The sequence below is a fragment of the Meriones unguiculatus genome, chromosome X, assembly GCF_030254825.1.
Source record: "Meriones unguiculatus strain TT.TT164.6M chromosome X, Bangor_MerUng_6.1, whole genome shotgun sequence".
NCBI lineage: Eukaryota > Metazoa > Chordata > Mammalia > Rodentia > Muridae > Meriones > Meriones unguiculatus.
The window spans coordinates 93803174-93947352 of record NC_083369.1 but is presented as its reverse complement, the minus strand read 5'-3'; the positions used below and the strand labels follow the sequence as shown (position 1 = coordinate 93947352).

General features: G+C 45.0%; 1 long non-coding RNA gene across 1 annotated transcript in view; it reads left to right on the top strand.

The window, feature by feature from the left end:
- Window positions 1-5123, top strand: part of LOC132650055 (uncharacterized) — a 5416-nt gene extending 293 nt beyond the window's left edge. Inside the window, exons 2-3 of the long non-coding RNA XR_009588412.1 lie at window positions 50-109; window positions 4891-5123. This is a non-coding gene — a long non-coding RNA (uncharacterized LOC132650055). The remainder of the gene's footprint in view (window positions 1-49; window positions 110-4890) is intronic.
- Window positions 5124-144179: the final 139056 nt, after the last annotated feature.

Here is a 144179-nt window from a genome sequence, read left to right as displayed (position 1 = left end):
TCTGACCAGCTAGCTGCATCATCTATCTGTTCTGTCTTTGCCTTTCCAGGGTCACAGCCCAATATGACCAGGTTTCATAGGCCTGGAGCTGCTGGATCCCCTGAAGCCGGTGAGAATGGTACTGGATATTGCTCTCAGCTCAGGAGCCATTCGTTCATTCATTGTAGGTTTGCAACCCCCTCCCTCAGACACTGGTGAAACTAGGGTCTTGTGAATGCTAAGTGAGCCTTCTACCCCTGCTCCACATTCCAGCCTTGGGCATGGTGAACAAGTTAGCATGGTTATCAGCAGAAGGGCCCACCCACAAGCAAGAAGAGCAAAGGAGCTTTCAGAAGATCCCTTGGAAGGGAGCTGATGCAGACCTTGACTTAAACCGTGCTCTTTCTGATGGTGCAGGTGCCGAGCCTCAATTGCAGGCTGGTATGTCACTAGATGATTTGGTTAGGGGGAAAAAAGGACCCTTTGGATGGGCTGGAGAGCTGGCTCAGAGGCTAAGAGCACTGTCTACTCTTCCAGAGGTCCAGAGTTCAATTCCCAGCAACCACATGGTGGCTCACAACTATCTATAATGAGATCTGGTGTCCTTTTCTGGCCTGCAGGCAGAGCACTGTATATGTAATAAATAAATTAAAATTAGAAAAAGGACCCTTTGAATTTCCAACCAAACTTCCTAGTGCCTTGTTATACGGTAGCCCCAGCTGGCCTGGAACTTCCTATGTAGCCCAGGATATCTTGGCTTGGCCTCCAGGGTGCTGGGGGTTATAAGTATGTGCCACCATGCCATATCAGTTTTCACTGTTTTTTGGAACTCAAGTATTTTAAGTTCCTCTAATATCAGGGATTAAAACAACAACAACAATTTGATTTTGATTTAGGCCTCACTTGGGAGATCAAGCCCCAGCTGAATTACCCCCAACATTTACGTGGAAAACTTGACCTTTATTTTAAGTGTATTTTCTAGAAGTGGGCTTCCCTTGTGTTGGCTATCATTAAGTGACAAGGGTCTCTACTGTTTCTGGGAGCTGATGGGCCCAGGGACTTGGATTTTCTGTAGCAGAGGGCAAGGGCAATGGACTGCAGAGTATGGAAGTGTGGGGCCAAGTGAGTTTCTTCAAATGTCACTGCCATCTTCCTTCCCATACCTCTTCATTTATCCGCGACCCCTCTCCCCGATTCTGTAGATAAGCACTCCCCACCCAAAAGCCCATCCCTTGGGATCCCTGAATCGTCCTCTCTCTCATAGGTGACTTGTAGTGGTTTAGTAGACCCTTTTGGCCTACGTGGCTAAAACGTTTCTAGACCGTTTTCCTGGGTGGCTGTCACCAAGTTGATGACTCCTCTTTGCCTTCTGCTTTACCTCTACCCCCTTAACCTAAGTTTCAGTGAGGATAACACCATGTCCCTGTCAAAGTCAGGTCATTCCTTATCTCAAAATCTAGGCTGCGCTGGAGGGATGGCTCGGTGGGTAGGAGAACTTGCTGCTCTTGCAGAGAACCTGAGTTTGCTTCCCCAAACCCATGTCTGGTGACTCACAGTCACCTGTGACTCCAGCTCCAGGGGATCCAGCACCCTCCTCTGACCTCTACAGCCACTACACTCACATGCGCAGCCACCAGCATACATGCACATAATTAAAAATAGTAAACTGTAACCAAGTCAACTCTCCTAAACTTTCCCAGTTCAGTCAGAGCAGAACTCGTGCCCACGGCAGTGCCACTGCTCCTTGGAAGTATCCTGGAGCTCTGGAAGGTCATGAACTTTCCCTATCCTGCCCTCCCTACTTCCTTAGACCTCTAAGCACTAATTACCATCGGGCACAATATAGTATTTGATTTATCTGATTTCTGACCTTTCTCAACAGCAAGCACGGTTTCCTCCCCAGGGGCACAGATCTGTTTAGATTTCATTTCAACCATATATACATTGTGTCGTGTGTGTGTGTGTGTGTGTGTGTGTGTGTGTGTGTGTGTGTGTTAGTGCTTGCGCACTTGTGTGCATGTGTCCCCTCATGCATGTGGAGGCTGGAGGACAAGCTTCAGAAGTCTATTCTTGTCTTCTATCTTGTTGAGGCTGCTTCCTCTTTTTTCTGCTGCTGTGCTGTATACTACAGGGTAGCTGTCCAAGACCATCTATGAGACTCTCCTGTCTCTGTCTCCTGTCTCTATTAGGAATTCTGGGATCACACCTGTTTTTGTTTGTTTGTTTGTTTTTCTTTTCCCAGACAAGGTTTCTCTGTGTAGCCCTGGCTGTCCTGGAACTCATTCGGTAGACCAGGCTAGCCTCAAACTCCCAAGTGCTGGGATCAAAGGAATGTCCTTCTCCCATCCCTATCCTCTGTGTATACCTGGCTTTTTAATGCTTGTTCTGGGATAACATTGAGTCACCAAGTTTGTGCAGTTAGCATGTTTTCCTGCCAAATCATCTCCCTAGCCTTCTTATTTAATCAATCAATCAATCAATCAATCAATCCATCCATCCATCCATCCATCCATCCATCTATCTATCTATCTATCTATCTATCTATTTATCTCCTCCTCCTTTTTTCAGTATTTGGAATTGAACCTAGGGCCCTGAGCATACTACATAGGCACAATACCTCTAAGACGTATCTCTAACCCTTGGGATTTGTTTTAAATTGATTTTGCTGCACTTCTGCTTCCACTTCAGTGTTATAGAACACAGCAGAGCCTCAACAGGATCATACTGTGTACCCTGGGATAGCTTTGAACTCATTATATAGCCAAAGCTGGCCTTGAACTTTTCATCCTCCTGTCTCAGCTTCTGAGTGCTAGGATTATGTCATGCTCAGCCCAGCCCAGCTCTGCGAATGTGTGCGGCTGGCAACAAAGGCTGTAATGGTGCCTTGGTGATAAAGTTGGCCTAGAACAAAATGAGGAACCATTCTTGTTGCAAGACCCCTACTTTTGAGACTCTGCTCTGTGTCTGCCCAAGGCCTTGCCGTGTAAGTACCCTGAAAGTCCCATAAGCAAAGGTCTCAAAAGCCCCATTCTAGGTCTGAGGCTAGACATTTGGTGCCTGCTCTCATAGGACTTCCAGGAAATGAGGTGGTACATATCCTCCCAGAATTCGGCTATAGGTTCTAAGATGGTTCTGCTTAGGTATGTGAGCAAGCTAGGCTAGGGCAGGGTCCTGAAGAATCTTTAGGTCCATCACAAGCCCTGAGGCCAGTGTTCTGGCCTGCATGGACATTTCATGTTTCTGTTGCGTAGAAAACAGAGGACAAGATCTCAAGGCAGCTGTCTACACCACCAACCTTTTGTAAAGGTGAGCCAGGCAGTCTTCCTTCACAGAATGGCCACAATTCACTCATCTCCCAAGGTACCTCCTCCCCTTCACCCAGTACCCACCTCCACCTCCTTAGGCTTCTGCTTTTCAGTGTTGTCTTGTTCACAATGTGGCCTTCCCAAAGATTGCAGGACCAGAGAGGCTGCTATAGCTTTCAGAGGCACCACTCTGTTCTTACCTCCTGGTGCTCTGCTCTGCAGTCCTGGCTCAGATTTAGAATTCCATGAGAGCTTTTTACACAGCCCTCCTTGCCTTCATCACACCTCCCTCAAATTATTAGCACAGGACCCAGGCATCCCAGCCTTAAAAAGGCCCCAGACAATTCTGCTAAGTGACCAAGCCTGAGGTAGTGTGCTACTTCACCTATAGGACTTTGCCATTGAGTACTTACTCTTTGACAAGCTCATGTCTGGCCAACCTTCAAAATCCATCTCTGGCCTTTTCAGTGTGCAGAAAGGCTTGTGGACACAGGCCAGCACTTGTTTCTTCCCAGATCTTCCACTTAAAAAAATTAGAGGGACTAGAGAAATGGCAGAGAGGTTAAGAGCGCCTGTTGCTGATTCAGAGAACCTGGGTTCAGTTCCCCCCAACACTCATATTTCAGCTCACAACTATACCTAACTCTAGTTCCAGGGGATCCTACAGTCTCTCGACCTTGCAGGCACCAGATATGAATGTGGTGTGCATATATACATTCAGGCAACACACACACACACACATACACACACAAACACACACACTAAATAAATGTACTAAAGTTTTGTACTGTCATGTCTTATTTTTGTGTGAATCCCACTGGTTTTCCTGCCTGAGCATAGGGGACCTATCTGTGATTATACCATCAAAGAATAGGACTTCCCTCCCCCAACAACTGTAATTGCCAATACTCCCTCAGGGATAGGTGGAGACCTCATGGACCCTTCCCCATCCATAATGAAAGGCTGAGGGGCCCACTATGGTACACATAAACTATACCAGTCCTTGCTCTCATGCACGCAGACGTTCTCTCTCTCTCTCTCTTTCTCTCTCTCTCTCCTGGGCTTGTTTTGGGGACTAGCTGGTTGATAATTAGTCACTTCTTCCTGGGTTTGTATTTGACCCTTGCATTAACCCTCTTCCCCAGGGTTTCTAGCTTTGACTTGGACCTGTATTAGACACTCTCTGGTCTCTCTTAACTTGGTTCCCCGGGGTGCAAAATCAGCACACAGGAGTTTTGAAATGCAAAGGCCCAGGCTTAGAAAGGAAGGGCCTATGTCTGGTCCTCCCAGGTCTCCTGGAGGAATCAGAGACTAGCCAGGAAGGCCGTGATCAGAGAGGCACACTATATTCCTCTGGGGGTGCTGTCTGGGAAGGAAGTTGTTCATTTCAGGATTTCTATGGCCTCTGGGTTGGAAGGGGAGGTCCCATTGCACTTGGGGATGCCTGAGGGTTCCACTCAGGAGTTTCCTGGCTTCTAGCACAAGGTAAGCCACACCACACATTTTTTGCTTGGCTAAAGACAGCTCTTGTAACTAATGAGGGACTTCTAGGGACAAGGACCCAGCCAAGGACCATGAAGAGTACCTAATATGGATCTTCTTCCAGAGGAGGGGACCAGAGACGGAGAGAGGAAGTGAACTCTGGAACGCCACCCAGTGAGCTCGGGCTAGAGCCAGACCCGAGGCACAGGCCAGCTGCCCTCTTTCCTTCTGTGGCCTTTGGCCATTTCCTGGAAAGTAGGATTATTAAATTGATGGACATGAGGAAGACAATGAACTTGAGTGGGAAAAAAATGACATGTTCCTTGCTGCCAAGCCTGATGACCTGAGTTCAATTCCTGTGACCCACAAGATGGAAAGAGAAAATCGACTTCTACAACTTGCCTGTGGCTTCCACACGGACATATGAAAAATCCACTAAATAAATAAACAAAACTTAAAAGTGGTTAGAAAAAGAATTCATCCCCTTTTTAAGAATCAGTCTCCATAAATGTATAAGATGTCTTTTGCTACAGACTCTGTCTCATGGATCATTAACGCTTCAGCCTGGGTGACAACAGTGCTGAGTTCCCTTCTTAGCTGTCACTCAGTTTCTCACAACCTCAGGCTGCTTGTCCATGAAGAAGAGGTGACAGCAGCTCTACATTTCAGGGTTGTCATGGGATTAAGAAGATGCATACAGTGCTTGGCTCTGACCATGGTTAAAGGTAGAAAGTTCAGTTCAGCTAATTGTGGCTGTCACACACCAGTATGTGTGTGTGTGTGTGTGTGTGTGTGTGCGTGTGTGTGTTTGATGACGAGAATCATTTCTTCATTTTGGCTAATTTAAAAAGAAAAAAAAAAAAAAAAAGAAACTTACCTCATTTGTCAAACTCTTCCAAACCTCAATTCAATATCATTGAAGACCAGATGCCTTAAGATGATGTTTTCAGTTACATTAAAACATCTTTTAATTAAATGGTACTTTATATATCATAAATCTTACTATCCTCCAAGTGTACAATTCAATAAATTTTTACATATGCCTAGATTCATGGAATCACATCCCAGAACAAGATATAGGACTTTCCCAATATTACAGAGGTTCTCTTTTCTTCTTCCTCATCCTTGCGACACTCCCTTCCTTACACATTTAGTTGGCTTTCTGTTGCTGTGATAAACACCATTACCAAAAGCAACTTGGAAAGAAAAGAGTTTATTCCATCTTATATTTAATAGCCCTACATGAAGGGAAGTTAGGGCAGGGGTTCAGAGCAGGAGCCTGGAGGCAGGAACTAAAGCAGAGATCATGGAGGAACACAGATGACTGACTGCCTTGCTTATACAACCTAGGGCCACTTGCCTGGGGGCAGCACTATCCACAGTCTGTGGGGCCCTCCCACATCAGTCATCAACCATCCACCAAGAAAATGCTCAAAAGACTTGCCTGCATGCCAATCTGATGGAAGCAGTTCCTCAGTTGAGATGCCCTCTTCCAAGATATGTCTATGTTTGTGTTATGGTGACAAAAAACAACCAGTACAACAAGCACTGTCCTAAGTTCTGTCATCATTGATTAATCTAGCCTGTTCTGCATCTTTCTGTAGATGGAATCAGAAGACAGGGACTCCTTTGTGCCCCTGTTCTTTCACTCACTATAATACATGAGCTGTGTCTACCAGTGTTTTGGCCCATATCCATAACTTCTTCTTTTTCACTGTTAGACAGTAACCACAACATACATATCCATTATCCCTCAGATAAAAATTTTGGCCTTCTTCTTCTTCTTCTTCTTCTTCTTCTTCTTCTTCTTCTTCTTCTTCTTCTTTTTCTTCTTCTTCTTCTTGGCTCTAGTGAATCAAGGTGCTATGAATGCTTATGACCTTGCCCTTGTGCAGATGAATAAATTCATTTCTTTTGGCTATGCCTAGGAATAAGAGTCCTAGCTCTGAAAGTTCTTATGTGTTCGGTGTCAGTCCCAGTTCAAGTTTGTCCTCGTGAGACAAAGTCTCACATAGCTCAAGATGGCTTCACACTTGCTGCATAGCTCAGGATGACCTTGGACTTCTGGCCTCTACCTTGAAAGTGCTAGGATTACAAGCACGCAGCCCCATAGCTGCTTTATGTGGTGTTTGGACATGCTAGGTAAGCATGCTCACAACTGAACTACAACTCTACCTATCCCACTGAGGTGCTAGAAGATTTATTCTCCAGGGAATGTGGCTTTATAGTAAGAGTGATGCCTGTCCTGTAAACCAGGGTTCCCCAAATTTCCCATCCAAGGAAGCAGAAACTCCAATATCATTTTTTTTTTCTACAAAATTGATGTTCTTGTTCTTTTGTGATGGAACCTAGGGCCTTGTACAAACCAGTAGTGCTCTGCTACTGAATTGACGCCCCCGGACTGATATTATAGTGAATAACTAGATTCTGCCTGCCAATCTCAATCTGGGTTGGAGAAAAGGACCATGATGTGGCTGAGGGTGAATTAGAAGAGGGATGAGCAGAGGAAAAGAACTACCGAAGGTCAGGTTGCTCTTGCAATCCCAGCACGCAGAAAAAAAAGAGATAGGAAGATTAGCAGTTCCAGATTAGCCCAGGCTATGTAGGAAGTTGGAAGCAAGCCTGGGCTCCACAGGGAGACCCTATCTCAAAAAACAAAATCCAAAAAAAAGACCCCTACCAGGGAAATTGAGAAGGAAGGCATGGGATGCTAGATATCCTTAGGGTAGGGTGGCTAAGCTGAATTGGCCAGCAGTCTCTGGAGAAGAGTGTGATCACTTCCTCTGCTTGCTGCTCAGATAGCCCAGACAGGCAGAATATCCTTCATTGTGGCTGCCTAGGTCTGATAAACCTGGTCCGTTTCCTGTGTTCATTTTTATTTATTAAAAAATTAAATTAAAATTTTTATTTTTAGTGTGTGTGTGTGTGTGTTTTGCCTACACATGTGGATGTGCACCATAGGATAGCCTGGTGCCCAAACAGAATGTTGGATATCCTGGAACTGGAGTGACACATGGTTGTGAACCACCCACGTGGGTGCTAGGAACTGAACCCAGGTCTTCTGCAAGAGCAGTAAGTGGTCTTAACCATTGAACCATTCCTACAGCCTCCTCCTGTATGCATGTTTTTAAAAGATTTATCTTCACTATTTTTAAGTATGTGTGCATGTGAGTGTGCCCATGGTATCCATAATAGGGCATTAGACCATGAGGAGCTGGGGTTACAGGCAGTTATGAACCACCTGACATGGGTGCAGACAACCCAACTCTGGTCTTCTGCAAGAACAGGAGGTGCTCATAAGCACAGAACCATCTCTCTATCCTGTGTACATCATGAATTGAACAGGTGGCTCATGTCACAACTCTGGCAGGCATCTTCCTGCCTTTTACACGATAATGTCTTCACAAGGAGGGAGATTTTCTGTGAATTCCAATTGCCTTGGCCCACAAAGATATGTCCTGGAAACCTGACCGGGGACCACAGGAGATTTAAACAAACAAACAAACAAACAAACAAAACAGATACAAGTAACATAAAGCTGGGATTAGGTGGGCCATGTGCTTGTATGGAGATGCAGCAGTTGTGTGGAAACTCAGAACTTTCGTTATATACATCACAAAGGAGAAGGCAGTTAGCAAATCCCAGAGAGTCTCTGTAGGGAAGCAGTATTGGGAGAGGTGACCATGTAGTCATTTGGGACAAGGAAGCTTCAGTTGATTATTTTTGGACATATTGTTTTTAGCTAAAGGCCAACTGTTTCTCAACATCTGTCCTCAGACCAGAGGAAGGCCTTGGCATTCCCATGAGTCTGTGGCATTGTGTCCTGGACATGGCAATGTTGGAGCCATGATTATTCCCTTACACAGGAGTACACTGTCTCCCCACACCTGAGTCTGAGGCCATTTACTAAAATAAGTGAAAGCCTTTTATTCAGCACCTTCTCAATTACTATGGTAAGAGTTTTTATTTTAAAACTGTGATTCTCAGAGTGTGCTTCCTAGACTAGTCACACCAGTATCACATAGGGTTATGTTTAAAACGTCCATTTTTAGGCTAGGGGTGTGGATCAGTTGGTCGAGCACTTCCCTAGCATGCTTGGAGTCATGGGTGTGAGACCTATCACTGTACTGAGAATTCTGGAATTTTAATTTCTTTAAAAAACACAGAAATATCATAAGAATATACTTTCATTTTCATCACAGGTATAGGGATGTGCACCTGCTTCAGACTATCCAAAGCAGCTGACTATGATTTGCCTCATGCTCTAGCAGGAGCATGGTTTTGCCAGCTGCTGATAGTTTTTGTGATTGTGCAATGTTGTGAATTTTGGGAACTTTTTAGAGGGTACATAAACGCAAGGGCCCGTGAGAGGCAGGGTTGACAGTTATTGGTTGTCAGGGAGATTGGTTGCAGTTTGTTAGTAGTTGTGCTCAAAGAGGAAACAAAAGGAAAGAAATTAGATTCAGAGATTTCTCTCTCTCCTCTCTATACTTCTTTCTTTCCTATCTAGTGATAGGTAAGGGGTGATACCAGGGAGGGGGAAGGATGAAAGTGTGAGAAAAAGAAGAACCTATAAAGTGGCAAAGTTCACCTACACAGCACTGACTAAACTTGGGTGTGGTGGAACACTCCTTTAATCCCAACTCTTGAGAGGTGGAAACAAAAGTATCAGAAATTCAAGATCATCCTCAACTACTTGGTAGTTTACGGCTAGTCTGGGTTACATGAGACCCTGTGGTGGCCCATCCAGGCAATTCTGTCAATGGGCACTAAAGCATGACACCCTGGCCTCCAACCTTTCTCTCCTTTTAGTAAAAACAATGTTACTGCCTGGTCCATTTCCCTGGAGATGATGTAATTATTGAAAGATGTGGTCTTTGCCATATATATAGCATACATAACTTAACTTTATCAAGTTAAGGCATATTCTTTCTCATCCTAGTTTCTTCAGGGCTCTGAATACTTTTCAAGGCCTTTCCTGTGATCCTGAGGTGGTCCTGTCATACCAGTCTTTAAGTCTACTTATGGACTGAATTACACTCATTGATCTGCATAAGTTGAGCCAACCTTGCATCCCAGGAAGGAGGCCAGTTTGGTCATGGTGTATACTTTTCTTAACGAGATCTTGCATTCCATTTGCAAGAATTTTATTGAGAATATTTGCATCTATACCTATCAGAGAAATCGGTCTATAGACTTTTGTTTTGTGTCCTTATTTGTTTTTCATATCAGGATAAAGCTAGCTTCATAGAACTGGTCTTCTTGGTGGTGGTCCTTCCTCTTCTTTTTCACGGTGCGGTATGGGGTGCATCGGGGTTAGGTCTTCCTTAACGGTCAGCTAAATCTGATTGCTGATTCTAGGCCCTTGTGGGCTTTTTCCTTCTTTCTTTTTTCAACACACACTGCCTCTCTTTTCCAATACATCTACTCTTTTATTTTTTTCCTTCTTCAAAATTTCAATTTGCTGATTTTCCCAGCCATTTTGTTGACTTCTTCCTATATGCTGCTTGCTTTCTTCTCCAGGTTCTGAATTCAACTCTCCTGCTTCTTCGTATCCTTTTTGAGGTCACAGCTCCTGTTTACAAGAAAAAGGTTGAACTCTTCACCTGGCCTCTTACTTATTTCAGTGCCTTTCAGTTCAGTAGTTGAGGAGTTAGGTTCTTTTGGAAGAGTCACATCGCCTTGCCTTTTCATGCTTCTTGTGCTTCTGCGTTGCATTTGCACATCTATTTGTTTGCATTTTTTTTTTTTTTGATGGAATGGGGACGATCTTATTAATCAGCCTGAAATCTCGAAAGTTCCATCCTCACTGCCACTCAGCAAGTAGAAAGCAAACTTTTGAAAGTGGTGTCTGCCACACAGCTGAGGCTGCGGTCTCTTTCAGTATTAGCATTAGCAGGGGGGACTGATGCCAAGAGTGCTTCCCACACCTCACCCCTGCTTCAGTGCCAATCTTGGATGCTTAAGCTCCTTGTCTAAAGTAACACAGTATTTTCATAGAACCTACTTGTGCCCTCTTGTACATTTCATTTTTTATTTTTAGCTTTGTTTTTGGTTGTGTGGAGACTGTCTTGCTATGCAGCCCAGGCTGGCTTTGAACTTGTCATCTTCCCACTTTAGCCCCCCTGAGTGCAGGGATCACAGGCACACAGCACCAGGTCTGCATACTTTAAGCCATCTGTAGGTTGCTTATAATATCAATGCGTTGTAAATGCTGTATGAATGGTTGTTAAACATATTGTTTGGGGAATAATGACAAGAAAAAAAAAGGCTGTATGTGTTCAGTACAGATGCTCTGTTTTCTCACTGTTTTCCATGGGTGGTTAGTTGAACCCACAGAGACATAGCTCAGGTACACTCAGGGCTGACTATATTTGCCACAGAGCATTCAGCTCCCCAGCACAGGGGCCTTCTGAGTATGGGGCTGAATATGACTGAGTATGGGTACCAGTGGAGCTGCCTTGCATGCTTACACAGCTGATGCTCCAAAGGCCGAATTTTGCCAGCTTCACTGGTTGCTCACTACAGCACTTGCTTATTTCTCTTTGGTATGTGTCCTTTAGCTCAGTACAGTCACCCGGCTGCCTGGACCCCTGTCCTGGGTAGCAGGGGTTCTTGGGAATAGATTCAGCTCATGCCAGCACAAAAGTAGGACACCATGTAGACACTATTGATTTTCCTATAAAGGGTGAACTTTCTATTAAAACAATCACATAAATTATTTAACTACACCCCACATAGAAGTCCATGGTAGTATATAATCAGGAGGGCCAGGATCTGGCCAGCCCTTGAAAAAGGACCAGAGAACCTGTACCTTATGGCATAGGACCTGAGGGTATGGAAGTCACCACTGGACTTAATAAATCTGTTTTTTTTTTTTCCCTCTCTAGAGCTTTAGGACCATGCCTGCTCCTTCCTTTTCTGTCTCTGCAACTGCTTTCACGGCAGCTTGGACATCAGAAAGCTGCTGTATTCAGAAAGGAGGACATTTTTAGTCTGAGCCTTATTATCCACTCACACTGTCACCCAGACTTGACAGTGAGCCACAGCTACCTCTGTTGAGCAGGACATTCTCAGTTGCAGGCTGTCTCCACCCTGTATCCCTGACCCCCTTTCCCAGCTCCTTTGGTTAGAAGAGGGCGAGGAACAGAGAAGAAAACCCTATCCATTTCCGGGATGTTGTTTGCCCACAAGTGCTGTGTCCCCCTCAAGCCAAGGATTTCCTTGGAAATGGTGTGACTGTCCTGAATTGTTTTGGTGGCTTGAATAAAAAAGTGATCTTTAGCAGGATGTAGTGGCTCCCTCCAGTAGTCCCAGCACTTTGAAGGCAGAGGCATGCAGATCTCTGTGAGTTCCAGGCCAGTCAGGGCTCCATAGGGAGACTGTCTCTGGATGGGGTGGTGAGGGGTGAAGGGAGTGATGTTTGCATCAAATAGCTGATTTTGTTGTTGTTGTTGTTGTTACCTAGCTAATACTATTAATAGTTTAAAACTTGCTTCAGGTCTTTTTGGGGTTTTTGGAGGATGTCATTACCTCACTCCTCATTTTCAATCACCTTGCCCTATTTGTTAAGTACCTGGCTTTTTCATCCCCTGGATACTCTCAACCTTACCCCCAGGAAGGTAGATTTGTGGCTTGGATCTGTTCTTGGATTTTCTGTAAACATTTAAACTTACAGAACGTTTGGACAAAACAGGATCTTATATACCCAGAAGTTAGACGCTAACTAGTTCTATGGCATGTAGGCTTTCTTTCTTTGGAGACCTTGGTGTGAAAAGTGATGCCATTTACTTACACTGGGAGGGGGTTTGGCCTGCCTCCACTGACCCCAAGGAGGCCATTTCTGGCTCTGCCTTTTGTCTCTCGTGGTCCTGGGTAGAGGGCTACCTCATGGGGTTAATTGCCCAGTTGTAACTCTTAAAATTCAAGAGGCATGCTCCATGAGACACTTGAGGCAGCCGTGCTCTCCTGTAACTTTGTGTATCTGACTCCTCCTCCTCTGGTTCCCACACTGCTGGTAGCCTCAGCCAGTTAGAGCCAGTGAAGAGGCCGGACCCTAACTCACAGCCCTGCTTCTGCTCAGAGACACCAGTAGTACTCCTTCCGGTCTGGGAGAACCTCTGCTTCCATCCATAATACATTTGCAGTTCTTAGTTTAAAAAAGAAAAGTAAAACTGTCTCCTCCTATCCCGACTTTCACAAGGCCAATTTAATTAAGATATCTATCTATCTATCTATCTATCTATCTATCTATCTATCTATCTATTTGTTTGTTTGAAGTAGGGTCTTTTTATGTAGCCCAGGTTTGTCTAGAACTCCTGATCTCCTACTCTAGCCAAGTGCTTGGATTGCAGACATGCTTTACTATTCTCTGATATATATATATACATATATATATATATATATATATATATATATATATATATCTCCATACCTGTAACCCCAGTATTTGGATGTAGGGGCAAGAGCATCAAAAGCTCATAGTCATCCTTGGCTCATGAATTTGAGGCTAGCCTGAACTCCAAGAGATCCTCTCCAAAATAATGACGTACATGTCTGGTATCTTTCATACTCCTTTCTAAAAGGGGCTTCTTTTCAACTTTGTTTTCTTTGATCCAAGTGGCCGACTTTAGGACTTTTTTCCTCTAACTAAATATAAAACAAAAAAAAAAAAAACCTCCCCTCCACACCAAAAAAAAAAAAAAAAAAAAAAAAAAGCTCAGATTAAGGGTTTTGAAGCAGGTCAGCAAACTGTCTCCTTATTTGCTCTGTCCCTTAGAAGCCTCTGCTTCCCTCCTGTTGCCATCTTGTGAGCATTTGGGAGAAATGGGAGAAGAGAGGAATTTAATCTGCATGGGCCCTGGTAGTGTCTCGCTGATGTGGGTCTCCCATCTGTGGACAAGCTCTAATTTAACTGACTGTATTCCTTCCATCCCCTAGGCCACAGTCATAAAGATCAGTCTTAGTAGTGAGGATAAAAAGGCAGCAAGGGCCCACAGGTAAAGGAATGAGAAAGCCATCAAGCCACGATAACTGAGTAAGAGCGGGAAATGGAGGGAAAACCCTAGTGGAGCATCTAGCTTGGCTTGTTTCTGGTGGCTCACTCTCAGTACTAATTTTAGAAGTTGATTAGCTAGATAGCAAAAAAGGCCCCCAGTCAGCCTTGCTGTAGACCACACCTCCGCTGCACAGTCACTGTGGGAACGATTACATTGGTTCTCAGCAATTTCGAAGTAGCCTTGATTAGCTTAGACAGGTTGAAGCCACTGACCTCCCAGGCCTGCAGTGGTATTCCATGTCCTCTAAAGAGCCATTGGTGTGATTGTACATGCACAGAACTCCTATTACCTCACTTCTTATTTAATTACCTTGACCCTTGCCTTAACCACCTTGGTTTATCCCCCGGACACTCCCAAACACTGACTCTGCAACACAGTCATCTCATGAATAAAACCTTTGTAGTCAAATGGAACATTTTCGTGATTGGTGCACTCAGTGGCGGGCAAAATGGACTTTGTTTAGAAGTGGGGAGGCTTGCTCTTCCTAAGTTAGAACAAGAGTACTTCTCTTACTTCTGCTGTCCTTCTCCTCACTGCCTCTGAAATAAGGTGGGTAAGATCTGTTAGCACTGACTTTCTGGAAACCAGTTTGTTCTAACTTGTAAGAGTCAGTTGTACACATCTTTTCCAACTCTATGTTCCCTGATAACACATTGGTAGCTTGACATCAATCACTGTGAGAGTATTTACACAATGGGAATTGGCAACTGCTGCAAGTTAGGGCTTTTCCCCTGAGGGGCGGTGGTGATTTTTCACCTCTCTACCACTATATTGGCTCTTACCACCATCAGTGTGCTTTCCCACAGAACATAAACAAGAAAATTGAAAAATTACCCTTCCCAGACTCCCTTGTAGCTAAGGTTCAGGGTGGCAAAAATACTTTCCATTAGTAGATGTTTACTCTGAGAAGTGCTCGAGATTTGCAGGATAGACATGAGGTAGGTCATATTTCTGTGTCTTTGGCTCACCTTGTATATGTAAGCAAGGTTGTACAGATGGAATTTTCTCTGGAAGTATTATGACATCTACTGCCCAGCTTTGTGGGTGGTGAGAATTATCACAGAAGCCAGGTTCCACGCTACCAAACTGGATGTCAGTGGCTTTGACTCTTACACCACAGTTATGGCTATGCTTCTCAGCCCATCAGTCCCAGTGGTACCTCGTCATCACTTTTCTGTTTGTGACTGAGAGTGTAGCTCTCCTGGAGGGTCAGTCCTGGGCTCATTTCTGGAAGATCAACACACGTCTTCATAGCCTCCAAAACGATGCTGATCACATCGAATTCCATGCATGAAATCTCTTTCTTTTAACAGTTAATATCGATTGTCAACTTGACAGGATCTAGATGGAATCGTCTAGAGACAAACCTCTGGGCATGTCTGTGAGGGAGGTTTAGATTGGGCTAATGGAGATGGGATGATCCGTCCTAAGTATGGGCAGCACCTTGCTCTGGCTGGGGCCCTGAGCCAAATGAAAAGGAGGAGGAAGAGAGCTGAACTCAGTGGTCATCTCTCTACTCTCTTACTGCAGACACAGGGCACAAACTGACTCAAGCCCCTGCTGCCATACTTTCCCTGCCATGATGAACTATGCCCTCAGCCTATGAGCCCAAACCCAATCCTTCTTTCCTGAAGTTCTTTGGCCTGGTTATTTTGTCACAGCAACAACAAGACTAGCAACCAAGACAACATCCTGTGGGAAACTTGGCCACTCCTCCACCCCTTGGATTGTTTCTTGCCACCTCTGTTGCAAGAATAGGCCTTCTGGGGGAACGCACAAAAATCTGTCTTCTCTGATAGATAACAATCTTATTGAGAGCAAAGACCAGCGATACTGGGGTGATGTTTTTGTGGAAATTAGGGCCTTGCATACACTGAAGCTTGCATTCTTCCTGCCTCAGTCTCCTGAGTTGCTGGAATTTAGGGTTTGTGCCACTGGGCTTGGCTCTGTGGTGCTATTGATCTCTGGATTTCTATCCCTATCTAACTCTGTTCTGATTGCTTCTGCCCTTTTTTAGCATTACCTAGCAGAAGAATGGTTGGTCCTGGGCTTAAACAATAACCATGCACTCGTTTTGTGGTATAGAATTTCGTGTGTAAGCAGTTTTCTCACCTGTAAAATGGGGCTAATGTTAACTGATTTCAGGGTTATTAAAAAGATTATGCTGGGCAGTGGTGGTGCACACCTTTAGTCCCACCACTGGGGAGGCAGAGACAAGAGGATCTCTGTGAGTTTGAGGTCAGACTGGTCCACAAAGCAAGTTCCAGGACAGTCAAAGATGCAGAAACCTTGTCTTGAAAACAACAATAACGACAAAACAAAAAATAAATAAGAAAGAAAAATTAAAACCAGATAAAGCAGACCTCTTGCCCTGGCCACTTCTCATTTACCCAGCTGGGGCTGGTCTCTAGGCCATACCAGTCAGAGTAAGGAGGCCTCTGACTCTTACCTTGGGGCCTCACTTGCTGTTAAAAGAATTCCACAAGAAGAAGCAACTCTTAGAATGGAGAAAATGCTCATGCATGCCGGCTATTTTTATTATCAGCCATGACATCCAGGATTGACTTCCACAAGCAGCTTCCACCTCATTATTGGCAGCGAGAAGTACAGTTGAATTGTGCTGGTTCCAAAACCATTGTTTGTGGTAAGTATTCCCTGGACTACCTGCAGCTTGGCTTACAGTCCCAGCGACTAATCACCTGGGTCACCTTGCAGCGCATTTGACACTAGCTAAGCCTGGAGGATTCATTAGGAGGTCTGGCTATCAAAGACTAATGACTTTTAAAAGATGATTTCGGGAGGTGTTTAGTCATCATTGCCTTAAATTAGAAAAACATTCTTCTACTGGAAATGATCGTAGCCCTGCTTGATGGCCCTGAACCAGGATAGTACCTCCATCTCTCTGTCCTCAAGTTTCTAGCTCCTGGGCATTTCCCTGGCAGCTGTCTGAGTAGGGGCAGGGGCTTGGTCTCAGGGGAGGGTTTAAGCTCCACCTTCAGCAGCATCCAATGGTGAATCTATGTCCCCTGCCTTCCCTAAGACCCTGTGATGGCTTGGAGCTTGAGTCCTGAATCATGGGCTGTTTTCTTCATATGGGTGGTTCTTCCCATTTTGTGGATTTATACTTCTCGTGACTGCAACCTTTGGTTTTATATTACTCACTGGAAATCACAGTGTGGCTGGCCTTCCTTTAACACCTAAGGTACTGGGGAACTCAAATTCAAATTTATGTCCTGCCTCTAGTTAGCAGAGATGGTTTTGTGGTAGGCATCTTGGGTAACCACCACCCAGCTCCTCCAGCTCTATCTTACTGTCTTATTTTTTTTCCTTTGCCTCATCTGTTCTTACTAATTCGTAGTTTATTTTATGCTGTGCTTCTGTGTGCATCCTTGTAAACCCTAAATATATCTAGGTAGATATAAATCAATAGAAGTGCACAGTGGCTAATGGAAGCCCTGGATAGCTTGCTTTCTTGCGAAAACAATTGTCCCTGAATACATAGTCCCATGTCCTGAGGCTGTGGAGGGCAATAGAGAGGTACAGGGAGTTGCATTTGAACCCCCCCCATTTTCCAAACCAAAACAATCTCAACCTTCACCCCACCATGGGAGAAAATATGGATTTTAATAAATCAGTTCACTTAAAAAGCACCTTATGTGGAGAATTATGACTATTAAACAAAGATTAAATGTTATGAATATTAAACAACGATTAAATATTATGAATATTAAACAAAGATTAAGCACTGTAATTAATCCGAACATGGTATTGCACACTTGTAATCACAGCACTCAGGGAACAGGCAAGAAGGTTACCATGAGTTCAGGGCTAGCTTTGGCTACACAGGGAGTGCCAAGCCAGTCTGACCTGCTTTAAGCAAACAAACGCTCAGCACTGTAATTAGCCCCCACCTGGGCCCAATAACTATCAACTCAAGTCTTGTAATACCAGTGTGGTCCTCTTATGCAATTATGATAGGTGCATGGGGTGGGGTGCGTGTGTGCACACAGAAGTCAGGTTAACATCTAGTGCCCTCCTTAGTTAACCCTCCACTTTTTAAATGATGATGATAATAATAATATGATAATTATTATTAGAGACAGGGTTTCTCACTCAGGAGCTCATCCATTCAAGTAAAGTGGCTGGTCAATGGACTCCAGGGATACTGCTGTTTGCACCCTCCGAGTACTGGAGTTATAGATTTCTGCTGCTCAGCCCGGCTTTTACACGCATGCTGGAGACCCTCATGCTTATGAGGCGATTGCTTTACTGACTGTGCCAACTCCCCAGTCTGAGTTATGATTTTTAATTTTTTAGTAATAAGTATTTCATTCCTTTTCCCCACAGGGTAATGGCTACGCTGGCTTTTAATGCCGTAAAAAGCTCTGCCCGAGCCTGGGGGGGGGTGGATTTGGGGGTGACACATGCATTTAATCCCAGAGCTCGGGAGGCAAAGCCAGGTAAATCTCTGAGTTTGAGGCCATCCAGGGCTACATAGATAAACCCTGTATCAAAACAAACAAACAAACAAACAAACAAAAACTGTCCTTTATGTGGTAATATGGCATGGACTCTTGAGGTGTGATGTCTTACAGGCAGTCATGTTGGCGCCATCAATCCAGGCTTTGTGTGGGTCGGTAGTTCGTTCCTTTTCATTGCTGAGTGCTGTTCCATTGTTTGGCTGTGCATAGCTTATTCACTCTCTCTTCAGAGACTGGGATTTGGGTAGTGTTGCTCCGGAGCCTTTCTAGGTGGTGCCTTTGGGTGAATATGCTCATTTCCCTTTGTTATTCAGCAGCACGTCCGGCGTTGTATCATTTCACTCACAGTTGTTTGAGTATGTATCTCTGTGAGAGGCTTTGATCATGATTGTAGGTAGGTGATAATGCTAAAATTAATTCTAATCTTAATTAGGTGATAATTCTAAAAATTAATAATAGAACTTAATGCTAGTTTCATGTTCCCAGTGATGGTAAAAGAGGTGGGGCTCAGTGAAAGAATGCATTCCCAGCACTCGGGAGGCTCCAGGTTTCTTTTCTAATACCAAAACCAAATGTCCCTTTATTTATTTATTTATTTATTTATTTATTTATTTATCTATCTATTTATTTATTTAACCTCTTTACAGCATGATCCCAAACTCCTCCCTCCTCTCCTCCCATTTTCAACCTCATACCCCCTCCCCTACCCCCTTTCCTTCTCAGAGAAAGGGAGGCTCCCAAGCGGCACCATTCTCAAGTCCCAGCAGGACTAAATGTATTCTCTCCCACTGAGGCCTGACAAAGCAGTCCAGCTAGAGCAAAGGCATCCAAAGGCAGACTCTGTTACCAAAACGATTAAAAAACAAAACAAAACCCTCCTGGGCTGGAGAGACGGCACATCAGGTAAGAGTGCTGGCTGTTGCCAGGCATTGTGGTATATACATTTAATCCCAGCACTTGGGAGGCAAAGGCAAGAGCAGCTCATGGCCAACACGATCTACACAGAGTTCCAGACCTGCCAGAGCTACCAAGTGAAACCCTGTCGCAAACAAACAAACAGACAGACAAACAAACAAAAAACGGTTTGCCATTCTTGAACAGGACACACCATAATTCTCGATGATTGCCTCACAAAAGAGGAAGAATGCATTTCTTCTCCCCCAACCCTTCCAATTGAGAATCACTGGGCTAGAAATATCTCGGTAAAAAAACAGAAACAAACAACAACAACAAACCAACTTCATTCAGTAACATTCATTCTTCAGACATCAATTTTTGCTTTTAAAAATCTCTTAAGGTATTTTTCTAGACTAGTCAGAAATAGAAAGGTCAGGGGAACAATCGCTCATATATCCATTTACTTAGCTACGATCATCTTCCCAGATAAGACTGTGTCTCAAGATTGTTGAGTTATCACTTGCCTTCCCACTTCAAACACCGCCAAACTGACAAAATTAATGACATTAAGCAAGGAAGTATGTGTGCAGGGGTGTGTGGGTGAGTGTGTATATCATAGATGAACCAATTATATTTGTGAAGATAAGTTGATGGGACCCAGGAAGAGGGGAAGGATTCATTATCAAATATTTATTTTGATTTTTAATTGTAACAGCATACATATAATGTAAAGTTACCATCTTAAGTGTGTGTGTGTGTGTGTGTGTGTGTGTGTGTGTGTGTGTGTGTGTTGTGTTGGGGGGTAGTGATGAGGAGGGAACCCAGGTCCTCACACACACCTCTACAAAGGCTCGTGAATGGGTTTCGGTGTGGGTGTGGGGATTCTCTCTCTCAAAGATAAGAGCGAAAGAGAGAAAGTCTTGGAAGAATCCCCAAAGCAGAGGCGCCAAAGGCTGGAGGAAGGAGGAAGGGTGGGGGAGGTGTCAGTAAATTGGAGTTAAGAACTGCTACCCGGCGCTTGCTTCCAGTCCAAAGCCATGAGAACAGTCCTCCAAAGTGTGGCCGTTGACCCAGGATGCTTGCGCAGGTTGTAGCTAGGGGAAGGGTGGTGGCTTACAAGAGAAGGGAGTTCTCACACTTGAAAGACAAGCTACTTACTATGGACTGAAACCCCCAAATTCTTTTGCCAAAACATTGTGGCTTGAATCTGAAATATGCCCCCCCCCACAAATTTATATTTTGAACCCCAGCTCTCAGCTTGAGGCACTGTCTGGAAGGCTGGGGAGCCTTGAGGAGGTGGGACCTGGTTGACAATGTTAAGTCACTAAGGGTAGGCTTTGAAGGTTACATCTACCCCAACTCCTATCTGGTCTCTCTTCTTCCTGCTCTGCTACCACGTGAGTGGGCTGCACGTGGTAACAGAGCTGCTCCAACCAACACAGGTGGAATGACTCTGCCATACCTTCCTTGCTGTGACAGGCTGAGATTCCTCCACAACAGCAAACCAAAGCAAAGCCTTTCTCCCTTAAATTGTTTCTGTCAGGTTCCTACTTGCTCACTGAGATAAAAGCATAACCCACTCTCTCATGGAATGTTGTTAGGAGGTCCCACCTTTGGGAGATAACTACAATGGAATGAGGTCAGGAGGGAAGGGCCCACATTCAATACCTTTATAAGTGCTGTGACTAAAATCTTCTAGAACAGAAGATTTATTTTGGCTTGAGGTTTCAGGACATAGAATCAACCATGGTGGAGAGGGCATAGTAGCTGGGTTGGTTTCATCCTGAGCACAGTGGAAGCATGGGGAAGTAACTCCTCACATTTTAAGGGTTCAGGGAGCAGGGGAGCCTGAGTAGGAACTAGAAGTGGGTATCAATCCCAAAGAACACTTTTGTTAGCTAGGTCACAATGTCAGAGGGTTGACACTCCCTGTCCCTCCAACAGGCTATTAATTTGGAACCAAGCGTTCAAACTTATGAATCTGTGGGAGACATTAATATTCACGAGTGAGGTTCCTGGTAATATGCCCAAGAGCTTGCTGTTTTCTTTCTGCCAGGTGACCCAGAACCCACCCAACCCCACAGCTACCCCATCTGTCACTTCCAGGCAACAATACTGAGAAACAAGTTTCTGTTGTTTAGTAAGCCAGCCACTGTGTGCTATTTTATCCTAGCAGCCCCAAGGAACTGAGATACTACTCAAACATCCTGAAGGAGATGTGGCTGGAGCCAGACCTCCTCACCGATCCAGCCAGAAGAGTGTGGCTTCCCATTACCAAAACTTGCTTTCACTCTCAGGAGAACAAGCATTTTCCACTGGTGCTTAGAAAATACCTGCCAGACTCCACTGGAGATAAGCCTGGACCTCCGTAGATCACAGGAACAGAGCAAAGACTTATGAAACACATTTGAAGAAAAGAGAAACGCCAAATTAAACAAACAGAAGAGCTAATCCCTGCAGAACTCTGCTGGGATATAGAAAGATATTTACATGAAATAAAAGTAGTGTCTATAAATAGACAGCTGACTGCTATCAAAAGAAAACGTCTGAGTGTTTAGAATCTAAAGTGCAATTGTTCATTGAAGGGACCCAGTGGCCATGTGACCGTGGCTGAACACTGAATTGATGACAGCGTTGAAAGATTCTCTTAGAAAGTCCAAAATGGACAAGGACTTTAAAAAGAAAACATGTAACAGAAAAATTAAGAGGCATGGAATGGACCTGAAATTCAACTCTCTAATAGGAGTTTTCAGAAGCCAAGAATAGACAGTCTGCAGGAGAGGAAATAATCAAAGCAAGACTAGAATAAACAATTTCTCCGAGCAGGAGAGAGACTGCAATCTTTAGATTTAAAGATCAGACCAAATGCCAAACAAGAAGAATTAGAAAAGACCCGTTCCCTAAAGGTATCAAAATTTCTGGACTCCAAGGGTGATGGTTTAAAAAAAAAAAAAAAGTTCAGATCCTCCTGGGAGATAAAAAGTCAGAACTTGGTTGAAAGACTTGAGCTAGAGAGCTAGAATGGGGTTTCTTAAACTTTTTCGTATAGTCCCATCACTACAGACACTTTCCAGGGTATATAAGCATATAAAACAGGTATACAACAAATGAAATGCACACTGAGACTAAATTGTAAATTTATTTTAAAACAGTTTTTTGGTATATTCCTAATGTTGACATTTTCTAATAGTCAACACAAATGTGAATGCTAATAAGATAGATGTGAGTTGATTTTTATAAAGTTTTTTGATGGTGATGATATATGTGTGTTTGTATGTATGTGCATGCATGTGTACATGTGTGTGCATATGTGTGGGCATGCACGCTGCAGCACACATCAGGGGTTCAGAGAACAACTCTGTCTCCTTTTATGTAGGTCACTGGGGTTGAATTCAGGTCTCCAAACTTGATGATCTTTGAGACAGACTGTCGAGTAGTCCAGGCTGCCCTTGAACTGAGATGACCTTGAACTTCTGATCCTCTTGCCTATACCTCCCAAATGCTGGGATTACAGGTATGTGACATCATACTTAGGTTTTATGCCAGACTAGGGGTCAAATCCAGGAAGGGCCTTTGGCGTGCTAGCTGAGCACTCGATCAATTGAGTCACAGCCCTTCCTCCTGGCTGAAGATTTGACACTGCAGTAAGGCATCTCCAACAGTCTTCAGAGATAAATGATATTTTCAGGCTGTAATAGTCAATGCTGACGACACTGATTTGGATAAAATACATAGGCTAAGACGGAAGAAGTATTTTTAGGGCCATTTAAAAAATTGTTACAGATACTGTCCTAATCCTAAGCCAACGTATGTTAAATATTTATTTGTTTGTTTGTTTTGCAGTAGACTGAATCAGGGCTTTGCATATTAACACTGAGCTATAGACCTAGTCCCCCAACAAATTATTTTTTATGAAACGTATGATTTCTTTATGAGACTCAAGTCAGCAACTCTGTTTGAGCACTTTTTTTTTTTTTTTTGGCGGGGGGGACAGGGTCTCACTGTGGAGTCCTGGCTGGCTTGGGACTCTCTATGCAGATCAGACCAGCCTGGAGCTCAGCAATATTCACTTCCCTCTACTTCCCAAGTATTGGAATCAAAGGTATGAACCACTATGTGAAATATACAAACGATAATTCTTATTTTTCTATTTTAAATGTCTTATATTTATTTATTGTAATTTATATGCGTGAACGTTTTTGCCCTCGTGTGTATGTATGCATACCATATGAATGCCTGGTGTCAGCCGAGGTCAGAAAATGGGGTTGGATACCCTAGAGCTGAAGTTATGGATGGTTGTGGTCTGCCATGTAGGTGCTGGGAACCAAACCTGGGTCCTTTGCAAGAGCAACAAATGCTTTTAAGCCTTGGCGCAACTCTTTAGGCCCAAAGAGCAATTTTTAAAATGAAACCCTACAACACAATATAACCCTAAAACAAAATTTGATATTTTCGTGCCTATGGGAAAGTATTAACCCCTCCCCCCAATAATTAAACAATTACGTTTCCTTCAGAGCAGAAACATTGTATGTACAATGAAAATGTTACAGCTCCCAGCCTACTCAAAGGAATTCTCAAAGGTGAGTGGAGGTGTTTCAGGCAACACTTGGCACATTGCATGGTACAAGGGCATCCACAGTGTAGAGCAGCCCTTGGTGTTGCATGATGTGATGCCATTTCATGGTTTGAGGGCATCCGTGGTGCCAAGTGTGCATGCTGCATGTTCAGAGCCAAGACTCCAGTGAAGTCGCTTGCTACAAGACAGGCAAGCACAGCCAGCAACTCCTCTGATTCCTTATGTGTCTGGCTTTGACTTAATTTTTTGGGTGTGCATTCAGAGACTTTTTATTGTTGCCAGGGTTCCTTTTCAGCCTTCAAGTTGTGTCATGTGGCCCCATATGTGGTTGTGATCCACAGTCTGAGAAGCTGTAACCTAGAAGACAATGATATAATGTCTTAATGATATAATTTCTGAGAAGGAACATTTTTAAGTTGAATTCTATTATCTCAATCTTCTCTTAGTCAGGGTCCAATCGGAGGAAGAGAAACTAGCAACTATACCCTGTTGAAGCCACAAGCTAGAATCTTCTCTCTTCTAACCTACCTATCTTTTCCCGGTGCCTCCAGTATCAGAACAATCCAGGAAGGCTTCTGGGAGATGGGGAGATGTAGGCTTCTAGCATCAGCATCATGAAATTTAAAATGGCGAGCTTCATACTGAGGAAAAGCACGTAAGCACGGGCACACTAGCCAATAAGCATTCAGTTGTGGCATGACTCCGTGGAGTATTTGCTTATCTGGCATAGTCTGGAACCTGGGTTCCATCCCAAGTACCACCTGCTACTAGTTCTACTAGTTCTCCTACTACAATGTATTATGCTGGGAGGATAAATTCAACATGTTTTTGGACACTTATGAACTTGGGGAGTCTAACGTTTTCCTAAGAATTTTCTATGTGTGTCTTGTATGTACATGTTTGGGGCGGGGCAAGGGTTGACACTGAGAGTCTTCCTTAATTGCTCTCCACGTTATTATTATTAGAGAAAGTCCCCCACTGAACCTGGAGCCTCATTGATTTGGTTAGGCTGGCTGGCCAGTGAGTTTCAGGGATCTGCTTAGCGTCCCCTCTCCCAAGTGTGGGAGTGACACATGTGGACTGCCTTGCCTAGCTTTAAAAAAAAAAAAATCTTCCTTTTTATTACTTTAAACGACGTGTTTCTCTCTATCTGTGTATATGCGTGACTGCAAGTATTCAGATTTCCCCAGAGCTGGAGCAACAGGAGGTCATGACACAACCAACCCGGGTGCTGGGAACTGAACTCAGATTCTCTGTGGGACCACTAACTGCTAAGACATCTATCCAGTCCTGTCCTGCCTGGCTTTCACGTGGATAATGGCGATCTGAACTTGGGTGCACTGCAGGCACATGATTGACAGAATTGTCTTCCCTGCTTCCTTCCTCCAAGAATTCTTTAAGGTAATATTCATCGAAGCAAAGAGTAAACAAACTGAGGAAAAGAGACAGGTGCTTGGGGTCTGTAGCAGCTCATGTGAGGGATACTGTCCCAAAACCCACAGAGGACAGAACAGCCCAGTCCAGCTATCCAGTGATGTCCTGTGGAGAAGTTTCCAGGGCATGTGTCTTTGTTTTCTATTGGTACAGCTGAGTACTACAGACTAGGTAAGGTAATTTGTAAAGAAGAGAAATAGATCCCTCATCATTCCGGTCACTAGGGCAACAGCTGGTGAGAGCCTGTTTGCTAGTGGGAACTCTCTGTAGTGTCCCAAGGTGGTGCAGAGCACCACAGGGCAAGATAAAGTGGGCTAACTCAGACCTCCTTCCTTCTTTTCATAGGTCATCAATTGCATACTTCATTCCCATAATCACCATAGTATCTAATCCCAGTGATTAGACTGGAGAGGTGGCTCAGTGGGCAATGGCTTCTGCCACCCAGCCCGATGACCTGAGTTCAATCCCTGGAACCCAGATGGTGAAAGGGGACAGGCAACTCCTTCAAGTTGTCCTCTAACCTCCACATGCATGCTTGAGACCTGGGCACATGCACACATACTGAATAAAGAACTTAATGTTTACCCCCAAATGCTTTTTCTGAGGTCTCTGTCTCCAAATACTGTTTGCCATGTGACTCTTGAGATCACCGGAAATGAGGGAAACAACTTCAAACTATAACGCCAGAAGAGGGAATACAGGATGATACATTCCTAGGAGAGTCCTATGTAAATGCAGTTTTATCAAGGATGGGATGACACAGGGTACAATGATGTTTTTGAGAAAATGTTTACTCTTGACCCCAGCATTCTTCAACACAATCTTTTTGCAAAGCAGGATGTGTTGGCAGTGTCTGCCGGAGCTCCTCTCTGCTGTAGAGGCCTGCTGTGGGTCTTCTGTGCCTTGTGAACTCTGGTTCTGTGGTGCTCCCTTTCCACACATCCTTCCAGTCCTGGTCTATGCTTTCTCCATGTCAGAAGCTGCTCCAGATTCACCCGATCTGCAGCATTTGCTAGTTAATTTCCCTTTCACAGGGAGAGTAGATTAACCAAAGGAATGAAGCACCAACTTTAGACTTTCAGACTATTTATGGCCAGTGGCAGAGAGGGAGGGCTATTTAAGCACTTCTCAAGTCATTCCAGAGAGGCCACAAGGTTTATACAAGCATTTCTAAGGAGGAGAATCATGCAAAGACATGAAGAGATGACATGCTAGGAGCTGGCAAGGAAGGGTGGGGATGGTGATGGCCTCTGGGTACCATATGATAAACAGTACCTTAAAAGGGTTCTTCAAAACTTTTGTAACAGTATTTGACAGATAGCCCTTTTTCTTTTCCTCTTGAGACAGGGTCATGATGTTGCCCTATGAATTGGCCTGGAACCACATAGACTAGGCTGGCGCTGAATTCACAAGGATCTGCTTGCCTCTGCTTCTTGGGGGATAGAACTAAATATGTGGGCCACCATGACCAGTGACAGATAGCTTTAAAAGCCCAGGTGACACACAGAGACAGAATATTGCCAAATGTATCACCTACTGATCATAGTGATCCATGCCCTCTGTTCTCTTACTCTTTACTAATGGCATTGGACAGCCCTGACAAGATACTAGTCAGTGTGCCTAAAATAATGCATGTATTACCCCAAGTTCTTGGAGGATAGGAGTCTGAGATCAAGATGTCAGGGTTGGCTTGTTCTGAGGACCCTCTCCTTGCCTTGCACACAGCCATCATCTCCCCAGATTCTCCCATATCCTGTGTGGCTGGATGCTAACCTTATCTTCTAAGAATACTTGCCATGTTGGGTTAGGGCCCAACCTAAGGACCTAACATCTCCTTAAGTGCTCTGTTTACCAACCCAGTCACATTCTGAGGCTATGAGGGTTTAGACTTTCACACTGAAGTTTTGGGAGGACACAGTTCAGCTCATCTCAGTAACAGAATTGCAATGTTATACACTATGGCGGGATGCCCAGCATAAAGCTTAGAATTCATAGCCTCCCTTGCAGCTAGGGTTAGTCATGTGACACACCCTGGACAACAAGGTGTGGCAGAGGCTTTGGAGTGGAGCTTCTTGGAATGCCGTTTCTGTGAGAGACACTGCTGCCCTCGGTTTGCAATCTGTGTGAGATTCTGACAGGGTGGCTGAGTTCTAATGGCCTCTGTAAGAGAAGAGCCTGGGGGGTCACAGTCTAAGAGTGAAGAGAAATTAGCTTGTTTCTTGGATGGCCTCATGGGGTGGCATCACTAGAAAGCTTGCCGCTGACCTGATATTGTCAGAGAGAACACTACCTCTTCTCTCCCACCCCACCCCCCAAACTTATTTAAGTTGCCAGGTTTTCAGGCTTGTTACTGTGGTTGAACATAATATGTAATTGTTAGGGCAATAAGTCCTTTGATTTTTCAGTCCTGGAAACATGTTCCCTGCAGCCTGACAGGAGGCAGTGTGCTGGATAGGGCCTGGTTGGAGCAGGAGCCAGCTGGGGAGTGGCTGGCCCTAATGGAAAGGAGGCAGAGGGACGCTGTGCACTGATGACTTTAGCTGAGAAACTGGCAGGGGGTGTTAGCCTCTCTGGCGATCTTGAAACAGATGGCGTTTGAAGTGGGGTGGGGATGCCATCCTGCGTCTTTTAAGAAGCACCTGAGGATACAGCTCTGGAAGCCGAGGTGTCTGTAAAAGTGACATGCCAAGAATCACTAAATGGCTGTGAAGGCTCCTCAGGTCCTTTATGCTCTCTCTGCGTGGGGCAGAAGGCCCCTCCGCTTAGGCAGACGGTGCCCTAGCCTCAAGGGGTCAGTGTGAGTGGCGTTTGCCCGGTGGGGTGTCACCAGTTGGGAGGGAGGCTGTCGCAGCTCGGAACATGTGGACCAGCCTTTCAGCAGCAGCATCTCCCTGGGCACGCACTCAACATACCAAATGAATCTGAAGCTGGGATTCATACATGACAGCAGAGAGATAAGCAGGGAAGAAAAGGCGCGCAAGGGCGATGATGAATATTCTATTTGTGACATTTTTCCTGTATTCAGTCAAATAGAAGAAAGTGTTCAAATAACGAGCAGTCACTTTGGTGGCTAGTGTGGCAGTTCCTTGGTAACGCAGCACTTAACTCATTCCCTTCTCAGAGGGGTAGCCTCTCGTGGTGGGGATCACATCACGGAAAATCGAGTACTGGTTCTGGGAGAACATCCTAAGTCCAAGTCTGCCTCAGACTACTACTGTCTCAACACTTCTGGCATGGTGTTGTTCCTATGCCACTGGTTCTGCCCTTTATCCCTGCCACCCATGGAAAGAAGAGAAAAGAGGAATGGGAGAGCAGGAGAGTTGGGAATCTTAGAGATTGATACAAGGTGTCTCAGTCTTCAGAGACATGTCGTGGAAGCCATTTTCGGTCCAGGGTGCTGCAAAGCACTCTGAGAAGAAGTACCTGATGCTGCTGTGACTTGTGTTCAGGGTTTGCCTTAGATTGGCTTCTCCTAAGGGTAAAACCTAGACAAGAATTCCTGTACAGAGAGTTTATTTGTTCTGGGAGTGGGGAAAGAGTGGAGTACATCAGAATATGGTAGTGAGCAGACAGCATTGTGGGCAGCTGGGGCTCACGCCAGGAAAGGCTCAGGCCTTCCTGTGGCTATGAGAGTGAGGCTTTGACAGTGAATGCTAAAGCTCTGGGCCCTTGCCTGGGTGGGCTGACAGGTCTGGGACCTGTAAATGTCATATTCACGTCACCCTACTCCCCAGTCCTCCTTGCCCAGGCCTGTCATTCCCCTCTTCTCACCCCCAGCCCAGGCCTGTCATTTTCAAGCCTGTTCCTATGGTATCTTGGGAAACTTCATTTTCCTGGGTTCTTATTCTTTGGCTTCCAATATATGATGTGGTCAGTGGGAGGTATGGATAGAAGTTACAGGGCAGGAAGAGGAAAAAAGCCAGTGTCTCCCCTCACCCTTTTTCATGTTAGGTGGCATCCTTACAATAGTTTTGTCTCTTCTGTTGTCCCACCCTGTGCCTGGTGGCCTGGCTTCTGGCATATACTTATGCTATGGTCTCTCTTCTCAGGCTTGGACTGTGGTGGCCCTGCCATACTTCTGACATTGCCATAAGAAACACATACTACCGAAGCACTGGAACTGGGTGCAAATTGAGGACTACCTGTGTCTTTTGGGAATGAGGACAGAAATTGGAATCAGATGGGTAATGTTCCACTGGTAGGCTGGCTGTTTTTATGTCAACTTGACACAAGCTGGAGTCATCTGAGAGGAGAGAGTCTAAATCAAGGAAATGCCTCCATAAGACTGGACCTCAGGCAAGCACATAGGGCATTTGCTTAATTAGTGATTGATGGTGAAGGGCCCAGCTCATTGTGGGTGCTGCCACCCCTGGGCTTGTGGTCGTGGTTCTATAAGAAAGCAGGCTGAGTAAGCCATAGGACCAAGCCAGTAGTAGTACCTCTCCATGGCCTCTGCATCAGCTCCTGACTTCAGGTTCCTGTCCTGTGAGAGTTCCTGCTCTTGCTGCTTGTAATAATGAACTGTAATATGGAACTGTGAGTGAAATAAACCCTTTCAGTCTGGGCTGTGGTGAAGCACTTTTAATCATAGTGTTCTGGAGGCAGAGGCAGACAGATCTCTGAGTTCAAGGCCAGCCTGTTCTGTGAGTTCCAGGATAGCCAGGGCTACACAGAGAAACCCTGTCAACAACAGTGAAAGAAAGAAAAAGAAAGAAAGAAAGAAAAGAAAGAAAGAAAGAAAGAAAGAAAGAAAGAAAGAAAGAAAGAAAGACCCTTTTGCCCCCAAGTTGCTTTGGTCATGGTGTTTCATCAAAGCAATAGTAACCCTAACTAAGGGAAACAATGTCTTAGTCCATTTGTGATACTATAATTAGCTATGATGGATACAGCAGCTTCTACATAAAAGAAACACGTTGCTCAAAGTTCAGGGGTCTGGGAAGGCCAAGATCAAGGAGATCCTGTATTATGAGAACCCACTTCCTGTTTCACAGATGGCTGTCTTTCTCACCATGTTCCCAAATGGTAGAAGGGGCAAGAGAGATCACTGGGCTGTGTGTGTGTGTGTGTGTGTGTGTGTGTGTGTGTGTGTGTGTGACTTTGAGACAGGGTTTCAATGTAGCCCAGGCTGGCCTAGACTTCCTTATGTAACTCATAATCTGGCCTTAACCTAGAATTCTTCCTGCCTTTGCCTCTTGAGTGCTGGAATAACAAGACTGAGTCACCATGTTTTTCATTGGATTACCTTTTAAAATTATTTATCCATTATTACGTGTGATGTGCGTATGTATGTGTGTGTGCATGTGGGGGGTGCATGCTACCACATGACTGTAGAGCTCAGAGGACAACTTTGTGGAGTCAGTTCTGTCCTTGTACTACCATATGGGTCCTGGAAATTTAACTTGAGTTACCCGGCTTGTATAGCAATCACCATCATCTGCTGAGCCATCTCATTAAACTTGTGTCACTGTTTTTGAAAGCTAGATTGTTATTTCTGTTATGTGTATGAGTGCCTAGCTTGCATGTTTGAATGTGTAGCATGTACATGCCCGGTGCCTGGGGAAGTCAGAAAAAGGCAACGGATCCCCCGAAACTAGAGTTATGGATGGTTGTGCTGGGAACTGAACCCAGGTCCTCTGCAAAAGCAAAATGTGCCCTTAATACCTGAACGGCTGGGTCATCCTTTATGTGATTACATTACGCCTATACACCAAAGCCTTGCCCTTATGTCCTGATTACACGATCGCCAAAGTCCCTGCTTCCCTATATCATCACCAGATATGAATTGAGGGGAGGGGCAGACAAATATGTCTATAGCAGTATAGCTCATTCTCTGGGATCCTGAGTCAAATCTGACCCCAGCCTGCAACGAGGATCCAGGCCCAGGCACGCTGACATCCAGAAGATGGCTGTTCAGTCAACTCCAACTGAGATGTGCCAGTCTAGAGATTAAAAAGAGTGTTGAGTGAGCCTTCAAGCTATTAGGTGTATGGTGGCTTGGTATGGAGCAGGAGAAGACTGATATGTCATCTACCCTCAGTTTCCTTCATAACTAATACCTGTAGTCTACAGGGAAAGCTGAAGCCTGGGAGAATTCCCCATACCACTAAGCGATTAGGAGAACTGAATGGAAAGGAACATTTTGTCTAGAAGTTACTGTGTACCAGGTGATGTGAAGCTGTGTCTGCTACCCTTTTGAGTCCCAATGGGAACCTTGCAAGGGATGTGCTTGTCTCACTGTGCTAGAGATGAGGAAGAGACAGCTGAACAGAACTTGTTCTCATCATGTGGGTGGTCTCAAGCGGCCCTCAGCGCATGCCACTTGGATGCCTGTTTGCACTTTGCTTTAAGAGTCTGTGCTTAAACCCATTCTCTGTGGCCATGTCCCCAGAACCCAGAGTTCAGTCCTTATCTTTGACACTCACTGAGCCTGACTCCTTTAAATCTCTTCCAACGAGCAGCCAGATCTCAGTTGTTTCTCTAGGATCCAGAAACATCTGGGAGGCTTTGAGAAAATTAATTTCACCAAGATGCGTACTACGTCTCTCTCTTTGAAGACATTTCCCACAAGGATCTGATGAAGTCCACTGGTGTCGGTGTGACATTGAAACTGGAGCTTTGGTGCCCAGAATTTATTGATAACTAAAAGTGATCATAATTACTGATCAATCATCATGAGGCTGTCGCCAAATTAGGAGCCAGGAATGAAAGGCATCCAAATCATAATCTAATGGTTTTCTTTTCAAGACACTGTCTCACTTGTAATCCAGGTTAGCCTAAAATTTGCAGTGCTCTTGTCTCAAGCCTCTAGAGTTCTGGGATTACAAGTGTGAGCCACCACACTTGGCTAAGGGGATTTTTAATTGCAGTAATATTAATTTTCTTTTGGTGTGGCTAATTAAATTATTCTTCTGTGTTTTAGCTCCCTCTAACTTAAAGTGGTGTTGGAGGATGGGGTGCCCATGTCTCTTTTTGGAACAATGACAGAAAGGAAGAGTCTGATAGTGACAGATGGGTGGCTCTTCTCTCTCTGTTCTCATGAGTCTATGAGTCATCTACTTTGGCTGTATCAATAAGAACTGGAAGCATTTCCAAAAAGTTCTGCTAACTGTGTAAGAGCAATAGACCATCCTTTGATTTCTTTCTTATCTTTTAGCTAGATGGCTCAGAAAGTTCTATGAGGGCTGGGCTTAATATTATTCCAGTTAAACCTCCCAGGCTACCATCAAGCTGGGGCTGCTGTGGGAATCCGATCAATATCCCGTGGCTACACTTTGAAGCAGTGACACCAACGTAACCCACCCAATGATTGTCTCAGTTGTATGTGGGGCTCTGCACTTGAGCACATCCCTTGGCTGGGTAGGTACATATGCATGCACACGCATGCTAATCATATCTGTTTCACTTCAGCTTAGTCTCAGGCACATTAGACTTGGAGATTTACTCTTAAAAAAAAAGTGGCCTGTGTGGTGTTTTGAGTAGTAATAGTCACCATAAGCTCACATATTTGAATGTGTGGTCTCCAGTTGGTGAAACTATTTGGGAAGAATCAGGGGTTTGGCCTTCCTGGAGAAGGTATGCCACTGGGGATGTGCTTTGAGGTTTTGAAAGACTTATGAGATCCCCAGTAATCTCTTTCTGACTGTTGGTTGTGGATTAAGATGTGAGCTCTCAGCTTTTCCTTTACTCTGCCATAATGGACCCTCTGAAACCGTAAGTGTGGAGAGCTGCTTGTTTGTCAAGCTGCTTTTTTTATTGAGTATTCAGTGAAAAACATGTTTTCAGCCTGGCCTTTAGCTATGATGGATACAGCAGCTTCTAATAAAAGAAACACGTTGCTCAAAGTTCAGGGGTCTGGGAAGGCCAAGATCAAGGAGATCCTGTATTATGAGAACCCACTTCCTGCTTCACAGATGGCTGTCTTTTTCACCATGTTCCCAAATGGTAGAAGGGGCAAGAGAGATCACTGGGCTGTGTGTGTGTGTGTGTGTGAGATAGAGATAAGCAGGATGTCTCACCAAGTTACTTTAACTTGTTTGTGTGACTTTGGACCATATCTGCTACAGGGAAGTAGTTTAAGAAAAGTTTGGCTGTTCCATGAACCCCTTCCCAGTATTGATGTGACTTGTTTTGCTTTGCCTATAAAAAGGAATTTTGGAATAAACCCATGGCTGCAGTTTTTCTTACAGTCCTCTCAAGGTCATCCCTTGTGTCTTGCTTTATTTTTTTCAGTCCTCACTCCCCCCTCAGGTGCTGTTCAACTTTGCCTGCCGGCTCTGGAACATAATTCACTTTGAATCCTTTCCTTTATAAATTGCCTTGGTCATGTTGGTTTTTATCATCATGACAATAGAAAAGTAGCAAAGACAGTCTATGTATGTGTGTGTGTGCTTGTGTGTTTATGTGTGCTCACATGTTTGAAGGCTTACATATATGGAGGCTATGAGCACACATACACGGAGCTTAGAAACTGATGTCAGGTGTTTTCCTTGATTGCTCAAAAAGGCAAGGTTTCTGACTGAATCTGGAGCTCACCATTTCAGCTAATGTAGCTAGCCAGGTTGGCTTGGGATCCCCTTTCTCTGCCTTCTGAGCACAAGAACTTTATCTGTTGAGCCATCTTCTCGGTTGCATGTGCTCTTCCAATAATATTTAATAGTATTTGCTACTGAATGTTCTGATTTCTGCAAGAAACACTTCTAGAATGTTCTCATTGAAACAACAACAAAAAAAAAGCAAAGTCATAAAATGGGTACACTGTTCTGGTTGTCTGTTGTGTCCAAACAAACCTTCCCAAAGCTGAGGAGCACTAGGCCACAGTGTGTTTTTCCTCTTTCTTCAGTGGGGCCAGCAGAGTTCCAGCAGCTGGTTTCTGCTTGGGATCTGCCTCTCTTATAATTGTAGCCAGAAGGCACTGCTGTCATCTGAGGGCTAGATTTCAAAGATGCCTTCATCCTTGGCACAGCTGGTGTCCTTGTGCTACCCCAGCAGAGTAGAGTAGCCTGAGCTTTGTTCATGGTGGCTCAGAGCTTCAAGGGGCAGAAGCAGAAACCATTAGTCCTCTCAGAAATCTAAAGGTACAACCAATGAAGCTATCTTTTATGGAATTGTACTGGTTGAAATAGTCACAGGACAGTGTAGATTCAAGAGGTAGAGAAATAGACTCCATCCTTCACTGGGGAGAGTAGCAAGAACAGAGCTGGCTTTGCAATTTGGAAGACCCAGTGAAGATGTAGGAGCCAAAGTTAGAAAAACTCATGGAAAAAATAGCATTAAAGGCTTTGACTTTGTTTTGTGCTACTATCATGAAGTTACCTGAGGTGTTCATGTATAACCAAAAGAAATTTGTTTCTTACAATTTTGGAGGCTGAGAGTCCAAGATCACTTTAATAACAGTTTTGGGGTCTGGTGAGAGTCTTATCTCAGCTCCAAGATGGTGCCTTGTTGCTATGTCTCCTGGAGGGGAGGAACACCATGCCCTCATATTACAGCACGTATGGTAATTGAAGGGGACAAACACTCTTTCAAATGCGTTTATAAGGCCATATAATCCTATTTATGAACCCTGAGCCCTTGTGACTCAGTCACCTGTCTTAGTTACATCTGTCTCAGTTACTTTTCCAGTTGCTATGATCAAATACTCTGACAGAAGCAACTTGAGATAGGAGGGGTTTCTTTTGGCTCACAGTTTAAGGGTACAGTCCTCCAACATGGTGAAGCAAATGGTGGCTGGAGCTTGAAGCAGCTGGTCCCCTTACATTGTAGTCACTTAGAGAGAAATGAATGCTGATGCACAGCTCACTTTCTCCATTTGATACAGTCCATGATCTCAGCCCAGGGAATGATACCACCCAGAGCAGGCAGGTCCCCTCACCTCAATTAACCTACTTAAGATAACCTCCAAGGCAGTCACAGAGGACTGTATCCCAGGTGAATCTAGATCTCATCAAGCTGACAGTTGGGATTAGCCTATGCACCTCCCAAGGGCCCAGCCTCCTACTGCTGTTGCCTTGGAGAATAACATGAATTTGGGAGAGAGCACAGACATTTGAACTGCAGCAGACCCTAAAATATAAACCTTTTCCCCTTTTCTTCCATGCTCTCTCTTTTGACTTCCGGTGTTTATTTGCTAGTTAACGAGTTTCTAAATAAAGAAAAATTAGAAAATTTAAGTTATTAACATGAATGTACCACTCATCCATTTCCTGTGTGCTGTCAGTTTTAAATGCGAATAGAAAAGCTTTTAACTTGTTTGCAGAATCACCGGAATCACACAATTTGTGCTTCATTGCTCATACATGCGCATGCATTTTGTTCTCACCAGAATGGTAGAAAGGCAGCAGCAAACTGACTCAACTGATCTTTCTGACTTCCTCACCTGCCTATTTTCTACCCATTCTGCTAGCAGCTTACTTGTGAGTAAGAAAGGATTCCTTCTCTGTCACCATTTGTAGCAGAAGTGACTGATAAATACACAAGAGTAATGCAAGGGAGAAAAATACTCTCTGAGGCTATGGCTCAGTGGTAGAGTACTTCTGTAGCATGCGTAAAGCTGCCCAGCAGCACCCCCACCAAAAAGAGCTTTGTATGCATGTATGTGTGTGTGGATGTATGTATATATGTATGAATGTTTGTATGTATTTTTGAGGCAGTATTTCATTGTGTAGCTCTGGGCTGGCCAGAAATTGCTGTATAGACCAGGCTGGCCGGAAACTCACAGAGATTTTCTTCTCTCTATCTCCCGAGAGCTGAGATTAAAGCCATGTACCACCAAGCCAGGCAGCTTTATGTTTTAAAGAAAATTGGGTTACACTTCATTTTATTTTGTGTGCTTTGGGTGGGGGCTGCCCTTGGATGCTACTTCCAGTATGTGGTGGTCAGAGGACAAGTTTGTTCTCTCCATCCTCCATGTGGGTCATGGGGATTGAACCCAGGTCATCAGACTTGGCAGCAGGCATTGTTACTTCACTGAGCCATCTTGCTGGCCAAACACTACCTTTTTTTTCTCCTCCCCTGCTAGGTTCATGGTCCTTTGTTTTTTTGACCCCACACCTTGCCTTCTTTCTGTATCTGAAATGGAAAGCATGGCCTCCGCAGGCTGTCAACAGCCATTTCCTCAGTTGTGGATACAGCATGCTTACCTCATACCTATTTCCAGCACCCCTGAGTTCCCATGCCTTATGTGCTCATGTGAACTCCATATTCAGGGCCACCATGAACACTTCATGCTAATTAATGGAGCCACCAGAAACATAAGCATAGGTATGGTCCATAGCTCCCTTACATGTGCATATGCTCTGCTGGCCTGACAGGCCTCACTTATAAGACCCAGGGTGAAACATAAACTTACTAAGAATTACAATCTATAGGCAGCCCACCATTGTGATCACGGGCCCTGTTGACTGCTCAATTTTTATGCTCATGAAGGTAGCTCTGGGCATCTGTATGTGCAATGCAGAGGGATGTTTGTAAAGACATAACACCTGAGTGTCTGGAGCCGGGTGCAAAATAAAGTAAATCCAAAACCCTGATGGGCAAACATTTTTTTCCACTACGGCTGATCCAAGCACCAACGACCTGCCGTTGCTAAATGCAGCAGACATAGAAAGAGATACACAGAATTTGTCCTTGTGAGTTGATATGAATTAGCCTGAGACCATGATGGAGATGGGGTGTAGGGCTCTAGCACAAAGGGGAAAGAATTGATGGAGATAAACTGGCATGCACACCTTGACTTTAAAAGGAGAGAGCAAGTGAGCTCTTCACACATGTGCATACAGAATGAAAAAGGACGGATGGGATATACACCCAAATGTTACCAGTGATTATTTCTTGGTCATAGGATTAAAGGTGATAATAATGAAATAATTAGTTTTGCTTATCTGTAGTATCCACATTTTCTAAAATAGATACGCATTACTCTTGTAATAAAAAAAAATGATAAAAAGCATCCACAAACGTCTAGAAAAAGTTAGGGCGATCTTTAAAGCATAAGGTTTGGATGTGCAAGTTGCTACATGCCATGAATAATTTACAAATTAAATTGATTTTAAAGCACAGCTAAAATAAATTTGATAAGATGGGCCACAGTTACGTTCTTTCTCATCATTCACATTTGTACATTTTTCTAGTCAATGAAGAGTGACAGTCACTATTTAGAATTCTAGTGAAGAACAGTCATAACTATTTGTTACCGGCTTGGCATCTAAACAATGGCCTGCCTGCTCACCTGCCCAGCCTGGGTAATAGTGGGGAGACCTGGAATCCACACTAAATAACAGCTTCTAACCCAAGAGGCAGAAAGGAGGACAGATAGTCTCTTTGGAGAACTGATGAGAACAGTAAGGATGGGTTGTCATTTGCCAGCCAGGCCCAAGTGAAGGGAACGGTGAAGGAAGGGTGTCAGCATGGATGGAAAGCCAGTCACGAAGAGTTTCACAAAGATGACACAGGGAGCCTTTCAGACTGAGGCCATGGAAGGAGAAACAAAACCTGGAGTGGAAGGAAAGGCCTCTAAGGGCAGGTCCCAGAAAGAACCTTGGGAGTGGAAAGTTTTTTTAAGTTGCTGGATGATCATGAACCTAAGAGCCTCTTAAGGATCCTGGGACCAGGTTGTAAAGAGCCACATTCTAACAGTATGGATTGTGGTCAACTTGAGACACCTAACTGAGGTCCAGTTTCTTTATCCTAAACAAAGTTCTAAGCACCATCTTCCCTGTGGGGGCAGGGAGGTGGTTAGGCTCAACTTCTCCTTTGTCTGAAGTGAGACTGAAGAGCCCACATTCAATGACATCCTTCCTAGGTGTTCCAACTCTGAGGGGCTTAGGGCTCATCTTTACCGTGGAGTGGGTTTTGAAGGACTGGGGTGGGGCTGGGACATCTGCATTTCTCACAGGCTCCCAGGTGTCACTGAGCTAATTTGTTGGTGGGCTATAGTTAGCACCAGGTTGACAAAAGGGAAAAATGGCTCATTAGGACTGTTGTGTCCTCCCCCATCTCCCCTCCCAGCTCCAGGTTGGGTTCTGATCAACTGCAGGCCCCTGCGGGCTGCAGCTGGCCCTGCTGCTGGCTTCTGCAATGTACCTAGCTGTTGCTCTGGAGGAAGCAGCTAGGGCAGAGTTCCCCACATCCCTTCTTCCTGTTTTGGTATTCGGTTTCTCTCCTGGCCCATCTTTGCTTTGCCTCCCTCCTCTTTTCCTTCCCTGCAAGCCTTGCTCTTTGCAACAGCCTCGTCATTACTGCAGGAGATTTATTTTTAGAGTCAAGGCCACAGAGTTGCAGATTCGGCAAGGGCCTAAAACAAATCGACAAACGGAAAGTGTTTGTCTTTGAAGCCGGTGTGAATGAGGGCCCTGCTAGCTGGGCCTGTCAATATGCTCTTATCTGGGCTTGTTTTCTGAGTCACCCACGTGGGTTGGCTTTCTTCCTCCTCCCAGATCAGAAAAGAGGTTGAAACAGAAGAAGCAACTGAAATCTCCTCCTCTTGTCTCCCCACCCCCACCCCATGAGATCTTGGCAGATACCACTCTTAGCTGACCACCTCCACAGAAGTAGGGAGTGCCCACAACAGAAGCAAATAGAAATAAAAGAAAGCTGGCCTAATCTATTTTCCTTGAGTCTTGTAAGTGAAGCCTTGATGTTGGCCATTTAGGAAAGGTCCTACTGGGAGACAGCAATGGGGTGGGGTGGGGCCAGGTGGGGCTCGGGTGTGTCAGAGACTTTCTGAGCCCTGTTCTCAAGGATCTACAGAACCACTGTGCTGGCTAAGCTCTTCATGCCACTGTCCTGATCCTCTGTCCTTACAAATGTCTGACTGGTAAAGTTCGTGCTAAATTCTTCCTAGGGCTTCTGCCAAGTAGGTCTTCCTGGCTACTTTCTGTGCTCATCTTAGGTGGTACCTCACCAAAACCTCACCAAACCTAGAAGCATGGCAAGCCCTTCTCATTGCTCAGGCCTCTTGTGTGTCAGGTGCTCTCTGGAACATTACCATGCCCAAACTCTAAACAAAGAGTTTCTGTGTGCATTTATTATTACTATTTTATTTTTATTTCAGAGGCTGGCGGATTTCTGTGCAGTTCTGGCCAGTCCCATCTATACAGTGAGTTCCAGCATAGCCAGGGCTAGCTACAAAGTAAGACACTGTCTCAAAAACAAAAACAAAAACAAAAAAACAAAACTGCATTTAGTGTGTGTGCAATACAGGACTATTGGGGTGTCTTTGAGAACAATGGGGCCTTTCTCAGGGAGCTAGGGTTCTAGAGGTTCTTGTCTTGAGAACTTGAAGAATGAAATTGACAGACCACAGAGGATGAGTTTTAGAGAACAGTCTGTTTATTATAGAGTCATAGGTGGCAATAGGGGCAGACACACAAGATCCCAGAGCTCCTGTGTAACAGGAAGGGGTTCACAGGAAACAGGGTACCATCAAGCTGCTAGTTTGGAGGCTATTAAGAGGGCTTATGACAAGCTGGGTGTGGGGGCTCATGCCTGTAATCCTAGTACTCAGGGAAGCAGAGGCAGGTGGATCTCTGTGAGTTCAAGGCCAGCCTGGTCTACAAATTGAGACCAGGATAGCCAAGGCTGCACAGAGAAACCTTGTCTTGAAAAATAAAAATAAATAAATAATAATAAACATAAATATACAAAGGACTTATGGCAGAAACTGGGGTGAATTTTGGGGAGGAGCATGAGCTGCTCAGTCTAGCTGCCCTATCCAGGTGTTCAGGTGCCTCCTCTCAATTTCAGTCATGTGCCTATGAGGCTGCTGGATGTGGCCATACCCATTTATTTTTACCAGTATTCCTTTCTTTCCAGACAGGGTTTTTCTCTGTAGCACTGGCTGCCCTGGAACTCACTGTAGACCAGGCTGGCCTCAGATTCACAGAGATCTGTCTGCTTCTGCCTCCCACGTGCTCGCATTAAAGGTGTGTGTTACCACCACCCAGTTTCCGGTGTTTCTTGAGTTTGTGCTATGTTCTGGACTCAGTTTTAGGCATAAGGGTTGAGTGGTGAAGAAGGTAGGCCCTGTTCTCAGTATACTTCCACTTTAACGAGGAGGCCAGAGAGCAAACAGGAATGAATGGATGTCTCAGTGCAATTGAACAATGGGAAAGCTATGTGGGGCTCTTTAAGACACACTGGTTAGGGAAGGGCTTGTATGTGTGTGTCAGCTAAGGATCATGGCTTTACACATGCTAGGTAGGTAGTTGCCATACTGTTGAATTACATCTCCAGTTTAATGAATTATTTTTAGAGATAGGATCTTGTTAAATTTCATACAAATCTCATGTGTGTGAGAGTTTTGCCTGCATGTATGTATTTGTGCCACCTTGCATGTAGTACCAGAGGAAGCCAGAATAAGGCATTGGATCCCTCTGAAGTGAAGCTACTAATGGTTGTGAGCCATCATGTGGATGCTAGGGACCGAATCCTGGTCCTTTGTAAGAGCAACAACTGCTTTTAACTGCTGAACCATCTCTCACCCAATTCTGCTTTGTTTTAAAGCTAGGGTCTCACACTAGCCTCAAGCTCAGCCTCTTCCTCCCTCAGCCTTTCCGGTGGCTAGTATTACCAGTGTACCATTTCGGTGCCTGCCTAGGAAGGGGTTTTGAGTAGAGACTAAGCGAGGTGAAATCGATGGGGGCAGGGAAGAGTGGTCAGGTGAAGGGACAGGCCAGTGTAAAACTCTTGGGACTGGACTGCATTGGGAGGATTCAATGAAAGAGCTGACTTGGCAGGATCAGAGGGTGCCATTTGTAGAGAAGGTATATATGGGATCTGCTTAGCAGGCAGGGTCAAGCTGGGGGAGCCTTGTAAGCCATAGTGAAAAGGTTGGAATTTTTCCTTGAGTATCATTAATGTGTCATTGTCCTTTTGAGACCAAGTCTCATTATACATAGCTCAGGCTGGCCTCGAATGTGCTTTCTGACCACCTCTGCCTCCCAAGTGGTGGCACTGCAGGCATGTCCCACCACGGCTGGAATCACCACCTTTGGTAGTCACTGGTTACCAAGAGGACATGTAACAAGTGCCCACTGCAGCCTCTCTTCAGATGTGCTCAGTGTGATGAGTCACGATAAGTGATTCCTGCTAGCAGGGAGAGCTCTGTTTCTGGTCTAGCTCTCTGTTTTCTGTCTAGCAGTCCCACAGTGATGTAAGAAGCCTTACACACACACAATACTTCCAGTACCATAACTTGGTCATGCTTTCCTGTCATCATGGACTGTACTTCTGAAAGTGTGGGCCAGGAGAAGCCTTTCTCTCTCCAATAGTTTCTGTCAGGGATTTGGTTATAGCAAGACAAACACAACACAGAAACAGGGCTCAGTAATTTGTTGAATGGATGAATCAAGCCAAGGAGATTAGTCAAAATCTATGGTGCCACACAGGGTGAGAAGCCACTTATAGTTTCTGCTCTCTCATCCTGCTTCCTTCAAACCTGCTTAGGTAACTCTCTTTTAGATTTTTGAAGCTACCTTTTGATATCTTTCTAACATTTTTCCATATCACATGAGACGTGAACTAGTTTGTCAAATGAAACCAAACTTGTTTTTTTTTTTTTTTTTTTTTTTTTTTAGGTAGGACTTATGTAGCCCTGGCTATCCTGGAACTCTCTCTAGCTATATAGACCAGGCTGGCCTGAAAAATCACAGAGCTCTGCCTTGCCTCTGCCTCCTCAGTGTTGGGATTAAAGGCATGCGCCATCACACCCAGCTTAACCCAAAGAATTTTTTACTAGGTTAATAGTGTGGCACTGAAATCTGTAACAGGGACATTCTGCTCTCATCCCAAGCATCTGCTTGTCCTTTTGAGTTTCTAGCTAGACTACATTTTCCAGGATGTCTTGAAGTTAGATTGGGGCCATATGGCATAGCTCTAGCCTATGGAAAGTGGAGAGAAGTGATGTCGAAGCATAAACTTCTCCCATTTCAGGTTCCTCCATTTCCTCTTTCTGTTCTCTTTTGACCTTTAAAATCACCTATTGAAGTTGGCAGTGCCATTTCTAAGGGATGGAAGAAACCCGAAGCTTGGGTTCATGAATTACCTTGTAAAAGGCTGTTTTTAGAATGGCTGCCAGAAATGGGAAGTGAGCAAGAAATAAACCTCTGTGTACTCCATGAGGACTAACTGAAGGACCTTGTTTCCCAGGAAGGCTTGTTGACTTCAAAGGCAGTAGGGAAGATTCCTCAGGCAGGGCAGAAGGCTACATCTGTGAGGCACCCTTTGGCACCGTTGGTGACACTTCTAGGAAATCAAGGAGGTCCACTCTTTACCCCAACACCCTCCTGGAATTTCTCAGAGTCTTTAAGTAAATTCTGCTATAGACTTTCTGGCTCTGCTGGTCACAGAGCATCAATGTGCCGTGTACAGAAGCTGCTGGAAATGGGCAGTTGCAGTGGGATCTCTCCATTTCATAAGATGGTGACTTTGAACCGGGAGAACTTGTGTTTTTATGTTTCACCAGTCCTTACCAAGACAGAGGGCTGGAGTTACCAACTCTTACATTATTTATGAGGCCTCACAGTATTGGAGGGAAGGGCTGGCCTGATGGCTTGAAGCCCTGGATTCTAGACCCAGGACTGTGCCACATGAGGTCATGGTCAGCCAGTGTCTTGCTTTGCAAAGTGAACATGGGGATGAAGGATGGGAGAGGAAGTGATTTTTGGAGATGGTGTCTAGGCTTAATAGCCTGCATCTATCTGAATGGTAACAGAATCCTTGCATTTTTGGAAATGAAATCAAAACATCCACAAGTTATCTTTCTCCCCAGCCCTGCAGCTGGAGCCAACACTAGGCTGGAGCAGTAAGCTTGCAGGGCTGGGGACAAAGACAACTTGTGAATGTGCAGCCTTTCATTGTCTTGGTGGGGGCAGTGGCCTAAGGTTGGGTTGCCATAGGAGAAAGAAGGCCCAGGCCAAACATTGCACTGTTGCCCCATTTGTTACCCAGACTGATCACTGCTGTGGAAGGCCGAACCAGGGAGGCCTGGCATGGGGCCAGAGCTGTCACCGTCTGGGCATCTGAGCCCAGGGAGCCCCGGAGGTCAGCTGTCTCTCCAGAGTGGAGAGCAGCCAATTCTCACAGTCTCAGCCACCAGCTGCCACCAAATCACAGCAAAGAACCTGAAGTACCAAAGGCCACCCTTGCTGCCCTCGTGTACTTTTCTACATGATGCCTGTGCTGGTCAGGGCCCCACCACACCTGGGTGTGGAGCTGTTGTGGTTCTAACCATTGGTCAGCTGTGCAACCCTGTAGAATCAGAGGAGGACTGTGGGTCCCTTCTCAGACTGGTGTATTTCCATTCACAAAATAGGATTATAGAGGAAACCAATTAGATTGAAATGCAGTTATCCAAATATTAAAGAACAACTTTGTTGGGCAGTAATAGATGTTCTTTTTCATTAACACATTAAAGAACAAGATTTAGTGGCAGATCTAATAACTACTATCATTTCACACTGGTGGGGGGTGGAGGCAATCTTTAGAGATAGCAACTCCCAAGTGCTCTGAGGATAGCTGTGGTTTCTGCTGGTGACCATCACAGAAGGGACCAATGCTTTAGGCGTGAAATGGAAGGAAGTGATTGGTTTCATTTAGGGGTTAGTTACACTGAAGGTACATTCTTTGCCAGCTCCCTCCATCAAGTTCATAAACCCTTGGATACTGTTTATGGATTCCCTCCCCCCCAGCCTAGTAGAAGAGGGCTGTTAGGAGATGGGAATGCCCTGAGGTGTTGCTGGGGACACAGGGCATTGAAACTGCTCTTGCCTCCTCTTCAGTAGGGCAGGTGGAACTACATCAGGGTTGGCTAATTAGAGCAGAGTGCTGTCTCCCTGCCATCCTGCCTGTGGTAAGCACAGCTAATTGATGGTGGTGGGAGCCCAGAGACACAGAACCCTTCTCAGTCCAGTGCTCCAAAGCAGCCATCACTAACCGATTGGAGCTGGCACCAAAATGAAACCAATTTGCCATTCCAAGCCTGGAAGCTCTCTAAGGCCCGTTCCAGCCTGACATCATATGATTACCCATGATTAAAATACGCTCCCTGCCCACAAGGAACTTCTGAACCTCCAAGTGTCATAGAGGCCCTCTTGTAACAAGCAGAGGACCCACCTCCTCACAGCTCCTCACCAGTCATTTCACAGTCAGGGCATCGATTTTATTTTTCGACTTGTAATTTCCACCTCCTGGATTCCATTATCACTCGCTCAATATACGATGGCTCGCCATTTCTCTGGCCACAGCCCCAAGACTCATGCATTGCTGAGCAGAAGCCGAAGATGTTGCCTAAAACACATTACTACCTGGAAGTAATGATTGTGTTTTTAACACAGTCAAGACCTTGATGGTTCTGTGGATAAGCAATCACTCTACCTACCTCCTTCCCCCGACACCTGACTTCCCCAAAGCAATTTTGAATTAACCCCACACGCTCAAACCTCAAACCGGGGCTAGCTCTGTCTTGCCCAAGACCTTCACATCCATGTGAATGACCCTGCAGTTGCAGGCTGTCAACCCTCTCCTTTCAGATACACTGTCATTGACTGATTCCTTTGGGGAGGGGAAAAGATCCAAATCTGTTCACCCACGGCTGCTGGAGGCATTTCTTTATGAATGTAGTCAGGGGTGGGTGATAAGGGGCAGAAGTTTTTGTGCCTCTCAGTACGAAGCCTGTGGCCACCAACTCCACAGTCTCATTAATGAAAACTAGGTGTTGGCTCCAGTGAGCCAGAACCCGAGTGACCTGTGATGGCAAGTGCTCCAGCAGGGGCATCCTGATGTGTTAACAGGTTGGAAGAGCTGCTGAAGGCTGAAAATGGGGGTCCTATATGAACAGCCACTTTTGGGGTTTCAGCTGTTTTGTCTGTAAAAAAAAAGGGCAATGCTGCCTGCCCTCCTAGTTTCACAAGATGACTGGCAGCTAGACCTAGCATGGCTGGGGCCATGCTGAACTCCATCTCTCTAGAGCCAAGGCATCCCAGATATAAGTACCTGGCAGGTGGTGGGCATGGTTAGCAAAGAAGATGGTCTACTTTAAGATAAAGCTTTGGAATTTTGCTTTGTTCTGAGACAAGTGAGCACGGCTGCTTTTTCTTTTCCCTGGACATGAGGACTCAGCTTGAGGATGCCACCTCCCTCCCCCTCTCTTTGGCCCCTGATAACCAGCTTTCTGGGGACTTGACTGCACTATCTAACAGTTTTGAGTATTTAAATATAGTCTCCACTCTTCTCCTATGACTCAGGATATGTTACAGGATAGCATTCAGTGGCAGTGGCAACGGACTGACAAATCCAGTGGGGTTGTTTTCATCCCTAGTTTGGGAAAACAAAGATGACAATGCCTGCTCTTGGCAGATGATCAAAGGCTGAACTTACATCCCAGTTTGGAGGACCAGGTCCTGCATGCTGAAACAGGGTCATTTTTTAGCCCAGTGGCTCTCAACCTTCCTAAGGCTGTGACCCTTTAATACAGTTCCTCGTGTTGTGGTGGCCCCCAACCATACAACTATTTTTGTTGCTACTTCATAACTGTACTGTTTGCTACTGTTGTGAATTGTAATGTAAATATCTGCTGTGCAACCCCAAAGAGGTTGCAACCCACAGGGTGAGAACCCCTGTAAAATTTAGCCTTTCTCAGGCAAGCCCAAAAGGCACCTATCTCATCCTTTCATCTGACTGCCATAGCTTTACCTAAATATGGTAAACTAGGATATGCCTGGGATGTATTTTGATAGTTTTGACAATCCTACCTGGAACGAGGGCCATCCCTGTTATAGGTGCAGATCAGAGTCTAGAGGACGCTTGTGTGCATTTCCAGGTTCTTCTGTCTAGGAACAAAGAAGTGGACCAGGAGCCAGGGAGATGGCACAGCCAGGAAAAAGTGCCTGCTGCTAAGCCTGAGGGTCTGAGTTGGATCCCAGGACCCACATGGTGGGAGGAGATAACCAACTCCAGCACTTTGTCCTCTGGCCTCTACATGTATGTTAGAGTATGTGCTTTCTTGCATGTGCACACATACATACAAATACACAAACACACATGTATGGATACATGCACAGAAAAAAAAAGAATAATAAATAGAAAAGAGTTGGACCAGGGAAACAAAGATAGTGACAGAAATAGTTGATTAAGAAAAAGAAAAGCACTTCCAAGAGTAAAGTTGACTAAAACCTGGAGAATGTACGAAGCTCAAAAGCTCTCAGGCCCTGAACATCACAGTACTTTTTATACAGCTCATTTATGTAGCACCTGCCTTTTCCCACACTTGGAGAGCTTAGGCTTTTCTCACACATGCCCTGTTTTCTTATTTCTTTGATGGGGTTCTACTCTTCTGCTACCACTGGCTTTTTTATGTTAATCTTGGTGACTCTTCAAGCTTTATTCTCCAGCTATACCTTATTGTTCAAAAGAGGAAACTGAGGCTCAGTGAATAAAGTAATTTGCCCACATAGTGTCAGTGCTGGGGTTTAAAGTCCAGTTTTATTCCAGAACTCATATTCTTTATGGAACCACTAAATGAACCCCCTCTTCCCTTTCCCAGGAAGACCTCCTGGAAGAAAACAATGTAAAGAGATCCACTGGAGAAATTGTGTGATTTCTTAGGAGGACTATTTTCTTCTGAAGAATAACATCTTAAATCCATGTTCTGCCTTTCCCCCTTTCAGAAGGATATTTTGAGTTTTGATGTCACAGGAGAAATCAGGAAATAGAAAATATCCAGGCAGTGGTGGTACATTGGCTTTTAATCCTAGCACTTGGGAGGCAGAGGCAGGCAGATCTTGGTGAATGTGGGGCCAGCCTACTCTACAGAGTGAATTCCAGGACAGCCAGGGCTACATAGGGAACCCCATTTCTTGGAAAACAAAAATAAAAACAACAGCAACAAAAGACAGAAAATTCAGGTAAATTGTACAGACAATGAAAAATACCTAACACAAAAGAAGAAGAGGAAGAGGAAGAGGAAGAGGAAGAAGAAGAAGAAGAAGAAGAAGAAGAAGAAGAAGAAGAAGAAGAGGGGCAGCAGCAGCAACAGCACCAAAACCTCCTCAAAAAACCAAACCACAATTCCCAAATTAAAAAAGACACAAGCCTATATACAAAAAATATGGCTGTTAGAGTTATTTTATGAAAGAGCTCATCTGAATTGATAAGAAAATATTGGTAAAAGGTAAACATACAAAAGATAATCCACAAAAAGAGCATAGCATCTTAATGTGTTATCGTCTATATTAAGCAAATAGAAAATCACAAAATACAATTTTATGTAAAGTTACTAAAACTATAAAGATATCCAGCATTTGAGACAGCACAGTAAAAACAAATGTATGTAGAATTTACGATGATTTAAAAAGTGCCGTAACAGCTGTCCATGGTGGCACATACCTGCAATTCCAACACTCGGGAAGGTAGAGGCAGGAGTTCAAGGCCATCTTTCACTACATATTACAATTGAAGCCAGCTTGGGCTACATGATAAAAACAAACTCTGAACAAAACCAAGAAAAAGAGATGTTTGATATCATTAAGAAAACACACGAGTCAGGTGTGGAGGCAGGGAGAAGCAGGCAAACTTTGTGAGTTTGAGGCCAGCCTAGTCTACATAGCATGTTTCAGGGCAGGTAGGGCTACATAGTGAGACTCTGTCTCACAAAAAAAAACCAAAACCAAAAACAAAACAAAACAAAAACCCACAACAACAAAGCCCACACAAAACCAAAAAGTCACAAACAAAAAATGAAAACCAAAATGAGATCTGGCTTCATGCCCATAGGGTCTGAGAAAGAAAGAAGAAAGGGGAGGGAGAGGGGAAGAGGAGAAGAAAGAAAGGAAGCAAGAAGAAAGAGGAAAGAAGGGATGGAGGAAGAAAGGAGCAAAAGGGAGAGAGGAAAGAAAGTAAGAAAGAGAGGAGGGAGGAAGAGAGGGGAACTGAACGAGGATGTGGAGAAATTCCAACCATCCTATATCTTGGTAAAAGTCTAATAAGGTATGGATATTATTGAATATAGGGCTTTGGTTCTTAAAAAAGATAAATACAGACTCACCATACAGTTCAGGTATATAGTCAAGTCCACACAAAAACTTTACCCATGGCTGGGGGATGGCTCAGCAGTTAAGAACACTGGTTGCTTTTCCAGAGGACCCAAGTTTAATTCCCAGCACCCACATGGCAGCTCACAACTGTCTTGTAACTCCAGTTCCTGGAGATTCTAGGCCTTCCAGAACCCTAAATTACACCCCATACAAATAATTAAAAATAATAAAAGTAAATCTTTTTAAAAAAGAAGTTTATATAAATGTTTATAGCTTTACTGTTCTTAAGAGCTCAAACACAGAGACAACCTAAATATCCATCAGTGCTTAAACACCGTGCTATGTCCACACAATGGAATATTGTTCAACCACAAAAAGGAATGACTAATTTGTTATATAATGTGGATAGACCTTATAAACCTTATGTTAGGGACTGGGGAGATGTCTAAGCTAGTATAACATCTATTGTGTAAACATGAGGACCTAAGTCAAGATTCTCCAATCCTCATTTAAAAGCTGGACCTGGTGGCTAGCTAGCATCTGTAACCCCAGTACTGGAGGAAGTAGAAACAGTAGGATCCTGGAGGTTCACTGGCCAGCAAGCTTAGCCAAAACAACCAACTGCAGATTCAGTGAGAGACTCTGTCTTAAAACTAACATGGAGAGGAATAGAGAAAGACACAGAGTGTCAGCTTCTGGCCTCCATACCTGCATATATGGACACACACACACACACACACACACACACACACACACACACACACCATGCTTCATGAAAGAAATCAGTCAAGAGTCCACATGCTGTGTGAGTCTATGTGAAATGTTCATAAAAGGCAAATCTAGTAGAGACAGGTAAGTAGATTATATCAGTCATGAGGAGCTTGGAGAGCAAGTGTATGATAAATGTAGAGTTAGATGGTGGCAGTGCTGCAAAACTTTGTATACTAATTCTTTCTTTCTTTTTAAATTTAAAGAGAGTCTTACTGTGTAGCGCAGGCTGGCCTAGAATTCATAATCCTCCTGTTCCTGCCTCCTACACGCTCAGATTACAGGCACGTATCAGTATCCACTGTAGCTCGATTCCTTTGGCCCTCACTGATCCAGAACTTTCTTTGGGTCCCTGAGAACCCCAACCCAAGAACTTGCAGGCAATGCACATGATGCATCTTCCAAGTAATGATGGATGGAAGCTACCTCAGCTTCTCCATACCTCAGCTGTGTTACTGAGACACCCAGTGTCTCGCTCTGGTGACTGGCCTGATAATGCCCATTTGCCTGTTGCTTTCTTTCCCTGCTCACTGCCTGTCTTATTTTCTTTTGCTGTTGCTGTGATAAATTATTCCGACAAAAGCAACTTAAGGGGGAAAGGGTATATTTTGGTTCACAGTCCATGGATACAGCCCATCACATCGTGGAAATCAAAGCAGCAGTAGTTTGGAGCAGCTGTTCACCTTGTAGCCTTAATCAGGAAACAGAATGTGATGGATGCTTGCTGGTACCCAGCTTACTTTCCCCATTTTTATTCTGGTCAATCCAGAGAATGATGCCACCCACAGTGGGTATATCTTCCTGCCTCAATTAAGCTGACCAAGATACCCCACTCCCAGAATGTACAGAGGCTTAACTGACCTACATAATTCCTTTCAGATATGACTAAATGATGGGTTTAGATCCTGTGAAGTTGACAACACAAATCATCATCCTGCCTCACTCTTGAATAAATCACAGTCCCCAAATCCTTGATGGATCTGTGATACGTGTCTCTCCTGGGAAGGTCCAGCCCCAAACATCTTCTCCTGGTCACTTTCACTGTATGAACTTGGGCAAGCCTAGAGCCATTTAGAAGCTCAGTATGTAAGCACAATATGTGAAGAGGTGCCTGACAGTGTGTGAGTGTGTGTGTGTGTGTGTGGGTGGGGGGTGGGGTGTGGGGTGTGGGTGGGAGTGTGACTCAGTCACATCCAGATTATTAATGATTAGAAACAACTGGAGAGAGGATTTTTTAAAATTAATATTAATGGTGTTGTGCCATACTTGTATGGCACACTTGAGAGGCTCAACTCAAGCCAGACCACAATCGCAGTTTCCAAACACAATCAGGCCAGTTAAGGATGGGGGCCTGATAAAACCCAGAAAGTTGTTCCAAAAGTTAGGGCTCCCTTACACCATAGTCCCAGCCCACACTTGGTCACTCCAGACAATTGGCAGCAGGGTGAATAGGAGCAGAGGTGGGGTGTCTGGTGTTCCTGGAGAGACTGGGTATGTAGCAAATGTTTGCTCAACATGCAGGAAGGCCAGAGTTTGAGCCCCAGTACCAAATAAAATTGTGTGTAGCACCATGTGCAGGGAGAGGCAGGAGGACCAGAAGTTAACACTCATCCTCCACACTCTTAAGTTTGATGTCAGCCTGAGATAAGTGAGAAAGATGGCGCCTAGAAAGATGGGAGCCTTCTTTTGGAATCTCATGTGGCCTCAAGCCCACAAATGAGGGTAACTTGGTCCATCCCTGCCTGGGATGACCATAGTGCTCTAGGACAAGGTTGACAGGCCTCTCGGGTGCTGTGGCTGGACCTCCTGTTTGTCTGATGGCCTTCATAGTACCTGGGCCCAGCTCCACTTCTTTTGGCACCAAGAAAAGCTGTTCCAAGCCTTGAAGCTGGGCCAAAGGTAGGGTCCACTGGGGTTATTTGTGCTCCTGCGTTCTACCCCCACTTCACGGCTGTCCTGGCTATAGACTAGTTTCTAGTTTTCAGTACTGTGAGTTCTGTCCTCACATATATAGCTCACTGAATTCTTTTCCAGAGGATACCCCCCTTCTTGTGTGTGTGTGTGTGTGTGTGTGTGTGTGTGTGTGTGTGTGCATGTGTGTGTGTGTGCATGTGTGTTTGTGTGGGTCGGTGGGTGCTCTGCCCTTGTGCCCGGCATCTGTTCTCAGGATGCTAACCAAATTCCTGGTATGTAAAGGAGAGTCCCTGATAAGCATGGGTGAAGGTGAGGCGGGTGTTTCTGAGCTGGTGACCTGGACATCCGGGAGTCTTGGGTTACTCCCCAGAGTGTGGCTGGAGGAGTATGAGGAAGTCTGAAGCCGCCAAGGCTGCCTGGGCTGCTCCAGGCGCCTCCTGCCTTTCTGCCACATTCTTTTTCTCAGATAAACAGATTCCTTTGCTCACTGGAACAGCCTGGTGGGAGAAACAGCTGTGAAAACAAACATGAGGCAGCTGAATGGAAGGCTGGGGGCTGTTTGCTGGGGTCTGCCTGGGACCACAGTCTCTCCCAGCCACAGTGGGTGCTCTGGCCAGAACCCAAGATGGGGAAGGTGAGCATTGCTTGTTGCTGCCTGCCAGAGGTCTGTCCAGCTGCCTGGGTTTCCTCACAGAGGCTATCCTCAGGTGCTTCTTGGCAGGCATGTTTCACTCTGCTCTCAAAGCCCCAGCTGGCTGTTGACTGTCTCCAGCCAACTTAAGAGAGAAAATATTCAGAGAAAGGGCCTCTCTTCCTTCAGGAGCCCAAGTCAGCTCTAAGGGCTTCCCTCACAAAGTGCCTTCCTCTTGAGCCATCCTGGGGTGCCTTGGAGAAGACATAAAGGACAGAAGGCAAGGTCGTCAGTGGAGGCGTTTGGGTGTACCCTGAGTTTGTAGGCCACATAGACAACTTGTTAAGTTTGATTATATTTCATAGTAGATGAAGGACCATTTGTGTACTGGAACTTGGGAAGACCCCCTAAAGTCATGGACCAACATCCAGACAGAGCTAGTGACCCATAGCCAGCCCGAATATTTTGTCTTCTGCCCTCTTGCTGTGGAATATCCTGGCCAGGGTTTACTTAGCCTGGAGCTGTCATTCAGCCAAGGTCGCTGCCAACAGCTCTAAGCTCTTTAATTCGGTGCGAGTCTCCCAGCACCAGGCTATGTGGTAACTGGGAGCTCAGACCTGGTAAAGGCTAGAACAGAGTGGTTTACCAAGGTGTGAGTTTCCTGGGCAACACTCAAGAGACCGTTGCTCAGTGGGGGTTGAGGGGGGAGGGGCTGCTGCTGAAGGCACAGCCCTGCCAGGAGCCTCTTCAGTAGCTGAGAGCTCAAGGCTAGGTTGTGCTTTCCCTTGAAGACCTGGGTGAAACAAGAGCTGTTACAGAGTAGTGCCAATGTCACCACTTGAAACTTGAGTGCACTTTGAATGAAGACCCTGACTGCCCACCCCTGCTGTCCTTTTTGTTCCTTCCTGGTACTGACACCCACTAGGTGTTCACTAATTATCTGCAGAGGAACAGTCATGGGAAACCTCGGCCCTTGGACTCCCTAGGAGGTATGCTCTGTTTCTAAGTGGCTAAGGGGACAGCCCTTTTCAATAGATTCTAGAGCAGTGGTTCTTAACCTTCCTAACGCTGCGACTCTTTAATACAGCTCCTCACGTTGCGGTGACCCCCAACCATAACATTGTTTTCCTTGCTATTTCATAACTGTAATTCTGCTACTGTTATGAATCATAATGTAAATAAAAATTCGAGATGCAGGATATCTGATTTTCAACCCCCAAAGAGGTCGTGACCCATAGTTGACAAACATTGCTCTAAAGGCTAGAGGGACTCATCATGCCACATGCAAGAGGGCTCATTTAGGCATTATTTTATTTGAAACATATTTATTTCTATTTATCATTATCATCGTGTGTGTATGTGTTTGTGATGTGTGTCACTGTGCATACATGGCAATCAGAGGACAACTTTGGGGGATTCAGTTTTATCATTTTACCCCGAGTTCCATCATATCATCAGGCTTGCTATGCAAGTTTTATTTTATTTCATTTTTTACAGTACAGCCATTTCACTGGCCCCTGGACATTATTTTCCTGTGGATTTCCAATGGAGTTCAGAGTACCAGGGAGGAGATGCTGCTCAGTGCTCACCAAGGAAATCATTGCTCCATTCTGTCCAATTAGCCTGCATTGAATCTACTGGGAGGAAAGAGAATTACAAACCATTCATTCTCTGCAGCTTTGTCCATTTTTAAAGTTCCTACACAGCGGGTCCAGAGGAACAGGGAAAAGAAGAGGAAGAGGGCCTGTTTTACTGCCTTGCATGAACTGTAGGATACAGAAGCTGATGGGGGGAAGGGAGTTCTATTCTCCTACTCTGGGATCTGGGAGGAAAGTGAGTGCCAATTTGGACAAGGTATCTCTAAATCATCTGATGGGCTTCGACATGAAGAGAAAACTCAGCAAGTGCTGTGGTGTAGTCAATGGAACTGCCCTTAGTTGCTGAGGTTAGCAATGGTCCTGGGGAAGTTCTCTGGATGCCCCTGAATCAGAGACTGAAAGATAGCCATGGTGACAGCTGGTGAATGTAGATCAGGGTCCAGTTAGGGACCATCATGACTCTCCAAAGGTTCCAAGGCATGTCATTCCACTCTAGTCAGAGAATACCATCTGCATCTTACCAATCACTATCCTAGGGGCAACCAAGACACTTTGCTACGGAGGGTTGGAAACTTCCCAGTGTCCTGTTGGTGATGGGGGATGGGGTCAGTGTTCAAAGACTTAATTCCCTTCCTGTATGAAGCCCTTAAGTCCTTGCTGTTCAGAGTGTGATCAGTTAAGCAGCAACCTCGGCATGGCCTGGTGGCTCCATTCAATGTTACCCTGCCCCATCAATGCACCTGCAGCATCTGCACCTGCAGCTTCTGCACCTGCAGCTTCTACACCTGCAGCTTCTGCACCTGCAGCTTCTACACCTGCAGCATCTGCACCTGCAGCTTCTGCACCTGCAGCTTCTACACCTGCAGCATCTGCACCTGCAGCTTCTGCACCTGTAGCTTCTGCACCTGCAGCTTCTGCACCTGTAGCTTCTGCACCTGCAGCTTCTGCACCTGCAGCATCTGCCCTGTTTCTTTTTGCTCTGAGACAGTCTCACTATGTATCCAAGACTGGTCTCACACTCCCTACCTAGCTAAGGCTGATCCTGAACTCCCTATCTCTCCGCCTCAGTTCCTTCCAAGTGCTGGGATTCCAGTCTTGTGCTAGCACTCAAAGAAGCACTATCACAGGTTCACCTGGGATTTGTGTGCGCTTTAAAGTTGAAGAAATGCTGGCACGTGTTCTGCTAGCCACCCTGACAATCTCAAATACTGTCTTACAGAAGAGAGGGCCAGCAGGGCAGACAGTTGAGGAAGCGTTGGACATTTGCCTAAAGGACAGTTTAAAGTAGTAGTTCTCAATCCGTGGGTCGAGACCCCTGCAGGGGTCACATATGAGATGGCCTGCATATCAGATCTTTACATTATAATTCCTAACGGTAGCAACATTACGGTTAGGAAGTAGCAACAAAAATTATTTTATGGCCGGGGGTCACTACAATATGAGGATCTCTATTAATGGGTCGAATCATTAGGAAGGTTGAGAAGCACCATTGTTTTGCTTTTACTCTGTCGTGTACGTATAACTCATGTGATGGCACCCCACCCCCTCCTCTGCTTAGAAAGAGTAGATCAGCTAGCAACTCGGTAAAGGACTTATACCTTTCTTTGACTTCATACACCTGACGGTGGCAGAGTGTGGGTCTGTCTCTGTGCACATGAAGGCAGCTTGGCCCAGATAGGGAAGCCACATAACCAGGCAACTACAGAGATGGCATCAGATTCCCCTTCCTTTCCTCTTCCCTCCCGTCCTCTTCCTTCCTTCCTTCCTTCTTTCTTTTTTCTTTCTTCCTTCCTTTTTCTTCCTTTCTTCTCTTGCTTTCTCTTTCTTTTAAACAGGGTTTCACTGAACTGCACAAACTGACTTGGAACTCCCCACATCCATCAGGCTGGCCTCAAACTCAGAGATCTGCCTGCTTCTTCCTAGCAAATGCTGGGATTAAAGGTGTGTGCCCAGCAGAACCCTATTTTCTTTTATCTGTGCTGGCATGGAACTCAGAGCCAGAGCATGCTAGGCAGTTGCTCTCCCATAGAGCTACATCCCAAACTTCAGAAGCTACATGCTTTGACCCTGTCTTTCGCCATTGCTACTCCAAGTACTCTGGGCATTAGCACAGGGTCCACAGTCTGCCTGGCACCTGTCTTTAGTGAGCCAAGTCCAGAAATTAGGAGCAAGTGTTTGGAAACTTTCATAGCATGTTGACAGAGGATTCAGATGTCTGCTAAATTTAATAATAAAGGTCTGGGCTTGCATTTCATATGTTGTGTTTCTTTTTCATTTCCTTTTCCTAGCAAATCATTTTTATTGTATCTGCCTGTGATAGATTGAAATTAATTAAATTCCACACACATACACACAGAACATACACAGACACAGGCACTCACACATACACAGTACAAGCAGTTGCATGTGACTGGACCTGTATCTGAACCTGGTTTAAGGAATATTGCTTAAGGGCCAGGGACAAGGCTCAACTGGCAAAAGCACCTGCTACCAAGCCTGGTGACCTGAGTTCAGTCCCTAGGTGGAAGAAGAGAACTGATTGCAGAGAACTGTCTTCCACATGTATGGCACACATAGAAACAAAGTCAACGAAATCGAAAATACTGCTCGAGTGTGGGTCATTTCAAGTCTGAAAGAAATTCAAAAGTCAGGAGACAGCTTAGGCTTGCCTTAGGTAAGCTGGGTAAAATGAGTAAGCACCCAAGTTGAGGGGCCGGCCAGGTTGACTTAGCCAAGTGTCCAGTAGAGAAGGTGGGGATGGGGGCACGGTTCAGGCCAAGACATTCCATTTCTCAGGACACAGTTTCTTCACTTACAATTGGGTCACCTGCAAGTGGGGCCCCACAGAGCTCTGGCAGCCTCCCCACCTGCAAGGAAAACTCCATCTGAGGCAGAAATGTCTGGGCCCTAGCAGCGCCTTTCTTCCCTCCCCACCCAACCTGGCGTGCTCTCATCTGGCAAAAGAACAAGCCATTTCTTTTTATGAGCCTGCAAACCTCCTGCCTCCTCAGCCTCCCAGCCTCCCAGCTGGCCAGGCTCCAGCCTGGGCCTGACATACAGGCCGATATCCATAACCAGACCCTGGGCCCTCGCTGTTCTGAATCCTGGCGTTTCTTACTCACTGCGCCTCAGAGGCCAGGAAAGAGTTGGAAGGAAGGCCTAGGTCCTCCTAGGGGCTTGCTGGTAGCCATCTATCAGCATTTTTGCATTCTGGCCTCCTTTTTCTGCTGCATCTAAAGCAGCAAAGCAGGCTGCGGGTGTCCAATGGGGGAACCACTGAGCTGAGCCAGGGAAGAATTTTCAGGGCCCCCTTCCCCAGTGTGGTGTGTAAATGAGATGTGTAAATGTCCTCCTGTCCTTTCCCACAGTACTGTGGATTTCTGTGTGAGGAGGACTGAAGAGGGAGGCCACACATTGTTCAGGGACCCTCGGACCACCCGGCCTCTCTGAGACATGCGCCCTGTCCACCTGCAGTCCCCTACCCCCCCACCGGGTGTCTGGAGGAGGCCTGTCAGATTAGCCCTGTGGCTGGCCTCCTGTTTAATGAGTGTGGCGCCTGGTGTGCGGCTCAGCCTCGGCTTGTTTAGACAGCCTTGCAGGCTGCGCCGCCACGCGTCCCCCCCCCCCCCCCGCACCCGGCTGAGAAGGGGCGTCCCCTGGAGAAAGCCAGCTCCTTTATTCTTTCCCAACTGAGCCTGGCTGCTCCTGCTCGGGTCAAAAGGGTCTTGGCAAAGGTCTGCTGGAGCCTGGGGTGCCTTATTTCCCTCAGAGACAGAGGTTGGCCTAGGGGATGGTGGGTGGTGGGGGACATTGGAAAAGGCAAACTGGGAGGCAAGTAAGGCTATTGCCTGGCACACTGCTGAGTTAGCCTCCCTGGGATCCATCCTTTGATTGTCTTTTGACAGGCTGTAAAGAAGCCATTTGCTCAGCATTGGGTGGGTCTCTTGTTCTCAGTCTCAGGGACCCAGTGGATTCCTTAAGATGGAAAGATCCCCACCACACATCCCGTGCCCCAAACAGGATCGTACGTATTCCAGGCTAGCCTCAATTCTCCGTGTGGCTAACGTTGCACTTCTGACCCTCCTGCCTCCGCCATCCTTAGTGCTGGGATTCCTGCTGTATAGCACCGCTAGGTTTTATGCACTGCTGGGAAGGAACCTAGGGCTTTATGTAGTCTACCAACTGAGCTCCACCTCCAGCCCTGAGATATGAAGAGTTTTGAGTCCTAATTTCTCTGCCATCTGGAAGCCACGGCCTTTGTCAACCCCTCCCAGGCATTTCTTTGTCTGTTTCTCACATTGCCCCTTCACCCAATATTTCTGTCTCACCCAAGGGCCAGAGAGGACTTACATTTTTTTTAATTTATTTTATTAAGTTTAAAACTATTTTATTATATTTTACAAAGTTTTGATTTTGAAATAGTTTCAGACTAGGAAAGCTGCAAAGATAGTGCCAAGAGTTCTTGTACTTTTATCCAGATTCCTCTGATGTCAGGCATTTTTAGCAATTTGCATGCACTCTGTCTCTCTCTCCCCTCCTCCCTCCTTCCATGTCAATTTCCCTGAGACTTTTGAGATTAAATCAACTGATAAGATACACCTTTGCTTCTAAATGTTTCAGGGTGTACTACTTAAAAACAACAGAATTTTTCTTTTTGTTTTTTGCTTTCAAGACAGGGTTTCTCTCTATAGCTCTCAGTGTCCTGGAACTCCGTCTATAGATCAGGCTGGCCTCAAAGTCACAGAAATATGCCTGCCTCTTCCTCCCAAGTGCTGGGATTAAAAGCGTGTGCCACCACATCTGGCTCAGAACTTTTCTTTTTAAAGAAAGCAGTTGGGCTGATGAACTGGTACAGGTGAGCTGAGATAGTTCAGGTGAGATGAGATAGTGCAGGTGAGAAGGGATGGTACGGGTGAGATGGTACAGGTGAGATGAGCTAGTGCAGGTGAGTGGTACAGGTGAGAAGGGATGGTACAGGTGAGATGAGCTAGTGCAGGTGAGTGGTACAGGTGAGAAGGGATGGTACAGGTGAAATGGTACAGGTGAGGAGCTAGTGCAGGTGAGAAGGGATGGTACAGGTGAGATGGTATAGGTGAGATGAGATAGTGCAGGTGAGTGGTACAGGTGAGAAGGGATGGTACAGGTGAAGGGCCCTTGACTGAGTCCCATTCCTGGAACCCACATAAAGGTGGAAAGAAAGAAACTGACTCCATGAAGTTGTCCCCTGACCTCCACACTTGTGCCCTGGTGGAAGTCTCCCCCTCTTGCATCACACACACATTAATAATAATAATAATTTAATAAGATAAAAAATTGGGGTTGAGGATGTGGCTTAGTTGGGAGAGTGCACAACAACACTGCATAACATCAGGTATGGGGGGGGGAACATCTGTAATTCAAGCACTGGGGAAGTTGGAGGTAACTAACAGTCTAGCCCTTAAATCTGAGACCTTGTCTCAGGGGAAAAAGGCAGTATAGGGGCTGGAGCTATAGCTCAGTAGTGGAGACCAGGCCCTGGCTTCCATTCTTAACAGTACACAAATAACTGAAAACCATAGTACAGTTAATCAAAATCAGGAAATTAACACCAATCGAACACTATTACCTGATTCACAGATCTTGTTCAAATCTCTTCAGGTGCCCCAGGAGGATCCTTTAGAAGAAGAAGAAAAAAAGAAAGAATGCTTTTCTGGTCTAGGATCCAATCCAGAATCACATGTTTTATGAATATGGTTGTGTCTCTCCCATCTCTAAGCTGATACCATTCTTTGATGTATCTGTCTTCTTTGCATCACATGGGGACTTCAGGAGCACAAGCTACCTGTCTTGCAGATTGCCCCACTGTTTGGCTGTTTTCTGGCATTTCTGCTTAACTGATTTAGTTTCTGTATGTTGGGCAAAACCACTACTTGCAGGAGGCACGTCCTCCATGCATAGCAGCAGGGGTACACAAATGTCCACTTGTTCTGTCGCTGGTGATGTAACTGTGGCCACTTGGCTAAGCTGGGTCTTCCTGTCTGTGTTTCCCTCTGTACTAATGCATATTCAAGGGGGGGAACATTTTTTTTAAAGAGAGATCTGACTAGGTTACCTTTTCTTGGGCCCAGTTGAAACCCCACCTCCTTAGCCTGTCTCAGGGCCTTAGTATCAGCTGTCCCTTCTACCTGGAATGTTCTTCCGTCTAATAATCATAAACCACACTTCTTAATGTCCTACAGATCTCAGCCTACATATCACCTAAGCAAGCTTCCTTGTGAGGCCAACCACAGTACCCTGTTTTGGTTCTTAGCATGGCTCTCGATACCAGCTGCTATTTGGCAATTTGTTAACTTGTTTATTTTCATCCAGAAGAAGAAAGCCTAGACCCCACACACCTTGCTCAGTGTGGTGTCTTTGCACTCAGCATAGCCTACAGCTGTGAAATGAATGTTGCTGGGGAGTTTGCCGAATGAATGCTAGATGAAGGCTTGCTCAGTAACTCGTTGCAGGCTGAGGTCCTTAACTCAGAAGTCTTGGAGTCTTGCCAGATTGTCTGCTGGCTACAGCTAGCTCTGCTGGGCTTGTGCTCAAATAGGGCAGATGGCTGTAAAGTAGCTAAAGCTTTCTGTATGGCACTCTTAAGTGTGTGTGTGTGTGTGTAAAGAAAATGACCAGAAGGCATGATGAGATATGGTAGAGGGAGGTGACAATGTTTTTGAGCCCTGAAATATAAATCCTCTTAACTTTTTCCTTTTTCCTCCATTCCTCCGTCCATACTTTCTTTCTTTCCAATGTTATTACTTTTGAGTAATTTTTTTTTTTTTTTTCAGATCTTGGCAGCTGCATAGCAGCAGGTAGCTACCGGGACAGCAAGACTGTGAAAATGGAAGTGGCTGGGTGTTCTGCGACAGAAGAGAATCTCAGGATACAAAGGAAGTTTGTCTGCCCAATGTCTTTAACTGTCATATCCCCTCTGCCCAGCTCTTTAAAGGATTGCTTAGCTCCTGTTTGCCTGTGTACTCGAAGTGCTCGAGGAGGAACATGTGCCTGACCCCTGGGCTGCCAGGCAGGTCAAGGTTGTTTCACACCTAAAGAAGAGGTGTGAGGATAGGGCTTTCTCTGTAAGTGTGTTGCCAGCATGCCCTGGATGACAGCTGTTCCCAGTGTTACCGCTAATGAGGTGGTCATGGCCTGAGCTCTCTCTCTCTCTCTGTCTCTCTCACCCCACTTCATCTTTGTGTTTAAATTTCTTATTTATTTATTTATTTATTTATTTATTTATTTATTTATTGTGTGTGTGTGTGTGTGTGTGTGTGTGTGTGTCTGCAGGTGCATGTGCCTGTGTGTACTTGTGTGGAGACTACAGGAGGGTATCAGATATTCTATTCTATGATTTTCTGCCTTATTCCTTTGGGGACAGGATCTCTCACTGAACCTGAAGCTAGGATGGTGGCCACAAATCCACCCAGCCTTCTCCAGTCTCCACTCCCCATAGTGCTGGGGCTATGGGCACACTTTCAGTTCTACCCATTTTTGTAAAGGTGGGTGTTGACATTTAAACTCAGGGCCTCATGCTTTTCAGCAAGCATTCATATTCACAGAGCCTTTGTCCCAGCCCCTGTGTGTGTGAGAGAGACAGAAAGAGAGAGAGTGTGTCCATGGCTCACCATGTAATCCTGTCTGGCCTGAAACTCACTATATAGACCAGGCTGGCCAGAAACTTACAGAGATCCACCTGCCTCTGCCTTCCAAGTGCTGGAATTTAAAGGCATGCACTACCACGCCTCATACCAGGGCTCAGGCTTACTTTTGAGAAGCCTCCTGGAAATACAATGGCTCACCTTGGTCCCACCACCAGCTTTTGTGACATGAAGTAAGCCCCCCCCCCCCCGCGCCAGGTAGACCTTAATACGTGACTCTTCACCTGTAATACAGTGAGCAGGCACTGTCCTCGTGGCCTCCCTGGTCTGGAATCATCAGAGTCTGAGGGCCATTTTCACACAAGTGAACTTACGTGCTCAAGCTATTTAGTAACAATGTCTGGGTAAGGTGGGTGTGACAGCTGGTTCCCTCTACCTTGACCTCTCCTCCTTTGGGCATTTTTCTCTTAAAAACGCGTGTGGGTGCCTACATGCACAGGAGTATGGAGATCCTCTTGAGCTGGAGTTACAGGCAGTTATGAACCACCTACTGCGGGTGCTGAGAATTGAACTCGGGTCCTCTGGAAGAGCAGCATGTGTTCTTAAGCTCTGAGTTATCTTTCTAGTCCCCTTCGGGCTCTTGACACCCACTACTCGATATTCTCTTTAGGTTCCCAGTTCAGTTGTCTCAGGACAGCTACCTTCCTCTTAAGAACCCACAAAATGAGGTCGGAACTTTCCAGAGACATCTGTGGCAGCTAAAGGCCTGTCTCTGCCGTCCTGTAGGATGGGACAGAGCAAGCAGCTTGCTGGGACCACCTGCTGCTCCATAGTAAACTACGCCAAACCTTATTGACCTGAAAGGAAGGCAACACTAACATTGCTCATTGGATATGCTCTTTGGGCAAGCTATAGAGGGAATGCCTCTCTCCTGTAGTAGTCTTTGTCAGCTGGGGTTGGAGGTGGGGGGCACTGGATTATTTGAAAGTATGCTCACTGACATGTCTGCCGGCTGCTGTGGGCCGCTGTGTAGTACATTACCAAAACCTGTTGATCAGAATGCCAGTTGCCTTCCCCACATTATGGCTGCTGGACTTCAAAAGATAGACACCTCTCCTAACCTAGCTTTGGAAGTTTCGTCATTCTCACCATATTCTCTTTGTCTGAAACCACTTACTGAAAAGTGCCACATCCGTCTCTTAAGAGAATAAATGTCAAAAACTTTGTAGCCACCTTTCAAACCCAGCAACAGTGCCTCTCAGCTTCCCTTTTCTTTCCTGCAGGACTTGGGGACTTATTCTTCAGAATGTCTGGTCCCCTGTTCACATGGTTACTGTCATACCACATGTCATTCAGTGGTGCTTTTGTGGAGACCAGTACAGAAGAGATGCAGACTTGCTTGGATCAAGGTCAAGCCAAGACTCAGCAGCACTTTTTAGAGGGACAAGAATTTGGTGGGTCTTTGTACGGGGAATACCCAGATTCTTATTGTAACAGCAGTTGGCACAAGTTACACATAGACCAAAACCAACCATCTGTGGTGGGTGGTCTGTGGCTGGCATAAATATTCTGTTTTGTTAACTCTGTAGGGTGCAGGCTCCTTGCAGCCCATGACTCTTGACATCTTTGACCACCGGGTGCCCTGGAGACCAGCATACCCATGATGAATGTGAAGAACACGGAACTATTTTGAAAGGAAGGCTCTCAGAACTGTTATGTGTTACTTCAGATTCTATCTCATTGGCCAGAGCTTCTCCACACCAGCACTCCTAGCTATGGAATTCTGGGAGATGTAGTCTTTATGCTTGGTGACCTAATGCCAAGTGAAAATTGCAGATGCTCTTAGCATGGGGGAAGGGGCAGAAAGGAGACTGTGGTTCAGAAAACACATTCTGTCAAACATTAATTAAAAACTCTTATTCACAGGACACATTTACTCGATGATTTACTGCCCTGGCTAGAAAAAAAACAAAAACAAAAACTAATGGTCTAAAATGTCAAAATATCTTAACCTTTTCGTAGTTCCTTTTATCAGTTTTCTTAGACACTTTCTCAAGTCAGACAATGTGTGTGTTGGGGGGACATGTTGAAGGAGTTACAAATTAAATAATGAAACAAATACTCATTTGTGTCAGGCAGTGATATCATGCTTTATTTGGTTTTTAGAATGGGAGCTGATGGTAGCTATATGTGTGTACTACAAAAATACCCAAAAAGAGGGTCTGTGCCTGGCAAGATTGTTTGTTAAATTGCCATAAAAGGCTGCTGTTTACTTTGGTAGAAGCTTGTGGAAACTTGCGTCAACTGGCCTGGGTGTTTCTATTTATTCCAGTGATATTTTGGATCCTCTAATAGCCTGGTGCTCTGGGCAGCTTCCCAGCTGGCCTGCCCAGCCCATTCTGTGTTTGAAGACATTTAGAGGGACTTCACAACTTAGAAAAGACATGCTATCTCCCCAAACATATGATTTTGTCCTCTGTAGGTGAAGTAGGTTCCCAAGTACTACTACTACCTTGTTAAATATGTAAGCAACAAAATTTGTTTGCTGGGAAGACTGTAACCAATTGCCATGCGTGGTGCAGCTTCAAGAATACAGACGTATTTTTCTCACATTACTAGAGGTTGAACTCGTAAAGTCAAGGTGCTGTAAGAGGGGCCTTGTCTGTTTTGAAAGTCATGGAGGGAGATTGGCTCCAGGATTCTTTCCTAGTTTCTGGTAGTTCCTTCACTTACAGCCAAGTGATTCCAATCCCTATGTACATTTCTGCTTCTAAATCCCCCTTTTTATAAGGATCCCAGTGACATCGGATTAGAGATCCATTCTATACTATAATCCTAATTAATTGAAACTTCAATGACTCTAGTTCCAATTAAAGTCACAGTGTGAGGTACTAGGAGTGAAGAGTTTACCATACAAATTTGGGAGCGCACAGCTCAACCCGTATCAGAGACATCCATGTACAGAGTGATGAAGTGTGATTACATGTATGCATTTCACCCAGGTGTGAGTGTGTGTGAGCGAGGCTTTTTTCTTCTGTATGCATTCATGCACGTGGGGGTGTATATGTGTCTGAGACCGCGAATGTGTACTTGAGTGTGTGGGAGTGTGTGTGAATATATGAATGAGTGTGTACATGAATGAGTGTGTACACGGGAATGTACGAGCATGTAGATGGATCGATTTGTGAGTGCATGTGTGATCAAGTTGAGTAAAGAAATGTGTGTGTGTGTGTGTGTGTGTGTGTGTGTGTGTGTGTGTGTTGGCAGGATGCTTGATGGGAAGGGGGCTCACACACAGGCAATTGGCCATCCCCATGCTCCAGGTGGAGCATAACTGCTACTGGAATAGACATCTTGAGTCAGTGTGGGGTTTCAGCTGGCTGTGGCGAAGGTAGGGTGCTTGCAGAGGTATTTGATGGCTGATTTTTTACAACCAAAATCTCACTGCAGGCGGTGTAGAGCACAGGATTATTTTCTCCTCCAGCCAACAATTCCAGGGCCAGGACTTCAGTATTCACTGCTGCTCTGGACTCCCCAAGTCCTTCCTTTCTGCTCTGCCGTCCTCAGCCTATTCACATTGGCCCCCTGTCTTGTCTCCTGTTCCCAACAGGGCCTCATGAGCTCCTGGAGTCATGTTCCAAAACAAGTGCAAAGGCTTGCTGACAGGATGCTCAGTCCCCCGGTCCTTCGCAAAGAGCCCTGACTGACTTCTTCCCACGCCTCATTGGTCATAGTCATGTCACTAGGACAGGAAGCGGGGGCTGTCATGGCTGGCTTTGACTCATACAGTATCACTCTGTGGAGCTGGGAAGTGCCAGTCCCCTTGATACATCTCTCTGAACAGAAGCCAGTTAAGGTTGAGTGTGAAGGGGTGGTGGAAGCCAATGAGGAAGGCAATTCACTAGCTCTGCCACACAGGTTTTGACCAGAGGGACAGGAGTCAGGGTATGGGTGGAGTGGGGGTGGGGTAGGGTGGGGGTGGTGAAAATGGGGAGGGGAAAGGAGATGTTCTGTAGAGCCGTCAGTCGATTCCTTCTTAGAATAACAGCTCTCATCAGGCACTGGGTCTGACTTTAAGCTGACAAATGATTTTCCTTCACAATAAAAGTACAAACAGAATCCTAATTAATGAATTTGCCAATAGCTGTTGCCTAGTTTATGGGCCTCAGCCCAGCTTCAGTCAGTGGACAGGATGAGTGAGTGTGTGTGTGTGGAGGTGGTCATAAATCACCCGGGGGCCCAGGACAAAGGCAGGCTGCTGGGGATCTTTCTAGGCAGCCCTTTTGACGGGTGCTCTGGCTTGCCATGACAGCCATGAAAGCCACAGTAGCTTTGACAATCGTGGTCCCCATGGGATACTCAGTGACTGGGAAAATCCTGTTATAGTGTAGACTGAGCTCAGCTCATTGTGGCTGCTTCTTGTGGCTGAAAGGAGTAAGATTTTTCCCTGTGAGTTCATTGCTTGTTTTCTTACTGTCTCCAAGTAGATATTTTGCCTTTTTTTCTTTTAGTATTGCCACCTAAGGAGCAAGCCACAGCCTCTTCTCAATGAGCTACCTGGCTTTGAGGAAATGCTTGAAAACACTTTTCTTGTTTGGGAGTGTTCGACAATCATTCAACAGCAGGGTCTGAATATGTGCTGGGTGCTAGCAGTAGAGGGGGAGATGAGTATGGTGGTGGCAAGGACAAATGAAGCCACCCATATGGGTATTGGGGAAAACAGGGGGCAGGAACTAAAAACTCTATGGAAGCTCTTTGTTTAGGAAGCCAGTAGAAGGAGGAGGCTTGAGGTGACTATGACTGTTGGACCATGAAATAGCAACAATAGCAGGGTTTTTGTGTTTTGTTTCTTTCTTTAAAAATTTTTATCTATCTATCTATCTATCTATCTATCTATCGATTTTGAGATGGGGTTTCATGTAGTCTAGGATAACTTTCAACTCATAAGTAGCAGAAGATGACCCTGACCTCTGGATTCTGCTGTCCACCTCTCCCAAGTGCCGAGATTACAGGCATATGCTACCATGCCCTGCTCTGAAATGGCAGTTTTGACAAGACTGTAGGATAACAGGTGCCATCTATCAATGTGGACAAGAGACATAGACAGACATGCTGAAGCTAGTGGAAGTGAGTGTGGATGTGTTGTTCAGTTATTTTAAAGATCTATTTATTTATTTATTTATTTATTTATTTATTTATTTATTTATGTGTGTGTGTTTGAGTGAATGTATGTCATGTGTGTGAGGGTGCTTGCAGAGTCCAGAAGAACAAGTGCATTCTCTACAGCTGGGGTTACAGGTGGCTGTGAGCCCACATAAATGTTGGGAGCTAAACTCAAGTCCTCTGGAAAAGCTGGAAACAATCTTAACAGCTGAGCCTTTTTTTTTCCTCTTCCCGGCCTTAGAATGATTAATTTTCATTGTCAACTTGACACCATGCAGAATCATCTCAGAAAGGAGCCTCAGTGAGGAACTGCCTGGATCAGGTTGGCCGGTGGGCATGTCTGTGGGAATTTGTCATGGTTGAATTAATTGCTATTGGAAGAACTAGTCCACCATGGGCAGCATTATTCCCAGGGCTCGGGGTCCCGGACTGTATAAGAGCAGAGAAAGAAGGCTGAGCACAAGCATAATTAGTCTGTTCTCGACTGTAGGTGTATTGTGACTAGCTGTTTGAAATTCCTGCTGCCTTGTCTTCCCTGCTATGACCCATTGCATAACCTGGAATTGTGAGCTAAAATAAACCCCTTCTCCACTAAGTTGCCTTTTGTCAGGGTATCTTATCACAACAATAAAAATAAAACAAACACAGTGGGTCACGTCACACACATTACGAAAAAAATCTCTCTGGGCAATTCTGGACAAGGGGCCAGTACAGCTTGAATCTGAAATGTTCCCTATGGGCTTACAGTTGGGATGTGTCCAGATGGTTGTACTATTTTGGGAAGTTCTGGAAATTCTGGGAGGTGGGACCCAGTTGGAGGAAGTAGGTCACGGGGAATATATTATCTCTGACTACTTCTGATCTCACTCCACTTCCTGGCTCTGACCACATCATAAACAGCTGTCCTCTGCCACACAGTCCCGCTGCCATGATGTTCTGCTCAAGCACGGTGGCCAAGTGACTGTGGATGGAACCCTCTGAAGCTTAGCTAAACCGCAACTTTCCTTCCTTAAGTTATTTCTGTCAGGTGTTTTTGTCACTGCAGGGCCTCAGTCAAAATTGCCAAATTATAAGAAAAGAACCAATAACTCACACAAATCCAAGGACAATCTTTCTTTTCTTTCTTTTTTCTTTTTTTGTAAATTCATTTATTTTTTGTTTTATGTGCATTGGTGTTTTGCCTGCATGTATGTCTGTGTGAGGCTGTCAGAACTTGGAGTTACAGACAGTTGTGAGCTGCTGTGTGGGTGCTGGGAATTGAACCCTGGTCTTCTAGAAGAAGAGTCAGTGCTCCTAATCACTGAGCTATCTCTCCAGCTCTCGCATCTCCCCTTTCTATAGCCTCTCAACCCCATTTCCTTTCATTGACCTGCACAAACCTGTTTCCCAACACTTGTTAATGATCAATAATTGGTTTAGCTTTAACAGAGAGCTTTCCAATTTTTTTGGTCCATATTTTCCCAGCCATTTGCTACAATTCTTCCAAACCAACTCTGTCTTCACATGGCATCAATAAATTAATTTCTTTAGTGCTTACCCTTGATATGGCCAAGAAACCCCAATGTTCTGTTTGTAGTATGTGACCCTTAGATATTGCTCTTGTCATCTCAGGTATGAGATCAACTGCTCAGGCTGACACTCAGCAGGCCAACCCCTAGGTGAACCCTCTAGTGTTACCTCTCTGGGGTGACATTCTTTTCACCCTCAGGAACAGGTGCTGTTAAATTGATTTCTCAACTCAGTCGGCATCAGTGCTGTTTAAAGACTTTATCTCTTTCAAAATTTCCAAGTTCCAATGCTCCTGACACTTAGAATAGTAGAGTTTCTGCCTCCTTTTCTAACTTTGTCTTTTACGACAAGATATTCAGATGGTCACTATCACTGTCAATGTTGTTTTGTGTGACAGTGGGCTCTCAGAACTGGAAGCTTTTTCTTCACGAGACAGGATATCTTGGTTATTTTCCTACTGCTGTGATAAGACACTGTGACCAAGGCAACATACAGAAGAAAAAAAAAAGAAGAAGAAGAAAGAGATTAGTTTCCGAGGGTTAGCATCTACGACTGTCGTGGTGGAGAGCATGACAGCAGGCAGGCATGGCACTGGAGCAGTAGCTGAGAGCTTATATTTTGAACCACAAGCAAAAGGCAGAGAAAGCAAACTGGTAAAGGTATGGGCTTTTGAAACCTCAAAGCCAGCCACCAGTGACATACCTCCTCCAACTAAAGCCATACCTCCTAATCCTTCCTAAACATTTCCACCAACTGGGGATCAAACATTCAAATATATGGGCCTATGGGGGCCATTCCAATTCAAACCACCACACAGTTTCATTAGGAAGACCTAGGTGCCTGAAATTGGCTATGTAGATCAGTCTATTCTCAAAATACACTTGTCTTTGCTTTGAGAGTATTAGGGTTTAAAATTATATGCCATTATGGCCAGCCTAGCTTCTGGAAGCTTCGTAGTCCCACAAATGCCTTGTACACACCATGGTCTTAGGTCATAATTGGCTGGTCCTTTGGGTCAAACAGGGATCAGTGACCTGTCATATTTCTTTCTGAGACTCAGTACCTTTGGCTTCATTTTAGTTTTAGTTTTTGTGGTACTGCGGATGGAGCCCAGAGCATGCTAAGCTCATGTCTTACCAGCTGGATTTCATCCCTAGACGGTATCTTCAACTTTAAAATGATTCTTGTGGAGATAGACCATGCTAGATATATAACTGTGGGCCTACACCTTCTTGGCTACCAATACAACCTGCATCTTCTTGCTTCAAGGTCTAGTCACCAGAGCCCTCCCTTCTACATGTACATGGCAATGTAAAAGTGGCAAGAGGCTCTAGGAAGAGCCCAGAAACCAGGACTAGTGGGATTCAGTGGGTTAGTACAGCAGCCCAGTGTTGAGCTGGGTAAGCAGTGCCAGGCTTGTTTCTCTCGGGTTCTCAAATCCTCCCAGAGCCACAATTTCCACTTGCCTCATTGGGACTTGTCCACAAATGTTGCCTCTATTGGCTCTTTTCTCTTCCTTGTCTCATCTCCCTGCTCCCCTTGCAGTGTTTCTGGAATGACCTCCCCACGAAACACTTGCATATAAATCCTTTCCTGAATAAGGATTATCTTATCCCGAAGAAAGCCAAGCCAGGGCACCTCTCTAGCTGTTTCTCCAAACCCTGACACTTTCTCCAAATTGCCTTCTGGATGACCCATGCTCACATCCAACTTAACAAATGTAAAATTATGCTTCTGCCTTCCCCTTCAAACCAGCCATTCATCTGTCTGCTCCACAATTTAGCAGTTACACTGTTCTCTTAGCCACTGAAGGCAGAAAGGCAGCAGTTGGTCCCCCTTGTCCCTCACAGCTGCCAGCACTTATTTACCTGGTTCTATTAGCAGGAGGGCTACTCTATGCTCTCCCCACCCATGGTGACTTTCTTCACCCTACACCTACACTACCACCCCCTGCCTTTGACAACTTTATTAGTTTATTCCGGCCTGCTGAAACCTACCCATGGCTCCCAAGCTGTTGAATATAGAGCTAGACAGTAGGACACCTCCCTGGCTCCTGTATGACACCCTGGTGGAGGTCAGCCACTTCATCTTTCTCTGCTCCCCAGAGTCCAGTGGAACTGCCCCTGGCTGTGATCCCGTTTGTGTTAAATTCCACTCACACCTTAGGGGACGGATAAAATGCTGGTATTCATTGCAGCCCTGTCCCCAGGGGAAGAAGCCCTCCTCTGTATGACCGGAAACAGCACTCTTCGTCCAGTCACTAGGGCACTGTGTACCATTACCACAGGGTGTAGATGGATAAACAAGATAGGCCTGCTCCCTGCCCTTGAGCTCAGAGTACCTATACCCATGAATCTTGACATATGATGGGGTTAATTCCTGACAGACAAAGTCACTGTGTCTTAAAAGTATACTAAGTAATAAAAGGGCTGGGAATATAATTTAGTTGGGAGTGATTGCCTAGCATGGCACGAAACCCTGACTCCAATGTCTAGCCAGCACTGCCTATACCAGGCAGAGTGTCACACACCTGTAATCCCAGTATCCAAGAGGTGGAGGCAGGAGGATCTTAAGTTCAAGCCCCTTGCCCCCAGATAGTTTATCTGATCTGATACACTGCAGAGTGTCTGTGCTTCTCCTGACTGCGTGACTGACCGTGAGCTGTGTGTGGCTCCTGCTGAGTGTCCTGAGAGAGTGTCATATTGCGATTGTTAGCCTGGGAAAAGATCCAAATTCAAATGTTGGAGTGTGGTTCCTACAGTATCACTGTGAAGCCAAAAAGTCCTGAGATGAGTAATAGAAATTGAGGATGCCTGTATCAGGAGAGAGGACGCAGAACCGCAGCATCACAGAGCTGTAAAAATAGTAACATTAAGGACTGTTGTGGTGGCTGAGCTTAGCTGTCAACTCTACCTCCCCTGGAAAGAAGGAACATATGTTGAGGAATTGCCCCTATTGGATTGGCCTGTGGGCATGTCTCTCAGTCATTTTCTTGATTGCTAATTGATGTAGGACAGCCCAACCCACTGTATGTAGTGCCATCCTTAGGAAGGTGGGCCTGAGTTATATAAGGAAGATAGTCAGTAAGCAACATTCCTCTATGGCCTCTGCTTTAGTTTCTGCTTCCAGGTTCCTGCCTTGACTTCCCTTGATGATGGACTGTAACTTAGAAGCTGAAATAAACCCTTTCCTTCCCAAGTTATTTTGGTCATGGTGTTTATCACAGCAACAGAAAGCTAACTAGAACAAATATTAAGGCTACGAGGGCCAGACAGGATTTTATCAGAAAGCCAAACATAAGGGAAGCTTAGAAAGGGAGGTGGTAGATGTTCAATTGATATCCTCCTGGGATGTGAATCATGAGTAGAAATAGACCAGAGCAACAAGTACACTGTCTGTAATGGGAAAACTATAAACCTTTAGACATTGCAAAACGTCAATGGTGCCATAATCTGATGAACCACAGGGCAGTGAAATGCATGGCCATCAGGGGCTAGATGTCTCAGAGACTGCACTAGTTATTTTGTTTGATGCTGCTTAAAGCCCCCTCCCCACCACCTCAGATCTGCATAGTACACAATGGTAAGTATTTATTTATTGCTTTGCTGTTGTTGTTTTTGTTTCAAGACAGGGTTTCCCTGTGTAGCCCTGGCTGTCCCGGAGCTTGCTCTGTAGACCAGGCTGGCCTCGAACTCACAGAGATCCATCTGCCTGCCTTCTGCCTCTGGAGAGTGCTTATCTAGCACTTTCAGGTCTTTCTATTGTCTGCAGCTGTAGCTGTGGAGGTCAATACCTAGCTGTGGGTGGGGCCCAAAGCAGTGCCGTGTTTCCTTCAGTGGGACGGAAGGAAATGAAGGAAACACAGCTGCTTCGAACAGGCTCTTCTTGTGATTCATGGTCAAGTCCAAAAAAAAAGGAGAAGGCTTGGAACCATCACACCGTTGCTGTTGCCCAGTGGTCAAAGGGGGTCATAATGCCAAGTCCTAAGTCAGTGGGTCAGGATGAGTCCTCTAGAAGGTGTGCAGTTGGATGGCAAGGGGTGTGAGGGTGTGATGCTGCTGCAGGGAGAGACAAAAGTGGGTCACAAGCCATTTTAACACATGGTCTGTGGAAGACTTTGGTTTTTTCATTCTGATACCAGCTGGAAACTGTTGTGTCATTTCTATCCCTTCCCCCTTGCACTTATTTTTGTCTTCTATTGGATTACCCAACCAGCACAATTATCCACTATAAATTCTTCTAAGGATGTGAATGAGTCTCTCTGTTTAGTCCCTTTGGCACTCAATATAACCCCCCCACTCCACCCCTCCGAAACAACCACTGTTGGTTTCTTGCATTTTTCTTCTTTAAGATCAAAACAATACACTTCAATGCTCTCTCGTGGGATTTTTGAAGGTTTTAATATAATGTAGATTATATTGTTTCATAGCTGAGTGGATTTTATTTTCTTTCTTTGCTTTTTCCCTCCCTCCTTCTCTTCTTCTTTCCCTCCTTCTGTTCCCTCTCGGCCCCTTTCTCCCTTCCTTCTTTATTTTTATTGCTTTTTCAGAGAATTTTATTCTTTATTTTTAAACGTAGGATCTCACTATCTAGTCCAGACTGCTCCAGAGCCTGCTATGTAGCCCTGGTTATCCTCTAACCTGAGATTCTCTTGCTTAGCCTCTTGGGTGATAGGAATACATACATGAGCCGCCATGTCCAACAATGGATTTGATCCCTTAGCAAATACCTTCTTTAAGTTGTTATTATTGCATTTTAACCTTTTTTCGGTGTGTACATGTAGATTTAAGGGCGTGTATGTGTCGTGACATTCGTTCAGAGGTAAGAGGAAAACTTGGAAGTTGGATCTCTCCTTTCACTACTCATGTGAGTTCCCTGGAATTGAAGTCGGGTTGTTAAGCTTAGCCACGGACACCTTTACCTACTAAGCCATCTTGTATGCCCACAAAGAACTTCTGAAGCTCCAAGTCAATACCTGAAAGCTGTGTTATAATATTTTCAAAGCTCAGGTTTCCAAAGCTCCTATGGTGGCCTGGGTATAATGTGTAAGTGTGGTTCACAAAATAAGCTATGTGACTACAGTCATAATTCCAGTCCTGCACGCTCTTACAGAACTTTGAGACTCCTCTCTGGGCAGAAAACTATGTTATGTCTCTTCCATTGGAAATAGAGTGGCAAAGAGACAATATGTGACTCCTAAGCCTGGATCCTAAAAGGCAAATCAGCCTGGCCAAAGCTCACACCTGGAATGCCTCGCTGCCATGATGTATGGCAGTATAGATTTCATGAAGAGGTCCACAGGCCAAGGAACCTCAGAATTGGCTGAACTGCCAGCTGCTTGTCAGTTGTGTGTGACCCCTTTGGAAGGTGGCTCTTCAGTTCCCTGTTGTACCTCTGTAGATGACTCCATGTGAGACAGAGGTAGATGCCTCCTGCCTACACTACCCTGACTGTAGATTACTGGGCAAAATATAGGACAATCAGTAGTAAGAAGTCTCACGTCTGGGCGTGGTGTGTGACACAAGAGATGCCTGGCCCACTTGTCCTGAAGGACCACAGTTCCTGGTGGAAGAGAAAGCTCTGGCAAGGCTGGGCAGTGGTGCTGTGGCTCCAGTACCTCCTGGGCTTTGCCTAGGAAGAGCAAACGTTCCCCCCCCCTCGCCCCCACCAGCCGCAGTCTGGACTGAGCTACTGAATACCGGGGATGGGGGTCAGCATAAGAAGCCCTGCTTTCTGAACTCTCCGACATGAAGGAATCTGTGGTCTTGTGGAAGCAGTAAGACTTCCCAATTGTTCAAGCAGTGCTCTTGGGCAACATGTATCCTAGGTCAGATACCTGACTGCATAAAGAGCCAAATGACTTCACTGAGGGGAACAATTCCACTGGATCATGTGGTATTGTTAACCACTAAAAGTTGGGGGAGCATGCTTGTTTGGGGAAAGTGATAGCTTTGTCTGGAAATATGTGGTGTGTGGAGTCTTGGAGTTGAGGGGTCCCCGGGCATAGACCTTGACTCTGACAAACTATCAGCATCACTACTCACATCATAGCTGTCTCTTGGGAGGTATAGAGGATTGGGTTAAGGATCTATGTGAGTGCCAACCTCCCTGGTTGGGCATGTTCTTTATATAAAACAGCCTATAACCTAAATACCTCTCCCCATATTCTTTAAATCATTTCTGATTATGTTTAATACCTCACACAATGTCCATTTTAAGTAGCAGTTAGGATGTACTGTTTGGGGAATGACAAAAAGAAAAGAGCTTTGTAACTATTCCATATAGAGCAGATTATTTTTAGAATAGTTTTGTTTTTGTGATTTGTTTTAATTTGAGAGAGAGAGCTTTACTTGGTAAACTGGGGGTTGACTTTGAACTTGGGGTCCTCCTACCTCAGCTTTTTAAGTGTTAGGATTGCAAATATGAGCCACCACACCCAGCTTTTCGAGTCTGTTCAACCTACAGACTCGAAGGAGCCCCTGAGGAAAGGAATGGTCAGGGACTAATTGGCTTTGACCTTTGTAGTCCCTAGTGGCAGAAGATAGGGAAAAGGTCTTGGTGCAAACCTAGACGACTCAATTATACATGACCTCATAACCAAACGAAGGATTTTTAATGTGGGTCCCACCTAGTGCATGAATGGGGTTTTGATGACTCTAAGCTTCTGGGCAGTGCAGACTGAGGTGTGGAGGTGATCAGGTCATATCTATCTATCTATCTATCTATCTATATCTATATCTATATATATATATATATCTATATCTATATATATATATATATATATATATATATATAGATAAAGTGCTTCATAAGGCTGGGTGTGCAGTGCATGCAAAGTTAAAAATGAGATATTATTTCTCTTTCCTGTGCCAGGGTGCCATGGCCCATAGGAAACTGTTTATTAAGCAACAACATCTTTATGCCTTTGTGGGTAAGGCTGGCGGGGAGGGGTATGTAAAGATAAAGAAGCCACTGGCCCTGCTCCCCAGGCATGGGAGCTAGCGGTTCCCACTACCCACTGCGTTCAACTCCCACAGTTAATAACATTGCAAAATGAGGGCCAGGCGGGTTCTTCCTTCCTCTGCATCTTTACAGGCAGGTTTTTAATTTTAAGCAGGAGAAAAGCCATCAGGTATTTGAGGCTCCTGGGGGGCAGCTAATGCTTCCTGTCAAATGCTCACCCTGGGGTGCTTTGTTACCCTGACACCTCCCCAACCTAGAGTCAGCAGGCAAATTGCAGGACAAAATTCTTAGGCTGCAAGTTTATTTGCATATTCATAGAATTTAGGCCATTAGGCAACATTAGCTGTTTTTTTTTTTTTTCTTCCTTCTACTTTTTATTGAAGTCTAACCTACATTCAAAGAGGAACACAGATTCTTGGGTATACAACTTGATACCCAAGCCCTTGTTTATGACAGCACACAAGGGTGGGGTCTCAGATTATCAGCAGTCCCCAAGGAAATTTTCCTCATGCTCTCTCCCTATCACTGCTTCCTGTAACGCTAATGTGTCCCCATTTTACATACAGAAAGGGACTTTCAACCTGACCTGAATGAATACTATAGTCTACCTTCTGGGGTCTGTCTTCTTTTTTGTTGTTCCTGTTTTTTTTTTAACTTCCTCCCTCCCTCTCTCCCTCCCCTTGTCTTCCTGTCTCACTGCCTTTATTTTGACAAGTAGCCCAGGTTGGACTTGACTATTCACCACACAGTTGAGGGTGACCTTGAACTTTGTATCCTCCTGCCTCCTCTCAAGTTATAGGTATATATCACCATGCTGAGGTGTTATGAATCAAATCCAGGTCCTTGTGGATGCTAGGCAAGTAATCTAGCAACCGAGTTCTATCTTTAGCCTTTTTGTTATCTTGCTCTCTCTCTCTCTCTCTCTTTTAAATGATGGTGAAATGGATCCACTGTGTTGCATATAGATGTGGTTTGTTCATTCTTACTGTTGTATAGTATTCCACATATCTCGAATCTACCACTTAATGTATCTATCTGTTGATAATCCATGGGTTTGTGGCCAGATGAGCTTTGCTCTGGACATTCCACTCTTTTCTGTGGGTGTGTATGGCAGAGCCAAGCTAATTGGCAGTTGGGCAGTTGACTTTGTTTGAGATGGCTGAGCACTTTTCTATTACATCAGCTTCTAATGCCTAAGCCTCAATATCAGTGGAAGGGAAAAGCCAGATAAAAAGAACCCACCTAAACACCTATAATACTTTTTCCAGTCTAAGAAAATAGTGTAGTAAAAGTACATGGAGAAGGGCAATTTAAACTTTAAACTGTGCATTGAAAAGGCTTGTAAGTATTCTTCTCTTTTCGTTCTTTCTTTCTTTTCAATTAATTTAGAGATAGGGTCTTGCTTGTAGCCTAAGATGGAACTGAACTTTCAGAGTTCCTCCTGGTTCAGCTTCCTGGTTGCTGGGATTACAGATGTGCACCACCATGCTTCGTTCTGAGTGCTTTTTGTTAAAGTGGTTTGCTCTGTCTGCTTTGTAAGCTTCTTCCATCAGAAACTTCTGGTTGATCCCAGAATAGGTGCCTAAAATACATACGTACCATTGTCTTACTCCATTTTCCATTGCTAGAATAGAAGACCTAGAAATGAGTGATTTACGAAAAGGAGAAAGTTCTTTGGGCTCCCAGTTCTGGAAGTGCAAGCATATGGCACTGTGCCTGTCAGCTCTGCTGCTGGCAAGGATATACTCCATGCTCATGGCACAAAGTGGGAAGACAAGTAGATTAGTGAGCATGAAAAAGCAAGCGGTCAAGCCTCAATGCTAGCTAACCTAGTAGGACAGAAGAAGGCTTCAATCCGTTTCTGAGGACTCTATTCCTATGACGTAAACACCTTCTAGCAGGCACCATTTCCCAACCCCGCAGCATCCAGGACTGAGCCTTAGTAACATTTTAGTAGGGAGAAAAAAATCATAGCGAAATCAAGCATAAAACACTAACAAGACTGTCAAATAGGTTGTGGACTATGGCCATTATTTCTGGGCCTTTCTGTCTTTCAAGGAGCCCCCCATGCCTAACTTGAACTTTGCCTAGTCTACTGATGCTCTTCATCACTGTTGATGTAGTGTGCCATTAGGTACTTGACATATCCTTGCTTCTGCTTGGGGACCAAAAGGTTGAATTTGAATTTGGACCTTCAGAGTGAGTGGTGCATGTGGACATTCACTCTACTTCCTGAAGGTCAAGGGCCTACCCCACCCTACCTTTATCTCCCACTCTCTTGAGAAAGAAGACATGGTTACATTATGACTCCGGCCTCCAGTTATGGGCCTTAAAATGTGACTTCCTTGAACACTGGCAAGGCATCATTTTGGGGTGCCCCAGCCTAGGCAGAACAGCATGCCTTTTGCCTACTGGTCACTTCTTCTGCCATGGAGTGTGTTGGCATTTGGCAGGAAGCCCAACAGACTGTTGGGTTTGGCTCCTGAAGGTGGCCTGAGGCCAAGGCATTGTGTCTAGCCAGCCCTCACTGGAAAAGCCACTTGGGAAGAACTGGGGAACTGGAGAGGCCTCTGGACCCAGGCCAATTCCTCTGTCACCCCTAAGATAGGTGACATTTGGTGGGTGAGGAACAGTGAGAGACCTCAGTGCAGGGCCTTGAAACCTTCTAGAGTTTGAAATAGGGAGGCGTGTTTTTCTGAACAAAGTCATAAGTGTCTATGGAACCCTAGTCCTCAAGTAAGCTAAGGGTGGGTGGGCAGACTATGGGAGAGTCTGGCCCAGACACATACTCATCCCTGTTTGTTACCATTGCTGTAATATTTCTACTGCCAGGACAAATCTTTAGAGGGGGAGTGAACCTGACATGATGCAGTGATGACAGGCCTGCTGGACACAGAGATCCCCTCACTTTTGGAGGATCTGACTAAAAGCAGGGTTCTCCCTGCTTACCCTTGGGTTCCCCAGCACAGCTTTGAAAACCTTGGCTTAAGCTAGACTCTTCTTCCTTAGATGAAGAGGTGGATTCCCAGAAGGATGTTGGGGGAGGGGGGCTGTGAACAGCAAAGCTCCTCAGGCTGTGCTCTGAGGAAAAGAGAAGTAAGGTTTGAGAAGGCCCTGCTCTCCAAAGGAAGAAGCATCCAAGCCAGAGACAGGCAAAACACTGCCCAAAAGGAAGGACCTAGCTGGGAGGGTGTCTGGGTCTCGATCCTTCTGGAGGATGCCCCTCCTCTCTCCCAGCTTCTCTCTGTTGGACACAGAGATTTCCTCAACTTTGGAGGGTCTGACTGAGAGCTCCTTTCTCCTTCCTCTAGTAATGCCAGTGTGGCCTTCTTTTGGCAGCCATCCCCTCCCCCTCCATTTTTCCCAGCCATTAGAAATGTAGCAGCTATATTAATGCCCCTTCTTCACTCTGAGCAGGCCAGTGGCATTGCTGCCAGGTTGGCTCCCCCTCTAATGATTTGTCCTGGCAGTAGAAATATTACAGTGATGATTTCATGTAGAATTTCATTTGCTGTATTAAAAAAAAAAAAAAAAACCTTGAAGAAGCTGCTGAGCCATTAACGGGTCTCTGAGAGATCAAAGCTGTATGTGGCACAGAGCGAATAATAATCGTAGCCAACATTGACTGGGGGCTCTGTATGTGTCAGGCACTGTTTCCTCACCATGACAACCCTTTGAGGTAGGCACAATGTTTATCACTTGCATGATGACATACATGGCCCAAGCCACCAAAGTGCTTGGAAGCCATGGTAGCATGGCTTTTGTGCTCTCCAACAGGTCCCAGATCTACCCCATGATGGCAGGAAGAGCACTGGCTCAGGAATTCAGGTTCTGTCTACTCTGTGCTCCCTGAGCTGCAGGCAGTCAGAAGTCAGGCTAAATGTTGATTTTCTGGGAACCTGGGTCTGGAGCTTCCTCAGGGATACTGTGTGGGACCTAGGTCTAGGTACTAGGTCATGGATCACACTTAGACCCCCACCACTCATTTTCTAACTGAGTAGGGCATTTTTGCCTCAGTTTCCCCATCTCCTTTCATGAAATAATAATAGAGTGATACTATATGTTGAATACCTACTGTGTGCTAGGAGCTCTTCACAGAGTGTGCTCATGACAATGTGGAAAGGTATCATGACCTGTCCCTTTGATTGGTCAGGTGACTGGAGGTTGGAACTCCTTGCTTTTGCACAAGGCCATGCTTAATGATTAAGCAGCTTCTGATCCAGACACGCCCACGTGTCAAAACCTGGACTGCTTTCAACCTGAGCTGCTTTCAACCTTCTTTGGAAGGAGGCTAGTTATTGGGGCTGAATAGATGGCTCAGCCAGTAAGAGAGTATATTGCTCTTGCAGAAGCCCTGAGCTTGATTCCCAGGAACTGTGTCTGGTGGCTCTCAACAGCCTTAAACTCTCACTCAAAGGGATCCAGGACCTTTTCTTTGGCCTCCAAGGCCACCTGCATTGCATCCATAGACTCACAATTAAAAATAATTTAAAAATTAATTAAAAAAGAGACAGAGTAGTTACCATGTCAGGCACTTAGATGGAAGGTTCTTCCTTCCTCAAAATACCCACTCCCTCTGGGAGATAATGATTAGCACCTGCCATGACAGGTGATGAGCCAGGTGCAGAGATGTTTTGCCAGTTGTCCAGGGTCACACAACTCAGTGATGTTAACTCTGGCTCTTGAACCTGGGTTGGTCCGTCTCTAAGGTCTTCCTTTTTCCATAATATCCCATGTGTGGAATGGTATGTATGGAATGGTAACTAAAATGACAGCTTCCTAGAGAAAATTTGTTGTTTGGATATTTATTGTAACTCAAGGAGTTGAAAAAAAAAAGGAAATACTTTTAAGGTCTCAGTTGAGGAAAAAGTAGACAGGAAACCCTCTTGATATAGGAATTGTTAGGCCTCCAGAGTGAGAAGCCAAAAGAGGGCAGGGACTCAGTCCATTTGTCCATCCATCCATTCACTCACCTACTTCATCCATTCTTGTTTTTCATCCATCATTAATTCCCATACCCATTCACTTGTTTGCCTTCCTATCCATCTATCTATCTATCTATCTATCTATCTATCTATCTACCTATCTATCTATCTATCTATCTAAAATCATGCATATATTTCTTTATTCATTCATGCATCTAGTCAATCCATTCATATATCTCTTTGAGGAGAGACCAAGAAGCCTGTGATATTCTGCTGTTCTATCTGCTTGGTAAGTCTGTGTCCCCTGTCCTAGATGTGATGCAAGAAGGGAAATGCTTCCAAATACAAAAGTCAGATGTTGGGGGCAGGGGTCAGGCCCCTTTCTGAAGAAGGTTGTCTTGACTACAGACAGAGGCAGATATGAGCATTCTGAGGTGGGATTGCATGATCTCTTGTAACTTAGATGCTTGCTGTGGCTGAAGACCCTGGAGTAGGGAGAGGGCTTCGTCATTTGCTTGGTGACCCTGAGATTCTCCAAACTTCTGAACCCAGGATTGATATGGGAGGGAATCCTGCCACTTCCTTCTCCCACACCCACATCTCTATAACAGGTGGGGAGTTTGGGAGGGGCAGCCGAAGACAGTTGGCTCAGACATCTCATGTGGCAAAGAGTGGCTGCTTACTCTGATTTATGGACCAGAGTTTTCCCAGGCCTGGAAAAGCCACAGGAAAAGATGGCTATGGGCATTTTAGAAATATCTCCTTCAGAATCTGCTTCAGCACCTCTATTCCCTTTTGAGAGGTGCCCCCAACCTCCTCAGCACTCTAGGCCCTCCACATGAGCTTTTCCAGATGGTTTCTTTTCCCCAGTTTAACCTCTTTGTATCTTACTGGCCCCTCATTCCCTGTGGGGAGCCTTCCTTTGCCCTTCCAGCTTTATCTGTTTATCAGTTGGGACCCCTGTGGTAGTGCAACTGTAATCCAGTTCAACAAATATTTACAGGGCCTAACCTGTGCTGGCCACTGCACAAGGCTTGGGAGGCAAAAGCAGCTTCAGGTTATTGGCTTGGAGCTGAAACACAGCAGTACTGTGCCTGCCAAGCCTGCCTGCCTTTGGGAACTTCTCATTTCCCCTACCTGTGAGGGGGTTGTCCTACCTGGCTCAGCCCTCACAAGACTTCAATTAGGTCCTAGTGCCCACTTTTTAGGTGAGTACACCAAGGCTTTGAGAAGTTCTCAATGAGCCAGTTTCATCCAGCTATCGTAGAAGGGTTGGGTTTGCATAACCATGTGTTTGATTCTATAGACTATAGTTTATATTTTTTCTTCTGCCTTGTCCTCCTTTTGTTTTGTGGCACTGGGATTGAGGCCAGAGTTTCATGCATGCCAATCAACCACTCTACCGCTGAGCTACATTCCTAGCCATATTTTTTTTTCTTTTGTGGAAGGAGGGGGTCTCACTAAGTTTCGCACTCTGATCTTGAACACCTTCTGTAGCCTAGGTTAACCTTCAACTTGTTTTCTTTCATAATGTGGGAAACCTCATGCTGTGGGGTCTGGGTCCAGGCTCAGAACAGGATGAAGGTGCTGGACAGTTTCCTAAGGATGACTTTCCAGATGGATGTCTGTAGCCTTCTTTCCTGAGGCTTGCCCAGGCCTTAGGAAAACCTGGGAAAATCTGGTCCATGAAGCCACGGGTGCCAAATGAGCTCGGGTCCTTCCAGGCCCTGGTGCCATTCCTTTGACTCATGCCAGAGCCTCAGTTTCCTTACATGTTGAAATAGGGAAAACTTTATTAGCAACCTTTTTTTTCTTTTTCTTTTCTTTTTTTTCTTTCTTTTTTTTTTTTTTTTTTTTTTTTTTTTTGTATCTCATGGAAGCTTTTGACAACAGTGCCTGAGTGTGGCTCTCTAGTAGTCACAAAGTGGGGTCTGGAAAAAATGCTGTATTTTGTGGAAAGCTGACAAATCACCTGCCTCCCTTGCAACCTCAGAAAAGCCCTTGCTAAGGAGGCACCCCCATCTGCTTGCAGCATTTGCTACCCCATAATGAAACACTACTTTTGCACTTTGACACCTTACCGTTCCACAGGGACATCGCTGGCTGGAGGTGGGGTGTGGCAAGTCAGTTACATCATAGAACTTTGCATAGCCCCTTCAAAGTGACTTTGTTCAAACCCCGCCCTCCCCCACACAAGCAGAAACCAAGGCCCAGAGGGGGCCGGTAATATACCTGAGGTCAAACAGCTGTGTTAGCATCAAGGACGGGGTCATTGCAGCTGTGGGGATTCCTCTCATGGGGCTTGGGATGTGTGGATCCATTTGCTTCTCTGCCTTTCTAGCATGAAAAAAACAAAAACAAAAACAAAACAAAACAAAAAAACAACCAAAAAACAAAAATGACAACAAAACCCAGGGAGAGGCACAGAGGCTACCTGCAGGACAGAGATAGGAAGGAAAATCCATGAAGCTCTGGGAGGCCCAGGCACTGTCTTCTGATATAGAACTGATATAATGGGGTCGGTGAATGCCCCCAAACTGGCCAGGCACCCCAAGACACCTATCTCTGATACACATGGGATTTATTTTGTACCTGAGTTTCCTGGATTCCTTCATGACTGTGGGTAGTATCCAGCCTCTCTGTGTAACAAGGGCGGCATGGGTTTGTTCCCTCACTCCAAGAGATGCAGGTTCCACTTTCCCCTGCAATGAGTTCAGTGCCAGTCCTACCCCTGGCCCTTGCATCCTTTTTTCCACTTGACCAAGGTCCATTTTCCCCACAGCCACCATGGACCACATGACAAACACACAGGACTCAGGCCTGGAAGATCTATTAGAGCCACCCCTGTCACCGCCTGCAGAGCTAGAGGAGAGGCAGCCAAATGCTGTGCTAATTATTCTAGCTTCCAGCAGGGTCTCAGAGGTCCCAGCCATGGTTAAGTCTTAACTTTCATGCTATGGTGCACCGGCATGCAATTTACTTCAAAGAGAGCATCAATCCCCACCGTGGCGTGTATCAGAGGAGTGGTACATAAAAGTGGCCCCTGTGCTCTCCCACCCCTCCCTTCACAACTCTTTCTCCCTCCTTCTCTCCTTGTAAGTTTGAAGAAGCCAGCCTGCGGTTGGCTACACATTTCACACGAGAAAACATTTACACACACGTCTGCCCCTAGCCTTTTAAATCAAGGCTTGGCGACTTGGCAGTGGGAATGCAGGCAAGCTCTGCTTTTTACCAGTTCAGTCCAGCCCCCAGAGCCCCTCCTTTGCTACAGTGACAGCTACCGGTGCCAGTCTTGGCCAAAGGCAGCCTGGCAAATTCAGACCCATTTCTCAGACTTGGGAAGATGGGGCCTGACCATCATAAGGAGGTCATTGTAAGCAAGGCCAGTGCTGCTCCTTACTCTGCTGAATGACCATGGGGATTCAGGAGGTTATTTTCATCCCCCCAAAGCAAGGCTTTTTCTTCTTCTTGAATGCACCCCCTGGGGGGTTATCTGAAGAAGTGTTTTCAGCAATCACTTAACCTTGAAAGACATCTGCTATCTTTGCTGGCACACATGAGACCGGTGGCCCAAGAGGGCCTTGTGGATCCTGGCACTGTCACTCCATCCTGGGAAGTGAAGGAAGGGGATGGAATGAGACAGAGGCACATCTGTCTCCTTCCCCAAGCCCTGGATCTAGCCTCTGCCTCCTCCCCACCACCTCTCCGGAGGCGGCTGTGCCAGGTCTAATGCTCCTAATGTCATCTTTGCAGAGCCATTTGTGATTCCTTGATGCTGTAATTACCATGGCTCCGTTCCTCTTGCAGCCTCCGCCATTAGCTGGGCAGACCGCCGGCTGCACTGGCAGCTTGGGGGGCCTCTGTTGGTTACTGGGAGTGGGCAGGACCCTCCTGGAAGGTTGAGAGCTGCCCAGAGACCTGGACCGCTGACTGAACTGGCCAAATACTGGTGATTAGTGGCTTTCCCCTGAGTGTAACCCCTGGCTGTCAGCCAGCTATGGAAAATACCCTAGGGCTGATGGCAGGGTGATGTATAGCTTAGACTCCACCCCTGACACTTTGGTGACCCTGGACAAGTCACAGCCCCTCTGATATTTGGTCCTCTCAGCTATAAAAAGGACTCTAAAGGGAGGGAGGTGGAGTGCCAGGAAGTGAATCCCCTATGTGAGAAGTGTCTCTCCATCCCTCATGAGGAAATATGTCCTCCCTTCACCATCTCAGCACGGCTTAGGCAAAGGCTAGGTGCTTTTTTTTTTTTTTTTTTTTGGTCTCAATTTATGAGAGGCTCAGGCTCTGCCCTTCCAAGTAACCCTTCTCTAGGCTAGTCTAACATCCCCTTCTAAGGATAAGTCACCCAGGAAAGAGTCAAAGGCTCCTGATAGCCCACACTCCACCTTTGGGGGAAGTAAAAGAAGGGCTGTAGACTACAGGCCCTCAGAAACGACAGTTGGACACCTACAAAAGCCAGGGTGGAGTGTTTTTCCCAGCCCTTCAAACTCTCATTCTCATTCCCATCCTTAGCTTTGATGGCATTGTGACTGACAAAAATCCTATCGCCACCTCAGTGCTCAAGGCTGGCTGACAGCAAAAGTCGGTCGGGGTATGGCACTCAGCAGCTCCAGGTGGCATTGAACCACTCCCACAAGTTCCCATGATTCTTTCCATCACAAGCTGCTTCTTTGAACCGCATCCCATGAACCTGGGTGGGCTTGCGACTCCTACAGCCAAAGTATACTTGTAGGATACGTGCTCTATGATTTTCAAGATGCGGTCACTGAGGGCCAAGTTACTTTTGCCAAGTTCACGGGGATACTTGCAATTGGGTGCCAAGCTACTGTGGAAGGTATCTGACTTGAGGTTACCATGCTGTGAGGAAGCTCAGTGTACTCCACGAGGTTGGCTGCAGTGCTCTTGTCAACAGTTTGGGCTCAGCACAACCTCTGAGTCACTGTGTCTCATGTATTAGGCATGTGAGCCAAAGAACTTCCAGATGGCCCCAGCCGCCCGCCATCAGCCATCGAGTCACTTCCCAGACATTGAGGAGCAGAGATAAGCCATCCCTGTGGGGCTCTGTTTGAAATCCTGACCCACTGATTGGGGTGCTCTTGTAAGCAGCAATAGATAACAAGAGCAGCCCCTTAGCTCAGGTCCTGTCTAGCATTTGGCCTAATGCATGAAGACATGGACACCTGTTTTCCATAAAGGAAGCAGGAAGTATTTTAGAAGGCTAAAGATGGCGATGGGCCAAGGGATCTGTGGTGTGAGGCTATATGTGGATCCTTGGCTGCAGAAGTCAGCAGGCTCCCAGAGGAAGGTGGAACTCTGGCCAGGCCACTCCTTCATACCTCTGGTATTGGTCTTAGTGTCTGTGTGAGCCCTGGGAACTGGAGGTTTTCTCAGAGCTATTCAAGTTTCACTGTGTTTTCACCTTTTTATTCTCTCCTAATCTGTTACTTAGGCCAGAGTGGTTAAAGATGGAAGAGAAAGGGGAGGCAGACACATGCTCATGGGTAAGGCCATCTTTTTGTGGTTTATCTGTCAAAGGACAGAGGACAGATTCCCACTGAGCCCTGGCAATGTCACCTATGAAGGCTTTGGCCATGGCTTTACAGTTATATGAAGGAGTATGGGTAGGGAGCACACTTGATTGCCTGTGACCAGAATCATTTTGCCACGTTGTGACTGCTATAATTTATAAGTATGTCGGGTTGCTTTTCTCTTTTTGTTTTTGTTATTTGTGTATGTGGGGGTACACACACATGCGCTTGTGTATAAAAACACATGAGTTCCTGTGAGCCCACATGTGTGTAGACCAGGGACAACATTAGGTGTCATATTTGAGGTGTTTTATACCTTGTCTTTTGAGACAGGGTCTCTCACTGGCCTGTAATTCACTATGTAGACTAGGCTGTCTGACCACTCAACCTCCAGGCATCTGTCTGCATCCACTTTCCCCCAACCCCAGGCTGGGATTACAGACATGTGCCGCCTTGTTCACCTTTAAACTATGCGGGTTCTGGGGATCAAACACAGGTCCTTGTGCTTGCAAAGCTAGCACTTTACTTACCAGGGTTTTTTTAGCCCCAACCCCGTCCATTTTGAACTGTCAAAAGATAGATCCGTTCATTCAATTGTGGGCTATCTCAAAATGCTCTTAAACATTTGCTGGCATTTATGCGCCTGGCTCAATTTTGCACAGAAAGTCCAATAAATGACTCTAGTTTGCTATCTAGAATTTGACAAATTGATGTTAGGCTTCTCAGGTTTGGTTTAAAAAAAAAAAAAAAGAAAAAAACACTCAGCAGCCTTTACTGAAAAATTGTTAGCCACAAGCGTGAAAACAGGGAACCCTGGGGTAAAACCGCAAATCTGTTCTTCAACCTGCTTAGACTGCTACCCAGGGTAAGTCCTCACTTTTAAGGAGACATGTTTTGCTCAAGTGGTAAACTCGACCACAAATTAAATCTAATAATCCCCTAATATTTGACATTTATATATGAGGCTACTGGGAGGAGGCGCTTCAGTATACGGCTGTGCTACTGGCAGGACTGAGGATTACCGTGTTGGGAGTAAGGTGGAATCTGAGGATACAAATTTCATCGCGGTGGTCCTCTGGGAGCAGCCTGAGGTTATAGGGTTGAGCCTGCAATGTCCTGACCTCCTTTGTTAGCTCTCATTCCCATCCCAGGAAGCAGTCACCTGACTCCTACTTGTCTAGAATTGTCTACTAGAGCAAGTGACATCACAGTGACCAGAAACCACCACCCCTTTGTCTGGAGGAGTTATGATGTCATTCCCTCTGGCGGCGATGCAAGATGTTGGCAGCTGGGATTCCTCAGGGTCCTCCTGAAGTGATAATTGCCTTAGATTTTGTTATAATTATCTTGTTAAATCGCAGCCACATAACTTTTTTTTTCTTTTGGATTTTTTTTCCCTTTGCAATCCATTTAAACAGTCTGGAAGATTAAATAAAACCACATACCCTAAACAAAAACAAGATTGCAACACACACACACACACACACACACACACACACACACCATCACCACCACCATTGCTTCTTTAAAATACTGTAAGACTAATTTTTTTTAATGAAAAGGGCGCAGATACAGCATAATTAGATTGCTTCCATTAAAAAGCCATCATTTCAAAATCCTCATATAAATATCTGCATCCCGTTGCATATTTTAAGCAATTGCATAATAAGCCCCCAAGTGAAAAACAGAGCAAAACTCATTTCCTGACCACAAAAGGAGAAAGGAGTCACTGTGTGCTCTGAGTTCCAAGGAGAACAGGATTGCATTCCTCCCACACAGCCTGAAGGGAGATGGAGTTCATTGCTCCAGGTGAGAGAATTATAACAACACTTAACTGCTGTGACCCATGCAGCTCTGTGCCTCTCTGTGCCGCTGGCCATCAGGAACGCAGCTCCCACTGTGAGCAGAGAGAGGAAGAAGAGGGGTCCTGACTTCTTTTGTTTGGTCCTGGAGTGTGGGAAATGCTGTCCCAGGCTTCAGTATCAACAAGCGAGTGAATGGCAGGTAGTGCAGGCATCCTGGCCACAGACCCATAACATGTCATTTCAGGCTTCTGAGTTTTGTAGTCCTTTTGGAAGATGGCCAAGCTGGGGAAGAGGAAGGAGCTGGTGTGGGCATGGCTTGGGAGCCCTATAGTAGACAGGCATCTGAGTCATTTAGACTCCAGCTTGGTGTCCCTATACTGTCAATCTCATAGGGTACCTGAAGGAGTTAAATGAAATCATGTTTGAGAAGCATGGCCTGTGACCAGTACTGGAGCCACAACACTGTGGAAGAGGACCCCCTAGATTGTGAAGGCTACCCTTCTGTTGTCCCCTTTGCTGGGCAAGGATGGAAGGACTGACCTCAGCATGAGGTCTTGCTTGCTCAAGAGAACAAGGTTGGACCATGTCCAGTGTCTGCTCAGACACTCTGCACTTAGTCAGCAAGATCCCATGATAGAAGTAACTGCAGCTAGGGTACATTGCTGGCTGGGGCTCTCTGGTATCTTCCTCCCATAGGTGAAGGTTCCTCATAAAGCAAACATCTACTGGGAGCTCAGCTCTCCCCATAGGCTTCCTTCTCTGTAACCCTATTTTGCCCAAGTTGGCCTGGCCTTGGAGTAAGGCTCCCAGTGGGACTCTCCTTGAGGGTCAGCCTGTTCCCTCCACCATAAAAAGCAAGTATTAGATCACAACCCCAAATACAGAAGGTTTCTTCTTTCCTCACCTCCCTTACCCCTTCCCCCTTCCTTTTATGCCCAGCTAGTAGGCATCCATTTGGTTGCAAAGGGTATGCCAAGAAACAGGCAAAGGACTGGTCACAGATCGGCATCTGTAAAAAATGATAAGAACTTGAACTGGACACACTGGCATACACCTTAACTCCCAGCACTTGAAAGGCTCAGTGGCAGGTAAATTAGAGTCCAGCATGAGCTACATAGTGAGTTCAAGGCCAGCCATATCAAGTACATATCAAGAGCAGTCTTAGTTTTCCTTCTATTGTGATAAACACCAACTAAAAGCAACTTGGGAAGGAAAAGGTTTGTTCCAGGTTATAATTCTCAGGTTATATTCCATCACTGAGGAAAGTCAGGGCAGGAACTCAAGGGCAAGAACCTTGATGCAGAAATTGAAGCACAGGCCATGGAGGAAAGTTGCTTACTTGCTTGCTCTCCATGGCTTGCTCAGCTTAATTCTTAATACAGTCCAGAACCCTCTGGACTGCATGTGATGGGGGTCACCACTCATAGTGGACTGGGCCCTCTCACATCAACCATTAATCAATAAAACGACCCACAGACTTGCTTACAATCCACTCTTTTGGAGGCAACTTCTCAAATAAGAGTCTCTCTTTTCAGATGACTATCTTGTGTCAAGTGGGGGAAAAAAAAAACTAACTAGCACAAAACCCTTTCTCAGAAAACCAAAAAGAAAACAGAGAGAAAAGAACTCAGTTATATTGGTTACTTCAGAAACGGTTACTGTCTGGGTGACTGGGATAAGGTTGGTAAAGAAACGCTTCCTTGGTCATTCTTTTGAAATTGATGTTTTATGATTATCAAGGTGTGAATATATAAGCTAAGTAAAAATTACTAAATAATCACACACAAAGTCATACATATGCACACACACATTTGCACATAAATATATAGTGAATATCTATTGTTTGTGCTTACTTAGCAACTTGATTTTCATCTTTTTAAAGAAAAAGATGTTCATTTTATGTGTATTAGTGTTTTGCCCACATATATGCATGTATGCTATGTGCATTCTTGATACCCACAAAGGTTAGAGGAGGGTGTCAAATGCCCTGGAACTGGAGTTATTAATGTTTGTGAGCCACCTTGTGGGTGCTAGGAACCAAATCCAGTTCTACAGCTCTGTAGGAACAGCAACTGCTGCTGAGCCATCTCTCCAGACCTTGATTTGCTTTTGGGGTAAATGCTACTCCCTTTTGGTATTGACCTTAAGATTCTCTATGACCCCAGCACACACTTTGAAGGTAGGCGCATGACCTGGATCTACCAATTAGAGACCACTTGACATAAGGCAGGCCAGCATCAGCTGTTTCTTCAACTTCTTTTTCTAGCTATGGGAAAAGAATCACTTGCTGGCCAGGTACTGTGGTGCACACCTATAATCTCAGCACTAGGGAGGCAGAGGCAGGTGGATCTCTGTGAGTTGGAGGCCAGCCTGGTCTACAAAGCGAGTCCAGGACAGTCAAGGCTACACAGAGAAACCCTTTATCAAAAAACCAAAAACCCAAACAAAACCAAAAACAAATAAATAAACCACCAAAAACACAAAGTCACTTTCTGATGTTTGGTGTTACTGAGGGGAGAAAGCCTAGACAGGCCAGCCATGGTCTTTGTTGGGAGAGTAGGGAAATTCTGTCTTGAAATTAAGCTAATCAATACCGAGGAAATCAAAGACAGATAGGAGTGAGAAGAGGAAGAGAGGGAAGGAAAAAGAGACTACCAGAGACAGAAAGAAGTAAGAGGAAGGGAGGGTGAGGTTGTAATCCTTGAGTTTGAACTCTGCATCCTGTGATTTATGAAGTGGACTCTATATTTTGTGAACTGGTTTAGTTACATGATGCAGGGAAGCATCCTTACTATGTTTCTTATGCTACCATCCATTTGAGCTGGATTTCTTTCCTTGATAGCTGAGGAAGTAAGTCCTGGCTGCATGCATATTTGCACAAAGCTGAGTTAAGATGAAAGGAAATCTGCAGAGCATCCAGGGATAGCAAGAACAGCAGAAAGCCTCCTAAGAGTGTCTCTTGAAAGTCCCATGTGGTCCGTGAGGCTGTGCGAACAGAGTACATTCAAGCCTCACACCTCCTCCTTGACATGGCCTGCACTGGCTCCCCTTTCTTTTGATCTATTTGGTCTAGTCTGAGCAGAGGCATAATCCATTGGCCAAGCCCATAGTGTAGCCCTTCTTCTTCTTATATCCTTCGGGCTCCATTTTTGTTATCTGGCATAATACTTGACTTTGGACTATTGAGAGCATATTGTTTTCAAGAAGACACTGGATCAGAAATGAGAAGATGTGAGCCCAAGCCTCTCTTGGCCATGTGACCGTGCAAAAGTCTTAAAGCCTTCATTTTGAACTTTATTTTCCTCCTCTTAGAAAGAGAACCTGCTGTGTCTGTCTTGGACAAGATTTTTCTACTTTTCTTGTTTCTACTTTTCTTCTTTCTCCTTTGGTATTTCTGGGCTCTGGCTTTCAAAAATAGAGGATGGAGTTAATCATGTACCTCAGATATGTCTTATCACCATGTTCAACAATCTAGGTTGAGATGGACTCTACTGGTGTGGTTTGCTTTCTTCTACATCACCCATCTCCACTCTATTACCCTCCCCATCCTACCCGCAGTCTAACATGCATCCAGTGTAACATGCATCCTTTAAAAGATATATGGTGGTTTTGTGGTATACATGTGCTTTTCATTTATAAGAATGTTAATTTAATATGAAGCTATAAATCTTCTTCCTCTTTCACTCATCATGTTGTCTTCAAGATCCGTCATGTGCTGTATGTAAATCTGCTCTATTGCTTCTGATGGCTACATGGAATTCCATCATATGAATCACTGAGGTAAAGACTCAGGGCTTTCTGGGTCATAGAATTTGCACAGACTACATTCCTAAATACCACCAGATAATCCTGCAGGACGAAAGTGTAGTTTTTATGTCTAATCAGCAGTGCACAAGGCTTCCTGGGCCCACCATTTATAGCACTTGACTTTATCCATTTTTAATGGTGTTGCCAATGTTTTCATTTGAAGGGTTGCTGTTTTTACGTGTGTTTTTCTGGTCTTGTTCTCTTTGATAACCTCTTCATCTTCTTGTTTGTCATTAAAGGGTTTCTATCTAGGAGTTACTTGCTTGAATGATTGGACCTCTTTTGTTTCCACTGTTTTTCCTTGTGGGTTAAAAACCCTCTGAGTTCCATGCCCATTTTGACAACATTAAACACATGAGCATGGACAGTAGTTAATTAAGACAACACATGACAGTGATTTATGAGAATATGTAATTTGGCTATTTGTTTACTTCACCCTTTAAGATCTAGTTCATTTCTTATTTTTTCAAAATATAAAGACATTAAGTAGCATTGTATTAGAAGTGAATCCCCCTCACAAAATATATTTTAGTTTCTTGTATTGCCTAGTTGTTTCTTTCTTTGTTTGTTTTGTTTTCAGAGACGGGGAAAGGAAAAAAAGAGTGAGGCATGAAAGATGGAGAGATTGAAAAAATGGAAAGAAAAAGAACTTAAAGAATATCAGATGGAGGCCAGCAAGATGGCTCAGTGGCTAAAGGTGCTTACTGCCAAACATGATGACTTAAGTTCAATTTCCAGGACTCACATGATGGAAGCAGAGAATTGACTTCTGCATATTATCCTGTGACCTCCACACATGTGGCTAGGCATGCATGCTCCTCTACCTGCCACCTCCCGCTAAATAAAATGCAATACAGCTGTTAAGGAGCTGAAGAGAGGGCTCAGCAGTCAAGAGTACACACTGGTTTTGCAGAGGATCCAAGTTTGGTTTCCAGTACCCATATTGGGTGGGTGGCTCACAATCAGCTAACTCCAGCTCCAGGAGAACCAATGCCCCAGGCCTCCAAGAACACCTGTATTCACATGTACATACCCACATGCAGATGCAGAATTAAATAATAAAAACAAATCTTTAAAGGAATTAAAAAAAAGATTATAAAAAGGCAAAGTGGATGATTACCATAGAGAAACAAAAAGAGAAAGAAAGGGCTAGAGATATGGCTCGAGGTTAAGAGCACTGTCTGCTCTTCCAGAGGTCCTGAGTTCAATTCCCAGCAACCACATGGTAGTTCACAACCATCTATAATGAGATCTGGTGCCCTCTTCTGGCATACAGGTGTACATGCAGGCAGAACACTGTATATACACAATAAATAATTTTTTTAAAAAGTGGAAAGAGATAGAATGAAGAGGAAGAGGTAGAAGAGGATAAGACAGGAAACCAAGAAAATGAAATGCATATGGCTTCAACTTACTGGTGCCTTGGACGTAAGAATTTTTGTGACTGAATCTGAAGCATTCCTTCCCTCCCCCTCCAGAATGTCTAATGTGGGTCTCTTCCAATACTAGCGATACAGTTTGCTCTTCTCTGGTGAGGCTGGGCAGCAGCAGCAGCAGTGACCACAGAAACCAGCCAGCCCTCCAGTCACAGGGCCTGTATGGTTAAGCTGGGATGTTCTTCAGGCTAAACACTTAGGAAACTCGCAATGCATAGTGGGTTTGTCAGGATAGAATTCTATAGAGCCCCAAACAACACAGCTGAGAGGGAACAAGGAGAATAGGTCTTGACCCAGGTCTGAACTCCTGCATGTAGGCAGCATTTGTTACTTCGTGGTATTCTTACCCTCTTCTACCCATATTCTACCCTTCCAATACCCTAACACTAGGTAAGAGAGAAAGGTTAGAGGGGCAAAGGGGCATTGTTCTTGTTAGACTAGTTCCTGCTGATTAGGGACATTGAATTCCTTGGGGCAGGGTTAATCTTTGATGACAGTATATCCATTTTTTTCCTTATCGTCTCTTTGCACATGACCACCTGACAAACTGCAACAAACCATAACTAACAGCAACGAGCAACAGCTACGAGCAACAACAGCAGCAGCAACAGGAGCAGAAAAGGAGGAGGAGGAGAAGGAGGAAAAGGAGGAGGAAGAGGAGGAGGAAGAAGAGAAGGAGGAAAAGGAGGAGGAATAGTTGAAGTGTGTCTCAGGGCTCTCACATTTATAACACTCTCAAAATTCTCCAGAATTCCAAATGTAAATCATAGTCACCTGACAAAATCACACCTCTGCCAGAGTATGAGAAAAATCATAGTCAGCTGCTATGGACAATCTGAAGCAGCCCTAAATCCCACACCTGAGATCAAAACAAAAAGCATTTCTGAGTTTTTCAAGAAACCAAAATTTCTTCCTACATCTGGGCCTTGAAGTGTATGGCACCATCTTCTCGGGTTTCTGTGCCTTGTAGATCTTACCCAATGTCTTCTGCATTGACAGTGGGTGAGATGCTCATTTCTAGCCCATGAGCTGGTGGGAGCTGAAATTTGTGTCCATAGCCACATGACCTTTAAGAATCCCTCTCAGTATGGGACAAATCTCCAATAGTGGGAAAGAACTTGTTCCCTTGACACACTGTTAACTACCTGGCCTAGCCGCCCTGCTCTTCCTGGGTCTGGCGCACGGATGGAGCACAGATGCTCCATGGGTGAAGGAATGGATCTGTGGGACCTTCTCAGGATTTATGGCACTGAAGGGCTGCTGTCAAGCGCTTCTCTCTTCGTTCTTGGAGAGATTTCTCACAAAATTCCGGCTAAGGAACAAGGACTGAGTTGTCTCCTGAAATCCAGTGTGTGACCGGCTGATGGGTGACAAAAATCTGTAGCCTGAGTATAATGGATGTGTTTTAAACCTCACAAATGATACAGGCAGAGGTGATCATAGTCTCCTATGAAAAAAGGGGCAGTCAATGAAGTTGGAACAAAATTCACATTCCAATAAAGTGTTAGCTTTTAGTTAGTTAGGTCAAGGAGAGTTGGATGTTTTGGACAGCTTAAGAGGGCCAGGAGGCAGCAAGAGGTACATCAGTCTACAGTTAGAGATGGCAATCTTCTTTTCTTTTGACTTAAAACCATACTGGGCTCTACTCTCCTGTTGGATTCAGGAATGTTTTATAGATCAACTCTTCACATTTTGCTGCCTGTATTTTGGATTATTTTCCCCAGTAGAGCTACAAGAATACCTGTATTAGTCAATTGCTTGTTGCTATAACATAATACCCAAGGCTGAAAAATATATGAGGATTACTTTGATCACAATTTTGGATGCTGAAGGTCCAAGATTTGTTCAGCTCCTTGTAAGACCCTTATGGGGGTTGGGGAGTACCTCATGGTGGGAATGCTTCTGTGTGGGCTGGATGTAAGACAGGAAGCTGGAGGGAAGAGATCACACAGTGAGATAGGAGTCATGAGAAGGAGAAATCACATTCACTTTTAAAATATTATTTTTAGATAAAATGTTATTTTATTCTGTGTGTATGAGTGTTTTTCCTGCATGTATATATGTGTACCACATGCATGCCTGGTTTCATCCAGGTGAGAAGAGGACATCTTATTCCCCGGGAACTGCAGTTATGGATAGTTGTGAACCGCTGCCATGTGGATGCTGGGAACATTTAGCTGCTGAGCAGTTTCTCCAGCTGCCTTCAACCCTTCAGTTTTTAAAACAACTCACTCTACTGGCAACTAAATAGGGTCCAACAAGAGCTATGTTAATCTCTTTTAGAGGCAGTGCCTCCAATGGCCGACTCATCCACCTCCCACTGATTATACCCTTGAAAGGTTCTGCTATCTCTTACATTGTCACCAAATGTACCAAGCTACAAGCACACCAGCCCTTGTGAGACAAACCAGAAACCTTAGCACCTGCCAGTCTCAGGGACAGGTTTTGTGTCTGGGGAGGGCCTGGAGAAAGGGTCCTGCTTGAGGGGAGGTGGTCTATAGGGAGTGTCTCCTCTGTGTGCACATCAGTTGTTAGGTGCTGATAGGGCCTTGCTATGGCCTCAGTGCTACCAGGCAGGCATGCATAACATTTCAGTTGTTCTTTCAGCAGCATCAGACCTGTCATCTAGAAGGGAATGCCTCCACTTCAGAGTGTCACAGTGAAACGGAAGGCCAGCTGAACACTATAAGTGCACATTTCAGAATACTCTAGAAGAATAGCCCGAGTTGAGGACTGAGAGTGGTATATACATGAGGAAGCCTGCCTGCAGTAGATCCGTGGCTGGGGTTTGCTAGGCAGGAAGCAAAGGGAAGCGGTGTGATCAGAAGAGTCAGAGTGAGGAGGAACCTAACATGCTTTCAGAGTATGTCCTGACTACTCTGTCACCTGGTGTGTATGTCAGGTTGTGACACTCATGAGTCTTGGGTCTCTACCTACTGTGGTGGATGGCTTGCAAATGTGGCTTTGGAAAACATTCCATCTCCCAAGTCTTATTGCAAAGTGATTTTCTAGGACTTTAGATCAAGAGGTGGAGTCTAAGCTGCAGTGCCAGTTGCAGAGTTGCAGAACACCTGCCTAAAAGGTGCAAGGTCTGTCACTAGCACTACAAGGAAAAAAAAAAACACCCAAAAGTCTCACACACTCACACACACACACAGCTTGCATGCCAACACACACACAGCCTACATGCCAACACACACAGCTAAATGCCAACAGACACTCAGCCTATATGCCAACACGCACATACACACACATACACATGCACATACACACACACACACACACAACCTATATGCCAACATACACCACAGCTTGCATGCCAATACAAAACAGAACTAGACTGTTTCCCCTCTCCTTCAATCTGGACGGGCTTGAGACTGGCTTCACTTAATAGGATCTGATAGAAATGAGGTTGTGTGGCTTGAGAGCTTGCCTATTAGATGTAGAAGCGTGAACGTCCCTCTCTATTGAGTTCCTGACACCATTGTGCTGTGAAGAGCCCAGTCTAGGCAAACGAACAAATGAAAGGCTGGGTGGCAGAGATCTCTAGCGCTTCAACCAAGAGCCATCCCCAAATTCCAGATATGTGAACCAGTTTTTTTTTTGGGGGGGAGGGGGCTGTCATGTGACTTGAGGTGCAGGATGGAGGACAGGCGAGGTCAGAAGAACTGTGGGGTAGGCAGAGCTGTGGTCAGCAATGAGGGTGTGCCGTTTGAAGCTCTACATCACAGCAGCAGCGCCTCCATGAACTTTAGAAATGGGCTAACATCTATTCTTCCCCTTCCCGATCATACCCAATTTTCTTTGAAAGATCTCCCCTCTTCCATTTCAATAGTTCTTTGTGCCTGGCGGGGTGGCACATGTGTTTAATTCCAACACTTGGGAGGCAGAAGCCAGCCTGGTCTTGGAACTGAGGAACTGAGTTCCTTAACAGCCAGGGCTATGTAGCAAGACCCTGTCTCAGGAAAAAAAAAAGTTAAACAAGTTAAAAATTTTTAATTACATTTGATTTATTTGTGTGTGTGTGTGTGTGTGTGTGTGTGTGTGCAAGAGCGCATGTGTGCCTGTGGTCAGAGGATAACTCACTGAGCAGGTTCTTTCCTCCCATCATGTGGGGCCTGGGGACTGAACTCAGGTCATCAGGTGTACTATCTGGTGCTTTTAGCCACTAAGCTATCTTAGCAAACCTTTTAAAGTATTTTTATTAACACATACCAATTCTATAGCATAATAGATTTAATTTAATACCATGAAATGTACTGTAATTTTATCCTCATATTCCCTGCTCTGGTTCTCCTCCCACTCCCACTAATTCTTCTCCTCTCCTTAGTTAGTCATTTCCCCTTCCCCTCCTCTTTCTCTTTGTCTTGTAAACCAGTAAGTTTAGTTACTCAAGTCAGCTTGTAAGAGTGGACAACCACTGTGGTGCCACCCTACACCCCTTCTAGCCAATCTCCCTGGGCATTCCCTTCCCCAAACCGGGTGATGGGTGACAGTAACTAATTCAGGGGTGCCCAGTGCTCAGCTTCTAGAGATGTCTACAAATGCTCTGAAGAATCTGTCTCCTTTGGCATCTCCGACTTGTGTAAAGGCTAGAAAATTCTCAGTTCCACAAGTCTGTATAGAAGAACATCAAGAATGAAAGATGGAACAACAGCTACTTAATCTTCACAATAGCATTTGAGTCTTTAGAAGCAGGAAAACTGAAATTCAAGGATATTTGATCTGAGTGGCTGTCTCTCACCTAATAAAGACAGAAGCCATACCTTGGTTCCTGGAGCTAGTCTCAGTGTGTTCGCATACGTCTCTGTCCACACCCCTCTTCCTCCCTCCCTCTCTCTTTCTGTCTCCCTTCTTTCCTTCTCCTTCCCTCCCTGTCTCTGACACCAAGCTAACTTTCAGTTTTACTCCCAATTCTTACTCCACCTCTGGGTATCACAGAATTGTGGAATTAAGCCAGTTGGAGGTTACAGGATCTTCTAACAGAGCACAAAGTCTATTTCCTGGCACCAACTCGTGCTGCTATTTGACTGTAGGACTTGCTTTGGCCAATAAGAAATCAGCAGACATGAAGCTTTATGGAAGCTGGAGAGATGGCTCAGTTGTTAAGAACGCTGGCTGCTCTTGCAGAGAATCCAAGTTTGGTTTCCAGCATCTAAATGGAGGCTCATAACTACCTGTAGGTCTAGTTATAGGAGATCTGATGCCTTTTTTTTTTTTACCTCCGTAGGCATCAGACATTTGCATATATACATTCAGAAAAATAATATATACACATAAAATAAGTATTTTTTTAAAAAAACTAAATATCCTCGTGCAGTTTGCAGTGGCCTCTAGCTTGCCTGATGGAGAATAGAACATGTTGGTGGCCAGTTGCTCATCCAAAAAGAAACAGGTATGTGAATCAACTGTGAAATCAACCTGGAGCCCAGAGCCAGGTTCAGCTGGAAGAAAAGAAACGCTTGTTACTGTGAGCCACGGAGACTTGAGATGTGTTTGTTAAGTGGCTGCATGGGCAGAAACCTGCTTGGTACAAAGCATGAGCCAGGGGATCCAATAGCAGTAACCAGATTCCTTGCCTGTCTTTTTCAGATCTTTAGCTCCCTGGGACCCTTATAGTTTCTTTCTAACCTAAATTACCATGTCCATGAGAAAAGTGCTGAGTATAGGCTAGCACGGCCATTTGACATCAAACATAAAATTTGGTAATTTTGGTGTCCCTAACTCATGGGCAAGTTACTTGACCCTTCTTATGTGAATTTCCTTATTCATAAACAAATTAGCTTTAATTCACAGGGCTGCAGTGATAGTTATAATTGGAATAAGAATAATAGCAACATATATTACTATTATTCTTTTGTTATTATACACACACACACTACAATGTGCCAAGCACATCACACCTATGAACTTCCTTAGCCCTGGAAGAACCCTATGAAGTAGATATCATTTAAAGTTTTATTATTTATTTTTTATTTTCTGTGCATGAATGTTTGCATGTGTGTGCAGTACCTGTGGAAGCCAAAAGAGGGCGTTGGGTCTCCTGGGTCTGGAGTTACGGGTGTCTGTGAGACAACATGTTGGTGCTAAGAAACAAACTCCTGTCCCCTGCAAGTGCAGCCAGTGCTCTTAACTGCTGAGCCATCTCTCCAGCCCCTGAAGTAGATAGCTGATTATTAATATCACGTAGCTTAGGATACAGAGGTACAGAGAGGGTGAAGAAGTTAACCCAAGCCCTATAGAGGTGAATGGCAGAATTGAGAAGTGGAGTTGGGCCCTGCAGTCTGCTCTCACATCCCTTATGTAAAAGTACCTCACCTCACGGTAAGGTAATAGATTTATCAGAAACAAGATGTGCATGCTGGTCACCAAAGGCTATTTTCAAATATCCCAATGTAATATCACAAAGGTTTAATCAAGTCATATCTGCGTGATGAAAAACATGGGTTTGAAAAATGGTGCCTGTGATGTATCCGGCTGTCGTAATGATGGAGCTGAAGCTCCTGCACAGCCGATCTGATTGTCTCGAGAAATCATCACTCATTAAGGCATCGGGAGAAAAATGAATTGACCCCAGAGGCCACATGGAGAGGCAGCTCCTGGGCGAGCTGCTGGAGGACAGAACAGGCAGCTGGGAAAGCCAAAGGGAATTATATTTAACATGAAACACAAACACCGTCTAAAAGGCAGATGGCGTAGGAAAATAGAAATGGGATCACTGTCTGGTGACTCAGAAATCCAGTGGCCTTAGAAGCCATCTCCACACACTTTTAACTCTACAGCATTGTGGATGATGAAAGGGAGTTCTTCATGAAAGATAGTTGAGAGCCTGGTGAACCACTAGTGATGGTGCAGCTGAGACCGGGCAGAGACCAGGAAGTGGTAATCTTGTTCAGGCGGTTGTCACAGCGTTAGTTTCTGTGAAGATGGTTGTGGGGCAAGCTCTGGGCACACTGGGGCCCAGCCGTGAACATCTAACCAGTTACTGGCCTGGAGCATCGCTGCTCCTCACCTAAGCCACAAATCACAATCATACCTGGTCTTCTTGTGAGGGACGCACAGTTTGCCAGCAGTGGAATCTTGACCTGGGCATCAGGCAGGAAGTAGGCTCAACCCTTCTCCTTTGAATAAATGTCAGAAAGGCTCTGGTGAACAGAAGCCAGATTCTGCCCAAGGTCACCCAGACACAGCACGATCTGGCAAATGGGGTGTTCAGTCCTTGGCTCACATTTACAGACATGGTAGGCCCCCGATGGTGAGCTAGGCCTAGAGAGGCACCTTTTCAAAGTGCAGGCTCTGTTCCAGGCTGTTGGTTGCCACCTTTGGTCTGGTGCTTTGTCTTTGTCAGTGTCCTACAAAAGTCTACATCTCCAGAGAACTGTCTTCCACGCAAGGTATAAACAGCTCCTGCCTCACTGTGTAATACCAGGCCTGGGTAGGGAAACTGGCTGCCTCATCCTCCTCGCCTACTCATCTAAAGACAGTTTCCAGACTTTTCCTGCTCCCGTTGAGTCAGAGACTTAGAGAATGCAAGCTGACTAGTTGAGCTGTCTGTCAGCAACTGTGAATGGACATGTGCAGTGAATTAGTTTACATCGTGCATGGTATCAGGGTCATCTCTCTCCTTAGGCCCAGCAGCAGCATTTTCGTCCCTCCCTGGCTTTACAGTTTTCTCAGCCAGCTTCAGAGTTGCTTTGTTTGTTTGCTTGTGCTTGCAATGCCCTCAGGCTATGGAGGCACCTGAGCCTGCTCAAGAGAGCCCAAGACATCTTCTAGTGCCCATCACCCTTCTTCCCCCAGCCCTGAGGTCAGTTAACCAGTGACGACTGGCTTTTGAAAGAAGCCTGCTTGCTTGCCACGAACTCATCTTTCTGAGCTTGCCAAAGCTTTGCTTTGAGGGCGCTCTGCTTGAAGCCACACCTTGCTCCATACTTTTGTCTTCTAGGTCTGGCTTCTCTAGCTCAGTTTCTACTACTAAGGATCCCGTTTAAAATAATCACTACCTTGGGATCTGATGACATATCACTGGCCTTTGTGGCTGGGAAAATTCCCCGTCCAGGTGGCAGACTCCAAAGTGATGAAAAGAAGAAAGAACGTGTGTGTGTGCTCGCACGCGAGCGCTCGTGTATATACATACATGTGGAGACCAGAAATCATCATATACAACAGACACGTTCCTCAATTACTCTCCACTTGATCTTTCAGTTAGCTTATTTATTAACTTATTAAATTATCTCTTTGTATGTACATGCCACAGCTAGCATGTGGAAGACAGGGAACTTCTCTCACTTCCACAGCAAGTGCTGAGACATCTTGCTGGTCTCTCCATCATATTCTTTGAGTCAGGATCTCTCAGGAAACCTAGAGTTTGATGATTGGTTAGACCAGCTGTCCAGCATGCCCCAGGCACCTCCTATCTCCACCCCCCTCCCCCAAGCAATGAAATTACAGGTGCCACCACATCTGATTTATATGGTTCTGGAGATCAAACCCAGGGCCTCGTGCATGCTATATAAGTACTCTACCAAGTAAGCCACATACCTATATTTTCATTTGCTTATTTTAAGTTCAATTTCTTTTATCCTTAGATATTTTCCATTTTTGTGCATGTTCCATAACGAAGACAATATGAGTGAGTAGTGGTTTATGTGAAAAAAAAATTAAACAAGGAAGCACAATGATGGTGTCATTGCTAACACGTTTTCTTTAATAGGGAAGTAAAATTTAAACAGGACAGGGCTGGGTAGAGTACTTTCCCAGCATGCACCAGAGACACGGGTTCCATTCCAAAACAATGGGACATAAGAGGTATTCAAATCTGGTGGTAGGTTCCATATCCTTAGTGGAACTGGAGACTCCATGTTCCCATGCTCCAGCCCTAGAATGTGGTGAAGACTGTAATTAGGTCACCCCCAAGGTCTTTGCCATTCAAAACAAGCTGTACCTCTCCAGCTTTCCTGCTAGCTTTATCTTTCTGCTCCTTCATCATTTCTGTTGCTGTTTTTTTGGACCTCGTCCAAGTTCCACAGGCCTGGCATTAATTGTAAGGCCCGATATTCCTATAATTGCAGGGTAAGTATTTTCGTGCAGAACACAAGCCTGACCACCTTTGTTATTTATTTTGAGCTGGATTCTCCGTGGACAGAGGGAGAGGCCTGAAATGAGTAAATATTTAATTCAGGCGAAGCATGCGGCTTCAAAACGTTTTCCCATTTGCTCGGCGCCTGCCCACATGCTCCAAGCTGCTTCTGTGGGGCTTTGGGTTGCGCCCTGTGATGAAGGGCTGGCCTGCCCCCAGAACTCTAAGCTTCTCTTAGCAAATGCCTCGAAAAAGGGTTCAGAGCGTTCAGGCTAATGGGAGCTCAGGAAATGACTGCAAAGCAAATTGAAACCAATGAACAGAAACAAGTGACTCGGCATTTGCAGGTACTCTTCATAGCCGTGTTAGCTACACAGTCATTGGCAGCTCCTGAACATTCCACTTGTCACCTTTGCTGCAGCTGCTATGGCTGAAGATCTGGGGCCAGAAGGCTCCCTTCCTGGAGAGTGAGGGTGGGTGATAGAGAGAGCTGCACCAACCAGGTGAAACTATTTAGATCCTGGAGGCAGGAGCCAATAAGAGAAGTCACGGGGTATCACAGAGGTGAGAAAGGGCCAGAAAAAATATTGTAGGGCAATGAATGCTTAGGAAGCCTCTTTTGTCCCCTGCCCATATGACAAGCGGTCATTATCATCTGGACCTACTCAGCGTAGGGGTGCTGTAGCCACCATCTTCTTGGCAACCAATAGTTTCAGTCTGTGAGTTGGCTGGCTGGCACTTCTGTGCATTCTGGCATTGTGGGGCAGAGAAGTTGTTTTCTGAAGCCATCTGGCTCACCTGGCTTTTGGTTGCGCTGTGCCTGCACCACTAGAAAAACATAAGTTAATGAGATTGAGGAATAGCATATAATCAAAGGTATGAATCCTGTCACAATTTAAAACCTGCATTAAAATTCCACTCCGCTTCGAGGTCCTAGGTGTCAAAGAACTTGTTTTTAAATGCATTTCTGTTACTTGCTAGTTAGTAGCAGAAGCTCTAAAATACCACTGTGTGACAGCGGTGATGTGGCAGGTATTCAGTTCCAATACAGAAAACAATTTAAGGACTTTAGATGGAGTCTTTGCTCGATAGGATCATCTCCAGGTTAAAAAAAAAAAAAAAGTACATATTTGTTGCTGGATTACACGTCCACAAATTCTGAGAAGTCAGTATTTACATACTTATCAGTCTACCTACCACCTATCTATGCATCCACCCAGCCGTGTGTCCATCCATCCATCAGGCCATGGAACATGGGCCAGGCACTATGTTAGACACAGGGGATGCACAGAAATATAAGACGGACAACTTCAAATTACTCCTTCAATGCAAATCCAAGTCAACTATCACTGCACATTAAGAATTATGTCCTTAAGCCTAACACAGTGCTAAGAACCCCAGTGAATGTGAGAGAACCTTTCTAGACAAAGGAGCCACTCATTGTCTCTGATTTTATCCTCTGTGCTTCAGTCTTTGGCCTAGAAATATTTTCATGCTTCCCCCCCCCCCCCCCGCCCATGACAATGCCTAGACCCCATGGAGCTTCCTAGTCTTCTTCTCCAACCTTTTGTGGGTACTGACCTTTCTGTGGGAAAGTGGGCAGGCCATTAAAAAAGCTGATGGCAAAAGGAAATCCTAGAATGTACCATTTTAAAGAGCACAGTATTTAGGGAATTCTAAGATACTCTGAGTTGAGCACAAGGATATCTTTTTCTAATGGCTCACCACTCCAGGTGCTGTCTGAATGGCTCCTGCCCACAGGTAGGCTGTCTGACTTCTTTCCCTTCTAGCCCTTGCTCTTGTCCTTGTCTTGCTGCTTTGTTAGCTATGGCTAGGTAAAATACAACTAGAAGATCTCAGTGGCATAGTCATAATCAATTACTTCTCTCCTTGTTGGCTGGGATAGTTCTTTGTATCTAGCTGGGCTTTGCTGGGCTTTGCTGGGGTTGACTCATAGCAACAATTTGGGTCCTATTTGCCTCTAGCATTTCTCATCATTCTTGGACCAGGTAGAAAGCAGAGAACTTGCTCTTGGTAGGGTAGCAGCAGACAAATGCAGTTTCTTTGGGTCTAAGTTCAGAGCTGATAATATACTTCTAGTTACATTCCATTCTCAAAGTCAAGTCATATGATTAAGCTCAAAGTCAGCTTAGAGGAGGTACAATGACAAAAAGTGTGCACGCGGGGTAGGCGAAGAGTCTGCTTCAATTCTTTAACTGACCAAGGGGAGGACAAAATTCAAAATATATATGGATATATACATGATAGAGAGTCTCTTTCTGACTTGTGAGCCTAACTAAGGCACTGAGTATGCAGTTAGTGATACACTCAATAGAAACGATTTCCAACTTGTCATTTGGATCGGTTCCTTGAGCTGCTGATATGTGGTCCAGTTCTCTCTGTTGATGCTGCAGGAGCAATGGAAGCTCCCAGTCAGGTCTGTGATTATGATCTCTAGGGGAAACAACGGATACTTTTAGCCCAGCTTCTTAAACTGTGAGACTGAATGTGCGGTCGTCGACCTGAATGCGGAGGTCTCAACAAATTTGGCAACAGTACAAGTTTCCAAATGCAAAGAAAAGCCAAAATTATTTCAGAGTCATGTCCATCTGAGATGTTTCTGGCAGTGCTCATCTATGCCGAACCCTGTGACTTCCCTGTGGCATTGGGTCTGTACACAAATACAGTCTGGGTTGTGCATGCCACAATGCCCCGCAGCACCAATATTGCTTGAAATATGTCAGCTGAGATTTGAGAATTTTTTGAGACTGTGTTTTTACTGTACATGTGTAATTACAGAGAATAAATGCTTCTAACACTTCCATTCTTCAAAATTTAAATATCAAATTGGCGTGTTTTGGGATTGTTCTGTGCTAGAATGCTCGATATTTAAAAAACTTCGTATGGTAGTGCATGCCTTTAATAATCCCAGTTCTTGGGAGTCAGAGGCAGGCTCTGTAAATTTGAGGCTAGGCTGGGTCTACCTAGTAAGTTCCAAGCCAGCTAGGACTACATAGTAAGAACCTGTCTTAAAATCAACAAACAAATAAATAAATATTAATAAGTTAATAAAATTGCTTTTGGATTGCCATCTTGATTTTCATTTTAAAAAGCATTTAATGAATTTGGCTTGGGATTAGGGCTGAATTTATCAATTTCTGAAACGACCCTGAACATACTCCTGCCATTTTGTGCTATGTATTTATAAAAAGCAACAGTCTTCAGCTCTGAAGATTATAAAATCAAAATATTGATCAAGTCTGGAAAAGTGTTGAAGATGTTCTACGTCCTGCACTATCACACATTCAGCCAAGATTTAATTCTTGGTGCAAAAATAGACAAGCACATCGTATCATTAGTATGCAAATTTCCCTTTGTCTTTAATAAACAGATTATATGTATACCAAAGAATTATTCTCAAGTAAATTTCTTTATGATTTGTTATCAGTATGTGTTTGATCTACACCCTCATGTACTTAAGTCACGTAAGAATGTGTTGGGCAAAAGCAGGAAAAGCTGAAGAAAGGCTGCCATGCTGTGCAGAGTGGCTAGGCTGGTGTGCACAGAGGCATGCTAAATGCATGCCCCCTCCTTATGACATTTTCTACTTACAATGGATTTATCAGGATGGGACTCAGTCTTCTGTCACCGAGCATCTGCACAGACTTTGTAATCCTCACAGCAATTCCACGTCCAGGTGATCAGTGCACCGGAGTTTACAAAGCAATCACGGATACACAAAGTGATTTGGTCAAGTAACCCCCCCCCCCCAGCCCATCTGTATGGCTGTCTTTCCTCCACATGGTCCCATAGTTCAGAAGCATGGACCTTGTCCACCCAGCTGGCCGCTACCCTCTAGGGCATTTCCTCTTTGCAGATTGAGAGTCCTCAGACTCTGGCGTCATTTGCATGGCTGAGCTGATGAACAGGTGTGGAACCCAAGGAGCGCCTGGCCTTGCTGGGGATGTCTGCTTGCCTTTCTTTTGCAGAACTGTGTGTAGCTCCCCCAAGAGGATTAGGTTTGCCAAGCTCCAACATTATTATCCATAATGTATAAAGCCCTCAAACATATATTGATTGACATTAATACAACATGTACTAAAATGGAGGGTCAGTCTCTCACACGGGTGGAAATGCGCTGGGTATAAATTACCTTTATAACTCTCAAGTATGCTCCTGTTAGCATTACAGTGGCCCTTCTTCGGCCTCTAGGCCACAGAGCCCAGAGTCTTCACTCCAGTCGGAAGTTCAGTTTTATCGACATATATTTTTAGAAAATGTTGCTCTTGAAACATATTTGCATGTGTTTATTAGTGAGGTGGAAACCATAGCTATGAGCATTGGCTGTGGGTTATATAAGGAAAGGTTGACTTGTTCTAGGAGAGAGTCAGTTCTAGAGTGGGAGAGGGGATGAATGTATTCCAACAGCGTCAGGAGCAACACAAGCTTCAGTCTTTGCCATGCCCTATGGCTGTGTATAATTTAAATGGTACAACAGATTCTCTGGCAGATCTGTTCACTTTCCCCTCCACCCCCCCCGCCTTGTCTATCTTCTGGTATTTACCTCTCTAACCCAAAGCAGACTGTAACTTTGCTGTTCTTTGCCTTGAGATGTGACCTGTTGATTCCTGCTGACTTCCTGCACCGCAACAGGAGCGCACCCTCACCTCTGCTCGTTTTTCGTTTTTCTCTGGCTCATTTGTTCGCAAATTACCCCTCTGATACTTTTCATTAGATCGATATTTGATGCTCTCATTTCAGTCATCTCTTGGTCTCCTGGTAGAGAGCGGTTCCAGACTCCTTGGATGATCCTTGTATGAAATGGCATAGTATTTGTCTACCATGCAGAAGCAGCAACTCATACACTTTAAATCAGCTCTGGCTTACTTGTAAATACTGAGAACAACAGAAAATGTCTTAGCTTTCTATGGCTGTTGCAGAGAGCGTGACCAAAAGCAACTTGGGAAGGAAAGGGTCTATCTCATTTCACAGTTTACAATCCATCCTGGAAGGAAGTCAGGGCAGGAACTGAAACAGGCCACAGAGGAATGCTGAGGATTGGCTTGATTTCCTTGGCTTGCTCAGTTTAATTTTTTGGAAACCCTAGGATACCTGGCTCAGAGTGGCACTATCCACAGTAGGCTCAGCTTTTCTACATCAATCATGAATCAAGAAAATGCCACCACAGGCTTGTCTACAGCCCAGACTCATGCAGGCATTGTTCTTAAGTGAGGTTCCCTCTTTTCAGATTCTCCCTCTCCCTAGCTTGTGCCAACTTGACAAACAACAAACAAGCAAACAAACAAAAACTCCAACAACTAACCTTCACAAAACGGTATGTAATACTTTTTAATCATGCATTGTTTTAGGGGGTGATGATAAGAAGAAAGTCTATATATGGTCAGTAGAAATGCATAAGTGAATCCCCCCTCCAATATTTTCTCTCTGCGGCTGGTTAAATCTGTGAATGCAAAATCTGGGGATAGGTTGGGTTGACTACATTATAACTACATTCATGCTGAGCCCTGTGGTACGCTGTTATATTTTCCCCCCTTGCTCCCTGTGGTGGACATTTTGCAAAGGTGCCTGAATAATTCCCCTTCTTAATATGCACCCCTCTGCCATGTGGCCACAGTGCCTCCTCTTCTGTGTTGGCTGAAACAGGATTCCATTAGGTAGCCTCAGGCTGGTTTGGAACTTGCTGTTTAGGCCAGGCTGACCTCAAACTCCTGAGTGCTGAAATGACAGGTTTGTATCATGACACTGGGTTGTTCTATTTCTTGAATCTAATCCAAGTGAGTTGCCCTGGCTAGTGGGACAGTGTATTCCTTTCCTGTTGCTGCTGTAACAAGTTAGCACAGACTTAATGTAACTCCATTTTTATAAAACTGAATAACCAGGAAGCTTCTTGCAATCTGGAATTCCCATTTTTCAGTTCAAAAATTACATATTTTTGTTTGAATTCTTTTTTTTTGAAGCTATCATTCGATTTTGTCTCTATTCTTTTCAATTTTCCTCTTCTTTTATTTTTCTGGAATGATGATAGAAAGATCTGTTACATTTTGTATTATTTCCCTCCTAACTCTCATCTCTTAGTCTTTTTGCTTGGTTCCCAGAAACACATATAAACACGTATGCACACACACACACACACACACACACACACACACATACATACCAACAACATTCATACTCAGCCATGTGTACATATATATATATATATATATGTATATGATCAGCCCTTTTAACTTTTTAATCCCTTCTGTAGGACTTTTTTTTTTTCAAATGCTTGAAAATATATGATAAACAGCATGACCAAAGCTTCTTTATTATTTAAAAAAATTTAATTAATTAATGTTACAGTACTAGGCTTAAACCCAGGGAATGCTAAGAAAATAGTTTAACACTGAGATACATTCTCAGCTCCCACTAGTTCCTTGTAAACACCATCTTGCATATTTGGTTAAGTCTTGTCTCTGAGGATAGACTGCTTGTGTTTAGATCCAACCTACTAATCAAATGAATAGAGGTTTAGATAGTAATTACTACTGCAATTGCATAGACTTAAGAAGTGATTTTAATCTCGATAGGACTCAGTTTTCTCAGCTTTAAAATGGGCATAATTCTATCTATCTTATAGGGTGAGTGAGAGGATTCAATGAATCGGTTCATGTCAAGGACTTAGAATGGTGCCTCATATAGTAGTAGACAATGAAATATTTCAACATCACCACCATTTAATTTCTGTGACAGATTAGCAATAACGTCTTCTTTGAAATTTCTTTTCCTTTTATACTGTTTGTCTCTGGCAACATGACCCCTCTTGTTGGATGGTGTGAGGTTGTCCGCCTGTCTCTTTCTCTTTCTCTGTTGGCGATGAAACCAAGGGCCACTCATACGGTAGGCACACACTGAACCACTGAGATACACCATCAGCCCTCTTCAATTTTAAGCTAGACACTTCCTGCAGATATTTCCTGACCGTCATCTATGGAGTCATGTTTAAAGGTGGGACTCACCATTTCTGGACCTTTCTTTCTCAGTGGGCCAGAATCTTCAGACTAGGATATTTCCCTTTCCTGTGGGGTAGGAATATAAGACAGCATGTCCTCATTTGTCTGCCATAATTCTTCCCCACTAGCTCAGTGGAGAAGAGAAGAGCTATTCCTGAGATTTTGTATGTTGACTGTACTGACTTCTGTCACATGGTGCCCACCCTTTACACCATACCACAACGATATCCACAGATCTTCATCTGTGTGCTTTCTGGGGACCATGCACTACATGAGAAGGAGAGTAGCCTACCCATGAGAAGTTGAGTAAGTCTCCTGGAGTGCCCTTCTTTCCAAGTTGCTTTTATTACTATGATAAATACCACGACCAAAGCAAGTTGGGGGAGAAAAGGGTTTATTTCTCCTTCCAGCTCCTAGTTCACAGTCCATCACTGAGGAAAGTCAGGGAAGGAACTCAAGGTAAGTCAAAAACCTAGAGGCAGGAACTAAAGCAGAGACTATGGAGGGATGTTGATTACTGGCTTGTTTAGCCTGCTTTCTTATACAACCAAGAAATGCTTGTCCAGGGGTGACACGCCCATTGTTAATCAAGGCAGTGTCCCTCAGACTTGCCTATAGGTCATCTAATGGAAGCATTTTCTCAATTGAGGATGCCTCTTGCCATATGACCCTAATTTGTGTCAAGTTCACCAAAAACTAACCAGCGCACCTTACAAACAGACTTCCAAACAATTTTTATTTTTATTTTGAGCCTCACAAGGACCTCTAATTTTTGTTGATTTTTGAGACACAATCTCTTTATGTAGTAGTGGCTCCTGGAACTCTCTAGACCAGAATGGCCTAGAACTCAGAGAGATCTACCTGCCTCTGCCTCACAAGTGCTGGGACTAAAGTCATGCATCACCAAGCCCAGCTGGATCTCTATTTCTTGAGGTATCCAATGTCTCCTCAAGTCTGGGCTTCTGGAAGTTCTAGGGTGTGTGTGAGGTTCTAGACTCTTCATTTGCCACTGCCTTCTAAGTTCTTACTTTCTCATCTGCCAAGTTTGTTCCCATTCAGTCACAATTTCTGTATTCTGTATTCCACCACTTCCATCTTTTCTCAACCTCTGTCTTTATGCTTATCTTTGTGAAAATTTACTGGCTGTTTGTTTAGTGATGTTTTCAGAGGAAGCAGAACTCCTGTGTGTGTTCAGTTCACCGTATTGAATAAAAAATATCCCTGGAACTTTGTTGTTGAGATGCAAGGCAGACTTTGACATTCTGCCTGAATACTGTTTATCAGTTTTCACACTTTTTTGATTTTTTTTTCTCTCCATCAATTTTGCATTCTCTGATTCAGTTTTTGCTACCTAGGGACACTGTTATTTGCTTCCAAAACATTCATATATAGAGAAGAAAGGAATGAGAAAATTAGAAAGCCAAGAAAGGAAGGAACAAAAAGAGAAAAGGAAAGAAAGAGAAAAGAAGAAAGCAATGAAGGAAGCAAGCGAGTAGGTGGGTTATAAGAACTGGAAGTGAGAAAATTGTGTCAGAAGCTGAAAAGAAACAGTGGTCTTTTGATGAATTACATGGGCCTCAAGCAGTGCCCTAACTTTCCACAGCCCTCAGTGGTTGGCACATTAGAAATGTCTGCTGTCCCACCAAAGCCTACTTCAGCTGCTTCCATTTCTGATGATTTGCTGGGAAGCACATCTCTTTAAAGCCTAGCTTCCTATGGCTATATTAATGTGAAATGTAATAACACATAACTGTAAACTAGTTTATGTGAGTCCCAAATGAATGAGTGGGGGGGAAGGTAATTTATTATCAATTTGCATCAAATTTCAGTTAATGTAAAAAGTGCAAAGCTTATTTTAATATACTTATTTCTGCAAAAGGCTTTCCATTAACTAAGAGTATCAAGTGGGGGTAACAATTTGCCTGGGGGAGAATCTTTATGGCTCTGGTATTCGGGCTTCCTGGGAGGAAGCATGAGCTTTTGGGAGACTTTCTGGCCAGTCCTCAGGTTTGGTACACAGTGGAGGGTTAGGCTTTGCAACTTCCTTGTAAACTGATTGAAATAGTGTGATGAGTGACAACCATCTGCTGGGCCTCTCTTCTGGGAAGGGAGAAGGCAAGCAAGGACTAACAGGACTTGCATGAGGGAGAATGTAGAATGTTAGCCTTGATTGAAGGTGTGTGTGAGAGAGAGAGAGAAAGAGAGAGAGAGAGAGAGAGAGAGAGAGAGAGAGAGAGAGAGAGTCTTGGGTTCAAATCCTGACTGCTACTCTTTATTTATTTATTTATTTATTTATTTATTTATATTTTGCACCTTTCTTCTCTTTTTATTGATATTTATTTGGTAAACTAATTAGTTAAATTAGGATTGCTTACAGGAACAGCACTGGCATTTTCCCAGTGGCTATACCATTGAAGAAAGTGTCCCTTGCCTAATAACCAGTAACTGCTCATAAAATTTATAAAGCCTCAGGAGGTGTTTGGGTCTCACGTTGGAATGCTTCTGGGGGCCCATTCTTATGCCAGTCTTGTGTAAGTAATCAGCAACCAACATTCAACAGCTATGTCATGCCATGACTGGTTTTTTAGAAATAGCATTTTATCGGCATATGGCCACTGTCATTCTTTTATACACTGTCCATGGCCACTTTTGTGCTGGGAGGAGGGTTGGGCAGTTGTGTAAAGCTTACACAGGACTGAGTATGCACCACCCGTCCCTTTGTAGAAAAAGCACAAGCCCCTAGTGTGCAGAATGGCTCTGTACTCGTATGAATGGCTCTCAGTGGCAAATGACCTATAACCCACGGACAGATTGTAACGCTGGCCCCCAAGTCTTAGTGACTTCAAACACCAGAATTCCTTTTCTGTTTGCTTGAGGCTGCCACGTGAGCAGAGCTCGGTGGGGGATGTCTATCTTTGTGTTGTGGGATGTGAGCCAGAGCTGCTCAACTTGAAGCTGGACAGCCTACCATTGTGATGGCTCACTCAAATGGCTGATGAGTTGGTTCTGGCTGCTAGCTAGAGAGCTCAGCCATGTCTAGGACCAGGAACTGTATATAGTTCCTCTCCATGTGGGCTGCTCAGAATTCTTCATAGCCTTGAGATTGGGTTCTAAATAAGCGCACCAGGAGACAGGAGGGAGAAGATGGTCTGTTTCTAAGGACTTAGATTCTGAAACAGAAACAGGCTTCCGGTGTGTTCCATGTATCAAATAGCAAGAGTCCAGCTTAAGGAGAGAAAAGATTAGAGCTACCCTCTTGCTGGAGTGAGGTAAAAAAAAAAAATTGCAGAGACCATGTCTTTATAAAAAGATGATGATGATGACTGTTATTGTTGTTTGATATCATGTAGCTCAGGTTGGACCTGAACATACTTTGCAGACAAAGATGACATTGAATTTCTGATCCTTCTGCCTCCACCTAGCAAGTGCTGGCTTACAAGCATGTGCTACTACATCTGATTTATGCAGTGCTAGAGTTCATCTCACCCAGGACTTTGTGCATGCTAGGCAAGCATTCTACCAATTGAGCTACATCCCCAGCCCTTAATATTATTTTTGAGTGACAATTTTAATTGAATAAGTTAATGCAGTCCTTTGATATATTTACATTAAGTGGAATGATTAAATTTAGTTAAGACATCTACATTTTTGCTTATATTTATTCTTTCAAATCTTTTCTTGGCAGGTAGACATTTGAAATGTACTCTTAGGTACTTTGAAACATACAGTACATCACTATTGACTATAGCCACCTCTTTCTATCTATTTATCTATAACTTTATATCCTTTGACTCTTGACTCCCTTTTTTCCCTTTCCTCTCTCCTTTCCTCCTACCCTCCCTTTGCAGTCTCTGGTAGTTATCATTATACTCTCTACTTCTGAGCTCAACTTTATTAGATTCCATAAATAAGTGAGATCATGCAGTATTTATCTTTCTGTGTCTGGCTTATTTCACTTAGCAAAATGTCCTCCAGACTCACCCATCCATTCGTCATCACAAGGGACACATTTACCTCTTTTTAAAGGTTGAATAGTATTTCACTTCTTATAGGTATATATATATATATATATATATATATATATATATATATATATATTACACAGGCGCTAACGTATCTATTATACTTACTCATATGCACACACACACACACAGAGACATACATTCTTTATTCATTCATTCCTACTCCTAATGGTGGTATCCCATCCTGAGATTGCTTCCCCAGACACTCCTAACCCTGATGGCTCAGCTTTACTTGCATGTCTCACCTACCCAGAATACCATGCAACTGCTGTCATCGCACAAAGGCACACTAACACACACCATACAAGAAAGGACATCCTCCCTCCCCCACCGAAGGCTTATCAGCCTCAGTTGTATGCTACCCACAGCCAGGACCATGAACTCACTCCTTCCCAATTTATCTTTGGTTCTGTAGTGCCCCTTTTTCAGGCACCAAGAATACTGTGTAACAAAACTTTTCTGAGGAGATACAACACACATGTCTACTAACCCCAGATAGGGAGCTCACAACAGACCAGAGTACAGCTGCCACCAAAATGCAGCTATATGAACCAATGAGTTTTATTGCGGCTGCTTACAGGAACATTGGTGAAGGGTTACAGAAGCAAAAGTGACTCAGAGACAGCTGCATCACCAAAGCCGACTCCGGCAAGAATGACCACCCATGAAAGCTGGGAACCTGGATCATACTGCACAGCCTGCAGGCTGCTCAACAGGTTGGAGAGTCTCCTTTCCAGGTGCTTCAGTTGGTCTAAACATCTTTCAGGCAGCTTGGCTGGTTTCTGCTTCTTCCTGGAAGCTGGTCTGGTCTCAGAGCCTCCTTTGCAGTTTGGAGGGTCTGAAAGCAACTCACAGCAATCTTTGTTGTTCACTTTGGCAGGGAGGGGGGGCTAGAGAATCTGATCAATTTCAGGAACTTCCTGGAGCTATTTTGAGTTGTTTACCTTCCTGTTTAAGAAACTTCCCTGCAGGGTGGAATGTTTAAGTATTGGAAGAAACTACTAAACAATAGGAAGTTATGTTTTAAAACTGACCTATAGAATAACAGTAAAGGAGCCTGAATAATACACTCTTAATCTCTCACACCAAGAAGTCTGAAGCTAGGTATTCACATGGTTGATCAAATTCTTCTAATTTTCATAAAAGGCTAATTTTCATCCTTCTGCTATTCTGGTATATTCTGTCAACACTCGGAAACATGTCACCTTGTGCTAATAAGATGGTAGTCAGGGCATCAGTCCTTACAACCCAAGAGAGCAAGAAAGAGTGTGTAGAAAAGAAACCCTAAAATGCTTTCCTTCTCTTCCATCAGGCAGAAACGAGACCCTGCTTTTATCCAACTGCTTTCAGTAGAAGGAAAAGCTGCAAATAGCCGGCAGACTTCCAGTTATGAATCAGTATCCAGAATTGGGTCATGGGAGCATTTATTTCCCAGTCCCTGGTGAAGATGATTGGAACTGGAAGTCCCCTGGCTACATTAGAGCAACAGTCTTCTGAGGCTCAGGGGGTGGGGGTGGGGGGGCGCCCTTTTCCTGCCCAGAAAGCTACCTTCAAGCAAAACCAGGCTCCTTCTGGCACAGAAGTGGGGGGTGGGGATGGGGGCTATTATGTAGTCAGTCAATCAACAGTGCCTGCCACGTTGGATGTTGTCTAAGCCCATCTCATATCACAGAAAGGACTGTGATCAGAGGTCACAGTCCTCTGTGAGAGGAGATCAGAAGTCAACAGGTCTTGGAGCTGTGGGCATCTGAATTGAGGCAAGGGCTTAGGAAATACGGTATGCACGGTGCCTGCACACATAGGTCGTACCCGCCACCATGCACCTTCAGTTCTGGGACCAATTTTAGCTTAAGACTCTCCAGGTTAGGGGCTAGGGAGGTAATTAATTCAACCTTTACGGACTTGGATCTTTACCTGAAGTGGATCTGCAGCAGCTGTGTTAAAAAGCTGAGAGTGCTAGCCGGTGCTTGTGATCCAAATACTGGGAATGCAGAGACAGGGCCTTGCTGGCCAGGCAGAGAGCCTTAGGTCCCAGTGTGAGCTCCCTGTCTGAAACACAACTGTTTGTCCAGGGGAAGGGCACTGACGCTCTGAAATTTACATTTGCAAAACTGCTTCATTAACAGCTCTTCTGAGGGTTTGGAGACCCAACTACCTCAGCTGGCTGAATAATCCCGTGAGCCTTGCAACTGAGAAATCTTGCACAGCCAGAATACCCTGGGGATGCCTTGTACTGAAGAGGTCTGTAGTGAAGCATCTCAGTGCAGAGACTGTATGGTTGGCTTGAGCTTCTTTTGCAAGGAGCCCCAAGTAATTCTGAGGCCCAGTCAGGGGTTTGGAGACACTGGTTATGATTTCGGATGCAATTAAAGCCATTTGAAGAGGATGAGAAATAGCCAGGTAGAGCTTTTTGGTAACCCAGTAACTCCCTGGGAGGGGAACTGCTTGCTAATTAATTCCAGTGCCATTGCCCTCCCAGCTGGATATACGAACCAGAAACTGTCTAGGCTCTAATATTTCCCAGGTACCACTGTTGTCTTCCTCCCAACAAATAGAGGTTCTTTGTAATTTTTTTTTTTTTTTTGGTTCCTCAACCACATCATTTAGACTCTAAATTAACCTCTGCATTTTAGAGGTTACCCTAAGGGCAGGAGTGCTGGTGCATGCCTTTAATCCCAACACTCAGGAGTTAGAAACACATGGATCTCTGTGAGTTTCAGGCCAGCCTGGTCTGCATAGAGAGTTCCAGGCCATTAGGCTACATACTGAGAACCTGGAAGGGGGTGGGAGCTGTACCCCATGTTCAGAGCCTTCCCACAGCACTTTTGCAGCCTGCTACCCTAGGGGGAGGGCAGTATTGTATCAATGTCTTGCTTTGCTAGGACAACAGTTTGCCACAAATTTAGAAGCTTAAAAACAATGCAACTTACTGCCTTACAATTTCGGAGGGTGGAAATCCAAAATGGAAGGTCACTTTCTCAACTGGTTGAGGCATCCAATGAGCTTCAAAACTGAGAACTCTGAACACTGGTGTCTAAGTTCTGGTCTCAATGGGTTAAGATGGAGAACCCAGAGGGGCCATGTTTCTTTCTGGGAACTCTATAGAAGAGTTGTTTCCATGCCCTTCCCTCTTCTGAAAGCATCCATTCCTTGGTTTGTGGCACTCCTTTCCCACGTTCAAAACCAGCAATGGCAGTAGGATTTTTATCACATAGCTTCATCGGGATTTCCTTTCATGCTTCCTTACTTCCTTATATGGATACTTGTGATGACACTGAGGTCACCTCGATAATTCAGAAAGGCTTTAACCTGCTCCCATCTGCAAAGTCCCCTTATCATGTAAACTATTGCTTTCCCAGGCTCCAGGATTAGGATGTGGACATCTTTGGGCACTGTTGATCTTTCCCACGTTTGGTAATGCAACACTGTTAACACTTGTGAAAGAAGTGACTGGAATGTTTACAGTTTGAGAGCTATTCCCTAGCTGAACTGGCTTCTCTCCTGTGGGATAAATAGTTTTCCCCAGAATGTCCTACCAAGGGATCCACTGTTTTGCCTATCAGACTCAGAATACTTCTGTCCAGGCTTTTTGTTCAAGGCCATTCCTATTTCTTATGGGTAAGCCAAGGTGGGTTCCTGCTCCCTGGGCATGGCTTGAGAGCAGGATGTTGTGCAAAGTCTGTTGATTATTCATCACATGTTCTTTTCCTCCTCAAACATGGAGATGCCTTTCTGAGCACGGGACTTTTTGTTGTTGTTGTTTGTGTACTCAAGAGAATTTGAAAGCATTTTCTACCCTCATGGTCTGGAATTTTCCATTTAGGACTTTGTCACATCATTTGTCATTCTATAGTCTTAGCTCTTTGCTGCTTCTGTCTTGTGGGAACTATCTCCAAAAGATCCAATAACTCCTCAACAGTGTAATCCTAGGGTTGGGGTCCCCTTATTGTAGTTCAATGTAAGAAGTCGTTTGTTTGTTTTTAGACTAAGCCTAACTCTGTAGCCCTGACTGGGCTGTAACTCTCTATATAGACTAGGCTGGCCTGGAAGTCATAGACATCAGCCTGATTCTGCCTCCCAAGTGCTGGGATTAAAGCTGTGTACCATCTTGCTTAGCTGAGAAGTCTTTTAGAGGGAGGGACGGTGCTGAGTCTTTATTGTTCCAAGATTTCTAGTTATTGTCACATCCATCTACAGTTACACAGACCTCTTTTATATATCATGCAGTTCCCATTTCCTCATCCATATGAGATGAGAATAGTAATATATGACAGGCACAGTTGGCACCTTGCCCATCTTCCCTAGTCCCTTGCGTTTGGTGTCTTTCAACTGCCACTATCTGCCTCTCCTGGCTTCTTCTGGCACAGACACCCACTTTGCCTGCGTGTAGCTAGATAGGGGGCCAGCCCTCAACTAACAGCTTACCCAAGTTGGTGGATTTATGCCTAGGATCCTCTGGCCTTTGATCAAGGCAACAAAACTTCACTCTAGTATCTCCTCAAGGTTCTACTTGCCTACCATGAAACTGAGCACTTTGCACCCTGGGTTAAGATCAAGGAGCCAGAAGGTCCCTGTTTCTTTCCGGGAACTCTATAGAAGATTTGTTTCCATGCCATTTCCTCTTCTAGAAGCTCCCATTGCTCCGTTTGTGGCACCCCTTACCCATGTTCAAAACCAGCAATGGAAAGTAGACTTCTTATCACATAGCTTCACCAGGACTTCCTCTCTTGCTTCCTTGCTTCTTTATACCATTCCTTGTGTTGACAGTGAGTTCACCTCTATAATCCAGATGGGCTTTAACCTGTTCAAAGTCCTCTCATCGTGCAAACAAATGCATTCCAAGGCTCCAGGATTAGGAGAGAGTATGTTCTAGTTGTCCACCATGAAACATTCTTGATCTGACCTTTAGTGGCTGCCTTTCCTTTCCTGCTTGGTATCCCCACCCTCTGATATCCCCTACCGATATCTTCCAGAAGCCTCTCCCAAAAAAAAGATTTGTGCTCACCTAGGACTTTCATGGTTTCCTTTTGGGGAAACCCAGATAAAGACAAATGCTATGGAATAGAGCATAGCAAATAGAAGACTGAACAAGAAGAGCACGTGAAGTTTCCATTGCACCATATCACCAATCAGCAGTGTCTGCTTAATGTTAACCCTAATGAGGCCCATGGCTCAGAAAGAGGCCTTGTGGCATACACTCTGTATTGCCATTTACTCACCAGGTAGCTAATGGGTGCTTCTGCAATCTCTCTGAGCTTTTTCAAAATGCCCTTTGTAATGATCACAATGCTCACAATGATGACGTGAGTGTTCAAGATGTGTATGTATCTGTATATGTGTACTTGGAAGTCTTCACACACTGTAAGGTTTAATAAACAACTAGTTATTTTTGTTGGGTTCTTTATTCCACCTGTTGGCTAAGTGGGGTTTTCCAGGCTCTTTTGCCAATAAAAAAGACAAAAGCCAAACCAAACCAAACCAAACCAACCAAAAATCCCAAACAAAAAACGAACTAAAAATCACCTGCTAAAACCAGCACCAATTGGTCCTGGAGACCTGACTAGGAGCAGAGAGGGAATGAAGAAAGGGTAGACACATTGGCAGAGTGTGCGAATCTAAAATAGTTTCTCCACCAGCTTCTCCCAGGACAAACATTTGAATGTAAGAACCCTCATACATCATGTACTGATCAATGGCAGGATGGATATAGGAAGGATGGTGGTCCTTGAAGATTGATCATCTAATGATGTCTTAGCTATCTAAGTCTGCGTTAGTATGCTTTATGATAATCACATGACAATGAAACTAGCTAATGATGCATTTTCCAGAACATGTCCTTTTCCTGAAATGGTGTGTGGCTAGTGTATTTGACCCAGGAAACTTCAGTAGAGGAGACTGGGCACGTGAGACAGAGTGCATTGAGCTTAATACCACTGAGGAATTTTGAAGTCAGTGTCAAACACAAACCTTTATTTCCTGGTCCAAAGAGGGTCAAGACTATGCCTATTCAATGATGGCAGCATTAGAGGCCTTCAGAAAAGGGCATTAAACCTGCTTGGGGCTTCCAGCCTGACCAAGAAACAGCGAAGCAGGTGCTGGAAGCCACAGGAAATGTTCAGGCAATGGAGGAACAGATTCTATGGGTAAAAATGAAGACTGCTATACAGAAGCAGCCAGATCTCGGACGACAAATGGGCCATAATGGCGTCTGCTCACCCCAGCCTCAATGTTCAGGGCACAAACACAAGCCTTACCCACAAGGGTCTCAAGTGTGTAGAACAGCAGAGCGGTGTGAGATTACAATGAGATGTGGCCAGCCCCTAGACAGAAGCTGTGGGGGACATGGTGTGACAGGTAAGAGTCCAGTGGTAGGGGAACAAACAAGCTTCCTTGAAGAGAAGAGACCGACCATCTGAGCCCTGCAGGGGGAAAGGACAGGAGGGGCCTAGAAAAGCAGAGTAAAAATTCTCCAGGTAGGAGAGCTTGCATGTGCAAATGTATTAAGGTACAATTGGTCATTTTGACAAATGTTCTTTTATGTCTTGTTTTTCATAGCTTGCATTCCCTTTTACCAAGAGAAGCCATCTTTAGTTCTCTACACTGTCCGCTGTGCCCATTACTGGATGTCTAATGCACTCAACAAATTCTATTATTTTATGCTGGATGTATGGGGCTATCCGTTAATACCTGACAGTTATTACCCAGAAAGTAAATGAACCTTGGAGTGAATATTTTCTTTTCCTCAAAAAAGGGGGGGGGGTAAAATGTCAGAGAAAAGAAAAAAATATTTTAAGCTAGGAATCTTCACAGATGCATGCATGCTTTAAAAGAAAAAAAACAAACAAACAACAACAAAACAAAACCTGAAAGATGTGAATTTGAGATGGGGCTAGGATGCATTCTCAATACCAGTGTGGATGTCTCCCAGACGCCTGCAAATGGCTTATCAAAGGCTCCAGCTTCAGGCTGCACTCATTTGTCAAAGGCCTGACATCTCATGATGTCATAGCACCAGAGTGCGGGTGGGCTTGACTTAGACAAGGTGTGTCTCCAGAGCTGGGTGTGGCTGAGCCCCAGCCCACCCACTACACTGATAAAAAGAAAAAAAAAAAAGAATACCAGCTTTTCTGCACAAACACACACACACTCACACACTCACACTGCTGGATGTCTTTATGGAATCATTTACCGGATTTTAAAATATGTTCAAAATCCAAGTTGGGCCTTGGGCAAAATGGTGAGGTAGGTGAAAACCTGCTTCCCCTCCCACGCTGTCACAGCTTCTTTTTTTCTTTGCTGCCTAACAAGGTTCACTGCTTAACCAGATATTTTTTTTTTTTCTCTATGAGACTGGGGAATTACTATTTCTCCCACCCAGATAGATTTGCAGAATTTTAAAAGAGACTTATAGACGGGGTGCAATGCTTAATACAAACTCAGGCCTCTACAAAAGGGGAAGTTTAAGCCCACTGGGAGTTGGCTTTTCTGGCTCCTTTGAGACCCCATCAGATAGATGACTATCTTGTTTCCCAATAGTCCAGGAGCGTAGGCTGCTATAAATTAATTTCCACTGTTAGAAGTCCCAGTGCTCTAGGGAGCAGGTAGGGATTATGCAGGGCAGTAATGGGATGGGGGGCGACTGGTAACATTCAGATGCTCTGCTTGGGTGCTGGCAATGCAGTTTGAAAATTCATCAAATTAACAATTAATGGTGCCAAAAAAGGTTTACTTTTGAAAAACAGTTTTTGACGTTGAAGACAGAGCTCAGCAGTTAAGGTCACTTGCTGCTCTTGCAGACAGGACCTGGGTCCAGTTCCCAACACCCACACGGCTGCTCGCAACTGCCTGTAAGTACAGTTCTAGGGGAGCCAGTACCCTCTTTTGACCTCCACAGGCACCATACGTTCAGGCGAAACAAAATAAATGGAAATAAATCTATTTAAAAACACTTTCGGAGTCTCGGATAAGAAGATATGGCTCTTCTGTTCCTTGCCCTGTACTGTGGCAGATGGCTGGGATGCTTGCACCATGAAGCGGATTCGATAGTCATATCTATTCTGTTGATATGGAAATGAAGTCACAGAGACGTTGGATCTCTTACTTAAGTCTACATAGCCAGTTACTAGCAGTGTAGGGTTAAAGCCCAGGCCTCCTAGCTACAAACACTTTGTCTCTTTAAGCATTTAAAGAGTGAAGGCCAAACCCTCTTCCACAATACCTTAGGTAGCTGTAAAAAAAAAAAAAAGTCCTAGTTTGGCCAGTGGTTTGAGAACATTCTGTGTAGGCCAGTTGTCAGGAGAGAAAGGCCCCCAGAGATGGCAGCTGGTGTTGGGAGGTCAGGATGTCCAATGTTCAGATTGGGTGTCCGAGAGTGGTAAGGAAATGTTGTGTTTGGGCAGGGACCCAGAGAGCAATGTCAAGTTGGCTCAGGTTATGGCATGATGGGTATACTTGGGGCATGGCAAGTGGCATTTTTGATCAGAAAAAGAAAGAGTCCAGGGGGCTTTGGGCCTTTAAGAAACAAAGAGTTAAGACAGTCAGTGGTGGAGCACACCTTTAGTCCCAGCCCCCAGGAGGCAGAGGCAGGTGTATCTCTGTGAGTTGATGACCAGTCTGGTTTACAAATCGAGTTCTAAGACATCCAGGGCTATACAGAGAAACTCTGTCTCCAAAAACCAATAATAAACAAACAAACAAATAAATAAATAAATAAAAGAACCAAAGAATTTGTGGGTTTTGATTGACTGATTGACATTCCTGGACCTGTAGCCAGAGGAAGGGAAGGTATAACAGAAAGGTATGCATTTTACAAAGATGTCCACAACTATTAAAATCACCCACTCACTCACCAAGCCTGTGTCTTTAACCCTTTGAATCTAGCAAGCTGGACTCCCTTGAGTGTGATGGACATGAATTTATATTTGAGCCTGGTATTACCCTTAGTTGGTCTGATGCCTTCCTCTTTCTGCTTCCTGTGACTATTGTTCTTGGTGTCAAGAGGGACACAGTCACTTTTGTGGGTCTTGAAGAGAAAATGATTTCGACCGGACTCACAAGTTGAAGACAATTTTGTTGGAGTTTAAGAGAAATAAACAACAGGATAGGCCAGCTGGAGATCTTAGTAGCTGCCCTGAGGAGGGAGATGAATTTAAAAAAAATAAAAGAAAGTTGTACTTTGTAAGTTACAGGTCAAGGAGGCAGACAGGCTTAGTAATGAAGTCTCGAAAAATTACATTGTTGTTACTGTTGGTGGTGGTGACAGCTTGGTGATGGAGGAGGTGGTGGTGCTGGTGGTGGTGTGTATGTGTGTTTAGAGAGAAAGAGTGATTGGAATGTCAGGGCAGGCAGGTTTAGGATTTGAGCTAGTGTCAAAAAGTGGAAAGGTGTATTACAGAGGAAAGACAGTAGGCTATACTTGGTGAGTTAGGTCTCAGGAGCTGGTAGACTCAATGAAAGGGCCTTAAGGGAGGGGAGGGGCTACTGTGCTGTAGTACCTATCTCTTTAGAAGGCTAGCTATTATTTCCTGCTTCTTATCAGTCTTCAGGTGTAGCAGTGTTCTTTCCACTTTTTGTTTTGAGACTGGAAAAGAGGTTTTCTCTTCATCCCAGGAGGTCTTTGGCCTTGTTTAGGCAAGGAAGCTTCTGCTGTCTTCAAAAGGTGTTGTCAACCACTGACCTAATCAAATCAAAGTTGGTATCCCTGTATCTCTCTTTCCTCCTATTCCTCTCTCTCATTCTTTCTCCTCTCCTTCTGTCCCCCCCATCCTCCTCCTCCACCTCCTCCTCCTCCTCCTCCCGCTTCTGGTCTCACTAAGTAGCCCTGGCTGGTGTAGTCCTCAGAGATCTGCTTCTGCCTCTGCCTACCCAGTGCTAGAATTAAAGCTCTGGGACTAAAGGTGGGTGCTACTACTCCTAATTGGATAGTCCTGTCTTAAAGGTGTCTCCAGACATGCGGGGGGGGGGGGGAGCACTCACTGTCTGCATCAGAAAAGATGGTATGGGCCACTTTTACCTGAGGATGATGGTACAAATATACAATTTGTCTCAAATAATGTTTGGGAAGCAACTGGCTGCAAAGAGCCCAATTTCTATCCCCTTCTCCTTGCCTAGTATTCCCATCATTGGGATAGGCACACAGCATATCAGAATCTAGCCTTAGGGTGTGAAAAGTCCAAGCCACACAGAAGAGGTTCACTTGAGTCTTAGCTGAGCTTCCTGTCAACAGCTAGCATCAGCCACAAGACTCAGATGTGAGCCATCTCGGCTTCCTAGCCCTGTGCAGCCTGCAGATGACTGTCACTCCTTGAAAGACTGCAAGCAAGGACCATCTAGCTGAGGCCATTCATTACTAAAAGACAGTAATAATTTTTTAAGTCACTAAGTCCTTTGATGGCTTATTACACAAGATACTGGGAAAACAAGACAAACAAGAGCTCCAAAGATTCAAGAACTGGACTGCTTGAGGGCATCCACAGGGGTATAGAAGTAAGGAAATTGAGCAGTGTTTCAAGTAGATTCTGGCTTCCCCTTCATAAGAATGCCAGCAGCATGGACCACTGAGGCTCAGTGCTTGCTGCTAAGCCTCATGGTCTGAGTTTGATCCCTGGAACCAACATGAGAGAGAGAGAGAGAGAGAGAGAGAGAGAGAGAGAGAGAGAACTGATTCTCAAATGTTGTCTTCTGACCTACAGCATGCGCGCGCGCACACACACACACACACACACACACACACGCACCATGGAGTATGTGCTGAGCCCATAAGTAAATAATGTAATTAGAAAGCAGCAAGCGAGCAAAGCAGGAAAGCAAGCAACATCTGCCCCACAGATCTGAGATACAGCCTCCTCCTTGGCTCATTCTGTAGCCATGGAAGCAACACCTATGTCATTAAAGGGCTAGTTATTCACATCTTATCTTTGAAATGGAAAGGAATCATTCCACAAACCCAGACTAGTGTGTCATCAGGATCCCAACTGGGATAGACATTTCATACTCATTTCAAAATGAAACTAGGCATTGTGAATGTTTGCACATAAATGCATGTAAGTATATATTAGTTGCATGCAAATCCCTTGGAACTGTATCTCACATATTCTAAGTGCTCAGTATACATCCACTGCCATTTTTATGCAGTGCATCCAACCCATTTCTCTGAGTACCTTGGCTGATTTTAGCTTTTCAAAAGCTAACCAAATACAACTGCTTGGAAAGCCAATCTGGCAACGAGGTTAAACATACCTAACTCATGATTCAGCAGCTCTGTTCCTAGGAACATACCCAACAAAAATGGGTCCTTGTCTTTCACCAAAAAACAAATCGGACAGTGTTCACCACCACTTTATTCATAATGGTACCAAGCTGGAGACAATTGAGATAATCCAATGCTATATTTGCACAATGGAATGTCACTCAGTAATTAACAAGGATGAACTCAATTTTATGCAATGAGGTGGATAGATCTGGCAGACAAGAAAGCCATGCACCACAAGAGAAGGTGCTGCAAAGTCCATTCACATGGCAGTTAGTGTCCATGTGGATTACATAGTAATGGGAAGAGGGACTGCCTCTGACATAATCTCATTGGCCTGCTCTTTGATCACCTCCCCCTGAGGGGGGGATCAGCCTAACCAGGCCACAGAAGATGACAATGCAGCCACTCATGATGAGATCTGATAGACTAAGATCAGAAAGAAGGAGAGGAGGACCTCCCTTATCAGTGGACTTGGGGAAGGGCATGTGTGAAGAAGGGGGAGGAAGGGTGAGATCGGGAGGGGAGGAGGGAGGGGCTTATCGGAGGATAGAAAGTGAATAAGGTGTAATTAATAAAATAAAATTAAATTAAAAAAGTAGGTAAAACTGATCTATGGTGATGGAGGATGCTAAGGGCCAAGAAGGAACTTTCTGGGCTATTGCCAATGTTCTATTTCTTGACCTAGCTGGTAATGATGCAGATCATGTTTACATCTAAAAATTAATCAAGCAGTGCACTCTTAAGGTAATTTCATTTTACTGTAAGCTGTTGGAGCTCAGGACAGAGTACCCCAAAATACTGTTATGACATGCAAAATACTTCGAATTAAAATAAAAGGGGCAAAGGGAGTGTACTACAGAGCTATGGAAAATTTTGTGCCTCATGTGTGAATGACTTCTAAGAGTAAAAATACCGGACAAATCAGTGACTACCAGAAGCACCCTAGACCAAGGGGGTCTTTTGTCCTATAAATTAAAAAATAAATTTCACAGATAACATGAGGGTGAGTTTAGAAAGGGGTTGTATTGTAGGATTATAGGTGGTAGAGGACAAAAGTAGGCAGGGCTCCTGGCTAGCAGGACAGTCCCTGAGATGAAGGTCTCCCATCTCTAGGTTAAGAAGGTATTTATGGATCAAGGCATGTGGGTGGGGTGGATTGCTCAGTGCAGTTGTCATACCCGTGTGGTATGAAGGCACCTCTCCATTTAGGTCACATCCCATGTAGCTTCCAGGCAGTGGGAGCTCACTTAAGATTGTGTAAATGGAAACGAAAGATAATAAGAATCCAGAGCTCCTTCTGGCATTTTTGGCTTCCGGCCTGGACAGAATCTAACCAAGAATGGAGGGGAGTGCCTCAACTGCCTGAGTAGTGTTCTATGTCTGTCCTCTTGAGAAAGCTGTTGAAGGAGCTGGGAAGCCCCAGGAGCAACGCCTCTCTGACCTTTCTCCAGTCTTCTAATCTCCTGTCTGTTTTCGCAACTGAAGAATGTTCCAAAGGCCATAATTCTTCTATAAGGCAGGCCACAGAAACTAGATCCCTTCTCTGCCATGGCTAACTATAATGCCTGGAAAGGCCCCCTTTCCTGAAAGCTCCTCATTCCAGACAGATCTCATTGAACCTGGGGACAGAGAATGCAAGAAAGAAGGCAGGAAGAATCCCACCTGGCAGGCTTGACTGGCTTCCATCTCAGCCAATTATTAAGACAGCCACGGCTTTTGTCCAATAGCATTATCACAAGACTGGCCATTCGTCACTGAACCCAAGTACAACAGTTTCTCTGGGGATTTAGGCCTGCCATCTGAAGGCTCTTGTGTCATGTAAAACGTCAATTAAGTAAATTTGTTATGCTTTTTCTCTTCTCCCTACCCAGTTGTTTGTTCTAGGGATACCGCGGTGACCCTCACGGTGGCTAAAGAGTCATCACCACTCCTTTCTGTCCCTACAAAGACATACCTTAATAAAAAAGTAAATAAAAGGTGGGTGGACCTTTTCCAACTGGTTACTTTGGAGAGAGTTGCCTTGAAAACTGAAGGGTAGAAAAGGGAAGGATTCTAGATAAGGAAGGATTCTTCAGAAGAAACTGCCCACTACCCCTATGAAGTCTCTCTTTGGCCAAAAGATGCTGGAACTTCCCCAGGGCTTCCCTAAGCTGCTGGTGGTTCCCTGAGGTAGCGCTGGGGCCAGTGTGGGGCGTTCCCTTGGAGCCACAAGTCCCTAAGGCCTTTCTTTGTCCTGCATCCCAAGTCTGAAAGCTGGCCACAAGCAGGCTTGGGGATAACTGGCTGGAGACCAGTTTCCCTGTGCCCCTCTATCTCCCCTAATCTTCTCTTTAAAGTTCTGCGGCCTTCTGTTACATCTTCCTGACTTTGAAGAGGTTAGTGAACACCACTAACCCCCCTCTTCACACTTTCCCAGTAAGAAGCCTCCACAGCACCCTTTGGTACAGTCAAGTCCGCCAGCGAGGCTGTCGCCCCGCCAAGCGTGGCGGATCCCGATTCACTGTCACTAATTTGGAAACCTGGGTGGGTTTCATCAGCGTTGACGGGGCTTTCCTAGACTTCTCCCTCATCCCATCCCGCCACGTTCCCTCCCCACCAGTGACTGTGCCCTCAGGGAGGAAGGGGACGACAGGCCGACCCAAGTCCCCAGGCTGCACGACAAAACCCCAAGAGATCCCCCTTCCCCTCCGCTTGGAGCCTTGCGTCCTTGGCACTTCTCCGGAGACAACAGGGCGGCCCGGAGGGCAGCTGGAGGCCCTGGCACAGCCGCAGGGTAATAGGAGAACGTCGGAGACTGGATGGGGGTGGGGATGTACCCCGAGGCTACGGGTCTAGGCTAAGGCCTTGGAGAGGGGTAGTGGTCGCGCCCCGAAGGGCCATTTGGGGCCCAGCCGTTCCGCACCCTCCCTGCAGCTCCGCCCGCTCATTAGAGGAGGCCTGGCCGGCCCCTACGCCTTCTCCGGCCGCCAATTACCCGCCCTGCTGGCTCCCAGCGCGCCGCGGGGCTAGACAAAGGCGCGGGCAAGGGGCGGGCGCGCGGGCGGGGGAGGAGCGGGGGAGGGAGGGAGGAGGGAAGGGAGCAGGGAAGGGAGCCTGGGGCGCCCGCGCCTGCAGAGCCGCGGCGGCGGCGAGATAAGGGCTGCTGGGGCGTCACGCTCCAAATGGAAATGAATCAACTAGCGGGCGCGGCGGGCGAGCTCGGCGGCCGGCCCCCTTCGCCCCGCGGTTTTAGCTCCACGATCCTAAACACCCACCGCAAGTCGAGAGATCCATCCACCCTTGACACTCAGAGCGACAGCTACCCCCCTCCTCCTGAGCTGTTGCTGCACGTTGGGAAAGTGCTGGAGAGAGGGCACGCCACGTGCCTCCCTGTCCATCGCTCCGGAAACCTCGCCAGGAGGGTCGCGCTTAGCTTGGTGCAGCTAACCAAAGCCTTCTAGGCTTGACTACCACATCCCCTCCCCTGGGCCAGTCTGGGCTCCAAGATCTTCCCTGGCACAGCGGATTTGGGAATGTTGGGTGGGGGTTGGGTAGAGTCTTCGCAGTGCCTAGCCTAGTCTTGCTAATTGGTCACCTCTCTTTTTGATGACCAGGCTTTCTTTCTTTCTTTCTTTCTTTCTTTCTTTCTTTCTTTCTTTCTTTCTTTCTTTCTTTCTTTCTTTCTTTCTTTCTTTCTTTCTTTCTTTCTTTCTTTCTTTCTTGCTTTCTTGCTTTTCTTTCTTGCTTTCTTTCTTGCTTTCTCGCTTTCCCTCTCTCCCTCTCCCTTCCTTCTTTCCTTCCTTCCTTCTTTGCAAAATGAGGCTCTGAGAGGAGAAATTATTTCTTTACAACTCCACGGGTTAGCGGCAGCATCTAGGATCTATGTTGTTCATAGCCTTCTAACATTTTCAATATCCTGACTTTTCCAGGGGAAAAGAAGAAAACACAACCCACGTAAATTTTCGCTATGGTATTTTCAGCTGTCCTTTGCAGAGCCTTTCTTACTGGAGTGGCTTTTCGTGGGAGGCTGGGACCTCCGGACTTGCCACAAATGACTTCCACAGGGGACACTTAGTTCCTCAGGTTGCCTTCTGAAAACTATGGATAGTTGTTCATTATCTAAATCCAAGATTATTATGCTGCGTTTAAGCTTTGGTTTCCAAAATCGAGGCCCCAGGTTTGTAGCCTGAGTCTGCACCGTGCCAACCCCTGCCAACCCTTTGGGGGGTGGAGGGGACTGGCAGGGGTGAGGCTAGGAGCCTTCTGGGGTGCCACAGGGAATTTCCCATTGTTCTTTGGTGACATCTGTCTCCCTGACTGCCAGAGGCTTTAAGAGGCAGCTTCCTTTTCAGTCTAGCATAGGGACAGTACAATGCTGGAACAGTCCTGGTAAGGGTCAGGGAGACTCCCGCCTCAGGGCACTCCTGTGGGATGAGATGTAGACCGCCCCAAATGAAGACAAATGCCCCTCAATGAAGTGCTGTTCCCAAGGGTCCTCCTTGCTGTCTGCTGTCAGCAAGGTTTAGGGCTCCTGAGGTCAAGGTCTTCCTCCTAGACCACCCCCACCCCTCCCAGGCTACTTAGCTTTGCACAGAGAATAGCCAGTAAGGGCCCTGGCCTCCTCCTGCTGTCTCAGAGATCAGGCACTAAGCCAGAGATAGAGTGAGCTAGCCAGATAGGCTTGGTGCAAATCATTCTGTCCTCCCTTTCACCACCAGGAGCATCACCAGAAGCCAGGCCTTGTGTCTGCTGGAAGAGAGGGACCCTCTTTCATGTGTATGCCTGGGAGAACATGCCTTACATCTCCATTACTGCTTCTTAGCACTTGCTGCCCTCCCCAAACCTTGACCTGAGTCATCTTGCATTCATCTACCCGTAAGGCCTGTAGTATTGTATGTGCCTTAGTCAACAGCCTCAATTCCCCAAGTCCCCCTCAATCAAAAAGTGAAGAGCAGGTGTAGTCAGAGGGATTCAGGACCCTAGACCAGTCTGCTCCCTTCTTATTGGTCAGTAGAGATGACAGCTATCCAAAGTGACTAGTCTTGACAAAATAAATTAGGTGGCTAGTTCTAGTTCGGTGACCTATTAGTGAACTAGAGACATTTTACCCTTAAATAGCCTTTCTGTGGAGGCTCCAAATATCTCTTCCATGATTTCTTTTTCTTTTTCTTTCTTTCTTTCTTTTCTTTTCTTTTCTTTTTTTTTTTTTTTTGTACTAAGCTCTCACCTCTCCTGTGGTCCTTTCAAACCTTTTTTTTTTTTTTCCCGTCTTAATTTTTGTAAATCATGGGCTCCAGTATGGGGCAGCCAGGGAGGAGTGGCTGCCAATATGGAAGGAATACAGTTCCCACCTCCCCTCCCAGCCCACTCAGCTGGGAGACAGATCTGCCATTTGCTTTTGCTTGGGAGGGTCTTTGAGGGAAGCACCCAGGAGCCTGGTGTGAAATCTCCCAGAAGGGTAGACTGTGCCAACTGGGTCCTCAGCATCCCAGATGAGGTACCTCAGGAAATTGGGAGCAGCTTCCTCAACCTTGTCCTTGATGATTGAGCACCTGTGGGTGACAGTACTGAGAAGAGCGGCTGATGCAGGTCCCTTTCTCCGTACACATAATATACTGCAACCAGGTAAGCAGGTACCACAGGCAGAATTCATCACTGCCTAAATTAAGTGTTTCGGAGCTGGAGAACACAAGGCTACCCCTCTTGCCCTATATACCTAGAAATCCCCATGGGAGTCAGGGGAATTCATAGAGTCATTTCAGGCCAAGGATGTGCCCTTTTCAGAAGTCTGTTGGGATGCCCTGGGCCACCCCAGAATGTAACTTCTTGCAAGTGCCCTGGAGTCTTCCTGGCTATATACCTTTGGGCCAGATGCTGAAATGCCAGCTTCCGTTTTCTCACGTACACAATGAAAATAAAAGTCCCAGCACCCCAGTGCTGTGGTGAGATGAAACAAGGAAACACGTGTATATATTTAATAATGCACCTGAAACAAGCTAATTGCTCTTTTAGTAGCACTTACTTCTTTTCCTCTTCATTTCTCCCTTCTCTCCTTCCTTCCTTTGCTTTTTTTCTCTGTCGTTGGCTGTGTAGACCAGGCTTGCCTTTAATTCACTGTGTTCCACCTTCCTCTGTTTCCTTATTGCTGGGATTAAAGGCATGCACTGGCATACCTGGCCTTTCTCTGTCTTTTTAATAAAATTCTCATTGTTCTTCTGAACTCAATGCAGTATATTTGCTTGTAGCAGAAAAAACAGATAGTTTGAGTTCAGTCGTGCAAAGGATGATGGCTATTACAGAAACCACACTAGGTCTTTCAGCTGAGGTGATTTAATTAGAAAACTGGCCACAGAAGTCAAGGAAGCTCTGAGAACTCACACAAGTGTGGTCATCTAGAGATTCCTGCTGCTAGGAAGCTGCTACCAGCCTAGGTCTGGAGAGTCCAGAGAGAAGACAATGTTTTTGGGACCCAGAAACCAGCTTTGTCTAGTGTGTGGGACCCCGGAAGAAAAGGCTGTCTGCAGAGAGCTAAAAGCACGAAATAGTCATCACTGAGTAGCTTTGGAGAAATCATGAGACTAGATGACATAACCTGGCCTTTCCTGCCTCCTGCCCTCTTATTTGCCAGGGCCTCCTGATGGTCAAACCTCCCTAGGAACCTAAGGGCAAGGAACTGGAGGCATCCTGATGCCTTGAAGTCTAGAGGAGGCTGGGAAGACCATGGCGGTGGAGCAAACAGTGATGTGACCTATCAAAGGACTAGTTCTCTGTGCAGTTCTTCTGCTGTATCCCCAACTGAGCAACTTAAGGCCTTTGTGCATGATGTCAAGCAGAATTCAGCCTAACAACGGGTGACAGGTTTCTTGATTTTTATCCTGGAGTCTGCAGGAACATCCTTCAGCCTGGAGAATGCTGCATTCACATCTCTACTCTCCTTTTAGCTGTTCCTGACCAGTTAAAGTCCACCTTAGTCACCAAGGTGCCTACAACTGGGCTGTGTCCCAGGTCATGATCTACACACTGCTTTTGTCCTCAAGGAAGCTACATTTAGGCTGTGTCCCAGGTCACGATGTAGTGTCTTCATTAATGGTTTTCTCAAGCTTCATGCTACAGCTTCTTGGGAATCTGGAAAAAAATCAGTAGAGGGCCAGTGAGATGGCTCAGTAGGTAAAGGGGCTGCCACCAAACCTGGAAACCTAAGTTCAATCCCCAGGATCTATATGGTAGGAGGAGAGGACAAATCACTGCAAGTCATCCTTTGACCTCCGCATGTACTCTGTGGCAGATTTGCACACACAGCTAATAAATAAAAGAAACAGCCTTCCAAACAGTCAGTACAGCCTGCACACGTGTATGGGGGGGGTAATGGGGAGAACAGAGACTTAAGATAACTTCTGAGAACCTCCGTAAGACATTCTGGAGAGAGGTGCTCAATTCCAAACACACCTCACACAGGGCACTGTGTCTAAACTGTCTTCATGCATGTTATTTTACTCACTGGGCTTTAACGGTTTTAACAGGCTTTAAAGGTGTTTGTCTTATATGAGATCTCACCATACAGCTCAGGCTGGCTTTCAGTCCGTGATCAACAAGTCCATGATCTTGTCTCAGCCTCTGGGTGCTGGGAATACAGCTGTTGTGTGCCACCACGCCTTCATCAAGGCCTTACTTATTGGAAACCTTACTTATCAAAGGTCTCTGAGAGATTGGGGTAAATTTTTTTTTTTGAAGTCTCTTCCAGTTTCATCTATGTTGTCATGACAAAACATCCTGACCAAAAGCCATGGGGGAGGGGGCTTCTACTCAGCTTGTGATTCTGGGCTACAATCTATCATTTTGGAGGAAGTCAAGGTAGGAATATAAGCAAGCTAATAACAGGAGACCACAGCCAACCTCAAAAAGCAAAGAAATGCACCTGCTTATGCGCACCGCTTATGCTCAGTTTTGTCACTCCTATACCAGTTAGGGACCAGCCTAGGAAATTGTGTTGGCCACAGTGACCAATCAAGACAGTGCCCCTACAGACATGCCAACCGGCCAACCTGACTGAGATGATTTCTCCCCTGAGACTCTCTTCCTGGACGATTCTAGGTCGTGGCAAGTTGACATTTAAAATGAACGATCACAGAGCCCAAATAAAAATGAAACCAAACAGTGTCTTTCTCCATGTCTCAAATTCATGTATTTTCTTATTGGATGTCTTTTAGTGCTGTGCAATTCCTGGCTTATTGCTTTAGCTTGATGTGAATGTACAGAGTGACTGGTGACATTTGAATGTTGATGGTTGTCTTGGGAACCTATGGGATGTGTGGCTTAGAGAATCTTCTCTTTCTACACCAGGATGGAAACATGGCAGGGCCGAGTGGGCAGTTCTTAGTGGTTGATTATTTTTGTTTGGTCCCCAGTAGTTAGACATTCGAACCTTATTGGAATCTGTGCAGGACAGACAATAATTGACAGAAGGAACAAGAGACAGGAAAAAGAACAAGTGAGTAGATTCAGAGCTACTAGGGCAGATCCCAGCTACCTCCCAACCTCCTGGGTCATGAAAGGAAGAAAAGGATTTTCTTCCTGTTTCTTGTGGGTGGAAGGAATTGGCTGGGAGAGACAAGTTTGCCACGTAAATGACTACATAAACAACTTTCCAGGGGGCCTATTTAAAATGCTCTGGGGAATAGATTGTTTTAAAGCTTTTAAAAAACACCATTTACATACAATTAATATGTTGATTGCACAGCATTCCTATTAATTCATTATAGCAAGGACTTTGAAATAGCAAAACAGCCTTTCAATACTTAGTTTGTGATATAACATGAGGCAATGACATATATAATCATTATATATGTGTGTGTGTGTGTGTGTGTAAAATTTAGAGTCTCATCCTTTCTCAGTACCCACACCATGCTTCTCCAATACACTCTATGTCACACAAGCGTGGCACAAAAGAGATGGTCTTTTATACCCTTTTAACCCTTGGCTCCCAGTTTGTTATCGCAGTAAAGGTTCTTGACTGAGTGGAGTGAGGTGTCCGGTAATCCCAGTTCACTGCATGAGATTCCACTGGTTAGCAGACACCTTGCTTTAGCTGGGTAGGGGAGGAGGAGAAGGACAGCAGTTAGTAGGAACCTCCAGAAGATCAGACCTGGGAACCTTTCATGGGGGACACCAGAACGTATGGTCTTGACCTTGGGGCTGCTTTGGTTCTTCATTGTTAAACAAAACAAAACAAAACAAAAAACAAAAAACAAAAAACCCCTCAGAACTTGTAAGGTTAAAGCAAATAAGACTTAATTATTGTTCATAATTCTGTGGCTTGATTGTGGAAGAACTGTGTTACCTGCTGGTTTTATCCTGGTCTTCTGCTGTGGCTGAGGTAGATGGGACTGGAATGTCACATGGCTTCTGTCACATACTGCCTCTCTGGTGGAGATGGTTGGACAGCTGCAGTCTTCTGAATGATCTCTGCCAGGAGGTGGGTTGGGGGGGGGTTTGAGGGGGTGTTTCTTCTAGTGGCTAGTTTGGGCTACTACTTTGCCTGGAAGTTGGATTCCAGGAATGAGTGTTCTAAGAGAACGACGTACACATGTTTATCCAGTCTTTGCCCATGTCACTATTGCTAAGGCTCCGCTGGGCAAAGAAAGTCACAAGGCTAGCCTCAGCATTAGGATGGAACAAACAGAATAGTGAGTGCTAGGCTATGCACCTTCCTGAGAGCAACCAAAATAACCTGAGGAATGAAGGCTTTGTTGCCTTCTTTTTCTTTTTTCTTTTTTTTTAGACACGGTTTCATTATATACCCTAGACAGGCCTTGAATTTATGTAGCCCAGGCTGGCTCTGAACTTGAAGCAATCCTCGTGCTTCAGCTTTCAGAGTTGAGGGGCTTAACAGGAGTGAGCTACTATGCTGTGTTCTCTTGAAGTTCTAAGTTTCACCCATATTGTTTTCCTATTTTCTCATGCTTTCTTTCTCCTACTTCCCCATGCCCCATCAGAGGCAGATGTTGGGGGACAAGGACAACTCAGTGTCCAATGTTCAATGACAGTGCTGTGGCTACCTTTTCTATATGCATGTGGGTCAGGCTGTGCTTACTTCTGACTTTACTGTCCCCATGAATTGTGAAGAGTTATACAGCACAGGCAAGATAGATTTTTTTTTCTTTTTAAGATTCAAAGTCAGATGTTTTAATATTTCACTGAACTACTGCAGAAAGCCTTTCATTATGGGATGGAAATGCCTGGAAAATGGCCTTCTAATTAATGTGAAATGAGAGAATGCCCCTCAGAGCAAGGGGGACTTGGCAGCTGTGAGGGTGATGTCACTATGCCAGCACTTCCTGGGCGGGGTGATTGGATGGGGCCTTATCGGAGGATATATTTGCCTCATGGAGCCCATTCAGCATAAATCCTGCCACTGGGCTGAGTTGGAGACAGCAAATTGAGAACCTTCCACAGATCACTGAGTTACTGCTTCCCAGAAATTGCTGAAGCCATTGATCTTGATCTTTGTAAATCATTAAATGATTCTGGCATTCAGACACATGGTAGCTCTGTATATGGCAACCTGCAGGGAGCCAGACCTGTTTCAGCAGCAGATTCTAGGCACAGAGTCTCAGTGGGCTCTGCCTCGGCTACGTGGGCAGCATCACGGTGACCTGGTGTGCAAGACTGCTCCTAACTAAGATGCAAAGTGGCTTGCTCAGCGCCTACCCTATGTCCTTTGACAGTCTCCGTGGAGCACTGTGTTGCTGAGACCTTGGAAACAGTTTGAATCCTGCCAGGAGAAACTGGGAGAGTCATTGGATTGTTCAGATTGTCTTCTTGATTTTGCTCACACTGAGGAAAGCAGTTGGCAGCTGTCTTGGGGTAAAGGGAATTAAAAAGTTTGCTTCAAGCTTGGCTCATTGAATGAGAGTGACAGTAATTTACTATGTAGTATTTACTGAGTACTTACCATGTGCCAGCACCATGCCATATACTCTATTTTGCGTATATATTTGGCAGCAAAACTACAAAACAGATACTGTTATCCCCTTTTTGCAGGCTGCAGATGATAAGTACTATGTCCCACAACTAGCTCTTGTGAAAAAGATTTGTTGTCCTTCCTGCTATAGGGCTCAGTTCGGTGCACCTTATGTGACTTGGTTCAATCAATATTGATCACGTGCCCAAATAAGTCTAGCATCAGAGGAAGACAGGGCTACGGGACAAAGAAAATTGGGAATTTTGAATTCAGTACTGCCATTCAGCTTGGGGAAAATACTTTCTGACGACTCAGTTTCTTATTTTGTAAAATGCAGCTGACAATACCTACCTACCAGGGAGTGACAGGGATTAAGAGAATCTATCATAAAGATGGTAGTAAGTAATATTCTTCTCAAGTGTGAGGTTAAGAGCGGCATGTGAGAGAGTGGGTGAGTCAGAAAGGGACAGCCTGGGGGGGGGTAGTGAGGAGGAAGGACAAGGGGAAATGCCAGGAAGTCAGCTGTGAGCCTGAGGTGTTGCTGGGGGGGGTCTTTGAGCAGTCCTGCTATGCTTCTGCCTTCACCATGGACACCAAAGCATGTGCCTTTGAGTAGCTTTTGAGGCAGTTTGGAGCCTCACTCTCAGACCTAGCAGTTGCCTTGCTGCTGCCAATGCAACACCTTGTCCAAGATACAATGTAAGAAAGATGGGTTCCTCTCAGGGTGTCTTTGGGCCACAGCTACTTGGAGATCCTGGAGTCATGTTTCCTCCCAGAGCTGCTTGGTTGGGGCCATGCCTGCTCCAGGAGGAATAAGCAGTAACAAGTTGACTCTCTGGATCAGGGACTTGGGGTGGCTATACTGTGGTGTCCTCTCAGATCCTCAGATGCTGCCTGAGGACTTTGAGGAAGCACTATGAGGGTCTCTTAGGAGTGCAAGTAATAGAAACTCCACTCAAATGTGCTGGTACACAAAGTACAATTGGTGTAGGGACCTAAACTATCTAGCCAATAGCTTTGACATAGCTGGAAACAGGTCCGCCAAGGTCTAAAGTCAAATAATAACTTTGGGGTCTGTCACTCATTTCTTAGCCAACCTCAGGTAATAATGTGAGGGTGGCCACTAGCTCTTATCAGTCTCAACTTACCCTGGTGGAAACAGAAGGCTTACCTCTTGGAGAGCCATCCCAAGGAAAGCTTTGATTGGCCAAGCTAGAGGCAAATTACCCTATGACATGCATGAGTATTGGAGAAAAGTGACTGGCTAGCCAGGGCTGAGCCATAGTTCTGTGGATGGGGTGCTGGTTCTTGAAGACTCAGACTATTGAATATGGCTAGCCACAGGAAAAAGATGCCTTCATTAGAAGATGGAGCTCTTCAAAAACAAAGGGACCACTTAGCTATGACCAGTTATGGGTTGAACATGTGAAACTATTAGCCAAAGGGCATTCCTAAAGCAGACCGAGAAGCTTCTCTGCAAGCAAACTTGCTTTCTAGGTTGTCTTAAAGAGGTGCCTGGGGCAGCAAGCCAAGAGAGCGTGGCTCATCTCTCACTGCCATCGGCCTCTCTCTCACCGCCATCGGCCTCTCTGTGCCCAGCTGCAGCCATTTACTTGGGCCCTTTAGCCCTGGGAACAAGGGCTCTCCTTTAACTGTCTGCAGTATTCAGAGCAGCCTCGTGCTCAGCCAGAGGACTAGGCCTTGTCCAGATGTCCAGAGGAGCTGGTTTCATGTATCTGACAAGGCCTTCTTTCTCAGCAGGAGGATCTGAAGGAGGGCAATGTCTGCAGCCTGGTCACGGGGTGATAAATGCCTCCTATGGAATGCAGACATGAATTCTCAAAAAAGGGGGGGGGAAGGCTTTCATCGTCATTGCAAAAGCCCCAAACAAGGGAGTTTTCTCATCTCAAACAGCAGGATGGGGGTGGAAGAGGGATGTTGGGGAACAGTAAGTAGGGGGAGGCTGCTGGCAACACAGACACTTGACTGTGAAACCTCTGTGGAAGGCCCGGCAGAGCAGAGACCTCTTTTCCTCTTGAGCAGTCCAGGACCCAAGGCCATGGCAGCCTGAACTCAGCCTCCTGCTGTGTGGCAGGGACTGTCTGTTACCAGCTCCAGAGAATGGGGGCTGTGTTGGCCTCATTCTGCTCCCTCCCCCAGCACCACCCCAGGGCTGCCCCCACACAAATGGCATTGTACGACCAGAGACAAAAACTTCTGTTCATTCCCCATCCGTGCATGGGACAAATAGCTGAGTGTGGCTCGCTGTGCTCTAGTTTAGGAAGGATGGAGCTCTGGGGATAAAGAAGGCTGGGAATTCAGGGGCAAGACAGGAAGCCAAGGATGGCTGAAGGACTACATCGACTCTGGCCACGCGACGAGAATTTGTGACCCAGATATACCCAGCAAGGAAGGCACCTTTGGTGGCCCTTGACCTGCTTTCACAAGACAGATCACCTATAATGGAGACTGATGACTATACCATTGCCAGTTTTCCCTTAGGCATCCATCTCCCCTTTAGGCAGAGTCCTGTGGCCTTAAGAAGTCTCCAGAAGTCTTCACTTCCTCTAGTGGCATTTGTGGAGTCATTCCATTGTGGTTAGTTAAGTGTGGGCTTGGGAAATCAGACAGACCTGGTTTCAAAAATCAGCCATTGTGCCAGCTATGTGGCCACTGGTTTGTCCTTTGTCTTTCATCATTTATGAAATGGAAGTAACCATAACATCTATAGGGTTGGGAAGGGCAAAGGACACAGTCCACTGGCACGTACAGCATAGAGAAATACACAGTAAGTAGTCAGTCCACTTTGCTGATTAACTGAGGCATAATATTGGTAGCTGTGTTCACCATGTCTGCTGGTTGAGAGGATAGTGAGAATTCAGAGAGTTGTACCTTATGAATGAGTTGCATTTCATAGTTAAGTGGGAAGCCTGTTTTCTGGACCTAAACATATAGTTTCCATAGAAACACTGCTAAGAAAAGTCTTGAGGTTTCCAGTTAACCCACAAAAGCCTATTCAACTGTCAGTTCCCAGAACTAACTGAGTGGTGGCTTTAAAACAAAGCAGAGAATTCTTTGTCTCTTCCAATGAGAGTTGGACTCTGGGTCCCCTCCTTTTGAGTTTACTGGATATGTGGTTGCTTCAGTCCATAGACCATGACAGAAAGGGTATACTGTGACTTCAGAGAATGGCCACAAAAGGCTGTAAGGTTTCTATTTTGCTTGTTTTTGAAGGTCAAAAAAGCTATCTAAGATACCAGGAGCCTTATAGGCCTCGCAGCTGAAGAGGCCATGGGGTCATACTCCACAGACATTACAGAAACAGACAAAGGGAGAGACACCTTCTGTGTCCGTAGTCATTCAACTCAGCCCTAGCTTTTGGAGTCTTCCCACCCAAGGCCCAGTCACTGTGGAGCAGGAACAAGGCATCACACTGTACTCTGACTGAACTCCCAATCCACAGAATCCATAAACTTAATACAATGGCCGCTGTTATGGTTTAGGGTTGTTACACAGCAGTAGCTACGTCTAGCACCTGGCCTTTGTAAGGAGGACTGTGACCACAGCTGTCAGTAACTAATGGCAGTGAGATCTTGCTACATGCCTGGCGCTGTGAGGAAATGCATGCTTGCTTTTTAAAGTCAAGTTATTATCCCTGCAAGGACTCATTTCCTGAACCTCCCCCTTCCTGTTTGTGCTGGTTAGCCAGTCACTTCAGATTGTGAAGCCGAGTTTTCACCAATGGGAGAAGGCTCAGTCACTATCTACTTCAGGGATGAAAGACGGGGACTTGAATTGACCCTGGAGTGTTGCTATCCAAGTTTGAGTCTTGGGTCACATTCTTCACTGAAAGCATCACCTTGTTGAGCTCCTTTTGCTTTCTTTCTGTGTTCTTTTGTGCAACATTGTTATCGTTCCTTGTTTCCAACAAGCCCGTGCTACATGCCTTCTGTGGATTGACTCAGTCCATCCTCAAAAGTACCCTAAGAGAGAGTCCTTAGAAACCAGTGACACAGGCAATAACTTTGAATAAAGGAAGTTTCTTATGGCTGAGTCCCAGGGCTTGAAGGAAGACAAGATCCATGGCTGGATTCAAGGAGGCTTTTGGAGACTTTGCTGTGACTATGGACGGCACTTCTAGACAAGTTGCAGAGTTGATTGATAATATTGACTATTTTAATCTACTTTCCCTTCCAGACCAATAGTCTTTCTTCAATCCAGTTGTCTCTGTTTTAGAATTTGGGGAGGCATAGACCCAAATTTTACCTCTCTTTTGGAATAATGAAAACAGAGGGTCTCCTCCACCCTGTAATCATCAGGCACAATTTGGTACATTCCCACAATTTGGCTTTGGCCTGGACCATGTGTCTTGCTTGGCCAATGGGATAAAATGGAAGGGGAAGTGTTCTGGTTCGGGGCCTGAGGCTTTAAGAGGCTTCATGAGATTCTGCCTGGTCTCTTGCGTTTCTGCTTCCCCAAGAGAAGATGCTGCTCCATTTGCACGGTCCCAGGAGGTAGATGCTAGACATGTGCAGCCAATATCAGCTGATCCTCAGCCTAGCGAATGGGACATAAATGCTCACTGTTGGATCTTTATATTGTTCCACAAGGATTGTGGCCTAAAACACTAAGAATGTAGATGATTTACTGTCTGGAACAAATGTGTGTGACAGGAATGGGGAGGTCTCAATGCATCATAACAGGTTTTATTTGTTTATGTTTTTTTTTTTTTTAAACCATGTCCTCAGGTCAGTCTTTGCCTCTTGGTTGCTGGCTATACTGCCTGGAGAATCCATTTCAGGCCAGGAGTGGCGGCCTTCCTTTGAGTACCAAAGTGCCTCTGGTGCATGAGGTGGTCTCTAGGACCATTTCTCTATTACATCACACAGACTGGTTCTGACCACCACCAGTTGACACCACCAGTTAGGCAGCTGAACACAGAAATATTTACAGTTCTGGTGTTCCTAATCACAAGCAAGCCACCGTCTTGTGTGTAAAGAACTTAAAGTCTTACTGAGGGGTAAAGCAGGCTCTTCTTAAGGTGATCTGTGTAAGAGTTACCAACAACTTTGAAGGATGCTTCCTTCTTCTTCTTCTTCTTCTTCTTCTTCTTCTTCTTCTTCCTCCTCCTCCTCCTCCTCCTCCTCCTCCTCCTCCTCCTCCTCCTCCTCCTCTTTTTCTTTTTCATTTGTTTTTCAAGACAGGGTCTCTCTGTGTAGCTCTGGCTGCCCTGGAACTCACTGTGTAGACCAGGCTGGCCTTGAACTCAGAGATCTTCTGGACTCTTTCTCCTCAGTGCTGGGATTAAAGGTGTGGGCTACCACCACCTGGATTGATTCACCAGTCCTCAAATGGTCCACCATAGTGTACACCCTAAGGACAGGAAGACAAAGCAAGTAGAGGATAATCAGTGCCTGGGAAAAATCTGAGTTTAATATCTAGAAGCCTTTACAGCTTCCTTTGGACTTCCAGGCTGGGCTGTTGCAAAGAAAAGAGAAGGCCTTGGAGAGGATTGGGGGGAAGAAATTGCTCCCACTCCCCTGTGTGCCAAGCATCTCTTTTCATTCCTATGTCCTGTTGACCATGAACCTCATCCAGGCCATGTGCCTCCCAGCTTGGTTATGGATCAAGCAGTTGTAATCCCCACTGACTTTAGCCCTCCTCAGAAGAGTGTATGTATGTCTCTTGTTTATTTTTGGCTGTGTCAGTGTTCATGCTGCCTGCCTTTCAAAGAGATGTGCGTTCAGCTACAGCTAATTTGGAATTTGTTTCTCCAAAAGCATTTTGTATTGTTTTTGCCTAATGCATCAGATTTCAATGCTGGGGCTAATTAATATGGAAGCATGAAGAAGAAAGGAGAAAGTTGCTCACCAGGCCTTGTGGAGACAAACTAGAATAACCCTCTCTCTAGAGTGGTGGCACTTGAAAAAGTTCTGATTCCTAAAAAGGCCACAGATGAGGACCTGTCTTTTTCAGTCATGCCCTGCTGGCCAAGAACTAAAGAAGAATAGGGGTGTGTGTGTGTGTGTGTGTGTGTTATTTATGGATTGCATGTGTACTGTGTATAATGTTTATGTGTTATATGTGCCATGTTTGTGTGTCATGTGTGCTATCTGCATGGTATCATGTTGTTCGTATCATATGTTGTGCTTTGCTTATTACATGCATCCACTTGTATTGTTTGTATTGCATGTTGCCTCTCTGTGTTATATATGTTGAATGCCTTTGTGCTTGTATTTTGTGTTATGTGTATGTTGTATGTTATATGTATATCATATGCTTGAAAGGGGCTTTCAAATATGACTCACTGTAGTTGGCTAGGAGTTGGGCACCTTTCGTGAAATACTGGGATGTACCTACTTATGTCAGGATGAAATTGAAAAGGGTAAGGGTGAAGGTAGGGGTAGAGTTCAAAGCTTGGATATTTTAGAACTCTGTAAATGCTATGATATAAGTATTTGTGCCCCTTTAAATTTGTATGTAAAACTCTATCCCTCAAAGTGATGATATTGGGTGGTGTCATTGGATAGTGGCATTCTTTGGATGTGGCTTATTCTCCAAGGGTTCATTTATTAGTCTCATGGTTCCAGTATAAAAATTTAAGAGATGTGGAACCTTTAGGAGGTGAGGTAATTGGGAAGTAATTAGGTCATTCAGGAGTATCATCCTCAGTAGAGATTAATGTGATTCTTGTGAGAGTTATCTTAGTTTCCATGATAATGGCTTGTTATCAAACAAGTCCACCTCACATTTGTAATCTCTTCTGTATGTGGCTTTTCCCCTTCTTGCTCTTCCACACTGTGGTGCAGTCAGAGAGCTCTCTTCAGGGGCCAAACAGATAGGGCCACTAGATATTAGACTTTAGCACCAGTGGTCCAATATTTGCAGAACCAAATAGACTTCTCTCTAAATACTCAGCTTCATATATTCTGTTATTGCTACACACAATGGCTTAATGTGTATGATTTTACAGAAGCAGCTGTGTGAGGCTTCAGGGGTGAAGGATTTACTGAGGATGGGCTCCTGGAGAAGACAGTGAGGGAGGAGAAAGGACCATGCGGAGTGCCATCTCAGGCCAACTTTCTGCCTCACCTGGTCCTACAGGGGAGAGGTGAAGTGTGAGTTAGACCTCTGACCTTGTCCCAAATTGAGGCATGGAAGCTGGGTTTTATACTCTCTTACACATTTTATGAAAGGTCTCCTTGGGGAGCATAAACTGCCATGCAGCTCCAGTCCTACCCAAGTTGGGGAAAGCAGCTCCAGAAGGTTCAGGCCAGCTGGCTGAAAAGAATTACAGGTGCAGGCTGTTTAAACTAAAAGCACAGAGCAGATGGGGAAGGACACACAGAAGCCATCAAAAGGAACTGAGGAGGTCTGAGCCAAGCATCAACCATGTTGCTCCTCTGGTGGATTCATGACACCTCACATTTAGTTTTTTTTTTTTCTTTATTGCTGCATAACAAATTGCTGCAAATATAGAAGCTTAAAATACTTGAAACTTATTAGTCAGTTTCTGTATGATGACATTTTGGTCACTGACAGCCTATTTGACAGTGGTACCATAAGACTGTATGACATAATATGCCAGACAGGATGATGCATGCGGTAATGTTAGCACCTGGGAATCTCAGTACAGTGGTTTGGATGAGAATGCCATCCATAGGTTCATATGTTTGAATTCTTGGTCTTCGGCTAGTGGAACTGTTTTGGATAGATTAGAAGGGGTGGTCTTGTTATAGGAGATGTATCCCTGGGGGTGGGCTTTGAGATTTCAAATGATGCTAGCTGTTCTCAGTGTGTTGTGTGTCTCCTGCTGGCTGTTCAAGACGAGAGATCTCAGCTGTTCCTGCTGCCATGCGTTTGCTTCACCATCATGGACTCTAGCTCTCTGGAACTGTAAAACAAACTGAGTGATTTATTTTGTAAGTTGCCTTGGTCATGATTTTTTTATCACAGCTATAGAAAAGTGACTAACACACTGAGGTAAGACGATTGTGAGTTAGAAACCAGCCTTGGCTATATAGTAGGGCCCTATCACAAATAAATGAACAAAGAAAAAGCTTATATTATGTACAGATGTCATAGCCATCTTAGTGCAATTACAGCATGTGGTATTTGCACAAGTGACAAAATTATCAAAGGCCATCTTTCTCAGAATGTACTTCTGTTAGTAGGAGAAAATAACTTTGCTTCACAGTTCTTTCTGAACCTAACACAGCACATCTGGATTTTCTTTTCAGGGTTTCACCAGGTTAACACACAGGTGTTGCCTAGGGCTAGGGATCTCTCGTCTGAGGCTTGGGATCCTCTTCTAAGTTCCTTGTAGTTAGAAGGATTGTGTATATTGGTTTGGGAGATGGAGAGCTCTTTTTTCTTATAGGCTATTGGCTAAGGACTTCTCTTAGCTTTCAGAGACCACCAGCAGCCCTTTATCATATGACAGTTCACATGGATGTTTGCTTTCTTCTAGACAACCTGGAATATTTCATCATGTATTTTGTTACTAGTCAGATAAAGGCCTTAGCATCTAAAAGACTCATTGACCCTTTACTGCATCAATATGGAGGCTTGGATAAGCTCTTCCCCATAGTCTGGGCATTTGAATACTTGGTCTCAAGTTAGTGGACCAAGGAGTAAAGTATTACTGTGAGGAACTTGACCATGTTCGTTTTTGAAGAATGCAGAAGGCTTTGGACCTTTGGACTAGAAAAGCCATTGAATACTTAAAAGGAGAGCTTAATGGATGGTCCTAGTAGGAGCTTGGAAAACAATGCTGAGAACAACATGAACTGTGGAGGCCATGTTCATAAGCTTTCAGAGGGGAACAATATTAGCAACTTGTCTAGAGACCAATATTTTGATATTTTGGCAAAAAAAAAAAAAAAAGAGTAGATGCTTTCTACCCTTGCCCTAAGTACTTGCCTGAGGCTAAATTAAAAAAATAATGGACTAATTTCTTTAACAGAGGAGATTTCAAGACAGCCTAATAGTGGGCTTTCATGTAGTTATTAGTAATTACTCTTTTGCATGTTTACAATGAATAAGAACAAGGAGGCAGATATAAATACCAAATTTACCGTTTGGAGAGGAAAAGAACATTGGCAAGGTTAATATTACTGCCAAGGCTTGTGGTAGAGGAGAGGTTGCAACTATTAAGGGGATTAAAACTATTAAAGAGAGGCCAAATCTGCATTGGAATAAAGGACAGTTGCCCTCTGGACAAGACCCTACCTAGCCAAGCTTCCAACTTGTGAAAGGAGAATGCTCAAGGAATTTTCAGCTCTTAAGGAAAAAAAAAAACCTACTGCAAATGTGATTCAAGGGGACGGGGTCCACTCCAAACTGATAGCCAGACTTGGCACTGTCCTCCAAGTGGTACTGGCTTTAGAATTATGAAGGATACATAACTAACGGGGTTTGGAATCTTTCTCCAAGGTTTCAGAGAATGACTGTGGCCAGGCAATATCTGGCAGAGATGTCTCTGCATGGAGGCCCTGAGAAGTCATTTTGTAATGCTGTGGAATTGAAAACCGGATTGTGTTGGAAGCCCCAAAATGTTAAAGATTCCAGAGCTATGGGATATCTGCCAAGGAGAGCTGCATGCAGGGAGTGGAACCAGCCTAAGAGAGAGGCAGGCAGCAAAGCTAGAAGGGCAGAGCCAAATAAATCCTTTGAGATGAGATATGGCGCTACAGGATTTGGAGTCTGACCTGCTATGTTTTGGTAATGCTTTGGCCAGTATTTCCTCACTATGCCCCCTTTCTTCCCTTCTGGAATGATAATGTATATTCCACACCATTGTATGTTGGAAGTATCTAATTAACATTTTTTGGCTTTTTATAGAGGTCATGATTAAGAGATTGCCTAGCGTCTCAGAAGAGACTTTGAACTTTTAAACTCTATTGAGGTGAAAAGACTGGGGACTTTTGAAGTTGGACTGAGTGTACTTTGTATTATATG